Source organism: Erinaceus europaeus, chromosome 21 (assembly GCF_950295315.1).
Source record: "Erinaceus europaeus chromosome 21, mEriEur2.1, whole genome shotgun sequence".
Lineage (NCBI taxonomy): Eukaryota > Metazoa > Chordata > Mammalia > Eulipotyphla > Erinaceidae > Erinaceus > Erinaceus europaeus.
In genome coordinates this window covers 26,777,945-26,893,618 of record NC_080182.1, presented here as the reverse complement: position 1 = coordinate 26,893,618, position 115,674 = coordinate 26,777,945, and the positions used below count along the sequence as shown (strand labels likewise).

At 42.7% G+C, this 115,674-nt stretch overlaps 1 protein-coding gene across 1 annotated transcript; it reads right to left on the bottom strand.

The window, feature by feature from the left end:
* Positions 1 to 7,872: 7,872 nt before the first annotated feature.
* OXSR1 (oxidative stress responsive kinase 1) lies at positions 7,873 to 94,165 on the bottom strand. The gene is made up of 18 exons (XM_007517070.3): positions 93,730 to 94,165; positions 71,973 to 72,085; positions 61,567 to 61,675; positions 48,790 to 48,931; positions 44,511 to 44,566; positions 38,486 to 38,595; positions 32,985 to 33,086; positions 32,522 to 32,655; positions 28,536 to 28,584; positions 27,837 to 27,902; positions 25,869 to 25,991; positions 20,561 to 20,596; positions 19,750 to 19,887; positions 17,756 to 17,820; positions 14,075 to 14,127; positions 11,846 to 11,914; positions 10,967 to 11,031; positions 7,873 to 10,561 (listed from the first exon to the last, which is right to left on the bottom strand). Exons 1-18 carry the CDS (start codon positions 93,797 to 93,799, stop codon positions 10,487 to 10,489), a joined length of 1,575 nt encoding a protein of 524 aa, XP_007517132.1. The 5' UTR covers positions 93,800 to 94,165; the 3' UTR covers positions 7,873 to 10,486.
* Between the last annotated feature and the right edge of the window lie 21,509 nt (positions 94,166 to 115,674).

Sequence of the window (115,674 nt, the reverse complement as noted above, 5' to 3'; positions counted from 1 at the left end):
CTAACCGCCAGCCTAGGTCCTCTTCCATCAACATGCATCAGGATCTAAAACACCCCCTTCCTGCAGAATCCTTTCCTTTAGTGCAATACATCAAACCCAGTCCAAGCTCTGCTTTGTGCTTCCCCTTCTGTTCTTATTTCCCAACTTCTGTCCATGAGTGAGATCATCCCATATTCATCCTTCTCTTTCTGACTGATCTCACTTAACATGATTCCAAGCTCTATCCAAGATGAGGTAAAGGAGGTGAATTCATCATTCTTAGTAGCTGAGTAGTATTCCTGTGTGTGTGTGTGTGTGTGTGTGTGTGTGTGTGTGTGTGTACACACATACACACCAAGGCCCAGCAATAATCCTAGTGGAAATAAAATTAAGTTTTAAAAAAAAGTGTATGGGGAGTCGGGTGGTAGTGCAGTGGGGTAAGCGCACGTGGCGCAAAGCACAAGGACCAGCATAAGGATCCCAGTTCGAGCCCTGACTCCCATCTGCAGGGGAGTCCCTTCACAAGTGGTGAAGCAGGTCTGCAGGTGTCTATCTTTTTCTCCCCCTCTCTGTCTTCCCCTCCTCTCTCCATTTCTCTCTGTCCTATCCAACAACAATGATGACATCAATGACAACAATAACTACAACAATAAAACAACAAGGGCAACAAAGGGAAAATTAAAAAAAAAATAAAACAAAAAGTGCATGGCCACGAAAGAATAGTCCTGAGCTGAATTTGTGGCTCTGCTCTAATCAAACCACTAGCAGTTTCCCAAGATAAGGCCAAATGCAGGCTGCCCCTGAGTAAACCCAATCACACTAAGTAATCGCAGTGATAATAGAACACAGGACAAAGTCTCCCCCTCCTTCTGTTTCAACCTCAGAAACCAAGCAGGGGCCACTCCTGCTGGCCTCAAGGTTGGGGTGGGACACAGTGTGCTGACTGGCAAGTCGAGATTTCTCACAGGGCTGGAGAGTGACAGAAAGAAGGTCCAGCAAGATAGCTCCCTGGGATAGTGACTTTGTCATATACACGGCTCAGGTTCAAGTCCAGGTTCCCCACCAGACTGGAGGAAGCTTGGTTCTGTGATGCCTTTCTCTCTCAGTCTCTGCCTCTCTCTATCAAAACAAAACACAACACAACACTTTGGCTTGGTGTGGTGAAGCTCTGGTTTTAATAAAGAATAAAGGGCTGAAAAGATAGTATAATGGTCTGTAAGACTTGGGCAGGGGACATAGCGTAATGTTTATGCAAACAGACTCTCAGGCGTGAAGCTCTTAAGTCCCAGGTTCAATCCCCAGCACCACTATAAGCCAGAGCTGAACAGTGCTCTGGTGTTTTTCTGTGTGTGTGTCTCTCTCTCTCTGCATCTATCTCAAAATAAATAAACAAACAAACAAACAAATAAAATGGTTCTGGTGGTCCCGGAGGTGGCGCAGTGGATGAAGCAACGGACTCTCAAGCATTCAGTCCCTGGCAGCACATGTACCAGAGTGATGTCTGGCTCTTTCTCACTCCTATGTTTCTCATTAATAAATAAATAAAATATTTTAGAAAATAATAAAAATAAAAAAAAATAAAAATGGTTCTGTAAGACTTTCATGCCTGAGGCTCTGAGGTCCCAGGTTCAACCCCAGCACCAGCAAAAGCCAGAGCTGAGCAGTGCTCTGGTCTCCATCTATCTTTCTCTTTGTAAATCTCTCATTAAATAAACATAATATTAAAGAGAAAGAAAGATAGAAAGAAGGGCCAGGTGGTGGTGCACTGGGCTGAGCACACATGTTACAATGAGCTAGGACCCAGGTTCAAGCCCGCAGTCCCCACCTGCAGGGGGAAAGCTTTGCTAGTGGTGAAGCAGTGCTGTAGGTGTCTGTCTGTCTCTCCCTCTCTATCCCCCCCTTCCCTCTCAATTTCTGGTTGTCTCTATTCAATAAATAAAGATAGTAAAAAAATAATAATATAGTTTTTTTAAAAAGGGAAAGAAAAAGGGAAGGGAAGGGCAGGGGAGGGAGGAGGGAAGGACAGAAGGAAGGAAATAAAACCCATGAACTCCAGGTGGTGGTGCAATGGATAAAGCACTGGACTCCCAAGAATGAGGTCCTGAGTTTGATCCCCAGCATCACATGTGCTAGAGTGCTGCTCTGACTCATCCTCTCTCTCCCTCCCCCTCCCCCTCTTCCTCTCCCTCTCTACCTCCCCCCCTCCACACACACACACCAAATATACAGAAATCAGAGAAAGGGAGGGAGGGAGGAAAGCCAAAATGACCAGACCTCAGAGAAGAGGTCTCTCCCAAATGGAATACTACTCTGCAATCAGAAGAGACCCTGTGACTTTTGGGACAAAATGGATGAAACCGGAGGTGACAGTGCTCAGCAAAATGAGAGACGAAACAGCTGCTGGTTGGTGCCATTCTTGTGTGGAATCTAGAGAACTGATACACATGAACTTGCAAGTAAAAATAAAATTAAAAAACAGCAGTTGGGCAGGGATAGATAGCATAATGGTTATGCAAAACAGACTGTCATGCCTGAAGCTTCGAAGTGCCAGGCTCAGTTCCCTGCACCACCATAAACCAGAGCTGATCAGTACTCCGGTTTAAAAAAAAAAAAAAAAAAAAAGCAGCAGCAGAAAATAGTCTCTAAGACTTTGTGAGAAATATGGTGGTCATCTTTGGGACCACCATCTTTGGTGGTCACTCTGTGGGGCACAGAACTTTGGTGGTGGGTGCAATGTGGAACTATGTCCTGTATATAAGATCTTACAATCTTGTAAACCACTATAATGATAAACTAAAAAATAGGGGAGGGAACCTCATTCTTTAATCCAGGGGAGGGGAGGGGAGGTCTTATTTGGGATAGCTGCAGTGCTTAGAAGGGGTCTCTTTCTGTTCTCATATTTTTATTGGGAGGACTAATGGTTTACAGTAATTACATTTGTTGGTATTTGTGTAAAATTTTGTTTTCTACAAAACATTCTCACCCCAGCCTAGGTCGTCCTCCCCTAGGACCTGAAGAGCCTCCACTCTGCTCAGAGTCCTTTGCTTTGGTGCACTACACTAAATGCAGTCTAAGTTCTGCTTTGTGTCTTCCCTTCTGTTCTTATTTCTCAGCTTCTGTCCATGAGTGAGAAGGGGTCTCTTTTAAGCAATGGGAGTCAGGGAGCACGGCATCTGCACATATCCTTTTACCAGCTTGGCCTGTTCAGAAACCTGAGCCAGTTTCTGAGATAAGCAGCAGTGCGTGCATGAAGGGAACTAAGGTCCTGCCAAGCAGTTGGGGGTGGTGTGCCTGGGCCTGGCACTGCCAAAGGCTGCCAGGTAATGTCAGTGCTAGGACAGACCGGGGTGCATGAAGCAGCCCCAAGAGTGTGCCTTCCTCTATGGCTCACAACTATCCCGTTCCTCTTCTTCCTCACTCAGTTTGTGAGTCTAGTCCTCGCCTTGCTTGAATTTCCATGAGAAGGCTCCTGGTATGGGACATGAACCTCTGCTTAAGTCTTCTCCCACCATCTCCTCATTTCAGTTAGAGAAAGCAATGGGGGTGGGGGTACAGCACACACATTACAGCACGCACCGGCCCGGGTTCCCCCACCTGCAGGGGGATCTTCATTAGTGGTGAAGCAGTGCCGCAGGTGTTTCTCTCTCCCTCTCTACCTCCCCTTCCCTCTCATTTTCACTATCTCGATCATACATAGATAAATAAAATTATAAAAAAAGGCGTTTTATTTGAAGAGAGCGAGAAAAGGATTTTTGCTTCTTTCAGATCCAAGCAGCCACAGGAGCTAGAGTCAGGAGGGAAGAGTCTCAGTGATTTTTCTGCCTTATACCTTACTGCTTTCAGCCACCAGGTGGCAAATGTTAATTACTAGGATTCCATCCTGACTTCTCTGGGCAGAGGACCTCACCGATGTGTCCTGGAACCCTACCTCTCCAGAGCCCTGCCCCACTAGGGAAAGACAGAAACAGGCTGGGGTCTGGATCCACCTGCCAACATCCATGTCCGGCCAAGAAGCAATTACAGAAGCCAGAACTCCCACCTTCTGCACCCCAAAAAGAACTTAGTCCATACTCTCCCTCCGAGGGATAAAGGATAGGGAAAGAATAGAGCGCTCTGAATCTCAGTTCCACCAGGGCCTGAAGTGTTGGTCACTGGGAACCTTGTTTTTATTACCATCACAGAAAGGAAAGTGAATCTGGAAATTACCAGAAGAAGCCAGGCACTGTTCCCTTATCAAAGAGAAGAGGAAAAAAAGAAAGGACATTTGGAAGTAGTAATAGGTGTAGTTGTTCCTTAGAAAGGAAGTAAAGGCAGGAATGCAGAAAAAATAGGGGGGAAATATGTATGGAGTTGTTAAGTGGGATAAAATGGCAGTTTCCAGTGATGAAGACACAGAACTGATGGCGGGAACATTATGGAATTATACCCCTATTATCTTGCAATTTTGTAAGTCAATATTAAATCACCAATAAACAAATTGGGCCAAGAGGGGAATCCAAGAACTGTGCTGTATATTAATACTATGAAAGTGTAGAGCAAAGCAATCAGGCCCACCTCTGAATCTCATTCTTTGCAGCTGGGCCTCACACTTGAATGTCTCCGTGACTCCCAATGGGTCCACTCCTCCCTGCCCCCAATGTGAGAACGACAGTGAGAAACAGAGACAGGAGTGCTGTAAAAGCAACATTCCCCCCATTCATGGAGCTTTCTCTTGGTGTGCACAATGCTCACATGGTTTGGAAGGAATCTCACCTCGTTCCTCACACATGGTACTTCATGCTCTTCTGGTGAGCTATTTGCTCGTCCCACTCAGGCCTCCTTACAAGATCTGATCTTTTTTAAAAAAATCTTTCTATTTATTGAATAGAGGCAGCCAGAAATTGAGAGGGTAGGATGTGATAGTGAGGAAGAGACACCTGCAGCCCTGCTTCACCACTTGCAAAGCTTCCCCCCTGCAGGTGGGTACCCAGGGCTTGAACTGGGGTACTTGCACATTGTAACATGTGCACTCAACAGGTATGCTATCATCCAGCCCCTCAAGATCAGATATTTCTACAGAGAATAAGCAAGTGGAGGCCCTACCCACCGTCCCTTACACACACACACACACACACACACACACATACACACATTATGGTCACTTTTCAAAAAATATTATTAAAGATTTCTTAATTAGTGATTTAATTATGGTTTACAAGATTGTAAGAGTGCAGCCACTACCACGGTTCTGTGCCCCCCACCCCAGTTACCCCCACAGTTACCATAATTTTCAGTCTGACAGTTATGCCACTTAAAAAAAAAAAACTTTTATAAGTTCATGTGTTTAGTTATTCATATTGTACATGTGAATGAAACCATCCTGCAGCTGCCTTTCAGAGAAATGCAAGTCGTTTGGCAACAGGCCTAAATTAAGAGTCCTTGAACATAAAGAATTTAAGGATAAAAACTCCTAGATTTTACTCCCACTTTAAAAAAAAAAAAATGCAGGGGTAGGGAGGGTAGCATGATGGTTAAGCAAAAGACTTTCATGGTCAAAGCTAATGGTTTTAGGTTCAATACCAAGTAAGACCATAAACCAGAGCTGAAACGTGCTCTGGTGAAAACAAGAAAAAGAAAACACAGCAAAGGCTCTTGCATTCAGGATACCAGTGAGTTATCTATCTCATGGACCCAGCTGTTGTCCCTACAATTAGTGAGAGACAGACAAAGTGAGGACAAAGAGCAATGGAGATACCACAGCACTGTTTCACTGCCCATGGCGCCTCACACAGCACGGTCCCTTCTGAGTAACCAGCATCTTCTCCTGTTCCCACAACAGAGTCTATTTTTAGAAATGCTTGTCTCGCAAGCAAAACCAATCAGATATGATGCTGTTGATCCAAGGACTGTGAACTATCCTGCTACGGCTCAAAGGTCACTTCTGCTGGGAATTAGTCAGGGAGGCAGATTACTTACTTGTACAGAAGACAGATGGCAGGAATACACAGGGACCTAGCAGCTTACATGAAAACCCCGTATATCCATATCAAAGGTAAATGTCTACAACATTGGCTTTGCTCTTAAGATTTCCAAAAAGGGATGCCAAGTGCTTAAACTGCATCTTTCCCTGGACCAATAAGATAGGCACAAAATTAGAAAAGGTTAATGGAGGGTCTAGGTGGTAGCACAGCTGGTTAGGTGTCCATGCCACAAAGTGCACAGACTGGCTTAAGAATCCCAGTTCATGTCCCTGGCTCCCTACCTACGCGTGTGTGTGTAGGGGGCAGGGGGTGGGTAGTTGCTTCACAAGCGGTGAAGCAGGTCTGCCTTTTTCTCCCTCTGTCTGTCTTCTCTCTCAATTTCTCTGTCCTACCCAGCGACAACAACAGCAATGGCAACAATAACAACAAGGGCAACAAAGTGAGAAGAACGGTTTTCAGGAGCAGTGGGTTTATAGTGAAGGCATCGAGTCCCTACAGTAACCCTGGAGGCAAAAAATCAAAAAAAAAAAAAAAAAAGGAAAAAGGATGGCCCAGCATTCACTCATAGGCAAACACCCACAGACATGAAAAGACTAATGTGAAAAGCACATGTGTAATTTGTATGTTCACAGTTGCCAAAATGTCCATGGATGAACAACTGGAGACAGAAGTTATGGGCTATATTCAACAGATTACTACCCTGCAATTTAAAGAGATGAGATCGCAGTCTTCAGAATAAAATAGATGGGACTGGAGATGATGACGCTGAACAAACTAATAAGAAGGTGGAAGACAACTGCCAACAACTGCCAGGTGACTTCACTCACATGTGGGATGTAGAGAACTGAAACACATGAACTTGAGGTGGGGAAAAAAGAGTAGCCAAGCTGCCTCCAAGATTTCTTGGGGGCCGGGCAGTAGCGCAGCAGGTTAAGCGCACATGGCACAAAGCGCAAGGACCGGCATAGAGATCCTGGTTCAAGCCCCCGGCTCCCCACCTGCAGGGGAGTCGCTTCACAGGCGGTGAAGCAGGTCTGCAGGTGTCTGTCTTTCTCTCCCCGTCTTCCCCTCTTCTCTCCATTTCTCTCTGTTCTAGCCAACAACGAACGACATCAACAACAACAATAACAAGGCTACAACAATAAGGGCAACAAAAGGGAGCGGTAATGGCCTCCAGGAGCAGTGGATTCATGGTGCAGTCACTGAGCCCCAGCAATAACCTTGGAGGAAAAAAAGAAAGAGAGAAAATGGGCCTATAGGAGAATCGGGTGGTGGTGGACCAGACTGGGTGCACATGGCCCAATGTGCAAGGATGCGCATAAGGACCTGGGTTTGAGCCCCCGGCTCCCCACCTGCAGTGGGGTCACTTCACAGGTGGTGAAGCAGGTCTGCAGGTGTCTGTCTTTCTCTCCCCCTCTTCTCTCCATTTCTCTCTGTCCTACCCAACAACGAGGACATCAAAAACAACAACAATAATAACTACAACAATAAAAAACAAGGGCAACAGAAGGGAAAGTAAATAAATAAATGTATTTAAAAATATATAAAAAAGACTTCTTGAAACTATGGTTTTTATCAGGGTGGAGATAAGGGTGGGGGCTCTGCACAGAACTTTGGTGGTGGAGACAGTGTGGAACTACATCCCCGTAGTCTTACAATTTTATGAAGTGTTAAGTCATTGTCCATAAAATTAAAAAAAAAAAAACTTAAAAAAAAGATGAATGCACAGGAGGCCCACATACCCTCCTAACAGATCTTATCTCTTTTTGAGAGTTACAGCCCTGTCTGTACAATGGCTCCACGCTGTGCTAAACGATTTTCAGATCTATATATTATACTTTATGTGTATTGTTTTTCCTTTACTTTTATGAAAATTTCAAGACACTGATGACTCCTTGAACCATGCCCATGCATCCAGTCACTAAAAGAAGCCTTATACCATCACAATTTACTCTTTATTGATTAAAAATGAGGGAAACATGCAGGAAAAATACAAATTCCAAAAAAAACAAAGAGATAAAAGTCGAATATTTTACATCTTCCATAATCTAGCATAAGTCCTAAGGAAGAACTTCCATTTATTGATACACGATTATTCTATCCTTCAGATTATTAAATAGTATCAGCTGGCTCTAGGATTTGGTTCAAAACTTAAGCCAAAAAAAAAAAAATACCCCAAACAAATCCATTAGTCATTTAGAAATACCATACACTTCACAAATAGCATTGGCACATGTTACCTTGTGCTAAATTAGTCCCTATCCCAGGGACCAGGGCTTCCTGGGAACCCAGGGGCAGAGTTGCACCCTGAGCCACCGCCCTCAAGAGGTTGCTCAGAAGGGCACATGCTATCCCACATGGGCAGTTTCTATTTGTTTTCTCAGCATCACTGCGCAAGCCAGCAAAGGGAGTCTACCACACATCATGCAGAAGAAATAACACTGTCCTGGGACTTGATGACCAACTGACTCCTCTACTTCCCAGCAGGGCAAAATGTGAACTTAAAGCCAAGAGTAAGCGCCGGCCCATTCCTATGTCATGCCTGTCCCATTGCACTTCCATGGTCATCTGGAGAAGCTGAACAGGGGACAGACTGCTGCTGACCCCCAGTCCAGGGGCCAGACCACCTCCAAATAGAAAGCTGGAGTGATGCCGCCAACCCCTGGACTTATAACTGATAACGGTGGGTTTGTCTGAAACCGAAAAAAAAAAAAAAAACGACTCGAACATGGGCTGACAGAGACAATATCTCTTTTCCTACCTTAGTCTCACCACCCACTCACCCCTCCCCCACCAAAAAGAAAAAAGTGAGTTATTTTTCCAGCAAGCAGATCCATCCTCTTGACTCTCTACGCTCAGCAAACTCCCTCTCTTTACCCATGCTGCTAGGACCTTAGACTTTGGTGTCCAATCCCCTAATCTAGTCTTCTCAATCCCCACTCCAAACTCATCCCCTCTCTAACATTCACTCCCTTCTTAACATGCCTCTGGATCCAGGGCAGGTAAGAGAAGCCCACAACCAAAGCTACAGGCTCAGAATGAAACTAACAGAAAAAATGTGGTGAGTCAGATGCAGGACAAGCTCTCAGAGATGCTCTAAAGGAAAAAAGATCTAGGAAGAACAACTCTTGAATAGTCACAGACCAGTAAGGCTGAAAAGGACTGAAATGATTCTGTGAGAGCCACACGACTTCTCTTTTAGTGGGGCCAAAGCCCATCTTTGTATGTCCAGGCTGAGCACTGCTTTCACAAACAAAACCTGTGAGAGCTGTCTGCAGGTACACCAAGTTCTGGTTGTGAGAAAGTAGGAAGAAAAAAAAAAAAGAATCAACCCCACTGATGATTCACATATTGCATTGAGTGCCTCAAGAATAATTTACATCATTTCTGTAGAAAAATCAAATGAACACTGTCTGCTTATAAATCGGAAAGGTCACGGCACGTGTGGTTTCACTTTCTGTCTTGGGTCAGGTTCAGCGCGTGGAAGTGTGGACCCCTCCGAAGGGTCAGTGCAGGACAGGGGAGGAAGGCAGGCCTGGCTGGCCCAGCACGAGTCTCCTTTATTGCTGTAGAAACCTCAGCCTGGCATTTGTTTCCTCGTGACGTGGAGGTCAGGCAAACTGGCTTTCATGGGAGAATCGAGGAACAGTTTCTCTTCAATTTGATTTTTTAAAAAGATTTGAAATAAATACTTCCACAATGATCTGAGTTATGATTTTTCCTGTTCAAAAACCACCTGTCTCTTGGGAGACTTTTTACAGTTACTTGATGTTTTCTCTAAAACAAACAGTCCAATGTTCCACTTTGAAGAATCTGATGGCTGAAGTTTGATTACAGTCAAATGTTTTGCACCAGCTGAAGTTAAGGCTAGCAACCCTGTCTGGAGGGAGCAATGAAGAGGGGTGCCTGAGAGCAGCTTCCGCAAAACATGTAGAAATGTCATGAACGAAAGAAGAACATGGTTGTAGGCTGCCTCTCTACCTGAGGCTGTGCTTTTTTCTAACAAAGGTTGCTAGAATTCACGTAAGATGTCAAACAACAAATAAAAATCAAATGGAAAGAAGACAACCCCTTAAATTAAATTCTCTGGGCTCTAGTGGAACAGTCAACTTCTAGATGCTACTTCAGTGGAAAAGAGAGATTCCAAGATGCCCACGTTCTGGCAGGTGTGGGTGAACCAGTAGGATGAGGAAGCCCAAGAGAGCTGCTACTTTCCACCCAGCGCCATCACTGGAGTAAGGCAAGATGAGCTGACAGATCTTCCTTCTGGGCCTCGAGGCACATGGACCACTTCTCAGACTTGAGGAAGAAAAGAGACATGTGCAGGAAGTTTGCTAACGGAACTCTTTAAAGGGACGCTGACCACTGGTGATCCAATTTTGAGAAAAGGGGGAACAATGGCAGGAAAGACACAGAAAGACCGCTAAAGCTTCTAGCTGGGAGGTTTGTTGCTGGGTTCTTTGGCAGTAGTGGGTTCAGGTCAACAGAAGCAACAGAGATACGCGTGTGTGGAATCTCCTTTAGGCCGCCTCTTCCGAGACTATAGTTTAGCTGATGCTGAGCTGGGCAAATCCTATTAGTTTACCATCGTCAGGAATATCCGAACCTTCAACACCAGATGCCTAAAACCAAACAAAATGAGAAGTCGTATTTATACTAGAAAAATGTGCAGATGTCAGTGTTAATCAGAACTAATCTGAGGAGGGGTGGGGGACAGGTCCCTGGGACACAAACAAAAGACAGATGGCGGTGTCTCTTCCAGAGGAGACCCGGACTATGTGGAAAAATGGAGTCAGACTGATTAGCAATCTGCCTTGAGAGCTCTTAGACAAGGCCTTGGGGGAGAGAGCGTCTCTGGAGGGTAACAGTACCAGGCAGGGCTACTCAAAGGGAAACATCAGCCCAGGGCCTTGAAGGGACTCAACAAACACAACCCAACACATTTTTTATTCTCCTCACTCAGGGTACATGGCATAAAGAAGCTGCCACTGTATAAAAAGGTTTAATAAGGGGGTAAGGATGAATACCAGTTTGAAAGTGACAGATCGATTTGACTGAGGTTCTTCCACAATTTTCTGCAAATTAGCTGCCACTGTAACCATACAAACAGAGAAAGTAATGAGAACCCAAGTAAATTCCTCTCAGTCATATTTTAGATACTTAAATGGTAGTTAGACTATTCCAAATAGCACTGAAAGCTAAATCAGTCCCGAAGGTACCTTTTAAACTCAGCACCAAGTAGCACAGATAAACGTGGAATCCTGTCAAGCTGTTTTTATTTTCTAAACTTATTTTTAAATGCTGAATTAGCCTAGGGAAGATACTCAGGTAAAAGAGGTGTAATTTGTTTGTGGACCATAAGACTGCAAGATAAGGTTGGACTCAGAAACTAAGACCTGTGAGCTAAGAATGGTTTGAAAGTGACAGAGATGGCACATGGTTCACAAAGCCTAAACTACTTCCTTTCTGGGAAGACTTTGCTGACTTGTCCTCAACAATGGTCTTTTCCTTCAGTCGCCTGATGATATCTTTCCTTACATTCTGCTTTTTCTACACCTAAATATGCAATGATTTTTGCTCCCCTCTTAGCTCCACAGGGTCAGGTCATCCTCCTAAACAGATTACTCATGACCAAACTACTCTAACTGGAATCTTCTGTCATTATTTCTGCCAGGAACTGTCAGAGACTGGGTGTGCTTTCATCATTATTAGAGGTCACAAAACAAGTCCAGACATGAGATTTTCTTCTTTATAGTGAACTGTCCTCTATGCCTATATTTCAGCAGAGCCAAGAACCATCAGACCTTTTTGTTCCCCCCTTCTAGTGGAATCAAAGCCTGATTTTCTAGGTGCTGAGTATACAGACATGAAACAGGGGGCACAAGGGCAGAGCACGAAGCAGTTACCTATTACTAGATCCCTTCCATCAACCAGGCCAGCAGAAATGAGTTCTTGAGAGACGCCCTCCGCTGTATCTGCAAGAATGAAGAAGGTGTTTCATTTCCTGCGCATGCATGCCAACTGCTAAATTCTCAGCTCCAAACAGTGCTGGCAACGCCAGAGCTGAGTCAGCTACTGAATCCACAAGAGTAAGAAGGTGCATGGGGTATTCTTTCCACACAGAGGGGCGCTCACAGGTCTAGTAAAGGAAAGACTGTATAACCCCCCAGATGGCAGATGGCAGCTCAATGTGACAAAGATTCTCAATAATGCCACTTAGATGCATTCAGGGTGTTAACATAAGGCACTTAACATGCTGCCACAGAGAAACTTCTACCCCAGGGCAACTCTGGAAGGGTGAGCCCTGTGAGTCTGCGGCATGATGAGCACACAACAGCTTCAGGACTAGGGACATAGAAGGATTGCTTTTCAAATTAAATTCTTTAACCTTTTTTTTTTTTTTTTGGTAATTTATTAGATTTTAAGTGTCATGATCTAAGTAATGATGTAACCAGAAACTAAGAGGACATGGAGAGAGTATTCCTAATTCACTTCATCGCCAATAGACTCAGCAGTACATTCCTGAAGACTGAATATGGAGCCTCTCAGAAACAGGAGTGTTTTTTTTTTTTTTTGGGGGGGGGAGCTGTCAACACATTGGAACAGATAACCAATATTTTCACTTGTTCCCCAAAAAAGTGATGCTGCCTGGCTTAAAGAAAAAAAAAAAAAAGGTCACCAAAAGCAGTGGATTTGTAGTGCCAACCAGCACTGAGCGCAATAACCCTGGTGACAAGAAAGAAAGAGAGAGAGAGAGAGAGAGAGAGGAGGGAGGAAGGGAAGGAGGGAGAGGAGAAGGAGGGAAGAAGGACAAGAAAGAGATAGATTTAAAAAAAGAAGAGTAAGGACAGCCCCGCTTCCCCACAGCTCTGCCCCAAAAGGGAAAGAGAGAGACAGGCCAGGAGTATGAATTGACCTGTCAACACCCATGTTCAGCAGGGAAGAAATTACAGAAGCCTCCCACTTTCTGCACCCCATAACGACCCTGGGTCCATACTCCCAGGGATAAAGAATAGGAAAGCTATCATGGGAGGGGATGAAACACAGTGATGGTGTTTCATCAGTGATGGTGGGAATTGTGTGGAGTTATACCCCTCTTATCCTACAGTTTTGTAAGTGTTTCCTTCTTATAAATAAAAGAAAGAAAGAAAAAAAAAAAAAGAGTAAGCCAGATGCAGTTCTCTGTGTCTGCGCTGTCCCCCTTAATAGTTGCCCATGATGCTGACACAGCAGGAAGAGAAAGCAGGGCTCACAGGGCAGACGTCTGCTGGCTGCAAGCCACTTCCCAAACTGGAAGCCGGGTAACAAAGGCAAGAGAAAGGAGTCAGGCAGTAGCGCAGTGGGTTAAGTGCACGTGGAGCGAAGCGCAAGAACCGGCGTAAGGGTCCCGGTTTGAGCCCCCAGTTCCCCATCTGCAGGGGAGTCGCTGAAGCAGGTCTGCAGGTGTCTATCTTTCTCTCCCCCTCTGTCTTTCCCTCCTCTCTCCATTTCTCTCTGTCCTATTCAATGATGACAACATCAATAACAACAATAATAGCTACAACAATGAAAAACAACAAGGGCAATAAAAGGGAAAATAAATAAATAAATAAGCAAGCAAGCAAGCAAGCAAAGGCAAGAGAAAAGCAAGCCGTGTCCCAGAGAGGCTCACGGTCAAGGTCTGTGCAGGATAGGACTAAGCTTCAGCTTGATTTCTTCTGTACTAATAAGGACAGACAGCCATATTCAGTGATAAGAATAAGCTTCACACTCCTACAAATCTGAGCTTCAATTCCAGCTACACCGTTTCCCAGCTGTGCAAACTGCAACCTGTTACTTCACCTCTCTATAGTGGGGTACATAATATTTCCTTAGGTGGATATTCTGAGGATTTAATGATAATGTTTGGCAAAGTGCTTGGCCCATAGTAAGCAGTGTATCAGAAATTCTCCAGTATAGCTTTTATTATGCTAGGCTTCCTAAATGAGATTATGAGCAAATGAGCTGCCTTTTGATTTAATTTACCAAACACCAACCAGAAAGCCTTTCAGTCAGTAAGATTTTTATCACCTGCTAAAATGAAAATACATCTAAAGGACAAAAACTTTACCAAAAAAGTTCTTCAAATAAGAAATTCAATGTTTTTGATGTCTCACCTCTCCCAGGAGTAAATTCAAATCGAATATCATTTAGTTCTTTTTTTGAGTTCCTATAAAAGAAAGAAAAAAGTGTAAGCTGAATTTCTGCTTACAGATTCTGTCAACATATATTATGAAAGCTGTGGCTCCAGAAAGATCATTCTATTCCCAGAGATCAAATGATTTGTCCTAATGACACCGCAGGGCTCAGCGCAAATAACTAAATCGTCTGGTCATCTAACTGTCCCACAACCATTTAAACGTATGTTTTTCATTGATCAGTATAACAACCTTGTGCTTTGGAGGTTATGCCCACTCCCATCGCAAGTCCCACTTAGGGTCACAAAAACTTGGAGGAAGATCTGTACTAGCACAGAAGAGACAGTGAAGTGAAGTGACACCAGATGCCCTTTTCATCCTTACTGCCACTTCCTCTCTGGTTGTGCCCCCTGTGCCAACCAGCGTTCACCAGGCTGGGCAGGTTCAGGATGAACTATGTGAGGCCCCCAAATGCCACAGAATGAGGATGAAGAATGCATAGTTTGAGATAATGAGGTAAAACTTTAGGAGTAGTCTTTAGACAGGACTTGATGGGTAGGCAGTTTTTGTTTGTTTGCTTACATCCAGGGTTATTGCTGGGGCTTGGTGCCAGCACCACGAATCCACTACTCCTGGCAGCCATTTTTTTTTACTATTTTATTGTGGATATGACTGAGAAAAGTTGAGGGGGGGAGAGGGACAGAGACAGAGAGAGGGGAAGATTTACACCTGCAGACCCACTTCACCGCTTCTGACGTGCCCCCCCCCCCACAGGTGGGAAACAGGTCCTTGTACCCAGTACTATGTGCACTTAACCAGGTGCATCACCGCCTGGCCCTGTAGGTAATTTTTTTTAATGTGCAGAAAGAGATGGCTTCTGTGAGTTAAAACTTGGCTCCAGAGAGTCAAATGTATATGACTGGTGGAGGACAGGTACAGTAATTGTCTCACCCTTCTATATATGTACTGAGATCAACCAGGCCTTCTGAAAGTTCTGGTTAAAGGTAGCGAACTTAGGACATTATGTGTAAAGGCAGATAATGGAATATTTACAATACAAATCCAATAATATTTGAAGATGTTACTGAAATTATGCTTAAGTAAATGTACCCACCTCTAGCACAAACTGCTCCAAAGTGATTTTTTTTTAACCTTTAACCTCCCTCTGACTTGTACAGACACCTCTGCATGTATAGCAGTCAAGACTTGCTTTTAGCTATGCTGTGTACATGATACAAATATGCTTCCAAGTTTCTAACTGAAACTGATTATCTAGAGAGGCTTTTTTTTTTTTTTTTTTTTCTGCCTCCAGGGTTATTGCTGGGGCTCGGTGCCTGCACTATGAATCCTCTGCTCCTAGAGGCCATCTTTTTCCCTTTTGTTGCCCTTGTTGTTTATCGTTGTTGTTGTTGGATAGGACAGAGAAATCAAGAGAGCAGGGGAAGACAGAAGGGGGAGAGAAAGATAGACACCTGCAGACCTGCCTGACCACTTGTGAAGCGACTCCCCTGCAGGTGGGGAGTCGGGGGCTGGAACCAGGATCCTTATGCCGGTCCCTGTGCTTCGCTCCATGTGCGCTTAACCTGCTGCACTACTGCTGGCCCTGGGAGGCATTTCATTTTCTTTTTCTCAGTATCCTTTCACAGAAAACTAGGAGTGTTATAGTTAACACATAACTGTTTAATCTACTGAATGAAATTAAGTCTGCTAGCATCAATTCAGTGATTTAACTGGCATGCCGGCAACGAACATTTTCAAGGTCAACAATATGGTAAACTAGAGTAAATGAATTTATTATCTCTTCTAGTCATTTAACTTAAATGTCTTCGAAAGTGAGAATATAAATCCAGTTCTTGCTTCCATGAAAAATTATCTAGGGGTGGGGGTAGATGGCATAATAGCTATGCAAACTGATTCTCATGCCTCAGGCTACAAGGTCCCAGGTTCAATCCCCCGCACCACCATAAGCCAGAGATGAGCAGTGCTCTGGTTTAAAAAAAAATGATCTAGAACACAATCCATTAAAAAAGCACCATCTCAGGGGCTAGGCGGGGCACAGAGGGTTAAGCACACATAGTGCAAAGTGCAAGGACTGGTACAAGGATCCCGATTCAAGTCTCCAGCTCCCCACCTGCAGGGGAATCACATCACAAGTGGTAAAGCAGGTCTGCAGGTGTCTTTCTCTTCACCCTTTCTGTCTTCCCCTCCTGTCTCAATTTCTCTGTCCTATCCAACAACAACACCACCAACAACAACAACGAAAAAAGATGGCTGCAGGAGCAGTGAATTCGTAGCAAGCCCAGAGCACCAGCAATAAATAACCCTGGAAGCAAACAACAAACAAAACATGCCACTTCGAAAAGCTAACAACATCCCTTGCAAGTATCATCTTTATTGATCCTAAAACATACGTCAAATGAAAATTTTATACTGTTAACATTAACTACAAAAGATTTCAAAACAATATTTTAATAGACAAAAACCCAATTTTTCACATTTATGTCTTAGTGGCAAAACCAAACATTCTCAAGAGTGCTCTTTTATGCATCTAGTTACTGGTTAATTTATTTTATGATTAGTGATTTAATACTGATTTACAAAATTATGAGGTAACAGAGATATTTTAATGATGGTGAATTCCTCTGCGGAAGAAGGAATTACTCAATGGTGACTGAGTGGAACTCATGAAATGACAGTCACAGTCTAAAAAGGTCTGAGCCAAGATAATATTTAGTTTCCCCGGGTCTGAAGTGAATCTTCAATAATGACTTTTTTCAAAAGCATTTCTGAGTACAAAGAGATCTAGTTAGAGCACTAGAAACAACCATAAACATTCTGACAAGAAATCTCTGGAATGTTAATCCAACTACCTGCAAAGAGAGAGAAGGTCTATGGCCATACCAGCCTGAACATGCCCGAGCTCGTCTGATCTTAGAAGCTAAGCAGGGTTGGGGCCTGGTTAGTACTTGGATAGAAGAGAGAAGAATCACTAGACTGTCACCTATGAGCAATATGCCTGGGCTTTGCTGAAGGCTCCCACCAGGAGCCATTAATCTAGAACACATATTGTAAGGGTCCTTATTTGACCTATCACAATCAGGAAGTGCTTCATTCTCCATTTTTGAGAATCTGTAGTTATTTACGTGGTCACAATCATAATGTTCAAATAAGTCAAGTAGCACTTGACTCTCCTGAAAGACGGCTTCTCAATTACGTATCAGACCCCTAACCTACACTAGCCAGCCACCTTATATACTGATGCCCACGGCCATCTTAATTCCTACTCAGAACCATAGAAAACGAAGAGGAAAATTTCTAACGGCACATGAAGCGTGATTAAAATGATGCCACAAGCCCTGCTCATCCTCCTTATTCTCACTCCTGCTATGTCCCTTAAGTCTACATTATGTGGTAAGTTCACCAAAAGTAAAAGAGAAATACACTAAGAGGATATCAAATGCAAAATCTGTTAAATTCCAGATATTTAAACTTTTGCTGCTATTTCTGAAGGAAATAACAAAACTAGCAAGCAAATAGTATTTGATGTTGGAGGGAAACACAGCCTATTCAGTTAATTACTAACATAGATTATTAGAAAACTGATTTTTCAAAGAGAAACCAACACGTACAAAGTATTCAAAACAAGTAAAATCTACTTACCTTAGTCTTAGTACTAAACTGATTGGGATCTTGGTTTCTTGTGAACTTGCTCCTGAAGACACAGCCTAAATATATTAAAAAGCATAATGTCACTGCCCGGATTATTAAGCATGGAGGTGATTAACAATCATCTGCAGAGGAGCTGTCCATTCTGCAGCCACTTTCTTCCTCTCCAGGGTTGGCCATGCTAGTGCCTAGCTCAGGAGGCTAGCCAGCCCAAGGAGCAATAAGAGCTAACTGTCAGCCTGAATCAAACATAATTGGAAAAATAATTCTGAAATCTACATGAGAGTGAATACACAACCAAGTTTACCTCTAGAACTTTATTCTTTATTCCCCTCTACAAGAGTGACAGACAGAAAGGTGAGTTTTTCTTTAAAAAAACAAAAAAACAAAAAAAACCTGCCAATGGATCACATGGGAACATACAATGCAGGATCTAAATTAGCCATCCCTCAGGAAAAACTGAAGGCTCCAGGGTCTGCCTTCCATTCTTAATGGTTAAACTCATACTCTCGGAAAACTTGCATAGCTATTCTTTGCTTACTAGGGGAAATATACTCTGTCGAAGGCATTCAGAAAGTGAATCCAGGGGCCAGGTGGTGATGCACCTGGTTAAGAGCACATATTAGGGCTCAAGGACCCAGGTTCAAGCCTCTGGTCCCCATCTGCAGGGGTGAAGCTTCACAAGTGGTAAAGCAGGGCTGCAAGTGTCTCTCTGTCTCTTTCCTCTCTATCTGCCCCACCTCTCTCAATGTCTCCCTGACTCTATCCAATAATAAATAAAGTGAATCCTATCTTTCCTTCTTTTCCTATCTATCCACCACACCTTTTCCCATCTGATGGGCAGGAATGGAAAGTCTAGGTGATGAAAATGTCAAATGAAGTTAGAGCCATAACTAACTGAAAGTTCTCTGCTTCTACAGGCAGAACACAAGATGGTCCGCTGAGCCGCAAAAGGAAAAAACTCACATTTTTCTTTCTTTCCATCTAAAGTATTAGAAAAAATAAAGACTCTAGTATTTAAAAAACAGACTCTGAAATTCCTACGCTAGCCAGGAGGCAGAAGGCCCTGCCCTGCTCACTGCTCAATGCATGCACAGAGGATTTGTTGTGGAGACCTGTCTGTGGAGTTCTCACTGTCTTGCAAGTGCTACATAAACAGATTTCTATTATTATTATTATTATTATTTACCGGGAGTTAAGCCCAGGGCCTCACACTCATAAAATAAGTACTCTCACTGAGCTTCATCCCCAGATGGCACTACCTAATTTATTAAAAAAGAAAAAAAAATCCTCATAAACTTAGCAAAAATCTAAAAGAGTAATAAAGGAAAAATCATAAATTGGAGACAATATTAATACAGAAAAGTGTAAGAGAGTAAAAAGGAAACTGAATGTCTGACATTCCTCTTAATATGAGATAAACTTTGTCAGCTGCATTCTGAAGTTACATATAATGATCTAACCGAAAAAGGGAGGGAGAGGGGGGGCTGACAAGTAAGCCAGATGCTTGGAATGCTTTTAGATTAACTTATTTTGTTGCTTAAAAACCCATGTGATTCTTTTTTTTTATTGTTGTAATTATTGTTGTTATTGATGTTATTGTTGGATAGGACAGAGAGAAATGGAGAGAGGAGGGGAAGACAAAGAGGGGGAGAGAAAGACAGACACCTACAGACCTGCTTCACCGCCTGTGATGTGACTCCCCTGCAGGTGGGAAGCCGGGGGCTTGAACCGGAATCCTTATGATGGTCCTTGCGCTTTGCACCACCTGTGCTTAACCCACTGCACTACTGCCGGACTCCTCCCATGTGATTCTTATAAAACTCCCTGTTTTCACACAGTGAAGACTGTGACAACAGAATTTCTAGTTTATCTCAAAACCTACAGAGTTGTCAGCCTCATTACATCAAGTCGTGTCCACACAAAATCTCTGCTATTTTCCTCTGCCCGGACAAGAGGCTGCCTACTGAAGTGCATGTCTGCTTTACCTGAGCTGGCACTGCAGGGGTGGGGAGAGAGACTTGAGTCGGCTGTGCAGGGGTCTGCCCGGCTGGCTGAGGTAGATGAGCAGAAATCTGTCCTGGAACTTGAAGTAAAGTACCCACTGGATCAGTTGCTGGAAACAGCTGTAACAAGAGCATACAGTGCTGTTTAAGCTCAGCGGACAGGGAGGCAGGCCTACTGACCGACAGGCGAGCGAACGCTCACAGGTGACAGTTTCTATGTACTTTGTGGGCAGAGTAGAGGTATACTGCTACATCTCTGAATACACCAGTTTCAAGTGGAAGTAAAGATATTTGTAGGCTGCTTTGCCTTTTTAACAACTTTTGGAGGCTTATTTTATTTCCCACTCAATTCACCCATTCTAAGTATACACTGTGATTTTTAGAAAATTCACAATTCAGTTTATAACACTCCCACCAATTAAAAAAAAAAAAGCCATCTTGTGCCTATCTGCAATTCTTGAGAGCTTGTTTGGAGGTTCTAGCAGGGGAGCACATCTACTCGTATACCCTCGACCGAAGACCAGTCCGTCTCTATTCGGGGGAAGACTGTCCTCTTCAACCGAGCACACAGCTTCGGGAGGGACACACATGGAGCCATGAGGGAGGAAGGGGACACCTGCCTAGCCAGCCAGATCACCCGAATCAACCCTGGCGATCAATGGGGTGACAGATGTCGCAGCCAGATCACCCTCACATCCGTATATGCAAATCTTGTTCCCAAACCCAGCCTCAGGTAACCAATGATCTACGTTGTGTATACCTTAAACTTGATGCAATAACCATAACTACTTACCTCAGAATTTGATAAAGATTCTTTTACTCGGGGCGACTAAAAGAAACACAAAAAGAGAAGGCCTGTTAACTCAAAATTTGGGCTACGTGGACTCAGTTCCATACTGCAGAGTGCTGACATGCACTTTGCATTTTGGTCTCTAGAGGAACTCAGAAGTAAAACTCTAGGAAACGTTTTGTGGGATAACTGTCATGATACTACGTTCTTTACCCAGGTAGCTAAGCCACACATCAGTGTGCTTAGCTAAAGTGTGCACAACTGGAAGTTCTTAAGAAAACATAATGGCATTCTCCAGGCTCTCACACACTAAAAAGGCCATTTTTACAAAGAACAATTACTTCTACTTATCATGAACATATTAAGCATAGTGTCTCAGACCAAAGGTAAACCACCACTTCATTATCCAACACATTGTCAAAGCAGTAATTCTGCTTATATGCATTAGTAGTGGACATCCTTGAGCCACAACTAAATATCAGTTGTCACATGAAACTCCATCTTAGATAAATTTAACAATAATAATAATATAAAAACCAGTAGTGATTCTGTATATAATCACCAAGGAGTGCAAATAAACAAATCTAGGGACATGGGGTATAACACAGTGGTAGAGCTCTGCCTGTATCAAGTCCTGGACTCAATTTCTAGCGTCACCTCAGCACACAGAAAAAATAAAATAACAAACAAATAAACACTTATCTCTAAACAATTCTACAATTGTGGGTTCAGACTTCTTAGAATGTTTGGATTTAGGCACTAAATGCAAAAATACTTAACATATCTCTAAATTTATGGTAAATTCTCTTGTTTGCTTTTCTTTTCTTTTTTTACCAGAGCACTGCTCAGCTCTGGAGGCTGGGGGGTGGGGTTAAACCTGGGACTTTGAAGGCTCCTCCTGTCATGAGAGTTTCTTTGTATAACCAATATGCTATCTTCCTGCCCTAGACTTAAGATTTCTTAAAAGTTCAACTTAGGTTTTAAGGTTTTTTTAAAATATTTTTTATTTAAAAAAATTTTATGTTTATTTACTTTTGTTGCCCTTGTTTTTATCATTGTAGTTATTGTTGTTGTTGATGTCATCTTTGTTGGACAGGACAGAGAAATGGAGAGAAGAGGGGAAGGCGGGGGGGGGGGGGAGAGAGAGACAGACCTGCAGACCTGCTTCATGGCCTGTGAAGCAACTCTCCTGCAGGTGGGGAGCCAGGGGCTTGAATCAGGATCCTTATGCCGGTCCTTGCACTTTGTGCCACGTGTGCTTAACCCACTGCGCTACTGCCAGACTCCCAGGTTTGAAGTTTTTTAAATGTTTATCATTTTATTAAGCAGAATCAATGTTGAGCTAATAGCCAACATATCAGAGAAAGCAGACTGCCAACCCAAAACTTTTCTTTTAAACTTTGCATTTAGAAATAACTTTAAATTTACAGAAAAGTTGTTAGAATACAAATAATGCCATTACACTCTTTATCCAAATTCACTATCATTAACCACTTTCTTCACCTGCTTAATAATTTATGTTATCACATTCTAACTACAGACATAAACCATCATAATGTTTCTCAACCATTTAAGAGTATGTCGCAAGCAGGTCTAGCTCTCTCCCTATCTCCACCTCCTTATCTCAATTTCTCCCTGTCTTAGCAAATAAAACAGGAGGGGGAACAAAAGGGGGGGGGGATGGCCACCTAGAGCAGGCACTGAGGCCCAGCAATAATAGTGGTGGCAACAGCACAAAAAAAGTAAGTCACAGTTATGTGTAACTTATTCTTAAATGGTGTGTTGGCTTGTAGGGATTTTTTTTTTTACTCTTTATGTATTGGATATAGACAGCCAGAAATCAAGAGGGAAATGGGTGACAGAGAGGGAGAGAGAGAGACAGAGAGAGACCTGCAGTACTGCTTCACCACTCGCAAAGCTTTACTCCTACAGGTGGGGAACAAGGGCTGGAACCCAAGTCCTTGCGCATGTAATACATGCGCTCAACCAGGTGCGCCACCACCCGGACCCTTGTTTGTTTTTAATAAACTTCATACTACATTTATCAACTTTACTAACTTTAACAATGAATAAAAAGATTCCTACACAATTTTATGTCCATAGTCCAACATTTCAGTTAATCCTGTATTACCCAATTCTGCCGCCTTTTTTCTTCCAGTACAGGAGGTAGTTTAGGATTTTGTGTTTCATTTAGTTGTCACATCTCTTTAGACCTTTTATACTGAAATTTACAAAAAGTTCATACACTACTCACTGGTGATGTTAATTTTAATCACCTAGCTGAGGCAGGTACTGATTCTTCTGGTAAACTAGTCAGTTTCCCCCCTTGCAATTTACAAGTCATCTGTGAAGAAATACTTAAGCCAGATAAACAGCCCATTCATTGAAACATTTCCACATTTCATAACCCTTGATGACCACTGCTTGATTTTATCTTATGACTGCTTTATGATGGTTATTAAATAATATTTTCTGCCTTCAAAATTCCTCTATATTTACTAGTCAGCACTTGCAGCTTCCTGTAGTGAAGAAGTATCCCTTCCCCTGCATCTATGTATCTATTTCTTATTGGTATGGACTCACAGATTTCTGTTCTGTTTGTTTGTTTGTTTTTTAGTATTTAAACAGTACTCTCCTTTATTCCAAGATGCCCAAATAGATGTCACCATATGTGACCAATATCAAACCCTATATGTAGCTTTTCTGGTATTTAACTATGCTCATGCACCTCTCCCTCTCTTCCCATCTCCCTTCCTCTCCCTTTCCCACTGTGTAGAATATATTTTGAAACATAGGTAACTGAAATCCCACAAGGCAAAATCCTGGATAAGAAAGGTCTGCTTAGGCAGGGAAGACAGCATAATGGTTACGAAAAAAGACTCTCATGCTTGGGTGGGGGTAGATAGCATACTGGTTATGCAAAGAGACTCCTGAGGCTCCAAAGTCCCAGATTTAATCACCCACACCATCATAAAACAGAGGTGATTAGTGCTCTAGTTACTTAAAAAAAAAAAAAAAAGACTATACTTTAACTCATTACTATATTTAATGATGAATAAAAGAGTCCACACCACAGAAGAGTCCTTCACTGCAGTGAGGCCTAGCTAGAACACATGACAAAGCAGAGCACTATCCAAGTGAGCTTTTTTCCCAGCCCCACTTAAATGGTTTGATGGTTAAGGTCTGACTCATTTGGCCAATAAAAGTTCCTTCAGCCAAACTTGTATTAATTGTTATTGTATTAATGACCTTTAAAAATATTTTATTTATTTATTTATGAGATGGATAGGGGAGAGGGAGAGAAAGAAAATGAGAGAGGGGGAGAGACAGAGAGGAGAGAGAAAGTGAGAGAGAGAGAGAGAGAGAGAGAATATCAGACATCACTCTGGTATATGTGCTGCTGGGGATTGAACTCAGGACCTCATGCTTGAGAGTCCAATGCTTTGTCTACTGCACCATCTCCCAGACCACTTCATATGACATTTTTAAAATGAAAAGTCTTATCACAGATCTGGAAGGTGAAACAGTGGACAAATAGCAAACCTCTCATGGTGTAAGACTCTGCTCAATCCTGGGCAAAATATGGAAGGAGCACCATGCACAAGACCAAGACCAACAACTAGCTAGACTCTGAATGGTGGAGTGGGGTTTTAGTGTCTCTCCCTCTCTAAAAACACAGAATAAAAAACTGGGCTGAAAACTCACTGCATTAAAAAAAAAAATTAGTAACTTTTTTCTTCTGACCTCCAACACTGCATATAAGAGAGCAGTGCTTTAGTCTGTCTCTCTCTCTCGTGAGTTAAATAAATCAATCTTTTTAAAAACTGACTACACCAGGGGCTGGGCAGTGGTACACCTGATAGAGTACGCACATTCCCACGTACAAGGACCTGGGTTCAAGCCCTTAGTCTCCACTTGTGGGAGGGAAGAGGTAAAGCTTCGTAAGTGGCGAAGCAGTGCTGCAGGTCTCTCTCTCTCTCTCTCTCTCTCTGTCTCCCACTTCCTTCTTAATTTCTGTCTTAAAGGAAAAAAATAGGCAGGGGGAGGGGGAGATGGAATAAGCACTGGGAGCGGTAGATTTATTGTGTAGGCACTAAGGACCAGTGATAGCCCAGGTTAACAATAAAAAAAAATAATAAAATGAAACTGACTGAATCAGAAAAAAAAAAAAGTCACCAACAGAACCACACTACGAAAGCCACACTGGAAACACTGTGGAGTGAGAAAAAGAAGAGTGAAGGTGGAGGCCTACGTAAGAGAGCGCTGCCTTCTGTCAATGGCGTCTTCAGGCTTTAAGAGTAAAGAGCCAAACCCTAACAAAAGGACTTTTCAAAGTTACCCAATTACCAAATAATGTGATGATAACATTAACTATCGATTGTCTTTTTGAACCCTAAGACAGCAGGAACCTCACATCTCCACTATAGAGCCCCTACTTCCCCCAGTTCTGGAACCCTTGGATAGGGCCCACTTTCCCGCATGCCTCTCCCAATCCAAACCAAATAATATTGCATCTGCCGATCACAACCTAACCAATGCAACGATTGCCACCTCAACATGCTTCAGCTCAGACTGTGTCCAGAGACTACACGTGTGGAATGACAACCCTTCAGCTTCATTACTCGGGTGAGACCTTTCCTTTTATAGTACGCTCTAATTTCATCTCAGGTGGTTCACTTTCTAACAAAGTCCCAAAACCTAGATATACACCAGTTTCTGTGAGAGAGAGCTTATGTGCACACGTATCCATAAACTACTGCAAAATATATACCTGAAAGCAGTAGTACACTAGAGTTTGCAGTGAGTACCTCCCTAACACTTCCTCTCCACTATTCCAAGCTTTGGGCCCATGATTGCTCAACAATTTGTTTGGCTTCGTATGTTAACTCTCTTTTCAATCACCAGGTTCCAGACGCCACCAGGATGCTGGCCAGGCTTCCCTGGATTGAAGACCCTACCAATGTGTCCTGGAGCTCAGCTTCCCCAGAGACACACCCTACTAGGGAAAGAGAGAGGCAGACTGGGAGTATGGACTGACCAGTCAACACCCATGTTCAGCGGGGAAGCAATTACAGAAGCCAGACCTTCTACCTTCTGCAACCCTCAATGACCCTGGGTCCATACTCCCAGAGGGATAGAGAATGGGAAAGCTATCAGGGGAGGGGGTGGGATATGGGGATTGGGTGGTGGGAATTGTGTGGAGTTGTACCCCTCCTACCTTATGGTTTTGTTAATTAATCCTTTCTTAAATAAAAATTTAAAAAAAAGAGTAAAGAACACTACCTAAAGCACACAGTTCAGCAAAACTTACCCTGAGTTGTGAAATTGCTGCTTTCCCTTCCTCACTTTCTTCATCAAGTTCATCGTCACTCCACTCCCAGCCACCATCTTCTGTCTTATGAAGACGGCCACTGGAGCCAGGTACTCTCCGAACCTACACAGGACGAAAACGGACATGTCAGGGGGTCCTGAGCTTGTTTCCATCTTGGCAACTGTGAATAATGCAGCTGTGGACATAGGGGTACCTATGTCCTTTCAACTAGTGTTTTCATGTCTCCTGGATACATGCCCAGGAGTGATGCTGTTGGATCATAAGCTATTCCCACTTTCATTGATGATTCTCCACACTGTTCTCCGTAATATGTGCATCAGTTTACATTCCCACCAGCAATGCAACAGAGTTCTCTTCTCCATATTCTCGCCAACACTTATCGTTTCTTGTTTTGCTCATGTAGGCTATTCCCACAGGTATGAGGTGGAATGTCAATATGGTTCTAATTTGCATTTCTCTTAGCTTTGTAAGAACACTGGTATCTAAGTAGCATAAAACTGTGTATTTGCAGAGTAGGTATCTTTCTGTATTTCTCTCCTCTAGCATTTCTCATGTTATTTGTGTAGCCATATTTATACCGTGACTTCTTTTTCAAAATAAAGAAACACTTAAAAATAGGTCAAATTCCTAAAAAGACACCAGGAAATTCATAATGAAATAGTGTCTACTTAGACTTAGATACCCTCCTCACTTACTTCCCATTATACTTCCTTCATTCACTCCAAAGCTAACCTTATCAAAGTAAGGACTACAAAAGCTGAATAAGGGGGCAAGAGACTGGCATACTTTAAGGATGATTCATTCGTCACTATCTGGCCACCCTGTCAGCCAGGGGCCTAGTCAGGGAGTCCTGAGATTCCCAAATAGACATGACTGCAGCATGTTGTACCCCTCTTATCCTATGGTTTTTGTCAGTGTTTCCTTTTTATAAAAAAAAAATAATAGGTCAAACTAAAAGAATATGTCATCCTCAAGAGGTGAAGGATGATTAAACATCAGGAAATCTTTGATTATTAATGGATCTAAGGAGAAAAAGTTCTGTTAGGAAAACACATGGATTACGGAAGTGTTGGCTGTTTACTGTACAGACCACTCAACCGTATTTCCCTCCTCCCCCTGTCATCCAACGTAGCAAGTGGTTACCCATTTCCCCCCACAAGCAAGCTTTTTCATACAAAGCCTTATCTCCACCGCTCACTTGCTGTTTACAATCTTCATTATGTTTTTTTAATCGTAATCACTGACTTCGCATTCCTATACTTTATGCTCAAACATCATTCATATCTTCGTTATAAGACAAAGATGAATGCTGGGTGATTTCATTTACAGGTGGGACCTAGGAAACCAAACAGGGAGGGACCCAGGAATTGGCACAGGGCAATTCTGGAGTTACAATCAAGAGGTTCTGACTTTAATCTCTGACACAGCATTACATGGTTCCCTCTCCCCCCACCTCTCTGCAAACCTAGAAACAAACAAGGAAACATACAGGGTGCTGTGGTCTACAGTAACAGGCTAGTCCATGGAATATTACTCTGCAATCAAAAACGAAGGTACTATATCCTTTGGGACAAAAATGGATGGAACTAGAGGTGATTCGACTTAGCAAAATAAGTAAAAAGGTGAAAGACCTCTGGGTGGTTTTTACTCATGTGGAATCTAGATAACTTGCAAAATAAATATAATAATGATAATGATAATCAGAAGCAAACAGTCTCTGAGACTTTATAAGGACTGTGGTGGTTATTTTTGGGAGGCTGGGGAGAACTTTTGGGGCAATTGCCATGTGGACCTATATCCTGTAATCTTACAGTTTTGTAAATCACTATAAATCACAAATAAAATTTAAAAAACAGTTTAAAGCAATTACTTAACATATACTTTCAAAATACAAAAGCAAATGTCTACAGAGTTGCCTGGAAAAAATGAAGTTAAATGTTCGTTTACCTTTTTGGCTCTTTCGGAAATGGTTGGTGCTCTCTGTAGTATTTTTTCTTGAAGAAATTCTTTATTCTGGAGGGGGAAAAAAATAAGTATTTCTTCTTAAAAAAAAAAAAACAAATGACTGAAGAAAAATGACACAGAATGTTTACCAAAAGTAAAATGCAATGTAGTAATTGCTACACAGAGAAGTTTGAGAAAAACTTCAATTCTTTTACTCTGCAGCTCTTTTAGCACATTACTACCATGGTTTTATAAATTGAGAAAGAGCTTTAGTGTACTGTATGAACCATTATCTATGAAAAGTTTGCTTTACCGTATGTCCTTTGGGATCATGGTCCCACAATTCCAACTACAGTAACATCCCACTTATCCGATATCTTTGGGAAATGACATGTTTACTAATTCAGTAGTAAACCCTGAAATGAGAGTTCAGTATTTTTCACAGGTTATATTTATAATGGCAGATTTTAATATTCATTGTTCCTGATATAAGTTTAAATTAATGTATATGAAAATGCATTTACTAATTCTAAAGCATGTATCTTAATTACCAAAGATTGTACAGAAAATGCAATTATTTGATGTATCATCGTTCTTCCAAACAACATAATCTTAAAATAATGTAACTTCTGAGCAGTGAACCTAATTTAGCTGAGGGTCATCATATAAAAACACATAAAATCAAAAGATGGCGTTTCCTACCTTTGCTTTTTGAAAAAATTTGTGCCTTAACAGTTCAGCTGCCGTTGGTCTAAAAGCAGAAGAGAATATTTTTACAGTTAATTCAAGTGTACGCTGGGTTGCCATCTTCAAAAAAATAATAATTTCCTGAGTAACAAGAACTAAAAACTCAAGTATATGGTCACCTTCCTTAACCTGCTTAAAAGCAAAACAAGATAAATTCAGTAAAACATTGTATAGCATAAACAGAGGGGAATGAGAGGTAGTCTGGTGGGTACAGCGCATGACTTCCTTGTGTGAGGCCCTGGGTTCAGTCCCCTCAGAGAGAAATGTCCTGGCAATAATTATTGTAGGTTCTTCAATAATGTTCATCTGGCTGTAAAAACTGTGAGGAAAATATTCATTAGTGAAGTACTTAAGAATGATGGCTTAGTACCTTCCACTACATATGCTTTTTTTAAAGTATCCCCCCCAAAAGTCAGTAAGACACCATCTACTTTGGTAAGGCGTTTTAAAATACATTTTAATTCAGAGAAGGAAAGGACAAAATTAACACCTGTACTTCCTGCCGTGTGGCTGCTTGCCACCTTTAGTTAACCACGTGCCCTTAAAAATGGGTTTTCCCTAAATTGAAGATACTGAAAGTAAAGTGCATTCCCCAAATGTAAGCTAAACTTAGGTGTTTTTATTTATTTATTTTTCATGCCAGGACTTTGCTGGGGCTTCACATCTGTGTGATTCTATCTCTCCCAGTGGACCTGCCTTTTTATTTCCCCTCCAGAGAGAGAGAAAGAGAGGAGAAACTATAGCACTACTACACAACACTAGTTATGAAACTGCTGTGCACGGTGCTCCCATATGTTGGCAGGGACTCAAACCTAAGTCCTTATACATGGGGAAGTGTGTGTTCTACCAGATGAGCTACAATCCAGTCCCAGCTTCTTGTTCTAATCCTGTAGGCTCCTGGGTAACCTGAGTGATATGAAATTCAGTCAGTAAACCTGCAGAATGTCCACATCAGAGGGCTTGATAACTCATGAGAGAATTTGTGTTGCGCTTTCTTACTTTCTTTTATCTATTTTCTGGTCTATTCTTTTACCAGGATGCATACTTTACAAGGTTCTAGGTTCAAGCAAAGCTCTCAGCTCAAAGTCACCGCTGGGGGACTTACAGTCTGCACAGGAGAGTTAGAAAGCCAACTGAGGGACCAAGTGGTGGTGCACCTAGTTAAGCTCACGTTACCAATATGCAAGAACCTGGGTTTAAGCCTCTGGTTCCCACCCGCAAAGCAAAAGCTTCATGAGTAGTCAAGCAATGCTATAGGTGTCTCTCTTTCTCTCCATTTCCCTGTTCCCTCTCCATTTCTGTCTCCATTTTAAAAAAAAAGGGAAAAACCGGAGCAGTGAATCTGTCATGCAAGCGCCAAGCCCCAGTAATAACTGCTGGCAATTAAAAAAAAAAAAAAATCTTAATTAAAAAAAATATGTATGTTGCACTTTTTGTTTTATTGTTATTGTTGTTATTGATGTCGTTGTTGGCTAGGACAGAGAGAAATGGAGAGAGATTGGGAAGACAGAGAGGAGGAGAGAAAGACACCTGCAGACCTGCTTCACCGCCTGTGAAGCAACTCCCCTGCAAGTGGGGAGATGGGGGCTTGAACCGGGATCCTTATGCCAGTACTTGCGCTTTGCGCCACATGTGCTTAACTCGCCGTGCTACCGCCTGACTCTCCCCAAATTCTTAGTTTTTAAAATATTAAAAAGAAGGGTGGGGAGATAGCATCATGGTTATACAAAAAGACTCTCATGCCTGAGGCTCTAAAGTCCCAGGTTCAATCCCCCACCATAAAGCCAGAGCTGAGTAGTGCTCTGGTCTGTGTTTTCTCTCTCATTAAAATAAATAAGTATTCTCTATCTTCCCTCTCCCTTCTCAAGCCCCCGGCTCCCCACCTGCAGAGAAGTTGCTTCACAAGCAACGAAGCAGGTCTGCAGGTGTCTATCTTCCTCTCCCCTTCCATCTTCCCCTCCTCTCTCCATTTCTCTCTGTCCTATCTAACAACGACAACGTCAACAACTATAACAACAATGAAAAACAAGAGCAACAAAAGGGAAAATAAATATTTTTTAAAAAACTTTAAAAAAAAAAAGAGTATCCTATCTCTTAATTTGTTCAGAAATAGCACAAAGTTCCAAAAACAGAGTTGAAATTTGCTACCTATTTTCAATAGTCCCAACCATAAATTTAAGAGCCCCCATTACCAAAGACATGACTGTATCACCACGAATATGATCACCGATGTCAATTAAAATCATTTGTGTGGCCCAGGAGGTGATGCAGTGGATCAAGCATTTGATTCAAGCATGAACTCCTGAGTTCAATCCCCAGCAGCAGATGTACCAAAGTGACATCTGGTTCTTTCTCTCCCCCTATCTTTCTCAATAACAAATAAATACTTTTTTAAATAAATAATTTAAAAAATATATTTGTTTGCTTTTGTTGATTTTTCAAAAATCAAAACTTTAAAACTCTGAGTGTGGGGCCAAGTGGTGGCACAGCTAATAGAGCAGACATGTTGCATGATGCAGAGACCCTGGTCCCCACCTGCAGAGCAAAGCTTCACAAATGATCAAAGAGTGTTACAGGTGTCTCTTTCTCTCTCCATTTCTGTCTCCTCCTCCCCTCTCTCTATATATATATCTGTCTCTATACAATAAATACAGAAGTAAACATTTTAAAAGCATAAACTTAAAAAAGAAGCAACTCTTCATTAGTTTAAAAAAAAATCTTGGTGTAAGAAGTTGAAAAGTATATGTAAAACAAAAAATCTGATATAGTGAGATCAGAGTCCTCGGGAAGCAGAAATTTTATTCAAGTACCCCTGGGTTTATTGTTTATGTGGTGCTAGGGATCAAGTCCAGTACCTCATACATGGAAAACAGGCACTCTTTACAACTGAGCTATATCCATACCCCTGCCAGGAACAGGAATTCCTGATTCTAGTTCCACCATTATGGCCAGCTAGCTAGTTAAACTCAAAGACAAAATGCTGTTGTCAGTGATCCTAATAACATAGTGTGATTCTGCTTAACTTACAAGGATACATACACTAGGTAAATTGCATACACTTACTTGCAGTCTGATCTAACGTTATCAAGTAAGCTGTTCAAATTTTTGGTCCATTTATTAAGCTGTCTTTCCAACAAGAACTTTAATATTTAACATGTATTATATTTATTTTATGATTAAAATTATAAACAGTGTTGTTTAATTATAACTTTACAAATGTAAAGCTAGTCTTTCCCACTTAACGTGGAACTTTATCAACTTCATCACAAGTGATGGTGATGAAGTAAGGCTTCACGTGTCTTTCTGTCTCTCTCTCTCTATCTCCCCCTTCCCTCTCAATTTCTACCCTATACATAAAAATAACACTTAAATTAATCATGGGGGGTTGGGCGGTAGCACAGCAGGTTAAGCGCACATGGCAAAAAGCACGAGGACTGGCATAAGGTTCCCGGTTCGAGCCCCCGGCTCCCCACCTGCGGGGGGGTCCCTTCACAGGCAGTGAAGCAGGTGTGCAGGTGTCCATCTTTCTCTCCCCCTCTGCCTCCCCTCCTCTCTCAGTTACTCTCTGCCTTATCCAGCAACAACAACAGGAATGACAACAATAATAATGATGACAACAAAATGGGAAAAAAGGCCTCTAGGAGCAGTGGATTCGTAGTGCAGGCACCAAGCCCCAGCAGTAACCCTGTAGGCAAAAAATAATTAAATAAGAAATAAATTAATCATGAAATAACTGAACTACTTACAAGCTATTTTTATATACCCTCCCAAAAAGGAGGCAGAAATTCATTTATGCCAATCTAATGTAATGATCTTTGTGTATTTTTCCAGAGTTTTGAATACGAACAAATAATCTCCTGTATATGTATGTGAGTCTTAGACTCCCCACAATGGTTTACACACTAGAGGAAGAAAAAAGTCAGCTTTATTTTGTATTTTACCTTTTCTCTGGATCCTTTTGAAGGCACAGTGAAATCATTTTTCTAAATGATTTTCCATATTTTTTCAGCATTTCTTTATCTTGAATGCCAGTTTCTAAAGAAGGAGGGTCATTCTGTAGTGTCAGCATTAGAACCTGTAAGAATTTTCAATATTACATGAAATTCACTAAAGTAACAGTAAATATTACCAAGATTTTCAACACAGATCACCCCTCAAGTAGTATTAGCAAATAAATAAAAACAAGAAGCTAGTTGCAGTCAGTCAGGTGATAAGTCATCAAAATCATCAACTACAATGCAGAGTCAGATAACGCTAACGCCAAGGATCTACTATCATTTGAAAGTACTGCAGAAGTTAGAAGGCATACAGGGTTCAACACCATCACTAAGAATGTCAGGGAGGAAAGGCTCTGAAAAGGAGCTGGGAGATGAGCTCGGGCAGTCTTCCCAATGTAAACCTTACCTTCATTGGTGGATACTTATGATAAGGAGCTGCCCCTGTGGCCAGTTCAATTGCTGTGATCCCAAAACTCCAGATGTCAGCTTTGAAATCATAACCTCGGACCTATGAAGAACAGAGATATGCATATAATTACATTTGCCTTGCTCAACGTACTTATTTATTTAATATGGGAGGTGCCGAGAGGAACAGAACTGAAATTAGTAGATATGCGATTTCATCATTCCCGGGCCAACATTTTTTCCCTTCAGGTAGGAAGACAAGACAGACAGACAGACAGACAGACAGACAGACAGACAGACAGACAGACAGAGGGAATGACAATACAGCACTGATGCTTCCCTCAGTGTTGTGGTCCCCCCACACCATGACAGAAGTCAAATCTGGGGTATGTGCTGGCGAGATGTGTGTCCTACCTTGTGAGTTGTTTCTCTAGTTCCTAACTTCAATTTTCATAATAAAGAAAATGACAAATATTGTGAATATTTTTAGTAATTGCTTCATGTGGCCAGATCTCTCTCCACCTATATGCCAGCATATTACATAAATTAAATTTTCATCCTAGGTCCTCAGCAATCTAAAAGGAGAAGCAGGTCTAGGAAGTATGTGTTTTAAGACCTAAAATTAAAGCTCTATGTTATCTGCTACCTTGACGGCTGGTGAGCAGAAGGGCCTACCTACAGCGGCCTGAGTGCAAGTTCCTGTCCCAGTCCTGTTCCTGAGGACAAGGTCCTCTAGGCCAACCATGCAGGAAAGTTCCTGCTTATCTCCCAGCTGTTTTCAGCTCTCTGCTGGCCCTCACAGTTATTTATTTAAGCTAACACACATCTTCATTAAGAAACTAAAGAGTGGGAGTCGGGCGGTAGAGCAGGGGGTTAAGCGTACATGGTGAAGCGCAAGGACCGGCGTTAAGTTTCCAGGTTCGAGCTCCCAGCTCCCCACCTGCAGGGTGGTTGCTTCACAAGCGGTGAAGCAGGTCTGTAGGTATCTATCTTTCTCTCCCCGTCTCTGTCTTCCCCTCCTCTCTCCATTTCTCTCAGTCCTATCCAACAAGGATGACAACAACAGCAATAATAACTACAACAATAAAAAACAACAAGGGCAACAAAAGGGGACAATAAAAAATAAATAAATAAATAAATACAAAAAAATTAAAATAAAAAAGAAACTAAAGAGTGCCTGAGGCTCCATAGTCACAGATTCAATCCCCCATACCATTAAAAACCAGAGCTGAACACTGCTCTGGTAAAAATTACAGAAAAAGAAAGAAAAAAAAAGAAAAGAAAAGAAAGAGTACCTTGCTCTCTTGATTCTACTGTGCTGTCAGAAAAGTCATGGCATCTTTTTCTGTTCTTCTATGCAAAAAAATGCATCATGACACTTCCAACAACCCAGCAGTTGTCCCACATCAACTATTTTTTCATTCTCTTCCTGAATGCAACTCTGTGTGGCATGTAGTATCCTCCTCCCCCAAGTTACGTGTACAAGCAACTAATTTCATCAGCCTTGTGTTAGATGTTACATGCTACACCATCCCCACGATTCTAAGGTGGAAATCATTCTGCCATCAACAGGTAAAAACTGGGGTTGTCATCAAAGTAAAAACCCTGTGGTGAGGGGTAGACATGCAGCTTCCTGGGACAGTGGGGGGTGGGAGTGGGTGGGAGGGATGGGTCACAGTCTTTTGGTGGTGGGAATGGTGTTTATGTACACTCCTAGTAAAATGTAGTCATATAAATCACTGGTTAATTAATATGAGAGGTGGAAAATTAATTGTATGTCTCGAAGTTTTTCAAAACACAAACTGAATCTTTTCAATATATAGGCTGTGTAATTGATATGCAGACTCTCTCAAAAGCCTAGACCAAGTAGATCAGAAGCAACCAAAGCACAGCTATAATATACAAGATACTGGGTACTGTACAGAAAACCCTAACAAAAGGACTTTTCAAAGTTAACCCAATTACCAAATAATGTGATGATAACATTAACTATCGATTGTCTTTTTGAACCCTAAGACAGCAGGAACCTCACATCTCCACTATAGAGCCTCTACTTCCCCCAGTCCTGGAACCCTTGGATAGGGCCCACTTTCCCGTATGCCTCTCCCAATCCATATCAAATAATATTGCATCTGCCGATCACAACCTATCCAACACAGTGATTGCCACCTCAACATGCTTCACTTCAGACTGTGTCCAGAGACTTCACTTGTGGAATGACAACCTTTCAGCTTCATTACTCAGGTGAGACCTTTCCTTTCATAGTATACTCTAATTCCATCTCAGGTGGTTCACTTTCTAACAAAGTCCCAAAACCTAGATATACACCAGTTTCGGTGAGAGAGAGCATATGTTCACACGTATCCGTAAACTACTGCAAAATATATACCTGAAAGCAGAAGTACACTAGAGTTTGCAGTGAGTACCCCCCTAACACTTGCTCTCCACTATTCCAAGCTTTGGGTCCATGACTGCTCAACAATTTGTTTGGCTTTGTATGTTAACTCTCTTTTCAGTCACCAGGTTCCAGATGTCATCAGGATGCCGGCCAGGCTTCCCTAGACTGAAGACCCCACCAATGTGTCCTGGAGCTCTGCTTCCCCAGAGGCCCATCCTACTAGGGAAAGAGAGAGGCAGACTGGGAGTATGGACCGACCAGTCAACGCCCATGTTCAGCGGGGAAGCAATTACAGAAGCCAGACCTTCCACCTTCTGTAACCCACAATGACCCTGGGTCCATGGTCCCAGGGGGATAGAGAATGGGAAAGCTATCAGGGGAGGGGGTGGGAAATGGAGATTAGGTGGTGGGAATTGTGTGGAGTTGTACCCCTCCTACCCTATGGTTTTGTTAATTAATCGTTTCTTAAATTTTAAAAAAACAAACTGGGGTTGTAACAGACTGAAAAAACAAAGTCAGTTCTACATTCTGACTTTGCTACTGTAGCTATGTAAAACATCCACTAGGAGCTGTAATATTTGGAGGCTTAGGAAATGTGACTGGACTAGATATAATTTAGAAATCAACAGGTAGGAAGCAGAGAAGAAACTATCTCCAAAGTATGTTTGATTGAAGAAGAATCCAAAGATAAGATACCTGAAAGCAACGTCCTTAATAGCAGAAGGAAGGCCAGAGAAGAAGACAGAGAAATGGCCTGACAAGTAGAATGAGGAAGCTACACTACAGCAAGTAAAGGAAGAAATCATCAACAATCTAAAATGTCACAAAGACAAGTAGAGTAAGGAATAAGAAATAATAAGGCATTAACTTCCAAAAACGGTCTCTGCAATGTGATAAGTGACATCATACTGGTGTGGTCCGAGAGGTGGTGTAGTGGATAAAGCATTGGACTCTCAAGCATGAGGTCCTGAGTTTGATCCCCAGCAGCACATGTACCAGAGAGATGTCTCTGGTTTTTTTCTCTCTCTCTTCCTATCCTTTAAATTGATAAGTAAATAAAATGTAAAAAAAAAAAAAAAAAAAAAGACAACATACTGCAGTTGTTTGAGGACAAGTGGGAGAAAGTGAAACAGAGAAAACTAGCCCTTAGGAGACAGGTGGTAGTGCAGTGTGTTAAGTGAATATGGCATGAAGCATAAGGATCCTGATTCAAGCCCCCGGCTCCCCACCTACAGGGCAGTTGCATCACAAGTGCTGAAGCAGGTCTGCAGGTGTCTATCTTTCTTTCCCCCTCTCTCTTCCCGTTCTCTCTCAATTTCTCTCTGTCCTGTCCAATAATAACAACAATAAGTAGAGGTAGAGAAAGATAGAAAAGATTTAAAAAATAAAAGTAAATTAAAAGGTAAATAAATAAGATAGTAAGGAATAGAAGAAAAAGAAAAGGGAAAAAAAGAAAAAAGAAAAGAAAAGAAAAAAGAAAAATCAAAGCAATGAAACTACATGTAGTGGTCCAGGAGGTGGCACAGTGGATAAAGCATTGGACTCTCAAACATGAGGTCCTGAGTTCAATCCCCAGCAGCACATGTACCAGAGTGATGTCTATTTCTTTCTCTCTCTCTCCTCCTATCTTTCTCATAAATAAATAAAATCTTTAAGAAAGAAAAAAAAAAGAAACTACATGTAAAAAGACTATACATACTGTTGAATGTAAAATATTAATTCCCCAATAAAGAAATAAATTTAAAAAAGACTATACAGTCAGGGCAGGGATAGATAGCATAACGGTTATCCAAAGAGATTCTCAGGTCTGAGGTTCTGAAGTCCCAGGTTCAATCCCCTGCACCACCATAAGCCAGAGCTGAGCAGTGCTCTGGTTTAAAAAAAAGACTATATAATTAGCCAGGGTTATGGATCAACTGTCCAACACTGGTGTCCAGTAGAGAAGCAATTACAGAAACCAGAACTCCCACTTTCTGCACCCCCCAAAAAACAAACAAATAAACAAAAAACATTTGCCCATACTCCCAGAGAGATAAGGAATAGGGAAGCTTCCAATGGAGGGGGTGGGACATGGCACTCTGGTGGTGTGAACTGTACCCCTCTTATCCCACAATCTTGTCGACCATTATTAAATCACTAATAATAACTTAGGAAAAAGAAGTTGAAAAATAAGAAAACACAATGCAGAACTTGGATGGGTTTGCTGTATTACACCAAAGTAATACTGGGTTGTGGGGAGGGTTCAGGTCCTGGAAGACAGAGGAGGACCTAGTAGGGTTTGAATTGTTATGTGGAAAACAGAAATGTTACACATGTACAAACTATTGTATTTTATTTTACTGTTGACTGTAATCCATTAATTCCCCAGTAAAGAAATTAAAAAAATAAAATAAAAAGAATCAAATTAACAACAACAAAAGGGCAAGAACATAGAAAAAATGGGCAAAAAACAATATATGTATGTTATGTATATATACACACACAGATATAGCTAGATATTTATAAATTCAACCTGAATCTGTGACCTTGGGAGAACTACTGTAGTTTCCAGTGGAAGGGAAGGGGACACAGAACTCTGGTGGTGGGAATGTTTTGGAATTATGTCCCTACTATCTTATAATTTTGTATATTAATATTAAATGACTAATAAAAAGATTATGTAATCTGAACTAAATAATTATTAGAACAAACCTGATTATATTTTTCCTTAGGTTGTCTCTAATATAAATCCTGAGTTGTGCATGTCCTTTATAAAGCCCTAGATGTGTATTTTTTTTAAAGATTTTATTTATTTATTTATGAGAAAAATAGGAGAGAAAGAACCAGACATCACTGTGGCACATATGCTGCCGGGGATTGAACTCAGGACATCATGCTTTGAACTCAGGACCTCATGCTTGAGAGTCCGATGCTTTATCCACTGTGCCACCTTCTGGACCACCTAGATGTGTACTTTAAGAAGAAAGTCTTAGTCAAAGAACACTGGCAGATTTTTCCTAAGGTTAATGATATATAAACAAAATCAAATATTATTCAATGTTTTTTTATTCCCCAGTTGTGTAACAAAACTCTAAACCACTTAACAAAGACAAAAGACACAGTACCTGTTCCATGACTTCAGGCGCCATCCAGCAAGGGGTGCCAACAAAAGTTTTTCTCACTTTATTCCGGGTGATATCACCACCAGTTGCTAAAAAAGCACTAACTCCAAAGTCTGAAAAAGAATACAGCAGCAAGGTATGAAAAATACAGTAACTGACATAAATGATAAAATGGCCTGTTATAGTTCTAATACAAACAACATGAGAAGACGCAGTGACCTGAGGGGCATGTAGTACCTACGGCTCTGAGCTTATGAGGCTCCAAGTCCAACTGCATGTGCCAGAGTGATACTCTGCCTCTCTTTTCTTTCTTTTCTTTTTTTAAAGATTTTTTAATCTTTATTTATTTATTGGATAGAGACAGCCAGAAATCAAGAAGTAAGGGGGTGATAGGAAGGGAGACACCTGCAGCCCCGTTTCTCCACTTGCAAATCTTTCCCCCACAGTGGGGACCGGGGGCTCGAACCCAGGTCCCTGCACACTGTAACATGTGCATTCAACCAGGTGCGCCACCACCTGCCCCCTTCTGGCTCAACTTACTAATTAATAAACAGAAGTGATTAAAAAAGATTTGGCAGGTCCCTTCATGTGTTGGTCGCTATGCTCATACATCACTGTCTCCTCAGATCTTCCTTCATCAATACGTTTCTTTCTGTCATTTCTATTTCTGCTAAAAAGAAAAAAAGAAAGAGAGAAAAGAAGGAAGAAAGAAAGGTATAAAAAGCAAGCCATAGAGGAGGGAGAGATAGCATGTAAAGTTATGCAAAAGGCTTTTGTGCCTGAGGCTCAACCTACCACAACCCATGGCTATGCAGTGCTCTGGGGAGGGGGAGGGAAGTCACAGGAATCTTGATAGGAATTGCTCTGAAAGTACAGATGACTTTGAACGCTACTGTCATTTTTAAAAATATTAAACCAGCAACCAATAGCACAGCTATATACAAGATACTGGGTACTGTACAGCAAACCCTAACAAAAGGACTTTTCAAAGTTAACCCAATTACCAAATAATGTGATAACATTAACTATCAATTGTCTTTTTGAACCCTAAGACAGCAGGAACCTCACATCTCCACTATAGAGCCCCTACTTCCCCCAGTTCTGAAACCCTTGGATAGGCCCCACTTTCCCGTATGCCTCTACCAATCCATACCAAATAATATTGCATCTGCCGATCACAACCTAACCAACACAACGATTGCCACCTCAACATGCTTCACCTCAGACTGTGTCCAGAGACTTCACGTGTGGAATGACAACCCTTCAGCTTCATTACTCGGGTGAGACCTTTCCTTTCATAGTATATATACTCTAATTTCATCTCAGGTGGTTCACTTTCTAACAAAGTCCCAAAACCTAGATATACACCAGTTTCTGTGAGAGAGAGCATATGTTCACACGTATCCGTAAACTACTGCAAAATATATACCTGAAAGCAGAAGTACACTAGAGTTTGCAGTGAGTACCCCCCTAACACTTGCTCTCCACTATTCCAAGCTTTGGGTCCATGATTGCTCAACAATTTGTTTGGCTTCGTATGTTAACTCTCTTTTCAGTCACCAGGTTCCAGATGTCATCAGGATGCCGGCCAGGCTTCCCTGGACTGAAGACCCCACCAATGTGTCCTGGAGCTCAGCTTCCCCAGAGACCCACCCTACTAGGGAAAGAGAGAGGCAGACTGGGAGTATGGACCGACCAGTCAACGCCCATGTTCAGCGGGGAAGCAATTACAGAAGCCAGACCTTCTACCTTCTGCAACCCACAATGACCCTGGGTCCATGCTCCCAGAGGGATAGAGAGTGGGAAAGCTATCAGGGGAGGGGTGGGATATGGAGATTGGGTGGTGGGAACTGTGTGGAGTTGTACCCCTCCTACCCTATGGTTTTGTTAATTTATCCTTTCTTAAATAAAAAAAATATATATATATATATTAAACCTTGAACTCATGAACATGAAATGTTTCCCTTTATTTGTCTTCATGTTTTCAGCAATGTTTTGTATTTTTCATCGTGTAAGTCTTCTACTTCCTTGGTCAAACTGAGCTCTAAGCATTTCGTTCTTTCTGAGGCTACCTGAAAATTATGAGTCTTTGTACCTTCCCTTCTTAGATTGCTCCTTACTGTTAGTATACAGAGATGGGAATTAAGTTTTGTTTCCTTTGTGATCTATTTTGCCAAATTTACTTCTTAGTTCAAATCACTTGTGAGGGAATGTTTAGACTTTTCTACATATAAAACTGTATCATTTGCAAACCGATGAACTTTACTTTCTTCTTTATAATTAGAATGTTTTTTCTTCTTGTTTATTTTTCACTGCTCTGGGCTAACTTTTTCAGTCCAAAGTGAGAGAGAGCAAGACTACAGTACCCAAGCTTACCTCCAGTGCAATAGTGCTTCTATGGGCTTGAACCTGGGTTACATTCATGGCAAAGCGGGCACCTCCCAGGTGAGCCCTGCACTTCAGGTACTATTGTGAATAAGAATGGTACAAGTAGACATCTTTGCCTTGTTCCTGATCTGAGGGAAAGCTTTTCCTTTGATAAAATAACTATGATGTTCACTATTGTTTTTTAATATTATTATTTTAGTTGAGAATGTTTCTTCTGTTCTTGATTTGTTGCATGTTTTCAATCATGAAAAAAGTGTCAGATGGAGATAGATAGCATAATGGTTATAATGTGGAATTATTAGGTAATAGTTTTTTTCCTTTTAGCACTCGGAATGCACTAGTACATAGTTTTCAGACTTCTAAAGTTGTTGCTAAGAACTATGCTAGTAACATTATCGATGACGTCTCCTATGAAGGTATGTCTCTCCAGCTTTGAAGATTCTCTTTATTTTTTCAAAAAAGTAATAACCCCCCCCTCTCATTTTTCCACCACCATGTTGTATGCAATTGACATTATTTCTTGCCACTTTTTTGAATAAGGTTTTAAGGATCAAGTGATTCCTGGTCAAGAAACAAAAGCAAAACCTTCCCATTCCCCAATATATACATTCAGAACTGGTATTAACATCAGGTATTACGCCAAGAGGCAACATTGGAAGAGAACCAAGCTGAGTGTACATAAATATGAGAAGACATATTTATGCTGTGTCTTCCCTTATTTCAATGAAAACATTGCTTATATCTTTGGATGTTTTTGTTAAGAAAGTACTTTCTCTGTGTATGCCTCTACACTAGTAAGTTGGTTCAGTAGTATGTCAACCTTTTATTTGAAAATATTAGTTTTCTTACATCTTATTTTAGGTTGAGTTCATCTCACTTGGAGATCACGACATTTATTGTTTATAATCATGTCTTTCATCAAACCTCATAAAAGTTTTCAGAACTTCCTTCAAATAGTCTCTCTGACTCATTCTCCGGCTCTTTTTTCTTTGCATTAGCCTACAGTATGTTGTTTAGCTTCAGAATTTCTTCTTTGATTTTCTCTCTTTACTGGTGGTTCCATGTTATTCACATGTAGTTTTATTCACTTTCTCCACATCTTCCTTTAGTTTTTAGAGCATCTTTAAGAGTCTTTTTTTTTTAAAAAAAGCTTTGTTTAGTGCATCAGCATCAGGTACCAGGTCTTTTGCTGAAGGGCATTTTTTAGGTTGTTCTCAAGAGGCGTATTTTCCTGTTTCATTCTATGTCTTGGGTAACATTTTGGTTGAAGATCAGACATTTGAATATACTAACACGGCAACTCTAAAATTCAGAATCCCTCCTTTTACAAGGTTTTCTGTTTATAGAATTCTGAAATGTGGTTTGCAAGCTAGCTTTGTGGTAGGGATCCATTGACCTAAGTTACGATCTTTGTGCCTTTTCCTGGGCATGTGAAGCCACTTTCCAATTTTCCTTGAATATGCACTTGGTGTGAGGTTCCAAAAAAGAGGAGGAGAAAGAAGAAAAGGCTCGAGTCCTTCAAGTTCACTGGAAGTAACTTCGAGGGGGAGCAGGTCCCAACAATCATGGTTGCCACTTCTTGTGCTCCTCTGCCATCAGAAGCAGTCCGTGGCCAGAGCACCATTTCTCAGTATTAAGAGGAGGTCATCTTTGTCTACTATGACTCCTACAGTCTGTGAAAGCTGCTCCAAAAGATCTATGAAGTCATGTTTCATGGCAGAGGGTGGGTAGCTACTACTGTATAAGAGCTGAAATGGACTGACACTAACTACAATTCACCTTTCCTGCTTTTACAAGGTATTTGCGATTCCTTAGCAGGCTGTAAAATTCCAGAAAGAGTTCTACCAGACATATTTCATACTTCAACATTATTACTGTGTAAGTGGGCAAATAGATTCATGATCCTTTCTACCTGCCATGTTCCCAGAACCCACCACCCTCTTTATAATACAATATAACTGTGCCTGGTTTTGAACTCTGTATATAGACTCATATATTCTATATCCTATTTAGAATGGCTTCTTTCCCTCTGTTATTTTGGAACTTACTAATATTTTTGTATGTAATTGTAACTGTATTTGATTTCATCAATTAAATACTACTCCAATGTGTAAAGTAATTAAGATGTATTTATCCATTACTTTGATGAATGACACTGGGGATGCTCCAAATTTTTAGTGTTTATGAACAATATGATACAGATACACTTGAGTTTTTCTCATCTACAACTCAAAATGTTAGGGTATGGACATGTTCAACTTTAATTAAGTTGCTTCGCCAATTTATACTACTATCATAAGAGTAGCGAATATATTTCCCTGTCATACACCAATAACTTGTACCACAGGTATTTTAGCCAGATCAATCAATATAAAGTAGGTCCCTCAAGCATATGACTTTGAATTTAACTGATTACTAGTGAAGTTGAAGACCTTTTTATCATATATATTCTTTAGTCTCTTCGTTTTGGAAGTGTCTATGCCAATTTTCTAACCATTTTTTAATCTAAATTTTTCTCCTTCCATTAGTTCTCTACATGTTCTAAACTTGAGCCTTTTGTCAGTTATTCAGAACGGAAGTATTATCTCAACTCTACGGCTTGCATTTCTACTTATAAAATAGTAGGCCGTTTTTTTACTCTTTGTGTGAATGGGAGTTGCTCATTTTTTAAGATAGATCTATTTATTTATTTTGCCTCCAGGGTTATTGCTGGGGCTCCATGCCTGCACTACGAATCCACTGCTACTGGAGGCTATTTCTTCCCTTTTGTTGCCCTTGACGCTTATCATTGTTGTTGTTATTGCTGCCATTGTTGTTGGATAGGACAGAGAGAAATTGAGAGAGGAGGGGAAGACAGAGAGAGGGAGAGACCTGCAGACCTGCTTCACTGTTTGTGAAGCGACCTCCGTGTAGGTGGGGAGCCGGGGGGATCGAACCGGGATCCTCAAACGCTGTTCCTTGCGCTTTGCACCATGTGCGCTATTACCTCTTGGCCCCCTTGGAGTTGCTCATTTAAAAGGAGTCAAATTTTTCTAAATTTTCCCTTATGGGGAGGCTTATACATGGTGACGAGTACCCAAGTTAACTTCTAAAAGTGAAGAAATGATGTAAGGTGTGGGCATTATCTTCTTCCTATCAGACACACGACTGCTGGTGGACTCAGTAGCGTGAGGCCAACATGAAGTCTTCCCAGGAGGTCGCCTGCCTGCTGAGCCTGCAGTACAGCTACTGTGGAGTCTCAGCCTGGAGGAGGAGGTAGCCCATCAGATGAGACATCTTGTGCTGCCCCACCACAGAAGCAACTCGAAATCACCTGTTTACAGCAGTTTATTCGTAAACATGATTAGGTCTCTTGACTACTACTGCTTCTTTAAAGGAAAGAAGAGAATGCACTGAAAAGCCATAGTAGAGGACCCTAACGGGGGCAACAGTTAAGTAGCTGGGAGAGAGTGAGTAGTGGAAACATCGGTGACTGAAAATGCAAGAGCAGCAGCAAAGGATATTCTGAGAGTCCACAGTGATGTGCCCACAGGTGGCTGAACAGAGAGGCTCCAAGGAATAGGAGAGCAAAGAGAAAACATAAAAAGATAAGTAGTATGGTTTGATTAGCAAATCAAGATAATAAAATACAAATTACTACCTGCAATCTGCACTGAGCCATCTTCTCCAAGAAGTATATTGCCAGCTTTCACATCTCTTTAGGAAGAGAAGAGAAAAAAATTACACACAGCTATAGTTTGCTCATGTTATACATCAAACTCTTTGAGACTTGAGTCATACAATACCGAAAGCTGGTGTTGATTTGCTGAGCTCTCTCCCTCCCCCCACCCCCATGTCGCTGGAGACCACTTTTCTTTTTTATTTATTCCCTTTTGTTGCCCTTGTTGTTTTATTGCTGTAGTTGTTATTGATGTCGTTGTTGTTGGATAGGACAGAGATAAATGGAGAGAGGAGGGGAAGACAAATGGAGAGATAAAAGGGAAGATAAATGGAGAGAGGAGGGGGGAGAAAAAGAGACACCTGCAGACCTGCTTCACCGCCTGTGAAGCGACTCCCCTGCAGGTGGGGAGCCAGGGGCTTGAACTGGGATCCTTAAGCCGGTCCTTGTGCTTTGTGCCACCTGCATTTAACCTGCTGAACTACCGCCCAACTCCCGGAGACCACTTTTCTATGCTCATTCTGTAAGTTCAATTATTTGTCTAGTTTCCACAGTAAATGATGCCCTGCGGCATTTGTCCTCCGTCTCGTTTTGCTCACTTAGCACGGTAGCTTCCAGACTCATCCAAGTTGTTGCATACAAGGCTTCCTTTCATGTGGCTGAATGACATGGTTCACTTTATGTATATACACATTTTTTTTAATTGAAGCCAACATTGTATTATGAAACTGTTTTCCTAATCCCTCTCAAAATTATTATAGTTAGGAAAAAGCAACAGATTTATGTTTATCCCTCTAGTAAGCTTCTGATGAATACCTTAGTGTTTTCTGTATGTAATACTATAATATTTTCAAATAACAGCTTTATTTCTTCCTTTCTGAACTGGACTTTTTTTCTTTGCCCAATTGCTTTGGCTGAAGCTCCCAGTGAGATGTTGAATAAAATTAATGAGAGCAGACACTTTTATTATGTCCCTGCTCTTAGAGAAAGAATTCTCAGGGGCCAGGCAGTGACATACCCGGTTAAGCACAAGGACCTCACTGGAGGAACCAGTTTTGAGCCCCCAGTTCCCCACCTGCATGGAGGACGCTTCACAAGCCACAAAGCAGGTCTACAGGTGTCTTTCTTTCTCCCCATCCCTCTCAATTTCTCTCTGTCCAATCAAATAAAAAATAAAAAAAAGGGAAGAACTGTCCATCGGGAGCAGTGGTTTCCTAGTGCCTGCACCAAGTTCCAGCAATAACCCTGGAAGCAAAACAAAAAAAGGGAGAGGAGAAGAGAGGAGGGGAGAGGGGAGAAGAAGGGAGAGGGGAGAAGAAGGGAGGGGAGAGAGAACTCTCAGCTTTTCAGGGTTAAATGTGATCTGAGCAGGGGGCTATCATTTTATTTTATTTTTCAATTTTTTTAATATTTATTTTCCCTTTTGTTGCCCTTGCTTTTTATTGTTGTTGTATTATTATTGTTATTGTTACTGATATCATCATTGTTAGATAGGACAGAGAGAAATGGAGAAGACAGAGGGGGAGAGAAAGATACCTGCAGACCTGCTTCACCACCTGTGAAGCGACTTCCCTGCATGTGGGGAGCTGGGGGCTCGAACTGGGATCCTTACGCTGGTCCTTGTGCTTTGTGCCAGTGCGCTTAACCTGCTGTGCTACCACCCAATTCCCGGCTATCATTTTATTAAGATACATTTCTCTATCTCCAATTTATAAGGAGTTTTTTCAAAGATGTTGACTATTGAGATAATCATGATTTTTTTTTAAAAAGTTTTTTTAACATGGTGCTGGAGATTGAACTAAGAACCTTGTGTATGTGTTCTGTTGCTGAGCCACCTCCTCAGCCTTATTTTTATCTTTTTTTTTTTTTTTACAAGGAGTACAAACGAGAGTGATAAGAGATAACAAAGCACTGCTCCTCCATCCATGGAGCTCCACTTCCCTGTCCGCAGCTCTCTCCTGTGACACTGGAGGTCAGACCCAGAGCCTCCCACATTTAAGGCATGACTTCTACCTGTATCTTATATTCCTCAGGGATGTCTCTGTCTGATTTACTGACTTTACTGTTCCTTCCTTTTCTACTATGTGGGAAAGTTTGAGACAGACTGGCATGAGGTTTCTAAATGTGTAGTACATTACTCCAGGGAAGCCATTTCTTTCTTGTATGGTTTGTAATTACTGATTCCATCTTCATAATAGCAAGTGATATGTTCATATTTCCTATTCATTATTCAGTCTTGGTAGGTTGTATGTTTCCAGGGTTATTGCTGGGGCTCGGTGCCTGCACTACAAATCCACTGCTCCTGGATGCTTTTTTTTTTTTCCCTTTTGTTGCCCTGGTTGTTTTTTTAATCGTTGTTCTGGTTATTATTATTGTTGTTATTATTATTGATGTCACTGTTGTTGGACAGGACAGAGAGAAATCAAGAGAGATGGGCAAGACAGAGAGGGGGAGAGAAAGACATAAGACACCTGCAGATCTGCTTCACCACCAGTGAAGCGACTCCCCTGCAGGTGGGGAGCCAGGGATTCAAACCGAGATCCTTGAGCCAGTCCTTGAGCTTTGTACCACCTGCGCTTAACCCACTGCGCATGATCGCCGTTCAGACCCTTCGTATCCTCTTCTTCCTATCACTTCTCCCCTACTGGGAGTATGGATCAAAGTTGTTTTTGGGGTGCAGAAGGTAGGAGTTCTGGCTTCTTTAATTGCCTCTCCACTGGATTAGGGTGCTAGTAGGTCATTCCATACACCCAGCCTATTTCTATCTTTCCCTAGTGGGATAAGGCTCTGGAGAGGTGTGGTTCCAAGACATACCGGTGAGGTCGTCTGCCCAGAAAAGTCAGGGTCCACTAGGTATTTTTGAATAAAGTACTACATGTGAAATTCTTTCCAATGTAATTCTATTACACATGATAGAATGGACAAGTGTGGAAGAAGAAGTATTTTATAATCCCATAATATCATTCCTAGCCATTTATTTAATGGTTAGAAAAAGAATCCAAAAGGATATACACAGCCCTATGTTCATAGTTGCACTATTCACAATAGTCAAAATATAGAATCAGCCTAAGTCAACAGATGACTAGAAAGAGAAATGTGAAATTTGTGGTCCAGGAGGTGGCTCAGCATTAGACTCTCAAGCATTCTTTCTCACTCCTCCTATCTTTCTCATCAATAAATAAAATATTTTTTAAAAAGAAGAAAGAAAAGCGGGGGAGATAGCATAATAGTTATGCAGAGACTCTCACGCCTGAGACTCCAACATCCCAGGTTCAATCTCCCCCACCACCACCACCATTATAAGCCAGAGCTGAGCAGTGCTCTGGTTAAAAAAACACACATATATATATAATTAAAAAAAGAAATGTAGAAATGTGGAATTTTAACTCAGTGGAATAATACTCAATCATTTTTTTTTTAAAGCACCTTTTGCCTTACAGGACAAAACAGATGAAACTAAAAGTGATTCTGTTAAGTGAAATATAATTATAGAATGATCTACTCATATTTAGAATATAAGTAGCTAAACCAAACTTGCAGAAAATAAACAGTAACAACAAAATTAATCCTTTGATTCTGAAAACCACGGTGGTTCTCAGAGGGTAAGGGGAGAAGTGCGGGTAATCGCACTGGCACTGTGGTGCTGAGTGTGGTGTTATATACACATATGTAGGTATGAATCTAACTCCTAGCATTTTATAATATTGTAAACCTATGCTAACCTGTAAATAGAAATAACATAAAAGTCCAAGTTGTAGGGTTCAGGTCCTAAAATATGATGGTAAAGGAAGACCTAGTAGGAGTTGACTGTGGAAAACTGAGGAATGTTACACATGTAGAAACTATTATATTTTACTGTTGACTGTAAGCCACACTAATCCCCCAATAAAGAAATTAAAAAAAAGAAAGTCCAGGTTGTTTCTACATTGATACCCAAAGCCATGATTATGTAAGAGATATCATAATGTCCTACTTATTACTAAGTTGAGATTAGTCTGACTCTGTGAGCAGGGATGACAGACAAAACAAAAGGTCCTGCATGTCAACTTAAACATCACAGGACCATAAATCAACAGATTTGCAAGTTAAGGAAAAACTGTTTCTTTGACCTTCCCTACACCTCCACCGTTATCACCAAAAAGGACGTCACCAAAAACCCTCCCTACTGGACTCACTGGATATTACAGACAGTCTGTGCTTTACCTGAGCATTCTACCTAGTCCTTCATATTCCGGTGAGAAGACTGCTGTCTTTAACATACCTGTGAATCTGTCCGTTTTTATGGAGGTACTCCAACCCTTCCAGAACTTCTTTGAGTATTGTAGCAATGGTGGGTTCATCCAGGACTCCACTTTTGTGTTCTCCTTTTGCCACAATGTACTTAATAATATCCAGAACAGAACCTTAAAATAGAAGGTAAACTTTCTCATCAATTTTTAATTATTCATTGTAACTGATCTATTTTAGAATAAAAAACATTTTCATTGATCTTATTGTGTAGGAATGAAAGGAAAAGTACATATATAAGGAAAGAAAATCTTTCAAAAATTTGTTATTTCCAAACTAAAACAGAAAACAGCCTGTTCATATGTAAATATTAGTGTTAGACCAGCATCTCCTTTAGACTTTTAATGAGAATTTAGAAAAAAAAAAGTAGCAAGGAATTTGTGATACATCTGAAAATAAAGAAAGCAAATCATGCCCATCTGCAACATTCATTTAACATGTGATCGTTACAAACCTATTTTGGCTTCCAACACTAGATTAGAGTCTAGAACACTGTACTCAAGAGTAAAAACTACAACTGAAATGCGGGTCAAAACACAGAAGAAATGTTTGGAAAGTGAAAAATCCATGTGTATACAGACTAACTTAAAAGTTAAATTTAGGATGGGGAAATAGTACAACAGGTATACAAAAGACTTTCGGGAGTTGGATGGTAGCATAGCCTAAGGATCCCAGGTTCGAGCCCCGCTCCCCACCTGCAGGGAGGTCACTTCACAGGAGGTGAAGCAGGTCTGCAGGTGTCTTTCTCTCCCCGTCTTCCCCTCCTCTCTCCATTTCTCTCTGTCCTGTCCAACAACGATGACATCAATAACTACAATAATAATAACAATAACAATAAAAAAACAAGGGCAACAAAAGGGGGAGCAAAGTTTTTTTAAAAACTTTCAATCCTGAGGGTCTGAAGTCCCAGGCTCAAACCCCTTCACTACTATAACCCAGAGCTGAGCAGAGCTCTGGTGAAACAAACCAGTTAAAGCTATTTTTCAGGCTAATATTAGAAATAAAGCAAAGCAGAGAAAATGTTAAAAAGCAGTTGTATTTTATATTTAATTTTCTTAGGATATTTACTTATCTATTTTATGAGAAACCACTCAAATCTGCTGTACAAGGATTCAGACCCAGAGCCTCCTGCATGTAAATTCTTTGCTCTTCTAGCAACTAGCAATTCTCCCTAAACAGCAGCCAGATTGCCACCCCCACTCTTTCCCATAAGTAATGTTTCAAGGAAAGATTAACGGAGTATAAAAGAAAACTGTGGGCAGAGGATAGATAGCATAATGGTTATGCAAATGGCTCTCATGCCTGAGGCTCCAAAGTCCCAGGTTCAATCCCCTGTACCACCATAAGCCAGAGCTGAACAGTGCTCTCGTAAAAAAACAAACAAACAAAAAAAACTACATAATTAAAATCACAAAATGCTAATTGCCACAGCTGATGATTATAATAAAAAATGTTTTCTGTAAAAAAAAAAAAAAAGGAATCAGGTGGTAGCACAGCGGGTTAAGGGCACGTGGCGCAAAGCACAATTAGACCTACATAAAGAGACCTACATAAAAATCTTGGTTCAGGCCCCTGGTTCCCCACCTGCAGGGGAGCCACTTCACAAGTGGTGAAGCAGGTCTGCAGGCGTCTTTCTCTCCCCCTCTGTCTTCCCCTCCTCTCATCATTTCTCTGTACTATTCAACAACGATGACATCATCAACAACAATAATAATAACTACAATAATAAAACAAGGGCAACAAAAGGAAATAAATTATTTTTAAAAAAAAGTTTTCTGGGGGTCAGGCGGTAGCGCAGCAGGTTAAGTGCACATGGTGCTAAGTGCAAGGATCCCGGCTCCCCACCTGCAAGGCGGTTGCTACACAGTGCTCAAGGACCCAGGTTCAAGCCCCTGGTTCCCACCTACAGGGGGAAAGCTTCACGAGTGGTGAAGCAATGCTGCAGGTGTCTCTCTGTCTCTCTCCCCCTCTATCTCCCCTTCCCTCTCAATTTCTCTGTCTCTATCCAATAATAAATAAATAAAGACTTTGAATGTTCAAGCGTTACACTGGTTTTGTTTTAAACACCTTTATCATTATGCCCTCAAAAAGCATTCAGCCAGAGTAAACTTGAAGATCAGAAAGAAAGAGTAAGCCTAGGTAAGTTGGACATTAAAATGCTTTCCTGACATTTCCCCCCTCAGGCTGGGGAGATGGCTTAATGGTAGACAGTAATCCTTCTATCCTTGTAATTCTTGCCAGATTCTAGAAAGTTTTCCTTACACCAATCACATATTAGTCCCTGGAGCAAAATGACTGTGCAAACAGATCACATGTTTCACTCTTCCGAGAAATCTAAGCGCCACCTAAGAACTGCTTAGTGAGAAGAGAACATATGTATAATCATGAATTATGTCTTAATTTAAAGAATATAAATTTATATTATGTTTAAATAACTTAAAGAAGATCTAATATAGGAACTCTTTAACAGATTTTTCTACTAAGAATTTAAATGAACATAATTTATTCACTCAACTATTAAGTCATATCATATGCAGTATCTAGAGGTGGGTGTGACAGAAAAATGTCAATGTACATTTTGTATATATGGCACCGCTGCTGAGTTTTAGGAAGCTTCCAGCCTGGTGGATCAAAGAAGTGAAGCGATACAGACCCTTTTATGTTATCCTAGTAATATAAAAATTACTAGGTCTATATTTTTTTTAAGAATTTGAAATACAAATTCCTTTTCACAAAATCTTAAAAAGATTTTATTGAGGGAGTCAGGCGGTGGCGCAGCAGGTTAATCACACGTGGCGCAAAGCACAGGGACCATCATAAGGATCCCAGATCGAGCTCCCGGCTCCCCACCTGCAGGGGAGTTGCTTTACAAGCGGTGAAATAGGTCTGCAAGTGTCTGTCTTTCTCTCCCCGTCTTCCCCTCCTCTCTCCATTTCTCTCTGTCTTATCCAACAGTGATGCCAACAATAATAACTACACCAACAACAAAAAAGGGCAACAAAAGGGAAAATAAATATTTTTTTAAAAAGATTTTATTGATTTCACATCATCCAATAATCAACAGGGAAGACAGGTCAATGCACATTCTAAGTGTACATCTTCAGTAGACATTCTGAACACAACTACATAAGAGGCCCTCTCTTACATGATGTAATAATTACTTTCTTTTGGAAAATTTTTATTTATTCCCTTTTGCTGCCCTTGTTTTATTGTTGTAGTTATTATTGGTGTTATTGATGTGGTTGTTGTTGGATAGGACAGAAAGAAATGGAGAAAGGAGAGGAAGACAGAGAGGGGGAGAGAAAGATAAGACACCTGCAGACCTGCTTCACCGCCTGTGAAGCGACTCCCCTGAAGGTGGGGAGCTGGGGGCTTGAACCGGGATCCTTATGCTGGTCCTTGTGCTTTGTGCCACCTGCGCTTAACCTGCTGCGCTACTGCCTGACTCCCAATAATTACTTTTTCAGTTTTAGTCTCCCAATAATGTGGTTTTAATAGGTGGAAGAATAACCATGCCACTGACTTTCTTCCTTAACTGACAAATACCAGACCTAGAAAGGATTGCCTCTTTTCCATGATTTCTCTCACATCTTATACCATCTAACATGATGATGTTATTTACAACCCTCCCTCCTCAAATATCAAAATTACATGGAATCCATTGTGGCACAGGCGCCGCCATACGAGCTGCTTGACATGGTACCAGCTTCGCAGGAAGCTTAGCACGGCTGGACTCTCCAGGCCAAACTGAAACCATCTCGCCTTTTGCCATGATTAAGCTCTGTATGGTCTTAATAATATTTACCTATGGCCAGGCTCAGAGCCTGACCAAATGACAAAAACAATGACAAAACCTGCACTACACTCCATAAGATTGAACATAATGGAACAAGCAATATCAGTAATGCAGAATTTTTCAGGAGGCCCCAATAGGAAAAAATAAGTTTTCCCCTTTATCTACACCACTTCCTTTAGTATTCCCCCTAAAATATAGAGAAAGATTGGTGGTTCCCACAGTGGAGGGGCCACCTTACATAAATAATTAATGGAAAGTTATGGTACCTGCCTAGATGCAATGGGCCTTTTAATCTACCATCCACCACTATGCTCCCACCTCCTTATGCAGGAACAGTACACACGAACCTAGGTCACACAGTGAGCATACACTGAAGATGGATTCTAGCTAGAGTTCAACTTGGAACAAAATAAAACAAGGCTCCTTGATCAAACAATGGAACAGATTTTATGAAAAATGGGCTACTCAATTTGTTTAAGGCCCCTAGAAACATAACAAGCTTGAACTTTCTATAAACCATTGTCTTCTGATGCACAGGGCCAAGAGAATGGCATAAAAGGTAGAATATTAATCTTAATCAATAGGACATTTGCTTAGCACACAGGTACAGGAAAAACAAAAGACACAGAAACGGTGATGTGATCTCTAGGGCAGAAAGTGCCCCTGGAATGTGAATGTTCCACAAAGCAGGAGGTGTTCCCTACCTGTGCTGTTCTTACTTGGTGATTTTTGTTTCAATAATCAATACCTTGGTGATTTTTGTTTGAATGAGCTAAGCCTTATGAGACTATAAAAATAAAGTTCTGCTTAGGTAAGACAGAGATGTCTGCTTGAACTTGATTCAGCATCAACTCATTCGTCTCTCGTCCTTCACTCTTCGCCGGCGCCCCTCCTCCTTCAGGCTGACCCTAATAACCTGCTGGGGCTGGCCCCCGGCACCACTGCATCGATTAAAGAGAATGGTGAAGGTAAAACATGCTAAGCAAAAGAGGGCTGCTAGTTACCACTGAATGACTCAACATAAAGAAAGAGATAAAATAGGGAGTTGGGCTGTAGCGCAGTGGGCTAAGCGCAGGTGGCGCAAAGCACAAGGACCGGCATAAGGATCCCGGTTCGAACCCCGGCTCCCCACCTGCAGGGGAGTCGCTTCACAGGCAGTGAAGCAGGTCTGCAGGTGTCTATCTTTCTCTCCCCCTCTCTGTCTTCCCCTCCCTCTCTCCATTTCTCTCTGTCCTATCCAACAACGACAACAACAATAATAACTACAACAATAAAACAACAAGGACAACAAAAGGGAATAAATAAAATAAATATTTTAAAAATTTTAAAAAAAGAAAGATAGAATCAAAACAGTGGAGCCCCTAGTTCAAATTCCAAGTCCTCACCCACAGGGGGAAAGTTTCCCAAGGAATGAAGCCACACTGCAGGTCTCTCTCTCCTCTCTCTCTCTGCCTCTCTGTCACCCTCCCTTCTCAACTTCTCTTTGCCCTATCAAAGAAGTTTTTTAAAAGAATCACATAAAATGCTCTAGTAGGTGGAGCAGTGGCTAGAACATAGGATGAGGTCCTGGATGTGCTCTGGTTCTTGTTCTCGCTCTCTCTCCTGTTAATAAATAAATCTTGGGGGCCGGGAGGTAGCGCAGCGGGTTAAGCGCATGTGGCGCAAAGCACAAGGACCGGCATAAGGATCCCAGTTCAAGCCCCCGGCTGCCCACCTGCAGGGGCGTCGCTTCACAGGCGGTGAAGTAGGTCTGTAGATGTCTATCTTTCTCCCTGTCTTCCCCTCCTCTCTCAATACCTCTTTGTCCTATCCAACAACAAATAACAGCAATAACAACAACAACAATAAGAAGAACAATGATAAACAACAAGGGCAACAAAAGGGAAAAAATAGCCTCCAGAAGCAATGAATTCCTAGTGCATGCACCAAGCCCAGCAATAACCCTAGAGGCAAAAAATAACTAACTAAATAAATCTTTTTTCTTAAAAAAGAGCAATGTGGGGGGGGGGGGAGCAGGCAGTAGCACAGCGGGTTAAGCGCACATGGTGCAAAGCATAAGGACTAGCACAAGAATCCCGGTTGGAGCACCACCAGGGTCCCCATCTGCGGGGGGGGGGGGGGGGGTGTCAAGCAGTGAAGCAGGTCTGTAGGTGTCTGTCTATCTTGCTCTCCCTCTGTCTTCCCCATCTCTCTTGATTTCTCTCTGTCCTACCTAACAACGACGACAGCAATAACAACAAAGACATGAATAAGTTAGCTGGCAAATAAACTGGAAACTTTATTTCCAGAGTTTACAAACTGTCATTCAAGAGATCTGTAACAGGACCCAAGAAGTTGAATCTTTTTTTTTTAAAGATTTTATTTATTTATTTATTTATTTACTCATGAGAAAGATTGGAGGAGAGCGAGAAAGAACCAGACATCACTCTGCTACATGGGCTGTCGGATCGAACTCAGAACCTCATGCTTGAGAGTCCAATGCTTTATCCACTTCACCATCCTTAGGACCACGGAAGTTGAGTCTTTTTATAAGCATTTTAACATGTGGTTTAACATCCAGGCGTCCACTGAAATCCAAACATATCTCAGAGACTGAGAAATGCTACAAATTGGGTAGCAAAGCAAAGAAGTTAAAATGTTCATTTACATCTCATTCATTTCCGCCCCCCAAATCATCTCCTGAATTGCCTCCATAGCCTGTGACACAGATGTATTTAAAAATCACTGAGGGGGTGGGAAACAACATAATGGTTATGCAAAAGATTCTTATGAATGAGGCTCTGAAGTCCCAGGTTCAATATTCTGCATCATCATAATCAGAGGTGTGCAGTACTCTGGGGGAAGGTAGGGTGGGGACAGGAAATATAAATATTGTATATTTATATATGTATATATATCAATATATATACACATATGTTAAATATAACTGTAACAACCAAATTACTCAGTCAACGTACTCATGTACTATTTATACTTTCATTAAAAAAGCACTGACAATCTGGTTACTTGTGGGCAGAATCACGGAAGACACCCCTTAGAGGTGGCAGCTTTTGACTTGGGCTATGGTAGAGGGCTGCCTGGATCTGGCATTTTATTCATGTGGTCACATATACCTATCAAAGTTTGCCACTGTAACTAAGTCTCAGGTAGAGTTAAGTGAGCTCAGTGTTGTGGTAGCCACCTCCAGAACGTTCTTTTTGTGCGAAGTTGAAGCTATTTCCACTAAACGACAATACAAAATTGGGTTAATTTTTATGGCATGCAAATGACATCCCAATAAAGCCGATTAAAAAAAATAATAATTCAGTGCTACACCCCTTCTGTGAGGGGTGTTGTATGTTTTGAGACCCAGGGGTGAAAAAAAAAGCACTGAGTACATTCTTTTCATTACTTTTAGTAAGCTGATAATTAGAACCCCCCAAAAAGTGCAAGTTGTAGATTAATTATGATCTGTATGAGCAAAATATAGAGAGGAATCCTTAAACATGCCTTCCCTGAGCACTGCACAGCTCTGCTTTACCTATGGTGATGCAGGGTGTCTGAATGTGAGACTTCAGATCCTTAGACCTTAAGATCTTTTGGCATAACCATTATATTATTTCCCTTACTTTCTCCTATAGCTTTTGAAACATAATGTTTCCACTTTATTGGGGAGGAGAGGGTAATGGTTTCTTACAGTACCATTGTTGGAACACAGGTATGAGCTCTCTTCTCCCCATGATAGGTGTCTATAAGACTCGCTCATTCGTGGTAGTTGCTAGTATTTCTACCAAGAAATTCCAACCAATCGTTAGCCATCGGAGTGTTTGTGTCTTCCTGAGTTACAGCAGCCACTATTTGCTTGGTCTGAGAATTCGACTTCAGTCCTCAAGATACACCCTCCACTGTTGCCTGAACAGCCAAAGCTGGTCACTACTATTCATGTATCAGTCTACTGGCATTTAACTGGATTCTGTGTAGGATCCAGGAAGTCATCATAGTGTCATGTCTTAGAAGGTAACCGTGCTGAAAGCATACCCAAGCAAAATAATTCACTCCGGGGATTTATGTTTCTGCACTTCTGCTATTTATTCCTTTAAGTCCTACAGATTCTACTCTTCCTTTCTTAAGTTTTCGTAATTTGATTCCTAAAACTCTTACACTGTAGTCAGGTCCAAGCCCCTGTCACACTGGACGAAACTTCAGAGCTGTGCTATCTTTCCTTCTATCTCTCTCTTCATATCTCGGGAAATTTAAAAAATGCCTGTTTAGAGCAGCAAAGCCCTGGTGATGACCAAAGGAAAAGAAAAAAGAAAAGCTCTTATATTGTAGTTTATCCCAATAAACTTTTGAAATTATCATTTAGGTTGGAAGTGCTAATTTTTGAAGATTAACTTATTATATTAATAAATACAACATCAGAGTTTTACTTAGCAAAAGAATATTACTACAGTGTAGGAAGCATTGTGAAATGATTATAAATTGACACAATTAAACTTAACTGTGATGTTCACCTGGTTGGTTGATGGTGGGTTTAAGCTGACACCTTCAATTCATTTAACAATTTAATTAGCTTATTAAGTTTTACATCAGCACAATGCTGCTAAATCAAAAATATGCTTTTGTTGCCAGTATTTTGGCTAGAAAGTGTTGGTGTGAAAAGAGGTAGTCTACACATTTTTCTGTTAACTCTCCCTGTTTACATCTTTAACTATTCCCAGGGAGCCCGTGCTTATCAGTGATGCACTCTGCTCAGTCTCTCTAAGCCCATGTCAGACCTGAGACACACACTCCTCCACCCTGCCTCCGGCCCCTTCTCCATACATCATGCCCTCTACCTGCATCACTTTTCCCACCCTTCCCCAGACGCCAACTCCATCTCCCGTTTCACCTTAGTAATTAGCATTTACTCTCCAGGTCTCAACTGAACTTCACCTCCTCCGGGAGGTCTTTGCTAACCCCACTGCACCCATCCTCCCCCAATGAGGTGAGGTTCTCCTGGTACTTGTTCCCATGGTACCTGGTACTTCTTCATGGTGTTCTACAAACCTGTAATTATTTAACTGCAACTTTTCTTCATTAGCTATACAGCCCATGAGAGCAAGGAACCAGCACTTTAGTTCATCAGTGTCTTGGTGATTAGTAAGAACTGGATGAATAGCATTCTACTTGAGCTATAAATCTTGACAGAGTTTGCTCCAATTTTAAATAAAGATTAAATTGGTTAGATTTAGTTCAAGCTTTTGCTTTCTAGATACTGCTTAGTGCACTGATTCGATTCAAATATTTATTCATTTTATAGCTGCAAAAGCAAGACTTCATCTTCCTAAAATGATACAAATTTCTTTATGTAAAAAAAAAAAACTGTAGGTGAAAACTCCACTGATTCATAAAAACATAATTTAAAAAAGATGCCTGGAACACCTTTGGAAATTATCCTTTAGGAAGTCTGCTAAGTGTTAGACTAGAAAAACTGGCTAGTGTTCCAGAAACCAATGAACAGTATCACACACACCTGCATGTCTTGCCCATTCTGCAGTAAGGAGATATTCACCAAAAGGAATACAGATTCTTAAAAAAGAGAGAGAGAGAAAGAGAGAGAGAGAGAGAGAGAGAGAGAGAGCACTGCTTTGCCATGCATGCAACCCAGGTTCAAGCCTGCCCCCACCACTTTGGAAGAAGTTTTGGTGTTGTAGAGTCTTTCCCTCTCTCTGTCTCTCTCTCCTGTCTGAAAACGTCAGTCCAGAGAAGCAAAGTGCCGGCAATGGTAACAGAAAAATCATTCTGCTGAGGAGCAGCAGATAACGTGGACCGGCCTAAAGCTGTGGAGCAGATAAATAAGCAGACAAGTTATCCCTACTCTTCAGAGGACTAATTTTTAGCAAAACATTAAAAACTTTGCAGCACGCATTTTTGTAAATTACAAATAATGAAATTACGCTACATGTGATCAATAACGAAAGATACAATATTACCTAATATTCCCAAATCTGTCCATACTGAAAGAACCATGCTTGACCACCATCTTGAAAGGTGGTTGGTGTTAGCAAGGCTTCCAATCATCATATGAACAGGGCTTTAACAAAGCAATCCAGTTTCTCCAGTGTCACTGATGGGATTAAAACAAAAAGGTGATTCTGGCTACACTGAAAAGCATCAAATATCAAGGGGTCATTATCATAAGTGACTAAGACACCTTTGTGCAGCACCTACATGTCATCACAGTGGTGGGTGCTCCACAAACACCTCGTTTATTCCTCCCCAATACCCTGAAATGCAGAAATAGCCCCACTTAACAGATAAGTAAACAGGCTCGGCTGAAATCATTTGTCCAGTGGCACACAACTAAGCTAGAGAGACAGAATTAAATTTTAAGACTGCTCTTTCCTTTGCAAACTTACTGGAAAAGACGTTCGACGAGGCATAATACTAAAATCACAAATTAAACAAACATGGATTTTCCCGTAAAAACTCTAAAATAGAAACTTGGGCCCACATACAAAATGTGCATACAAACAAAAACCAAGCAGTATAGTGATGAAAAAGGCTGGGATCACTCACCTGGACTCCCCATCTTGCCACATCATTCAAGCCCATGCCTTGACAGAGTATCTCATTACTACATAGCATGAGTCTAGATAGCTGGAACAAACTGATCTAGACATGCCAGAAGTCCACTATTTGCAATCAGTATGCTTATATTTTACTAAAGTAGAAATAACTCTAAGCACACCACATAAGATAAAACACCCAAGGAATTCTGTTAACAATGAGTGCCAATATTTTCTGTATAATATAACTTTTGAACTGATTTTTTTTTTTTTTTTTTTTAACCAGAGCATTGCTCAGCTCTGGTTTATGGTAATGCCAGGAAATGAACATGGGACCTCTGATGACTCAGGCATGAAAAGTCTATTGTGCAAACTACTGACAGTGCTATCTCCCCTGCCCTGTTTCTTCCTTTAATGGTACTGGAACCTAGGGTTTCAAGCACAGTAAGTATGAACTCTACTACCGAGCTACCTCTCCCATCTAAAGAAGTTTTAAAAGTCTTTAATATTAGACTTGAATTGGAAATGTTAAATCGCTATTTTTAATTTATCCTATATTTCCAAGCTCTTTCAACTAGAAATAATGACAACATAGTAATAGCAAGCATCCGAGTTATGTTTTCTAAATATCATTCCCCATAAGAAAATATCAGATCATCCTAAAATATTGATGGGTATAGGTCTAGAAGTAATATAAAGTCTAGAAATCTTGGGAGTCAGGCTGTAGCGCAGCGGGTTAAGCGCAGCGGGTTAAGCGCAGGTGACGCTAAGCACAAGGACCCGAATAAGGATCCTGGTTCAAGCCTTGGCTCCCCACCTGCAGGGGTGTCGCTTCACAAGTGGTGAAACAGGTCTGCAGGTGTCTATCTCTCCCTCTCTCTGTCTTCCCCCTCCCCTCTCCATTTCTCTCTGTCCTATCCAACAACAATGACAACAATAATAACTACAACAATAAAACAACAAGGGCAACAAAAGGGAATAAATAAATAAATAAATAAAGTCTAGAAATCTTAAACCAAAGAGTAAAGAATTAATCAAAGATTAATTCATTTGTGTCAAAAAGGAGAAAAACTTAAGATTAAAAGGACTTCCACTACAAAGAGTTTAGAACTACCTGAACATCAAAAAAAAAAATTAAAAAAAAAAAAATATATATATAAATTGAAAGACACTGAATATATAGAAATCCTTGATTCTAAATGATACCCAAAATAACAAAAGCCTTACTCAATGAGGATGGGGGGAGGGCAATTCTTCCTTTGCTACCTTTGAAGGTGACTATTAAACCAACTCTTTACTCTGAAAATTGACCTTTAAAAAAGAATAAATCATTTAGCCTGTTTCTATCCTGTTTTTTCAATAGGAATTATAGTATAATCAAAGAGCTCCAATGAGCAAGACAGTCACTTTTCATAGAAGAATGCCAGTTTATAAACATAAAAGGGTACAAAAAGGGAGTCGGGCGGTAGCGCAGTGGTTAAGTGCAGGTGGCACAAAGCACAAGGACCGGCATAAGGGTCTCGGTTCAAGCCCCCGGCTCCCCACCTGCAGGGGAGTCGCTTCACAAGCGGTGAAGCAGGTCTGCAGGTGTCTATCTTTCTCTCTCCCTGTCTCCCCCTCCTCTCTCCATTTCTCTCTGTCCTATCCAACAACGAAGGCATCAATAACAACAACAATAATGACTACAACAATAAAACAACAAGGGCAAAAACAAAGGGAAAATAAATAAATAAATATTTTTTTTAAAAAAGGGTACAAAAAAAGAAAATCAGCTTTTTGCAAGCCCTGTAGAAAAAGTGATTCAAACAAGAACTGTTAATGAATGCTAGAAATCATTAGATGAAAGACTTATGGGGAACTCTATATCCACAGTGCCAAAGTATCCTCTCACAGATAGTTTGCTAGCTGCAAAGGGAAAACAGCTAACTTTTCCTTGTAGAGACCTGGTTTTCATCGTAAAGGATCAAGAGGAGCATCACTATTAAAGATAAAACCATGTAACAGATACTTTCTGATGTGATGCACTAGGAATGAAGTACAAGCATCACCTCCAAATACTCTCTCCAAAATATCTAAATCGGGTCCTTTTTTTAGGTCTAATTCTCAGTTTGCAAGAAACAGCAGAATATAAAGCAAGTTGGACAGTACCATGAAGATATAAAAAGAAAATCGGAGAATGTAGGACATACAAATGAGTTATCAGATCCACTGACTTTATGTCCTGGAGGAGAGGACGTGGGAGGGAACTATCCTAAATTAGGAGATGTAAGAGGCATGGCAAACAGATGTGTGGACCTTAGCTCATCTGCTAGCATCTACAGATGATGTAGTTCCTGAGTCTCTTCAAACTGAAATAGAACAGACGAGAACATTTTCATGCTAGCCCCTACCCCATGGAGGTCAACTCTTACTGTACAACACTCACCTCCACTTAGTAACTTCATGACTAGCCACAGCTCATCTTTTACCACGAAAGATGTATAGTAAGACACAATGTTAGGGTGATGGCACTGGCTCATGGCTTGAATTTCTTTCTGCAAAGAAAAAGATAACTCATTATAGGCAGGCCTAAAATGACACTACTAATAAGTATAATATGTCTTGGGAATTCTAAGACGATGTCACAGCCTTCGTGGTCTCTAACCTCTTCAAGAATGACTAAGCCGTACCCCCACCATTTAATTTCTCTCAGTTCATTCTAATTCTGCCCCACCATTAGAGTAGCAATCTTTGAAAGCAGAAACATGTTCTATTTATCACACCCTGGCACACTCCCATAGAGGCCTCCATTGGGACATATTTTTGTTGCAAGGTGTCTTTGAAGAGCTGTCTTGGGAAATCTGATTTTACAGCTTTACAACATAATTACTGGAAAAACAGAAGGCGATTATTATTATTATTTTATGGGTCATTTTTAAGATATATGTATACTTTCTTTCATGTTTGTGAAATCGTTACTAATCCCCACTCTGAAGGAAAATAAACGGAGGCAGGGCAAGGCCATAAAGTGAGCCCGAAGTAGCAAATCTGGGGCAAGCGCCTAAGCCCATCCTTGCTCGGCTGAGCCGATTTGTTTTTTCTTCTGTGTTATTTTTTTTATTTATAAAAAGGAAACACAGACAAAAGTATAGGAAAAGTCCACACAATTCCCACCATCAGAACTCCATATCCCATGCACGCCCCCATAGCTTTCCTACTCTTTAAACCTCAGTTTATCAATTTAGGTTACATCTGATGTGATGAAGATGCCATGATGAGACACAGCCTGTGTGCACAGGGCCTGCCGACCTCTCCAGTGTTATTGCTATTTCTGTTACTGGTCCTGTCCCCCTATAATCTAGCCACAGTAAACATCAGGTAAGTCAGTTTTCTCCTAAGCCTGAAAATTTAATCCCATTGCTCGCTACCTCTAACTTAAATACAGTTCCTGCATCAAGTTCACCTAGCAAATAAAAATAAGTAAAAATAAAAAAATTTAAAAACCCAACTTGTAGGGGCCGGGTGGTGACACACCTGGTTGAGCGCACATATTACAATGTGCAAGGACTCAGTTTCAAGCCCCTGGTCACCACCTGCAAGGGGAAAGCTTTACAAGTGGTGAAGCAGTGCTGCAGGTGACTTTCTGTCTCTCCCTCCCTCTCACCCCCTTCCCATTTGATTTCTGGCTGTCTCTAGCCAAAAATAAAGATAATTAAAAAAAAATTGTTTTAATCAACTTTTTTTTCCTGACCAGCTAAAATAGCTTGCCTTTCTAGCTTCCATTCCAAGTGGCCCTTCCCATGGCTACTAAGCTCCTTGGATATTTCCTTGTAACATGGCACTTAATGAGCCAGATACCACGCCGAGTGCTTATCTATCTGTCCCTCTCCAGCAGACTGAGAGCTCTATGAAGGGAGGTACTTGAAAGTAGACTTCTGCAGGGGAGTCGCTTCAATCTTCTCTCTCCCTCTGTCTTCCCCTCCTCTCTCCATTTCTCTCTGACCTATCCAACAACAACGACATCAGTAACTACAATAATAAAACAACAATGGCAACAAAAGAAAATAAATAAATAAATATTTTTTTAAAGTAGACTTCTGGGGTCAGGCAGTAGCACAGCAGGTAAAGCGCACATGGCATGAAGCACAAGGACCGGCTCAAGGATCCCAGTTCAAGCCCCTGGCTCCCCCCACCTGTGGGGGGGGGGGGGGCGCTTCACAAGCAGTGAAGCAGGTCTGCAGGTGTCTATCTTTCTCTCCCTCTCTGTCTTCCCATCCTCTCTCCATTACTCTCTGTCCTATCTAACAACAAGGACAGCAGTAACAATAGTAATAACCATAATAACAATACACAACAAGGGCAACAAAAAGGGGAAAAAAATAACCTCCAAGAGCAGTGGATTTGTAGTGCAGGCACTGAGCTCCAACGATAACCCTGGAGGCCAAAAAAAAAAAAAAAAAAAGCAGACTTCTAAACATTGTGCAACTGGAACCAGGTGGTTGGCACACCTGGTTGAGCACACATGTTACAGTGCACACGGACCTGTGTTCAAGCCCCTGGTCCCCACCTGCAGGGGGAAAGCTTTGCAGGTGGTAGAGCAGGGCTACAGGTGTCTCTCTCTCTCTCTCTCTCTCTCTCTCTCCCCCTTACTCTTGATTTCTGTCTCTATCCAATAAATAAAAGATAATAAAAAAATTTTTAAAAAGATACGCCCTGGGCCAATTTAAAAAAATAAACACTGTGCAACTTACCATACTCTACTATACTTATCTATTTACTTTCCTACATCCCTCACAAAAATGCACGTTCAACTAGAGCTACAAAGACTCTATTCCTGGTACTTATCATTGTGCCTGGCACACACACAACTCCTTCAATAAATATTTGCTGAATGAATAAAATCTATAGTATTTTATATGCTGTTTTACTTACTAATGCTTATTAATGTATTTGCCCTATGCCGTTGGTGTTTGTTAAGAAAAAGTAACTGTGTAAAAGCTACGCATAAAACCTGATTCAAAATTAGTGTCCGTGAATTAATTATCTTTATCTTCTTGAACATAAATGTCTTTAAGGTAAAGACCTTGTCATATGCACTTCTGCAACCCCCACATCACCAGCAGTCTTCTGTTCTACATAAGTAAACAAAAAGGCAAAGAAAGGAAAGAGGAACTAAGGAGGTACCTGTTGACTGAGATATACAAGATTTGAAAAGATAAGAGTGGTAAAGACACTAAATGCTGGGAGTCGGGAGGTAGCACAGCACGTTAAGCGCAGGTGGCGCAAAGCACAATGACCAGCATAAGGATCCCAGTTTGAGCCCTTGGCTCCACACCTGCAGGGGAGTCACTTCACAGGCAGTGAAGCAGGTCTGCAGGTGTCTATCTTTCTCTCCCCTTGTCTGTCTTCCCCTCCTCTCTCCATTTCTCTCTGTCCTATCCAACAACGACAACAATAATAATAAAAAAAAAAGACACTAAATGTTATGGGCGGGGACTGGCAGTATAATAGTTATACAAAGAGACTCTCCTGCCTGAGGCTTCAAAGTCCCAGGTTCAATTCCCTGCACCACTATAAACCAGAGCTGAGAAGTGCTCTGGTTTAAATTTAAAAAAAAAAAAGAGGGTGGAGGGTAGATAGCATAATAGTTATGCAAATAGACTCTTATGCCTGAGGCTCCAACAACGCAGGTTCAATTCCCCCCACCACCACCATAAGCCAGAGCTCTGGTAAAAAAAATAAAATAAAATAAATAAACAAATAAATAAGACATAAAATGTTACAAGAATTCTGAGAGGTGGAGCAGTGTTGCAGGTGTCTCTTATCAAAAGCAGAAAAAGAGGGCGAGGGTAGACAGCATAATGTCATGCAAACAGACTGTCATGCCTGAGGCTCCATAGTTACAAATTCAATCCCCCACACCACCATAAGCCAGAGCTGAGCAGTGCTGTAAAGAAACAAAAGCAATCACCAGGAGAGGTGGGGTTGCGTAGATCTAAGCCCCAGCTTAAGCCCAGTAGCCAAATAAAAATCTAAAACTGTCTCAAGATACAAAGTATAAAAATTAGTGGCACTGTCAATGAAAAGAAAAGAAAGACTCGAGAGAAAGTTCTAGAGTATAAAAAATAGGACTTGGTGACTAACTGGATGGGGTGGGAGAACGTAAGCACACGGGAGAGTGGCAACTGATGCAGAGCTGGGGTCAAAGTACCTGAGATCTTAAATGTTGAGTCAAAGGTTGTGAAGTTTACCCCGAAAAGAGGAGTGAGTGCTAGAAAGGGTCTCCCACTAAGGTGACTTCCAGAGGACCATAAAATCCAAAGGTCAAAGAAGCTGTAAATACTCCTTTGTCCTCTCCTATTCAAAGGGCGAAGAGGAACTTTCCATTTGTTAACTTTAACTGGGGTTATCTTTTCTCCTTTCAAAAGGAAAAGGAATATATCTGTGCTTTGCAAGAGCTGTAATCTTGCTATCTCAAACTTCCCAAAAGCTTCCTCAACATTTACAAAGTGAATTCCAAGGGGCCAGGCAGTGGTGGTGCACCAGGTTAAACGCATACAGTACTAAGTGCAAGGACCTACGCAAGGATCCAGGTTTGAACTCCTAGCTCCCCACCTGCAGAGGGTTCGATTCACAAGTGGTGAGGCACGTCTGCAGGTGACTATCTTTCTTTCCCCCTTTCTATCTTCCCCTCCTCTCTCAATTTCTCTCTGTCCTACCCAACTAAAAAAAAAAAAAATGGCTGCCAGGAGCAGTGGATTCCAACTGCTGGCACCGAGGCCCAGAGATAACCCTGGAGGCAAAAAAATAAAAGTAAATATAAAATAAAAAATAAAAGTGCTTTCACTTACTCCCCAGATTTCTAACTAGCCCAATGCAGACATGTTTCTCTCCACACCATGCAACTCAGCCAGTCTCCAAATAATGCCCATTCATTCATTCATACTATGGGAACAAAGTTGAGTCCCTATGCTCAGAGAGTGTTCATTTTATTGATAGTACTAACTATCTCTCCATTTATCAAGTATCTAGGGAATCTATGTCTTCCTTTCATCATCAATGATCCGGGCTGGGCCTCAATGTCTAACTTTGGGTGGGCCCACACAGCTCAAACTGTGAATTACAACTCATAATATGGGTCATATGGTAAATTCAGCGGATCATGTGGGGGAAAAAAAAGCCAAAAACAGAAAGACAGTATATATTTCACACTATGTACTTTAAAGTTGTTTTGTGATCCCATGGTCGCTCACACAGTAAGAGCACATGCATGAGGCCCTGGGAACATCAAGAATGGCTTCAGGGGAGCTAGCGACAATGCAGTGTGGGGGTGGCTCTCCTCTCTCTCTGTCTCTCATATCTCTCACTAAGAGATGTTGAATGAAAAACAGTGGTCAGGGAACCTGCTTGGGGCTATACAGTGCATACACAAGGCCCCAGGGTCCATTCTCCAATGCTTTATTTAAAAAAATAGAGTTTTTCAGTCTGATAACATACACATACACACACACACACACACACACACACACACACACACACGGAGCTAGAGAAGGTGAGAGACAGTGGTCTGGGAGGTGGTGCAGTAGATAAAGCTTGAGATCCTGAGTTCAATCCCTGGCAGCACATGTACCAGACTAATGTCTGGTTCTTCCTCTCTCTCCTCCTATCTTTCTCAATAATAAATAAAATTCTTGAGAGAGAGAGAGAGAAAGGGAGAGGGAGAGAGATAGAGAGATACTTGCAGCACTGCTTCACCACTTTGCAAAGCTTCCCCCTTACAGATGGAGAACAAGGTCTTTATGTATTGTAACATGTACATTTAATCAGGTGTGCCACCACCCAGCCCCCTACTCTTCTCTGTTAAAATTATTTTACGACGGGGGGGAGGGGGAAGAGAAAGCAGAGGCCAGAACACAGCTCTAGCATATATGATGCCAGGGATAGAACCTTGTGCCTCACATATACAAGAATGGTTCTACCAATGTCTCCCTGTTGCTGCTTCTCTGCTCTGATGCTATTCTAAACCCCTGCCCAGGAGTCTCTGGCTTTACCTGTTAATAATTGTTCTCGCACTAACAGTGGGCCAGCACACAAATAGCTTTACAAAGTCCTCAACCTTTCTAACTCAGACTTCTCTCCCTCCTCATACTTCCACAGTACTTAAACTTTGAAAGCATTTGTTTACACTCTGCCTTTTTTTCTCAACTGGCTTGTCCCCTCAGTCCCCCCCCCTTTTTTATTAGAGATTTAATAATGGCTTATAAGATTCTAAGGTTCCAGAGCTATAGTTCTACACTTGCCTTGTACAGCAGACAAGAGCTTGAACTCTAATGAGCTTGGGACTTTCTTAGGAGAAAGACTAATCTCACATGTCTACCCAGTGAATGCAGCCCTAGCATCTACGATAGAGAAAATTCTCAAAATTCTGCACTGTGAGATTTTCCTGGGGAAAATCCTATGAGCAAAGTCCCAGGAGAAGACTGATGTAGCAAGATTTGACAGCTGATTTCCCCATCACACTCAGCAAAGGCTGTCAGACAAGAAAACGTTTGCCAAGAGAAAGCAGCAATATATTGGCTCCTCACACTTATCTGTCACACATGACACACACCTGCCATCCAGCCTATACCAGCACTCTGGAGAATTCTGGGCACCCTCTCTGCTTTACAGTGAAGACAACTTTGAAAAGACATTAAAGAAAAAAAAAAAAACAGAGTACAAGCATTTAGAATGCTGATCAAAGAGCTTTGTTTAAGGGAAACTCTTTCAGATGAAGACACTTGACACTTAGATGTTAGGTCCTGATACCAGGGGCAGCCCAACTCGGACACTCTTCACAGTCCTGATAGCTCCTTGGGGAATAGTGGACTATTACCTGCTTAACCCTCCAACAGTCAGTCTCCTAGACTTGCTTTATTAAAACATACCACCCTCTTACTGCCAAATATAAAGATACTGTATTTGCAATGTCAAGCGTCTTGGAATATGTGGGCAAATTTTATGCAAGTCTAGCCAGTTCTTCCTCTCATTCATCAAATAAATCAAATTTATACTCCTCTAAATGTTAAGGCCCTAGTGTAGTAACAAAATTACTTTCTTCTTTTTGTCTGCATGTGACCAGGCTTTCACTTGGGTTCTGTGCCTGTGTGATCTTATCGGACTGTTTTGGTTTTGGCTTTTTTTCAGATAGACAGGAAAAAAAAAAGAGAGGATGAAGATAGGGACTACAACACTGCTTCTCAGTTCATGAAACTTACTCTTTGTATGTGGTGCCCAGGGATTCAAACCAGGGTCTTGTACATGGCAATGTGTGCACTCTACTGGGTGATTTTCAAAAACTAGTCACTGAGGGGCCAGGAAATAGCTCACCTAGAAAATGCAGGTACTATGTGCAAGGAGCTAGGATGGGCCTTTGCACCACAAGAGAGCATCATGTGTGGCACTAAGGCGAAGCTACGTGAGCAGTTGAGTAGTGTATAGTATCTCTCCCCTCCATCTCTCCCCCTATTTCTGAAACTGAAAGGGAAATGAGAAAGACAGAGAAAAGACTGCTGGGAGCAGTGGAATCACATCGATACAAAGTCGAACAGAGCCCCTACAACAGAAAATAAATAAGTCAAATGAGGGCTGTGGAGGTACTGACCTGGCTGAGTGCCCACCCTGCTATGTGCCTGGCCCAGGTCCCAGCCCTGGTGCTGTGGTGTCTGTCTGTCTGTCTATCTGAGAAATTCTGCCGAGAGTGGTGAAATCACACACAATTTCACACACACACACACACACAGAGAGAGAGAGAGAGAGAGAGACCAGGCAGTATCTCCCCCAAAAAGAAAAAAACATGTCAAATGATATGACAAAATATTCAGCTCCTACTTTTGAAATAAGGTTATAATGACTTTGTTAATATTCTGTCAAGTAGAAAGGGATAGGCTTGAGTCAGAAAGACCTGATTTTTAACCTGTACTGTTATTTATAATTTACTTCACTCACCTACAAATCGGCACTACCACCTGGTAGAAATGTTTCCCAGGTAATGTCTACCACTGAAAAGATGTTCTCATCAACATGTGAAAGTAAACTGTGAGTCTTTAGTCAAAATTACAGTAAGGTGTTCATTTATACTGTTCCTGTGGAGTATGTAAAGTAACTACAGCAAATGGCGGAAACTCCTATTGGGGACACAAACCCGAAATCATCAAATAGGATTCCAAGCAGCATCTCCTCCCAAGGAAGTCTGATCTCAGAACCAGAGGCTCAAGATCAGTCTAGCAACCCATTTCTTCAGCTTCTGCTCACACGTTACCAACTGTATTTGTTTCATCTGCTGAAAATTAAATGTGTGATTCTACTATCTCTCTCCCTCTGACTGCAGTTACCCCTTCCAGCTCAGGACAGACTACACCAAAAAAATGAAATCCAGTATGAGGCACTAGAAGACAAAAAACTTCCGGACAGTCAGAAGTTTTCTTTCTACTTAGCTGGACCTTTATAAATTTTCCAGTAAATATTACTCATTAATAAAGGTCACAATTAAAAAAAAAACTTCCCTTTCTATCACTACCTATATGTGACCTTAGAGAAAATAAAATAGCAATATTAATACATTTGTGTACAGAGTTTAGCTTTTTTTTTAATAATATTTATTTGTATATTTATTACCTTTTGTTGCCCTTGTTTTTTTTATTGATGTCGTTGTTGAATAGGACAGAGAGAGATGGAGAGAGGAGGGGAAGACAGAGAGGGGGAGAGAAAGACAGACACCTGCAGATCTGCTTCACCACCTGTGAAGGGTCTTCCCTGCAGGTGGGGAGCCGGGGGCTCGAACTGGGATCCTTACACGAGTCCTTGTGCTTTGCACCACATGCGCTTCACCTGCTGCACTACCGCCCGACTCCCCAGAGTTTAGCTTTTAAGTACGGTATTATTTGGCCTTCAAGAACAATCTTGTGTGGTCCAGGAGGTGGTATAGTGGATAAAGCATTAGACTCTCAAGCATGAGGTCCTAAGTTCAATTCCTGGCAGCACATGTACCAGAGTGATGTCTGGTTCTTTCTCTCTCTCCTCCTATCTTTCTCATTAATAAATAAATAAATTCTTTAAAAAAAAAAAAAAAAGAACAATCTTGTAAAGGACAAAGCTGATATTACTGTTTAAACATAAGCCAAAGAACATGAAAGTTTAAAAACATCAATCAGTTCTCTTATAGGACACTTACTACGGAGCTAAAACTACTCTAGTTGTGATGGTGCATAAAATAAGTATAAAATTATGCTCGTGTAACTAGATTTTAATGCCACAGAACATTTCTTGAAGCTACTGATCCTCGGAATGCTCTGTCTTTCCAGTTCCCTGGCCTCTGAAGAAGCCACTGCACCCTGGGCATCACTCCACTTCTCATCTTGAAGAAATGGTCAGAAAGCAGACTGGCTCCACGCTCCTAGGAGGTCAACAACCTTTAAAGATATCCCGTTTAACCCAGGAATAACAATTACATGCTATTTTAAGGAAACAAAGAATTAAACAGGCATTGGTAATAACAATTTAAAAAGTAAATAAACTAAAAGGCCAGAATAGTTTAAATAAAAGTGTGGTTTAACTCAACAGAATTCTACACACATATCGAATGTTATATTAAACTGTATTTCTCTTCCTTTTTTTTTTTTTGGTATGGTAAATCTTTCATTTTTTTATTATTTTTTATTAGCGATTCAATATTGATTTACAAAATCACATGTCAACAGGGGTATACCGTTCCCATCACCAAGGTTCTGAACCCCATTAAACTGTATTTCTAAACACAGATTCCATAATAAATTGTTGGGTCAAAAGAACAAGATGGGGGCCAGGCAGTGGCGGAGCCAAAGTACATATATCACATTCAAGCCCCCATCCCCACCTGCAAGGGGTAAGCTTCATAAGCAGGGAAGCAGTGCTGCAGGTGTGTCTGTCTCTCTCCATCTCCGACTCCCCCCTTCCTCAATTTCTCTCTGTAGCTATCCAATAAGTAAATAATGATAAAATACTGGAAAAAAATTTAAAGAAAAGAATGAGTATGTGACTATATTACCATAAAAATGCAAAGAGAGGGAGTCGGGCGGTAGCGCAGTGGGTTAAGCACATATGACACAAAGCGCAAGGACTGGCATAAGGATCCCGGTTCAAGTTCCCAGCTCTCCACCTGCAGGGGAGTCGCTTCACAGGTGGTGAAGCAGGTCTGCAGGTGTCTATCTTTCTCTCCTCCTCTCTATCTTCCTCTCCTCTCTCCATTTCTCTCTGTCCTATCCAACAATGACGACATCAATAATAACTACAACAATAAAAAAACAAGAGCAACAAAAGGGAATAAATAAATAAAATGCAAAGATAGTTATATATGCACCGTCTAAAAGATTACTTGGCAAATGTTAATTACAGAGAGAAAAGACCATAACTTTTTTTCTTCTTTTTACTCCGGTGGAATTTTATAAGTTTTACAATCACCATTACCTTTTAATGAAGAAATCCCAAAGTTGGGGCCAGGTGGTGGTACACCCGGTCGAGCGCACATGTTACAGTGCACAAGAACCCAGGTTCTAGTCCCCAGTCCCCACCTGCAGGGGGAAAGCTTCACGAGTGGTGAAGCAGGGCTGCAGGTGTCTCTCTGTCTCTCTCCCTCTCTATCTCCCCCTTCCCTCTTGATTTCTGGCTATCTCTATCCAATAAATAAGTAAAGATAATAAAAAAATATTTAAAAAAAAAAAAGAAAGAAATCCCAAACTTTCAAGAAAGAAAGACATGAGTAACTTCTCGTTATTTTACACTCTAAGGTGAACTGAGAGTATACTTTCTCATGTAAGAGAAACAGCATTTGCATACCAGGAGTTCGTCCATGCTGGTTTGACATTTCTCCAGGTTTATCCGTTTGATTGCCACTTTCTCCTTTTTAGGGGCACAATAGGCTGCTTGGACCACAGCCGTTGCTCCACTCCCTGAAAACACATTAACAAGTAAATGAACAGAGATAGAAAACATAACATTTTTAATTGCCGATCACTTTTTTTTGGACGGGCCAAGGCCTCACACACAGTATTTCACTCTTTTCGTCCAGACAGAGACACAGCTACCAAAGAAAGCACCACGGCTTCCTCCAGTGCTACAGCACTTCACTTGTGACATGGTGGTTACAGAGGGAACCAGGTGGGGAGTGGATGGGGGACAGCGTGTAAGAGTTAGTTTGGTTACTACTATTACTGTTCATAAGCCCACTTCAGTCCACTATATTCCACACATGACTGGCGCCATCCAGTAGTTGTCTTTCACTTCTTTACTTACTTCATCCAGTCTAATCCCTTCCAGACCCACCCACCGTGTCGTCTATTGCATGCCATCTTTCTTTAATAGCCAAGAAGTATTCCACTAAGTATGTATCCCATTTCCTCCCCTTCCTCCCTTCCTTTGCCATCACCAGGGCTTCACTACTCTGGGCCGACTTTTTCAAGCAAAGAGACCGAGAAGGCAGAAAGACACCACTACACCACGGCATCAAAGCTTCCTCCAGGACAGTGGGGTCTGGGTTCAAATCTGAGTTACATGCACAGCAAAGCAGACTATCCATCCAGGTGAGCTATTTTGCTAGGCTGATTTCCTTATTCAGTTGTCTTTCGATGGACATTTCGCTGGATTCGTTTTGTAGCTGCTGCAAGTAGTGAAACTTTGAACACGGGAGTTCAAGTAATGTTATAAATGGTCCAGTCTTTCCAATGAATGTTATTGAGCTCACTGGGTATATGCATGAAGAAGCATTGCAGGTGGGGCCGGGTGGTGGCGCACCTAGTTGAGCACACGTTACAATGCGCAAGGACCCAGGTTCAAGCCCCTAGTCCCCACCTGCAGGGGGAAGGAAGGCTTCACAAATGGTGGAGCAGTGCTGCAGGTGTCTCTCTGTCTCTCACCCTCTCTATCCCTCCCCTTCCCTCTCGGTTTCTGACTGTAACTATCGGACTTGGGGTGGTGGTGGTGGGGAGGGTTCTATGACTGAGTGACTGAGACAGAGAGGCAGGAGAGTAAGCGACCACAGCACTAAAGCGTCCATCAATGCAGTGGAAGCCAGGCTCAAACCCGAGCCAGGCACACGGCAAAGCACTGCACTATCCGAGCGAGCTGCTCTGCCGGCCCTCCCTCTCTGTCATCTCCAAAGTGATGACACCAGTTTTCCCTCCCACCAACAGACACCAGAGCACCCTGATCTCCACATCCACACCGGCACTTTGCTTCAGTCCTGTTTTCTCACTGCTGGACAATTTCCGTGCTTTCGTTTATGGTGGAACTGGTACTGGGGCTGAGCCTGGGTGCTTTGGTACCTCAGGCATGAAAGACATTTTATACTGGGGCCAGGCAGAGGTACACTGGGTTAAATGCACAAGAGCCCAGGTTCAAGCCTCCAGTAAGGGGGTTGGGGGGTTGACAAGTGGAGGCACGCTGCAGGTGTCTTTCCCCCAACCTCTGTCTCTATCAAGTAAAAGAAAAAAGGGGGGGACATAGGGGTAGCAACATTTTACATAACTACTACACTTTCTCTCCCCAGCTTTTGTTTCTTGTTGCCCTTTTGTTTTGTTTTTAATTCCACCAGGGTGATTGCTGGGTGCCTGCACAATGATTCAATGCTTCCACGGGTCATTTTTTTCCTTTTAGTGTCTTCATTTTTGCTGATAGAAACAGAGAAATATAAAGGGAAAAGGGTGGGGGTGGGAGACAGAGACACAGACAGACAGACCTGCACCACTCACCCCCACCCCACTCCTGTAGGCTGCAGATGGGAACCTGGACCCTGAACCCAGGTCCTCATGCATCGTACACATGTCTCTATCAGTGTGCCACTGCCTGGCCCTTCAGTCTTACTCATGTAGGCTATTCTCACTGGCATGAGGTAAGACTTCACTGTGGTTTTAATGTGCATTTCCCTAAAAATAAATGGCTCTGACATTTTTTTATACCTGTGGACCTTCTGTACATTTTCTTTGCAAAAGTGTCTATTCAGATTTTGTACCTACATCTTTATTAGGTTGCTTGGTTTTTGTTTTGTTTTGTTTTGTATTCTTTGTTTTTTGGCTTGGTTTTTTAAAATTTTTTTTTAATATTTATTTTATTCCCTTTTGTTGCCCTTGTTTTATTGTTGTAGTTATTACTGTTGTTGATGTCCTCATTGTCGGATAGGACAGAGAGAAATGGAGAGAGGAGGGAAAGATAGAGGCGGGGAGAGAAAGATAGACACCTGCAGACCTGCTTCACCGCCTGTGAAGCGACTCCCCTGCAGGTGGGGAGCCAGGGGCTCAAACTGGGATCCTTATGCCGGTCCTTGCGCTTTGCGCCATGTGCGCTGAACCTACTGCCCTACCGCCCAACTCCCTGGTTTGGTTTTTTTTTATTGTGTGACTTTTTTTTTTTCTTATTTTCAGTATCAATCACTTGTCAACAATGTGACGCACAAATATCTTCCCCAGGGAGTGGGTGGTATCGCAGTGAGTTAAGCACGTGAAGCACAAGGACCGGCGTAAAGATCCCGATTCAAGCTCCCCTGGCTCCCCACCTGCAGGGAGGTCGCTTCACGAGCAGTGAAGCAGGTCTGCAGGTGTCTTTCTCTCCCCCTCTCTGTCTTCCTCTTCCTCTCCTCTCTCCATTTCTCTCTGTCCTATCTAACAGTGACAATAACTACAACAACAATAAAAAACAAGGGCAACAAAAGAGAAAATAAATATTTTTAAAAATTTTAAATATATATATATATCTTCTCCCAATGCTAAGGTGCCATTTTATCTTTCTAAGTTTCTTTCGATGTGTAAAAGCTTTTCAGTTCAAGACAGTTCCATTTCTTATTCTTGTTTTATTTCTCTTGCACTGACTTTCCAAATACATCTCTAGCACTAAGGTCCTAGAGTGTAGCACCTACGTGTTCTTCATATGTAGTTTCAGGTCCAATATCAAGGTGTTGAATCCCTTTTGAGTTAATTTTGATGTCTGGTGCTCAATGATGTACTGCTGGGTTGCTGGAAAAGTCATGAAGCAGCTTTGAAAACAAAAACATAAAAAATGCCTTTTCTGACATGTGGTGGCTCAGCTTTCCCAATACCATTTGAAGAGGTTTTCGCCCCCACCCCGTCCCCATCCCCTACTGCCACTATATGGTTCTCTCTTTCATGACAAAGTAGATTTTATGTGTGTGTGCGTGCACGTGCGTATATGGATTTATTTCTGTTCTTTCTACTCTATGCCTCTGGTGTGAAAGCCTCTTAGTCCTACTACCACACTGAATTTTTTTTGGGGGGTAAGGCTGTTTGTTTTTATGCAACCAGGTCCTCATGCATGTGCAATTCGCTGCTCTGGGTTACTTTTTTCATTCAGCAGCAACAGAGAGACAAGGAGAGAGACAGACAGCGGGGGAGAGAGAGAGAGGAGGAAACAGACAGAGAAGGATACCACACCACCTAAACTTCCTTGACTGCTACAGAACCTCTCATGTCTAACCAGCACTAGAACCCGGTTACACACGTGGCGATGCAGGCACTCTACACAGTGAGCTAGCACTTGTAGCTTTATTACATATGAGAATTTCACGAGGCAGGCAGGCAGACACACACACACACACACACACACACACACACACACACACAGAGCATCACTCTTGTACATCATTTTGATATGTGTGGTGCCAGGAATAAAACCAGGAAACTCAGGCATGCAAATCTGACACTTTATTAGTTAAGCTGCAGCCCCAAACTGTTTTCATAACTATAGTTTTGGAGTATAGTTGAAGTTAGAGCAAGTAATACTTCCATTTTGTTCTTTTCTCTCAAGTCTGCTTTGGCTATTCACAGTTCAGCGGGGGGGGGGGGGGGGGGGGGCTGTTTTATTCGTGGTTCAACACGTATTTTAGAATTGTTTGTTCTATCTCCTAGAAGAATGTTGTTGGAATTTAGATAGGGATTTCACTGAGTCTAGGTAAGATGGACATTTTAGCAATATTCTCCAAGACATGAACAAAGGCTATCCTTCCATTTCTAAGTGTCTTTTATTTCTCTATTGTTTTCAGGTTTGTTTGTTTGGTTGGTTTTTGTTTATGTCTTTTTCTCTTCATTTTCCTTTACCAGAGTACTGCTCAGTTCTGGCTTAGGACTGATTAATAACAATCTTTTAAAAAGTGGGGGGGGGGGGGACGGACTCAGTTTCTACTTGGAGACCAAGAAATCAAAAAGAGAAAGTGAAAAAAATGAGGGTGGGGTGGTGGCACACCTGGTTGAGTGCACAGGTTACAATGCACAAGGACCCAGGTTTGAGACCCATATCCCCACCTGCAGGGGGAGCTTTGTGAGTGGTGAAGCAGGGCTGCAGATCTCTCTCTCTCTCTCTCTCTCTCTCTCTCTATCTCCCCCTACCCTCTCGATTTCTAGCTGTCTCTATCCAATAAATAAAGATAATAATTTTTAAAAATTTTAATGAGCATTATCCCTACCAGAGAGGAAAAAAATAAACCAAATTTTTCATTTTTTATTATTTTAATTTTTTCTATTTTCTTTTTTATTTTACTTTTATTAGTGACTTAATATTGATTTACAAAATTAGAAGATAACAGGAGTATATAAGCACCATTCCCACCACCAGAGTTCTGTGTCCCCAGTCCCTCCCTCTATTGGAGGCTACCACAGTTCTCCCAAGGTTGCAGGTATGGGTTAGCTGTTATTTCTACAACTATCTGTCCATATTTGTATATATTTGTCCTTTTTTTTCCCCATGATCCCACCTTCTTCCTTTCCAAGTCACTACACCTATGACTACTACTGAAAGCCCTTTCTTTTTTCCTCTCCTCTCTCCAGGTCCTGATGGAGTTGGAGTTCATAGCTGGTCATCTTCCCCTATCATTTCTACCCCTCTGGAAGTACAGACCAAAATTCTTTTCTGGAGTGCAGAAGTGGAAGTTCTGGCTTCTGTAACTGCTTCCCCTCTGGACATGGACACTGGTAGGTAGATCCATACCCCAGGCCTGTTTCTATCTTCCCCTAGTGGGGTAGAGCCCTGGAGAGGTGAGGGTGATGGTATTTTTCTAAAATTTTGGTCAATCATAGATTTTGCTTTCAAGCATTGTCCAGTAGTTGCAGCATGCACTGAAGACTTTCATTCTAGAAGATGACTAAAGCACTGTTACCTGCACCATGGAAAATACAGGAACTGACAATTCTATAACCCCTTTTCTAAATAAGGCATCTTGTCAGAGTTATGCTGAAAATTAAAGCTCTGAAAAATTGTGAAATAGATGTAAAATTAATCATTATAAAAAAAAAAAAAATCATGCTATTCTCTCCATCCCAAGATGAAAATAAAGACATACTGCCATATGCCTTCAGTGACTATCAAGCACCGTGCCGGTTTTGCAGTGAATCATCTCTCTCTCTCCTGTTCGCTCGGCTGGTCGTTCATCTCCACGGATGACAACTGCATCCTTCCGGAGGCTCCAGTCAAAGACTCTTCTCACATCTGATTCGATGGCAAATCTCTGTCTTCAGATAGTCAGCATCTGGCTGTTTCTCACTACCACCCTGACAGCTTTTCTCCTCAGGTGAACCTCTCTTTCCAACTTGACACAACTGTTCTCCACTAAATCACCCAAATTAGCCTCTTAAAATAGCGTGAGTCAAATCACTGTAATAAGCTGCTCAAAACCCTGCGGCAATTTTTCTATCTTAAAGCGATGCCTCGCCGGGCTTCACAGGATCTGAAGAGCTCAACCCTGCCCTTCTACCATGCAGCTCTTCTGATCTCCTGCGCCCACCGGCCACTTTACTCTGTCCCTGCTCTCGCCGCCCCGCCCTCCTGACGAGCCCACACCAGTGACCACTTCTGCTCTGGGGCCTGTGCTCCTGCCTGGGACACACTTGTGCCGGATGATCGCAGCAATCTCCCGCTCTGCCTTCCGAGCAGGTCTCTCCTCAACAGTCACCACTTTGGGGAGGTTTTTCTCTGACTTACTTAAAACTCACTTCTATCCTTCAGAGATCCCTACTACCTCTTTCCTTGCTCTATTTTTGTCCTTCACTAAGATTGCAAACTCTAGGCTAGGGAGACAGCATAATGATTATACAAAAGGCTTCCATGCCTAAGACTCTGAAGTCCCAGCAATGCCCTGGTCTCTCTTCTTTCTTTCTTTCTTCCTCTCTCTCTCTCTCTCATGAAAATAAAAAATAAAAATAAGGAACAAAAATTACAGACTAGGGATTTCCATCTATTTGCTTCACTGCTTTATCTCTAACCCCAAAACAGTACCCAGCACATAACAAAATAGCTGGTGAACTGATTAACCAAGTAGCAACATACACTTTTTTTTCCCCCTGTTGTCACTGGGGCTTCATCCCTCTGGACTGACTTCTTCAGACAGAAATAGAGACAGAGGAAGAGAGGGAAAGATACCACAGTACCAAAGCTTCCTCCGGGGTAAGCTCAAACCTGGGTGGCACATATGGCAAAGGCGACACCCCCTCCCCGTGAGCTCTGCTGCTGGTCTGTATTTCATTTTCATTTGACTCTGCAGTGTAAGCATTACAGATCCTACAAAGCAATGTAAGCAAAGGGAAGACTGAGCTCATCAATGAGTAAGAAGGAGAATGGAGCCTAGAAACCACTGATGTTTCAATAATTCAGATTAAAGCTGCTATTTATTAACTGATTACTATGTGCCAGGTTAAATTATTTACTTGCAATGCTTTATGTAATGATTTACATCTTTAAAAAATCCTCAGGTCAAAGATTGTTTATCCAATTTACAATTTTCTCTCCTTTAGTAAGAATCCCAAACTTTGTGTTGTTTGAATGAATGTGCCGCGTTAGAAATGCTTTACTTCAGTCTCCTTGCAAGTAGCTACATCTGCATTGCCAAAGAAACAGAAATCACTTAGCCCACTGAGGAAAGAAAGACCTTTGAAAGGAAGCCAACTCAGTTGTTACGTGTCTTTGTCCTTTTGCAGTAATAGTCTTTGGGTCTGGAATGCAAGCAGTAGAACTGTCTTATAAAGATGAGAGTAAGAGTCACCTACTAAGTGTGGTGCCTTGAGTCACTAGTATTTGTTTTCCCTGAATGCAATCCAATGTGACCCCTTATTTAATACTGCTCTAGGAGACTGCTGGTCCACTGCTGGCCATATGAGACAGGTGACCCTAGCTAAGTCCCCACTGGGGGCTGGGGTGGGGGGAAGGGAATACACTATTAAGCATTACTCTATGGACAGGGCAAGATGTCCCTCACAGAGATACTGAATCTGCAGGGCTGGCGAAATAGCTCACTTGAACAGTGCAACGCTTTGCCGTGTGTGCGGCCCAGATTGGAGCCCAGACCTCACCACACTGAAGGGTGTTTTGGTGCTGTGGTGTCTTTCTCTCTCTCAACTCTTTGCCTCTCTGTCTCACTTTTTCTATCTGACAAAGTAAAATAAATGTTAAAATAAAGGGTCAGGCAATGGCACACCAAGTTAAGCACACATATTATCAATGTGCAAGGACCTAGTTCAAGTCTCCCTCCCCACCCGCAAAGGGGACACTTCACAGTGGTGAAGCAGGTCTGCAGGTGCTTCTGTCCTATCCAATAAAATAGGAAGAGAAAAAAAGGGAAAAAATATGACTGTCGGGAGTAGTATTTTTATTTAAAAATAAAGTAATTAAAGGGCCAGGCAGTGGCACACCTGGTGAAACTCTCACATTACAGTGCACAAGGACCAGGTTCAAGCCCCTGGTCCCCACCTGCAGAGGGTAAGCTTCACATGTGGCGAAGCAAGGCTGCAGGAGTCTCACGCTGTGGCTGACAACACCCAGGCAACAGGGCCTAACAAAGCTGTACTGTGATGGCCAACACTGACTCCACCTGCACTTGATGAGATCTAGGAGGAAAACAAACAAGAAAAAAAAAGATGTACAGATGGTCTAAAGAAGTATTACATGGGGAGCCGGGTGACAACGCAGTGGGTTAAGCGCAGGTGGCTCAAAGCGCAAGGATCCCAGTTCGAGGCCCCGGCACCCCACCTGCAGGGGAGTCGCTTCACAAGCAGTGAAGCAGGTCTGTAGGTGTCTATCTTTCTCTCCCAGTGTCTCCCCCTCCTCTCTCCATTTCTCTGTCCTATCAAACAACAGCATTAATATTAATAACAACAATAACAATAAAATCAGGGCAACAAAAATGGGGAAAAGATAGCCTTCAGGAGCAGTGGATTCGCATTGCCAGCACCGAGTCCTAGCAATAACCCTGGAGGCAAAAAAAAAAAAAAGTATTATATGATTCAAAAGCATTACACGGCCTAAATTATTTGTTATAGCTCAAATCACTTCATAATTTCATGTCATTACCCAGAATTTTCAAAGATCAGAAATAACCACCATTTTCAGACCATTTGCTGTAAGTTTTTCCTGCACTTAGACTTAATGTACATAAAGGCCCCAATGACACAGGTACCATTTTTCCATTTTACAATTACAAGGTTTGACATTAAAACATTAATACAGGGAAGCCAGCAAATAGCTCACCTGGATAGTGCACCTGTTTTGCCATGTGTGAGGCCCAGATTCAAGCCTGGACCCCAACACACTAGGGGAAAGAAACTCCAGGGCTGTGGTATCTTTGCCTTTCTGCGTCTTTCTGCCTGTCTGTCTGTCTGTCTCTCTCTCTACTAAAAAACTTGACTCAGAGCAATGAAGCCCTGGTGGTGTGACTAATTCTAAGCAATAATGCTGCTAATAAATTTTGCCTAGGAACACACAGGCAGTAAAATGCAAAATCAGAATTTGAATCAAGGCCAGTCTTGCCTGCAAGCATGGCCATGCTCCTGGAACTGTCTCAACACTTGTCAAACACAGACTAGTGCCTCATCAGGAATTTGAATGCAGTAATAAGAGTCAGAAAGGCACTCAAAAAATACTGAAAATAGGGCAGGGGTAGATAGCATAATGGTTATGCAAAGAGACTCTCATGCCTGAGGCTCCAAAGTCCCAAGTTCAATCCCCTGCAGCACCATAAGCCAGAGATGAGCAGTGCTCTGGTTAAAACCTAAATATAAAATAAATAATTAAAAATTAATTTTAAAAAATACTGAAAATACCAGTGATTAATAGCAGTGGCACCGCCATGCATATAACTCAGGCTTGAGGCCAGCACCACACAGAAAAAAGTGCCATGGCACCAAAGGAAGATTTGGGGCTGTGGTGTGGCATCTCTCCCTCACCCTGTCCCTCTACCTGAATGAAAAGGCAGCTCAGAAATGAACTCACATATGGACTAGGTCTCAGTTCCACAAATAAAAGTGATAACAATACTAGCATCTTTTATAATTAATTATACCTAAACCTTCAGATCTTGGCAAAGCATACTTAATAGGGCTCAATACTTGGACTATAAATCCACTGCTCCTGTAGGTCATTTTTCCCATTTTGTTACCCTTGTTGTTATTGTTGTTACTGCTGTTGTTGGTTAGGACAGAGAGAAGGTAAAGACGGAGAGGGGGGAGAGAAAGATAGACACCTGCAGACATGCTTCACTGCTTATGAAGCAAGCCCCTGCAGGTGGGGAGCCGGGGGCTCTAACTGGGATCCTAGACCTGTCAGCCATCCTCGCTTGCTTCTAACTGGGATCCTTCCGCCCGTCCCTGTGCTTCATCCTTGCGCTTCATGCCATGTGCATTTAACCCGCTGCGCGAACACCTGGCCCCCTGTGATACTTTTTAAACATACTGAGATCTGCTCTATCAACATTTCTGCTGAAGAGCAAACATAAAACCTGTTGGTTTCAGATGTGCATGTAGTGATTCAATGTTTGTCTATATTACAAAATGATCAACATGATTAGTCTAATTAGCATCTACCTACAAGAACTATGACAATTGTTTTCTTTTTTTTTAATTTCTTTATTGGGGAATAAATTTACATTTGACAGTAAATACAACAGTTTGTACATGCATAACATTTCCCACTAGGTCCTCTGTTATCCTGTTTGAACCTGTGTTCTCCCCACCCCAGTCTTTTACTTTGGTGCAATACACTAATTCCAGTTCAGGTTCTACTTGGGTTTTCTCTTTTGATCTTGTTTTTCAACTTCTACCTGAGGGTGAGATCATCCCATATTCATCCTCCTGTTTCTGACTCATTTCACGTAACATGAATTTTTCAAAGTCCATCCATGAATGGTTGAAAATGGTGAAGTCACCATTTTTTATAGCTGAGTAGTATTCCATTGTGCATATAGACCACCAACTTGCTCAGCCACTCATCTGTTGTTGGACACCTGTGGTGAATATTCTGTCTATGTCCTCTCCCCATTTTGGGACGGGGTTATTTGTTTTCTTATTGTTGAATTTGGCAAGCTCTTTATATATTTTGGCTATTAGCCTCTTGTCTGATGTATGGCATGTAAAGATCTTCTCCCATTCTGTGAGGGGTCTCTTGGTTTGGGTAGTGGTTTCTTTTGCTGTACAGCTTTTTAATTTGATATAGTCCTATAGGTTTATACTTGCCTTAGTCTTCTTTGTAATTGGATTCCTTTCATTGAAGATGTCTTTAAAATTATGTGGAAAAGAGTTCTGCCAATATTTTCCTCTAAGTATCTGATAGTTTCTGGTCTAATATCCAAGTCCCTGATCCACTTGGAATTTACTTTTGTATTTGGTGAAATACAGTGGTTCAGTTTCATTCTTCTGCATGTTTCAACCCATTTTTCCAACACCGTTTGCTTAAGAGACTCTGCTTTCCCCATGTAATAGTCTGGGCACCTTTGTCAAAGATTAGATGTCCATAGGTGTAGGGCCTCACTTCTGGGATCTCAATTCTATTCCACTGGTCAGTGTGTCTATTCATGTTCCAGTTCCAAGCAGTTTTGAGGACAATGGCCCTATAATACAATTTATGATCTGGGAGTGTTCTGCCTCCAGTTCTGTTCTTTCTTCTCAAGACTGTTTTGGCAATTCTGGATCTTTTCTGGTTCCAGATAAACATTTGTAGCATTTGTTCTATTCTCCTAAAAATGTGGTTGGGATCTTGATAGGGATAGCATTAAATTTGTATATGGCTCTGGGTAATATATTCATTTTGATGATATTAATTCTTCCAACCCATGAACATGGAATATCTTTCCACTTCTTTGTGTCTTTTTCAATTTCCTTGAGTAGGGACTCATAATTGTCAGCATAAAAGTCTTTCACTTCTTTGGTTAGGTTTACTCCTAGATATTTTATTGTTTTTGTTGCTATAGTAAAAGGAATTGATTTCTGGATTTCAACTTCTTCTAACAGCGTTTGCATATAAAAATGCCACTGACTTTTGAATGTTAATTTTGTAGCCTGACACTTTACTGTATTGCCTGATGATTTGCAAAAGCTTCTTGCTGGATTCCTTAGGTTTTTCTATGTATACTATCATATCATCTGCAAATAGGGAGAGTTTGACTTCTTCTCTTCCAATCTGTATCCCTTTAATTCCTTGCTCCTGCCTGATTGCTATGGCAAGAACTTCCAACACTTTGTTAAATAGTAATGGTGACAGTGATCTAGTACCTGATCTGAGTGGAAATGCTTCCAGTTTTTCACCATTGAGTGTGATGTTGGCTGTAGGTTTGCTATATATAGACTCCACTATCTTCAGGAATTTTCCATTTGTTCCCATTTTTTGTAGTGTTTTGATCATAAAGGGATGTTGTATTTTGTCAAAGGCTTTCTCTGCATCTATTGATATGACCATGTGGTTTTCGGTCTTGCTTTTGTTGATGTGGTGGATCACGTTGATTGATTTCCGTATATTAAACCAACCTTGCATGCCTGGGATAAACCCCACTTGGTCGTGATGAACAATCTTTTTAATATACTGCTGTATCCAGTTGGCTAGAATTTTGTTCAATATTTTAGCATCTATGTTCATCAGATATTGGTCTGTAGTTTTCTTTTTTGGTTGTGTCCCTGCCATTTTTTGATATCAGAGGTGATGTTGGCTTCATAGAAGTTGGCAGGGAGTATTCCATTGTCTTCAATCTTCTGGAAGACTTTTTAAAAGTAGAGGTATTAGTTCTTCTTTGAAGGTTTTGTAGAATTCATTTGTAAAACCATCTGGTCTAGGACTTTTATTTTTGGGAAGGTTTCTGAACAACTGACAACTGTTTTCTTGTTATATGGAAGAAATCAATATCGACTATCACTTTCATTAGCTAAAAAGCTGAGCTGGCAGGACCATATTTGATCCAATATTGTGTTCTCTCTTATTTTCTCACAATATGCCCAAAAATAGCCACAAGGAAAATATATATATTCCTTACTGGGGCTTTACAGCTCCTAGTCTACCTTTTCAAATAAAGAGCCAGAGAAGGGGAGTCGGGTGGTAGCACAGCTGGTTAAGCATACATGACGCGAAGCACAAGGACCAGTGTAAGGATCCCAGTTCAAGCCCCTGTCACCCCACCTGCAGAGGAGTCGCTTCACAGGCGGTGAAGCAGGTCTGCAGGTGTCTTCTTTCTCTACCCCTCTCTGTCCTCCCCTCCTCTCTCCATTTCTCTCTGTCCTATCCAACAACAATGACATCAATAACAATAATAATAAATACAACAACAATAAAAAACATCAAGGGCAACAAAAGAGAAGATAAATATTTAAAAATTTAAAAAAGAAGAAAAAAAGTCAGAGAAAAAGATGGGAAGACAGAAAGACACCACAGCACCAAAGCTTCCTCTAGTGTGGTGGGGACCAGGCCTGAACCACAGCCTTTTATTTTCTTTCTTTGATGGTACAACTCTTTAAATGGAAATGCTCTCTATCTCTGCATTCACAAGCTACATGCTTTCCTGTTTTCATTTGTTTGTTTGTTTGTTTGTTTTTTATATAAAAGACAATGCAGGGCAGGGTAGATAGCATAAAGGCTATGCAAAGAGACTCTCATGTCTGAAGCTCCCAAGTCCTAGGTTCAATCCCCCACCCCACCATAAAACAAAGTTGAGCAGTACTCTGGTGACAATTAAAAAAAAAAAAAAATCCGATAAAAACCCAAAGAGGCAGTGAGAGAGGGGAGAGGAAGAAGGGGGTGGGGGGAGAGACTGAGACCATAGCGCTGAAGCTTTAATGTGGTAGTGGCCAGGCTTGAACCTGGGTCTCACATGGCAAAGCAGCTCACTATCCAAGTTTGCCAGTGTCTAATCTATATGGCCTTAAAATGCTACAAGAAGGGAATGTCCTTTTCCCTATAGAATTTTGCCAGAAAGAGAGAACAGCACAAGATGTGAACAACAAAAATCCTACAAATATTACAATGCCAATTAGCACATGTAAGGAAAAAAATACAGTTCAAATGTATGTGCTCTGATGAGAACCACAGCATTACGCCATTTCCTAAAAGCCTGAATCTTTAAAAACAAAATTCTAATGATCCCTCAAAACTTTGGTCTGGCCACCAATGTTGCACTTGCTTCTTGAAAAAAACTGGAATTGTGGGGAGTCCAGAGGTAGCGCAGAGGGTTAAGTGCAAATGGTGGGTGAAGCGTAAGGACCTGCCTAAGGACCCCAGTTCAAGCCTCCACCTCCCCACCTGCAGGGGAGTCGCTTCACAAGCAGTGAAGCAGGTCTGCAGGTGTCCCTCTCTGTCCTCCCCTCCTCTCTCCATTTCTCTCTGTCCTATCCAACAATGACAACATCAATAACAACAACTACAACAATAAAAAACAAAAGGGAATAAATATTTTAAAAGAGGTTAAAAAAAAGGGCAACAAAAAGGAAAATTAATAATAATAACAATAATAAAACTTGAACTGTAACATGGAGAAAACGAAAAGATTAATTTTGAAGACTACAACCTACTACAAAACACTATATTCAAACACTCACACAGTGGGAGCACAGTGGGCACAGACACGTGCTTCAATACTGACCCTTGCTACTTGTCTGCAGGCTGCAGTGATGGTTCATCTGGGGAAGATGTGGAACTGTGGCCCTGTGACAACAGCCCTGGAAATCAACATTTCTAAAAACACTCAGCACCATCAGTCATTAAAAGAAAAACCCCAGTGAGATGCCCGTTTATACCCCCTAGGACATGTCTGATCAAAATGACAGGCAGCTAATGTCAGCAAGGACGTAGAGAGAGTCCTCTCCTACAGTGCCGACGGGAATGTGAAATGGTAGTCAATGGCAGTCATGGTGAAAAGGTGTCAATTTCTTCACAACTTAACCATAGTGCGATCTATGACCCAGCATTTCCCCTCCTTTTTACACAAGAAAAACAGAACAAGCTCACACTAAGATCTGATGTGACTGTCCACTGTTCAAAATAACCACAGAGTCCAATGAAAAGGAATCATGTACTGACACAGGCTATACTATGGACAAACCTCATAAAGCCATTATGTCACGGCTAGGCGGGTGGCTCAGCAGTAGAGCACAGGTCTTGCATACAGAAGACCCTAAGTTCAAGTTCAATTCCTGACTACAATATGCCTGTGTGATGCTCTGATTCATTCTCTCCCTCCTTCCTTCCTCTCTCCCTCTCCCTCTCCCTCTCCCTCTACCAGATAGACTTTTCACTGAAAGTATACAAGGCAGCTCACCTGGGAAGTTGCCTGCTTTGTCTTGCTCATGAGCCAGTTTGGAGCCCAGCTCTCACCATGCTGGGAGAAAGCTTTAGTACTGTAATATCATCCCTTCTCTCTCTTTCTATTTTTTATTTATTTATTTATTTATTTTTTACCAGAGCTCTGATCAGCTCTGCCTTATTGGAGGTGGGGGGGGGACTGAACCTGGGACTTCGGAGTCTTAGGCACAAGAGGCTCTCTGCATAACCATTACACTATATACCCCCTCCCTCTTTCTATCGTAAAAAAAAAAAGTAAAGAAAAAGTTGGCCTGAAGCAGAGGAGCCCCAGCAATAACAATAAGTAAGTAAATAAATAAATATGGCTAAGAAAAAAAAAAGCCACAGACACAGAGAGCACATATATTACATGGCTGCATTAGCATAGATGGTCCAAAAAGGCAAGTCCACAGAGGCAGAGACGAGATCTGAGGTTGCCTGCAGTAGGGTAGGGACAGGGAGTGGCCACACATGGCCATGAGGCATCTTTTTGGAATGATGGAAATGTTCTAAAATTGGAGTGTGGTGATCACTGAAGAGCTCTGTAAACTGACCGGAAAATATAGAATTGTCCATTTAAGACAAGTAGATTTGGTGGCATATAAATTATGCCTGAATATGATTTTTAAATTATTGTGTAAAGAGAAGTCCAACACAAAATACCATATGGTTATGCAATTATATATATATATATATATATATATATATATATATATATACAGACAGAAAAGCCAAATGTATAGACACAGGAAGATCTGGAGCTGCAAACAGGAAATCTCAGTGGAATGAGGGGGATGCTTTTACAGCGGGTTATATTGATTTGTGCAATAAATAGTAAATTCACATAAGATGTCACTGAATTGTATGCTTCAAATGCTGCATTTTACCATGGTAAATTATACCTCAATTAAAAAAAAAAAAACACTGGGAGTTGGGCGGGTTAAGCGCACGTGGCGCAAAGCGCAATGACCAGCATAAGGATCCCAGTTGGAGCCACCGGCTCCCCACCTGCAGGGGAGTCGCTTTACAAGCAATGAAGCAAGTCTGCGGGTGTCTATCTTTCTCTCCCCCTCTTCCCCTCCTCTGTCCATTTCTCTCTGTCCTATCCAGCAACGACGATGACATCAATAACAGCAACAATGATAACTACAACAATAAAAAACAAGAGCAACAAAAGGGAATAAATTAATTAGATATTTAAGGGTGGGGGTAGATAGCATAATGGTTCTGCAGAGACTCTCATGCCGGAGGCACCGAAGTCCTAAATTCAGTTCCCCGCACCACCATAAGCCAGAGCTGAGCAGTGCTCTGGTAAAATAAAATAAAATATTTTTAAAAAAAAAATTAGTATGGTCAAATCACATTGGCTTTTTTTTTTTTCTTCTTTCTTTTTTGCACCAGGGTTATCATTGGGGCTCGGTACCAGCACTAAAAATTCACCGCTCCTGGTGGCTTTTTTTTTTTTCATTTCCTCCCACCCCCTTCTATTTTATTCAATAGGACAGAAAGAAACTGAGAGGGGAAGAGGAAATAGAGAGGAAGAGAGAAAGACACCTGCAGACCTGCTTCATCATAACCCCCGCAGGTGAGGAGCCGGGGCTCAAACCCAGGTCCTTGCACATGGTAATATATGCACTTAACCAGGCACACTTCTGCAAGGCCTGGAATTCTTAATCTTTTATGAAGATTATGATGGCTTTGAAAGTGAGTAGAGCATCCTAAGGCACTGTGATGACATTCTGCCCACTCAGATATCCTACAGCAGGGGTGGAGGAACTTTTCTCTGCCAAGGGCCATTTGAGTATTTATAACATTATTCACAGACCATACAAAATTACCAACTTTCAGTAATTTTTGTTTGTTTGTTTGCTTTTACCAGAGCACTGCTCAGCTTCAGAGCTTCAGGACTTCAGAGCCTCAGGGAATCTGTTTGCATAACCAGTATGCTATACCCCCCCCAACTTTTGATAATTTTGACAGATCAAAACTTCACAAACTTGGATTGCAAATTCTCAGAGAAGCAGTGATTGCAGAAGGGTGGGGACTGAGGCTGAGGCGATTATGCTTATAGGACACTAATGACCTTAGAAAATAAATGCGGAGGGGGTCGGGCAGTAGTGCAGCAGATTAAGTGCACGTGGCGTGAAGTGCAAGGACCAAGTAAGGATCCCAGTTTGAGCCCCTGGTTCCCCACCTGCAGAGGAGTCACTTCACAGGCAGTGAAGCAGGTTTGCAGGTGTCTATCTTTCTCTCCCCCTCTCTGTCTTCCACTCCTCTCTCCATTTCTCTCTGTCCTATCCACCAATGACATCAATAACAACAATAACTACAACAACAATAAAACAAGGACAACAAAAGGGAAAAGAAAAAAAAATTAAATAGGGTTGGGTGAGGAAGATGCAAAGAGGCTCTCATGTCTGAGGCTCCAATGTCTCAAGTTCAATCCTCACCCTGCTAAGCAGTGCTCTAATAAAATTTAAAAAAAAAAAAAGGGGGGTGCTGGGCGGTGGTGCAGTGGGTTAAGTGCACGTGGCACCAAGCTCAAGGACCGGAGTAAGGATCCCGGTTCAAGCCCCCAGCTCCCCACCGGCAGGGGTGATCGCTTCAGAGGCAGTGAAGCAGGTCTGCAGGTGTGTCTGTCTTTCTCTCCCCCGTCTTCCCCTCCTCTCTCCATTTCTCTCTGTCCTATCCAACAATGACAGCAATAACAATAATAATAACAACAATGACGATAAACAAGGGTAACAAAAGGGAAAAAATGAATAAATAAAGTTTTTTAAAAAATCAAATGGGGGGAAAGAAATCAAATGGGGTGACCTGGAGCACTTCAAGGGGTGAAGGTATGCACTGTGATACTTCACCTATTTGTCTATGTGTGTGTACACACAGATATCAATATACACTATATATTGTGTGTGTGTGAGAATGAGAGAGTTAGAGAGGGGATGAGTGGTACACTCAGTAGAGAGCGTGTTACCATCTGTAAGAACCTGGGTTCAAGCCACTGGCCGCCACCTATAGAGGGCAAGCTTCATATGAAGCAGAGCAATGCTATAGGTCTCTCTCTCTCTCCCATTCTCCCCCTCTCTCCCCCTCTCTGTGAAGGGAGGGAAAGAAAAAAGGCAGGCATGTAAAGATGGCTGCTGGGAGTGGTGAAATAATCATACAGGTACCAAGCCCCATCGATAACCCTAGTGGGGAAAAAAAAATCAGCACTTAACTGTTCCTAGGTGTAGCCTGTGGTTGCCTTGGCAGGGCCAGTCTGAATGATTTCACAGACCTTATACAGCCCCACGCCTGCTCTACAGGTCTGAGGATACCACACTAGTTCATAAATCTCTCCAGTCCTTTCTTAAAATTCTGAAAGTAGCAAAAGCATCAAGAATAACCACTGCCATCCATTTCACCCTCAAAGACACACAGCAAGAGGTGGTCCAGGAAATAAAGTGTTGGAATCCCAAACATTAGGTCCTGAGTTTGATCCCCAGTACTGCATGTGCCAGAGTGGTACTCTGGTTCTCTTTCTCTCTGTCTCAATAATTAATTAATAGATACTGTATGAGAAAGAAAAAAACAAAATGGTGATCCAGGAGGTGCCACAGTGGATAGTGTTGGGTACTCAAACATCAGGTCCAGAGTTCAAATCCTGGCAGGACATGTACCAGAATGATGTCTGGTTCTTTCTCTCCTCCTATTAATATTAATATTTTTTTAGTATTTATTTATTTATTTATTTGATAGAGACAGAAAGAAGTTGAGAGGGGCAGGGGAGATAGAGAGGGAGACAGAGACACCTGCTTCATCACTTGTGAAGCTTTCCCTGTACAGGTGGGGACTGGAGGCTTGAACCTGGGTCCCTATGCACTGTAACGTGTGCGCTTAACCAGGTGCGCCATGGCCTGGCCCCAATAAATAATTTTTTTAAAAGGAGACGAAAAACAAAATGACCCACTTCTAAATCAATGATAGGAACTATCATTCTTTACCTGTCACACATTTTCTAGAGTTACCTTTCCTGTTTAACCCTATTCGTCTACACAAAACTCCAATTACAGGACCCAGAAGCAATGAATCAAGACTGGGACCTAGATGCCTTTAGGAGCAGCCAGTGTATGTCAAAGGCCTAACAAATAACAAGGACAGAGGCCTACAGAGTAGCCTGAGGAAGAAGGAATGTCACTCAGGTTCATTTCAGTTCAGGTCTGACTAGAGAGGTAAGCAGAGGTGGTCTGGGAGGTAGCATGGTGCACTAGACTCTCAAGCATGAGATCCCAAGTTAAATCCCCGGAAGCACATACACCAGCAGACTGACGCTCTTCCTCTCCTACTTCTCATTAATAAAGATGACAGAGACACAGAGAGAGAGGACCTGGCAGAGGCATACCCAGTTAAGCATACATAGTACCATGAGCAAGGACCCGGTTTCAAGCCCCTCACTCCCCATCTGCAGTGGAGACACTTCATGAGTGGTGAAGCAGGTCTACTGCCCCTTCCCCTCTCAATGCTTCTTTGCCTAACTGAATAAAATAGGAGAAAAAAAAAAGGGGGGTGGGGAGAATTGGCCCCCAGGAGTGGTGAATTCCTAGTGCTGCCACCTTACCCCAGCAATAACCGTAGAGGTGAAAAAAATAAAAAAGAAGAAAGTAAGAACGAGAGGATGGAAGGAAGAGAGAAAGAAAGAAAAGAAAGATGGGCAAAGTAAGTAGATGGCCACGGGAAACAGCACCGTAGCTTATGTAATAGACTTTCTTTCATGCCTGAGGCTCTGAGGTTCCAGATCCAATCCCTAGTACCATCACTGTATGCCAAAGATGAGCAGGATTCTTGTTTTTTTTTTTTTTTTTATGGGAGTTGGGGGGTGGGAGGAAATATAACGGGCTAGAAGACAGCTTCCTGGATGGTGGAGTGGTGCTGTGATGTTTCTCCTCTCCCTCTCTTTCAATCTCTCAAGTAAAGAATGAAAACAGAGCAGAAGGTGGATATCATAATGGTTATGCAAACAGCCTCTCATGCCTGAGGCCCCAAAGTCCCAGGTTCAATCCCCTGCACCACCATAAGCCAGGGCTGAACAATGCTCTGGTAAAAATAAATAAATAAATGAATAAATAAGAACATTGTTCCCAACAGGCTACTCAACTGTAGTTCTATAAACGCCCCATGCCCTGTATTCAGATAATAAAGTTTCTCTGAAACAGACACAGGTACAATTCACACACACACCCCAACTACAGTTTTCAGCCAGTATTTTTTATAAACTAATTTTAGGATAGAACTAGAAAAAAATAGTATCCTTCAGCCAACCAGTAAGGATGTAGGCACTGTCCATTTCTTTTTTTCTGTTTACTTTCTTTTTAGATCTGTTTGAGAGAGAAGAGAAAGCTCCACTCTAACGCATGCAATGCCAGGGACTGAACTCGGGACTTCATGCTTGAGAGTCCAACACCTTAACCACCATGATGCCACTCCCAAGTTACCCCATTTGATTTCTAAGGTCATTAGTGTCCTACAAGCATAACACCTCGGCTCAGTCCCCAGACTCCGCCAATCACTGTGCCTGAGAATCGCAGTCCAAACCTGTGTGCGATGCTGATCTGCCGAAAGATATCCCTGGACTGCATCCCCAAAAACAGACACACACACACACCCCAAGTCCTGCAGCCAGATCCCTCACATTCTGTCACGTCCCTGCTTGCATCTCTCCACTGCAAAACCCTTCCTGGGCTGAGAAGGTCCCTAGAAGCTGCTCCTGCCCTTCTCTCTCATTCCTCCTAAGTCTCCTTTAGTTGTCCAGTGCTCTCGCCCTCCTCCGGGCCTCTGCATTTCCTCATTCCTGAGTAGGGGGGTAAAGTCTTTCTTAGGCTCTGAAAGAACCCTCTCCATCCTGTGGTGCTCAACTTAAATACCATGGCCTCGCAAAGGGGAAGGAAAGTAAATAAATATATAAATAAATATCTTCCTTCCAAGCATCCTTGCCGGGTCTCCACCTTAAAAAAAAAAAAAAAAAAATTGGGAGTCGGGCGGTAGCGCAGCGGGTTAAGTGCACGTGGCGCAAAATTAAGGATCCCGGTTCCAGCCCCCGGCTCCCCACTTGCAGGGGAGTCGCTTCCTAAGTGTTGAAGCAGGCCTGCAAGTGTCTGTCTTTCTCTCCCCCTTTCTGTCTTCCCCTTCTCTCTCCATTTCTCTCTGTTCTATCCAACAACGACGACATCAATAAGAGCAACAAAAGGGAATAAATAAATAAATAAATAAATAAACAATCCCTCTAATCAGAACATCTTGTCTATTTCCTTCCTGGCACTTGCCAACATCTCTAACTTTTTTCCCCCTGCCCTGTCCACTGATGGCACCTCCAACCTCCCTGGTTTCAGAGGCAGGTGGGTCTCCAAGCGCTGGGGAGCCGGGTCCACTCCGCTGGGGCAGCTCCGCCCCGGGCCCGCCTGGCACTCGGGAGCTTCCCACGGCATGCGGGGGCCCGAAAGCACCCTGCACCCTCCCCGTCTCAAAAATGGGTGCCCACCCCTCCAGCACCCCAACTCTTGTACAGCCGCCCGAAGGTCTGTCCCACGCCTGCACACCTTTCTTTCTCTGCCTCTCCTCCCTTCTCTCTCCTCTCTCTCCCTTTCTCTTTTCTTCTTTCTCTCTCGCTCTCCTGTCTCTATCTTCTCTTCTCTTTCTCTTCTCTCTCTCCTCTCTCCCTCTTTATCTTCTCTTCTTTCTCTCCCTCTCTTCTTTCTCTCTTCTCTCTCTCCTCTCTCCCTCTTTCTTCTTTCTCTCCCTCTTTCTTTCTCTCTTCTCCTCTCTCTCCCCCCCTCTCGCACCTCTGTGGCTCAGGTTCAAACATCTGTCACCCCGCAAACCTCCCGAGGGCACCCCAAGCCCCGCCGCACCCCGCCTCCCGGCGCGCCACCGCAAGTCCCCTCGGGCGGCACCGGCAGACGCAGCCGGACCCGACCCGGCGCCCCCCCCCCCCCGCCCCCGGCGTCCCGCCTCCCCGGCCCGCGGCGCCAGCTCTCACCGATCACCTCCTGCAGCTCGTAATCGTCCCTGTTGATGGACCAGGGCAGGGCGCTCGAGTCCTCGGACATGACCGCGGCGGCACGGCTCTCCGTCCTCCCGCAAACTCGCTGACCTCTCCCCGCTCCTCGCCGCGGCTTCCCCACCCCCAACCGCCGCCGCCGCCGCGCCCCCACCAAGCGCCTGGGGATCAGCCGCGGGTCCGACGGCGCCTGGACACCGGGGTCACCGCGCGGCGCAGCGGCGGGGGCTCGAGGATCCGGTGGATCTCGCCTCCAATTCCGACGCCCCCCCCACTCTCCGGCCCGGCCCGGCCCGGCCCAAGTCCCGGCCTCGGCCTTCGTTGCAGCAGAGACAGAAGCTTCGCCTCGGGCCCAGCCCCTCTGTCCCGCCCTCCACCCCAGCCCCACGCACGGGCCAAACTTTCCCTTCTCCCTCCACCTGCCGACACGCAGCGCGCTGACGTCACCGCGCAGGGCAGGCTCCGCCTCGACCCCGCCTCTGGCCGACATGTTGAGTGTGGCTGTCCCAGCAACGAGCAAGGAAGAAGCCCAAGGAAGTGGAAATTGGGATAGTGGGAGGCAGGACGTGCTTGGGACGGGGTCCAGCTAGGGTATCGAAAAGCCTGAGATGAAGCTAAAATAACGCAACAGTGGCTGCCACATCAAGCATGGCGACCAAGACTAGGGGGCGGAGTCACTTCCCCAGGCAGGAGCACGTTGTCGTCTCAGCCGTTGCATTCATTGGTTGGTTTGAGAAGGAGTCCGAAAAGCAATAGGTGCGGGCAGACGTCAGTTATATTTTAGGCCCGCCTCCGGGCTCTGAGCGCGCTTCTCCGCGCAAGAGCGCCAGCCCTTCCAGGTTGTCAATGTCCTGCTCGCTTTGCGTGTCATTAGAGTGACGTCACGGCGTAGCCGTCACACCCGAGAGACGTGCGGAGGGTGCAGCAGTGTGTGGAGAAGCGAGAGGAGCGGTCGGGTGCGGTAGCCATGGGGTGTGACTACTGCCAACTGGGATAAAAGGCCTTGGGCCACTGGACAGAGTGGAACCGGAAGCTTGTCCCGTGATGACACTTTTTTTTTCAAGGCGGAAGTTCTCTCTGCGAGTCTCAGACCTCCTGCAGGACGGGACCCTTCAGCTGAGCCCTGAAGGAGGTTCACTAACCACAAAACCAAAACCATCGTCTGAGAGCTGCAGGAGTGCAGTTGTGAACGAGTTTCCACCTAGCTGGTAGGACTGGAGAACATTCATGGAGCAAGTGGCATTTGCACCAGACTCTCCAGAGTTAGCATGGTTCCAACCCGAAACTGAGAGACTAGGAAACTCCTGTCAGAGCAGAGGTGACAGTTTTCCAAGTTTGAAAACATAGTAGATGCCTTGCTATAGAAATTGGTTTAGTGTTGAGACAGCATCATGGTTCTGCAAAAGACTCTCATGCCTGAGGCGCTTAAGGTCCTAGGTTCAATCCCCAGCGGTACCATAAGAGAGAATTGAGCGGTGCTCTGGTATCTCTGTCTCTATCTTTCTGTATCTCACACTCATCTTTTAAAAAAAAAAAAAAAAGATGTTGGTGCCAGGCGATAGCGCAGTGGGTAAAGCGCAAGGACCGGCACAAGGATCCGGGTTCGAGCCCCTGGCTCCCCACCTGGGGGAGGGGGAGGAGTGAAGGGGGAGTCGCTTCACAAGAGATAAAGCAGGTCTGCAGGTGTCTTTCTCCCCCCTGTCTTTCCCACCTCTCTCCATTTCTCTCTGTCGTATCCAACAATAACAATGGCAGTAACAACAACAACAATGATAAACAAGGGCAGCAAAAGGGAAAAAATAGCCTCCAGGAGCAGTGGATTCGTAGTGCAGGCACCGAGCCCCAGCAATAACCCTGGAAGCAAAATTTTTTTTTTTTAATTAAAAAGAGAAATTGGTTTAGAGAGAGGAAAATAGCTCACCTGCTCTATGCAGCTGTCTCTGTTTGAACCCCATCACCACATGAAAGAATTGTAACACCAGAGGGAAGCTCCAGTTTTGTGCAGTGTGGGTGTGTGAGTCTTACATATGAAACAGTTGGCAGTGAAATTGCACACATTCAAGGCCCCAGCACGGGGGGGGGGGGGGGGGGGGGGGGGGGGGAGAAGAAAGTCAAGTGATAGCTCACCTGGTTGAGTACACATTTTGCCACGCACAAAAATCTGGGTTTGAGCCCCCAGCCACCACGCAGGAGCACTGAATTCTTAGCTTCTGTCAGGTAACACAAAGGAAGCCTAAGAGACAGGAAATTAAAAGACCAGACGTGATTAGCAGAATCTGGGGGAAGAGAAGAAGTGGTCAAAAATCTCTCCCGATCAAAAGGAGCTACTAATCTAATAGTGAAAATTCAGGATGTTAATTGACCCAGATATGGTCAATTGTATTTCTTAGGCTATCTTTGTGTTACCTGATAGAGGTTAGATTCAATGATTTTGATTTATTGTTTGTTTTATGTCTTGATTTATTTTTAATAAGAATTTATTTATTCATGAGAAAGATAAGAGGAGAGAAAGAAAGAACCAGACATCACTCTGGTACATGTGCTGCTGGGAACTGAACTTGGGATCTCATGCTTGAGAATCCAGTGCTTTATCCACTGTGCCACCTCCAGGCCACCTAATTTTATTATTTAAAAAAGAGAGAGAGATGCAGGTGGCGCAAAGCACAAGGACCGGCATAAGGATCCCGGTTTGAACCCCGGCTCCCCACCTGCAGGGGAGTCGCTTCACAGGCGGTGAAGCAGGTCTGCAGGTGTCTATCTTTCTCTCCTCCTCTCTGTCTTCCCCTCCTCTCTCCATTTCTCTCTGTCCTATCCAACAACTACAACAATAATAATAACTACAACAATAAAACAACAAGGGCAACAAAAGGAAATAAATAAATAAAATAAATATTTAAAAAAAGAAAAAAGAAGATTAAAAAGAATTGCTTTCTCTATTTTTTTAAAAAAAAAGAGAGAGAAAGAGAGACTTTTTCATTAGTGAGATTAGGAAAAAGAATCCAGGTCATCACTCATGTAGCTCTGGGGATTGAATGTGGCACTTGGTTCAGTTTAGTCCCCTGTCTTATCTACATTCACCTGGCCATCAGTGCTTTTATTTTTTAGTTTGGTACTAGAGACCAGACCCTCAGTCACAAGCACGCACTGTGATACTTCCCCTGTGTGGCATCTGTGTACATACATATATCAATATATATTATGAGAGAGAGAGAGAGCAGTGCACTGCTGTCTACATGGAATTTTCTATTATCATCTTTGTAGCTCTCATGTGTGCTGGGAATTGAACTCATTGCCTCACACATGTAAGGCTGGTACTCAACCACTGAGCCACACACAAGACCCCAAGATCACATATTCTCGGTGAGAAAAGGAATCAGTGGCTATTTGCTGCCAGGAGTCCAAGCTTCAACCTTGTTCTCAGCTTGTATTGTCTTTCTGAGAATTGCCATAAACACTATGTACACAGTGAAACAGGTGACTTAGTTCCTGTTTCCATGAAGCCCAAAGTCTAGTGGAAATAATAATCAACCAACCTAAATACATGGAAGGTCAATTATAAAGTATCAGTGCAGGAAAAGCCCATATGCTGTAGTGAAGAAAAATTAGGAGTTTGGAGACCTCTGAAAACTGAGAGGAAGCCAACCATGCAAATAGTACTTTAAACACAAAGGCACTAAGGGATTTTAAGCACTTCTGAATCTTTCTTAAGTCAGGAGGGAAAGGGGACATAGAGATGGAAAGAGAGCTACACCTGCCACATGCTTCACTGCTCATGAAACTCCACTCCCACCCACCGCCACCCCTCCACAGATGGAGACCAGGGGCTTGAACATGGATCCTTATGTATTATTACATGTCTGCTCTACCAAGTGCCCCACCGTCTGCCCCCCCGAACCTGTTAATAAAGCAATGTTTTCATTCCAATCTGGCTAGTTACTGGACCTTGTATATGAGCCCTTAAGTAAACTTGGGGAGCTCCAGGGTGAGTCTGGAGCCATGATACTCAAAGCAACATTTCAGTACATCCTGTCTGTGTTCTTGAAACAATAACATTCGTCTGAAGAAGAGAGATCTTGTTTCCCCTCACATTTTTCAAAAAAGTTCTTGGTTTGATTTAGTCTCCTCTTAACCGACTCTGAAACCAAAGTTTAGATGCAAATAGTTTTATTGAGCTGAATGATGAGTCTCAGAGGGAGAGGGGAAGTGAGGTAGGAAAGGAAAGGAAGCCATTAAAGTGTGTGTTACGAGGGAGGACAGAGTGGCCCCATTGTGGGTTCACATCTGCTCTGAACCATCTGAGAAACTGGAACAAAATGTTCCATGAGATGAGGAAGCTGAGGTACTTACCCACCAAGTCCCTTCCATCTTTAGAGTGTTACTGCTCCAGCACTTTCTTTTTAAAATTTTATTGACTTATTCAGCCACCAAGGTTATTACTTGGGCTCTTGGGCCAGCCTGCATGATGACACCATTGCTTCTAGTGGCCTTTTTCTTTTTTTTTTTTTTTTTTTGTATTATGATAGAGACAGAAATAGAGGGGGGGGGGCACCGAAGTAAAAACCCTGTGGTGAGCGGTACACATGCAGCTTCCTGGGCCAGTAGGGGGTGGGAGTGGGTGGGAGGGATGGGTCACAGTCTTTTGGTGGTGGGAATGGTGTTTATGTACACTCCTAGCAAAATGTAGTCATATAAATCACTACTTAATTAATACAAGAGGGGGAAAATTAATTGTATGTCTCAAAGTTTTTCAAAACACAAACTGAATCTTTTCAATATATAGGCTGTGTAATTGATATGCCGACTCTCTCAAAAGCCTAGACCAAGTAGATCAGAAGCAACCAATAGCACAGCTATATACAAGATACTGGGTACTGTACAGCAAACCCTAACAAAAGGACTTTTCAAAGTTAACCCAATTACCAAATAATGTGATGATAACATTAACTATCGATTGTCTTTTTGAACCCTAAGACAGCAGGAACCTCACATCTCCACTATAGAGCCTCTACTTCCCCCAGTCCTGGAACCCTTGGATAGGGCCCACTTTCCCGTATGCCTCTCCCAATCCATATCAAATAATATTGCATCCGCCGATCACAACCTAACCAACACAACGATTGCCACCTCAACATGCTTCACTTCAGACTGTGTCCAGAGACTTCACGTGTGGAATGACAACCCTTCAGCTTCATTACTCGGGTGAGACCTTTCCTTTCATAGTATATATACTCTAATTTCATCTCAGGTGGTTCACTCTCTAACAAAGTCCCAAAACCTAGATATACACCAGTTTCTGTGAGAGAGAGCATATGTTCACACGTATCCGTAAACTACTGCAAAATATATACCTGAAAGCAGAAGTACACTAGAGTTTGCAGCGAGTACCTCCCTAACACTTGCTCTCCACTATTCCAAGCTTTGGGTCCATGATTGCTCAACAATTTGTTTGGCTTTCGTATGTTAACTCTCTTTTCAGTCACCAGGTTCCAGATGTCATCAGGATGCTGGCCAGGCTTCCCTGGATTGAAGACCCCACCAATGTGTCCTGGAGCTCAGCTTCCCCAGAGACCCATCCTACTAGGGAAAGAGAGGGGCAGACTGGGAGTATGGACTGACCAGTCAACGCCCATGTTCAGCGAGGAAGCAATTACAGAAGCCAGACCTTCTACCTTCTGCAACCCTCAATGACCCTGGGTCCATGCTCCCAGAGGGATAGAGAGTGGGAAAGCTATCGGGGGAGGGGGTGGGATATGGAGATTGGGTGGTGGGAATTGTGTGGAGTTGTACCCCTCCTACCTTATGGTTTTGTTAATTTATCCTTTCTTAAATAAAAAAAAAAAATAGAGAGGGGGGAGGGAGAGAGGAAGAGAGACTCACTGCCCCACTGCTTCTTAAACTTCTTCCCTGCAGGTAGAGATGGGGGTGGGGAGGCTTCAGCTGATAACTCACACATGGTAACATGCACTCTGCCAGGTGGTCCAGCAGCTTGCCCCTGCGCTAGCATTCGCCCAGCTCGGGGCTGGGAATGTGTGCTCCTTGGTCAGAAGAGATATGGGCAGTCCTCAGTCCTCCTCCTATACTAGACTCTAAAAATAAAATAATAATAATAATAATTCTTAAACATGACCAAAGGTTCTATTCCAGGTCTAGACAGCATCTACTACAGTGTGTAAACCCAAAAGTTCAGAATCACAGCCTGCCTTGAGAGTTTTATTTTTAGTACCTACAAGGAAGGAGGGGGGGGAAGGAGTCTTTTTTTTTTTTCCCTCCTCCAGGGTTATTGCTGGGCTCGGTGCCTGCACCATGAACCCACCGCTCCTGGAGGCCATTTTTTTTCCCCTTTTTGTTGCCCTTGTTGTAGCTTCGTTGTGGTTATTATCATTGCCCTTGTTGATGCAATTCGTTGTTGGATAGGACAGAGAGAAATGGAGAGAGGAGGGGAAGACAGAGAAGGGGAGAGAAAGACAGACACCTGCAGACCTGCTTCACCGCCTGTGAAGCGACTCCCCTGCAGGTGGGGAGCTGGGGGCTCGAACCGGGATCCTTCCGCCGGTCCCTGCGCTTTGCGCCACCTGCGCTTAACCCGCTGCGCCACCGCCCGACCCCCTGGAGTCATTTTTAAGACTTATGATGCTCTGAAGAACTGCAGGTATTATGAGCTCCTTTGCTGGAGTTCAGTGCCTGCAGGACAGATCAGTGCTCTTGGTGATTTTTTTCTTCCTTTATTTTTTTTTTTATTATTATTTTTTCCCTTTTGTTGCCCTTGTTTTTTTATTGTTCTTGTTATTGATGTCATTGTTGTTGGCTAGGACAGAGATAAATGGAGAGAAGAGGGGAAGACAGAGAGGGGGAGAGAAAGATAGACACCTGCAGACCTGCTTCACTGCTTGCAAAGTGACCCCCCTGCAGGTGGGGAGCCGGGGCTCGAACTGGGATCTTGAAATACCTGCACTTAACCCACTGCGTAACCGCCTGACTCCCTCTTCCTTTATTTCTTTTTATTGAGGGAATTAATGGATTATAGTAGACACAGTTGTTGGTACATGTGTACGTTTTCTTATTTTTTTGCAGAACACTCTAATCTCCAGCCTAGGTTCTCCACCATCATTCACCAGGACTTGAAAGCCCCCAACACCATCAACGTCCTTTCCTTTGGTGCAGTGCACCAAATCCAGTCCAGTTCTGCTGTGTGTTCCCCCTTCTGTTCTTATTTCTCAACTTCTGTCCAGGAGTGAGATCAGCCCGTATTCGTCCTTCTCTTCCTGGCTCATCTACTTCAAGTTCCATCCAAGATATGGTGAAGAAACTGAATTCAGCATTCTTAATACTGAGTCATATTCCATTATGTGCATTGACTACAACTTTCTCAGCCACTCATCTGTTGTTGGACACCTATGTTGCTTCCAGGTTTGGGCTATTACAAATTGTGTTGCTATGAACCTATAGGTATACACAGATCTTTTTGGATGGGTGTGTTTGGTTCCTTAAGAGTATATCCCGGGAGTCGGGCGGTGGCGCAGTGGGTTAAGCGCACGTGGCGCAAAGCGCAGGGACCGGCGTAAGGATCCCGGTTCGAGCCCCCGGCTCCCCACCTGCAGGGGAGTCGCTTCACGGGCGGTGAAGCAGGTCTGCAGGTGTCTTTCTCTCCCCTCTCTCTCTGTCTTCCCCTCCTCTCTCCATTTCTCTCTGTCCTATCCAACAACAAAGCAACGTCAACAATGGCAATAATAACTGGAACGAGGCTGCAACAACTAGGGCAACAAAAAGGGGGGAAAATGGCCTCCAGGAGCGGTGGATTCATGGTGCAGGCACTGAGCCCAGCAATAACCCTGGAGGAAAAAAAAAAAAAAAAGAGTATATCCCCAGGACAAAAATTTCTGGGCCATAGGGTAGGTCCATTTCTAGCCTTCTGAAAGTGCTCCAAACTGCTCTCCATAGGAGTTGAACCAATTTACATTCCCACCAGCTGAGGAGGAGGCTTTGCCCCCATGACCTCTCAAGCATTTGTTGTTACTATCCTTTCTGATGACATTCTCACAGGGGTAAAGTGGTATCTCATTGTTATCTTTATTTATATACTTCTCTGACAATCAGTGACTTGGAGCATTTTTTCGTATGTATGTCGGCCTTTTGGATCTCTTCTTTGGCAAATATTCTGTTCATATCCTCTCCCCATTTTTGGATGGGGTTATTTGTGGGTGTTGTTGCTAAGTTTGGTGAGCTCTTTATATATTTTGGTGATTAGCTTTTTCTCTGATGTGTGGCATGTAAAGATCTTCTCCCATTCTGTAAGGGGTCTGTTTGTTAGGGTGATGGTTCTTTTTGCAGTGCAAAAGCCTTTTAATTTGATGCAGTCCCACTGTTTTTCTTTTTCTTCCTTGTAATTGAATTTATCATTTATCATCGAAGATGCTATAAAATTTAGATGGAAAAGGGTTCTGCCAACATTTTCATCTAAGTATTGGATAGTTTCTAGTTTAACATCCAAGTCCTTGGTCCATTTGGAGTTTACTTTTATGTGTGGTAAAATGTAGTTTAATTCCTTTTTTTTTTTTTTTTGGCTCCAGGGTTATCACTGAGGCTCGGTGCCAGCACTAGGAATCCACTACTCCTGGAGGCTGTTTTTCCCATTTTGTTGCCTTTGTTGTGGTTGTTATTGTTATTGTTATAGCTGTTGTTGTTGTTGGATAGGATAGAGAGAAATGGAGAGAGGAGGGGAAGACAGAGAGGAGGAAAGATAGACACCTGCAGACCTGCTTCACTGCTTGCAAAGTGACTCCCCTGAAGGTGGGGAGCTGGGGGCTCCAACCGGGATCCTGTGCCAATTCGTGTGCTTAACCTGCTGTGCTACCACTTGACTCCCCATAAAGATAATTTTTAAGAAATAAGTAAAGGGGGGGGTCAGGCAGTAGCACAGTGGGTTGAGCGTGCGTGGCTCGAAACGCAGGGACTGGTGTAGGGATCCTGGTTCGAGTCCCTACCTCCTCTACAGGGGAGTCACTTCACAGGCGGTGAAGCAGATCTGCAGGTGTCTATCTTTCTCTGCCCCCTCTGTCTTCCCCTCCTCTCTCCATTTCTCTCTGACCTATCCAATGACAGCAACAACAACAACAATAATAATAACCACAACAATGACAAAACAACAAGGGCAACAAAAGGGGAAAAAATGGCCTCCAGGAGCAGTGGACTCATGCAGGCACCGAGCCCCGGCAATAACCCTGGAGGCAAAAAAAAAAAAAAAAGAAGTGAAGGGGCCTACAGGGGCCAGGCAGAAGTGCACCTGGTTTAGCATACACATTACCATGCAAAGATCCAGGTTCAGATATTATAAACCCTTTTGGGGAGTCAGGCTGTAGTGCAGCGGGTTAAGCGCAGGTGGCGCAAAACGCAAGGACTGGTGTAAAGATCCCAGTTTGAGCCCTGGCTCCCCATCTGCAGGGGACTCACTTCACAGTCAGTGAAGCAGGTCTGCAGGTGTCTATCTTTCTCTCCTCCTCTCTGTCTTCCCCTCCTTTCTCCATTTCTCTCTGTCCTATCCAACAATGATGGCAACAATAATAATAACTACAACAATAAAAACAACAAGGGCAACAAAAGGGAATAAATAAATAAATATAAAAAAATAATTTTAAAAAACCCCTTTTGTGGGATATTCAGGACCCTACCCTCACTATAAAATAGCAATAGGGACTGCCCCACTCTCTAAAGGGGGGCTGAGTCATTCTACTCTGCCACTCAAGGAAGACTAGTCCTGAAATGAGTGCAGCCTAGAATTTCCCAGCTGTGGCTATGGACTGTGAGCTCAGTCTGACAGGGACTCAGAAGTTATACAGGTTCCTGTGCTAAATATGAACAGATATTTGGCTCCAGATTAGATCAACTGAATTTATATACCTTCTTCAAGTTTTTGAGCAACTTTCTGCCCTAATCCTGCTTCCTAGTTCTACTCTCAACTTTGACACTGATCCCAAGGATAACCCTGGGGGCAATAAAGAGAGAGAGAGAGAGAAGAGAAAATAAAAGTATGTCCTTATGTCTCTGCCATAGGCTAATTATCTCAACAGTTTCATGTTTGTACCAACCAGGACCTAAGACAAATGGTCAGACTCTGTGCACCTCCTAACGTACATTCAAACACGTGTCACATGCAGTGTAACTCTGTGGTGGGCGGTGGGGTTTTGGACCACTGAAAGGATACACTGATTCAGTTCTTTGTAAAAAGATTTAGGGTGTCGGGTGGTAGTGCAGACAGTTAAGCGCAGGTGGCACAAAGCACAAAGACCAGTGTAATGAAACTGGTTCAAGCCCCCAGCTCCCCACCTGCAAGGGAGTCGCTTCACAGGCGGTGAAGCAGGTCTGCAGGTGTCTGTCTTTCTCTCCCCTTCTCTGTCTTCCCCTCCTCTTTCCATTTCTCTCTGTCCTATCCAACAATGACAACATCAATAACAACAACAATAATAACTACAACAATGAAAAACAAGGGCAACAAAAGGGAAAATGAATAAATAAATATAAAAAATAAATAAGTTAAATATATATACATATTTGTTTAAGGCTGAGGTAGGCAGCATAATGGTTCTGCAAAGAGACTCTCATGCCTGAGGCTCCAAAGTTCCAGGTTCGATCCCCCACACCACCATAAGCCAGAGCTGAACAGTGCTCTGGTTAAAAAAAAGAAAAGAAAAAAGAAAAATTTGCCAGAGAAAGAAAGAAGCGTAAAAAATAAATAAAAAGCTTTGTTTATTCATTTACTAATTAGAGAGAAAAAAACAGCATTTCTTTGGCATATGCAATGCTACAGATTGACTTGGGACTTCATGCTTGCAAATTGGACATTCTACTCACTGTCCCGCCTTCTGGGCTGATTCTGTTCTAATGTCACCTCTTATCAAAGAGGACCACAACCTTAAAGCTGACGGAGAAAAAACAATAACTGAGGGCAGGGTAGATAACTTAATAGTTTTGCAAGACTCTCCTGGCTGAGGCATCAAATATCCCAAATTCTATCCCCAGCACCACTATAAACCTGAGCAACGGGAGGAGGAAGAGGAAAAAAAAAAAAAAAGGAAATGAAAAGGGGAGATAAACATTTTGGATTTTGTGAATCTAAATATTACCTGCAAAGAAAAGATTAAGTGGTCAGGCAGAGCACATATGTGTGAGGACCTGGATTCAAGACCCTGCTCCTTTCCTGCAGGGGGAAAGCTTCATGTGCAGTGCTGCAGTGCTGCAGTTCTCTCTTCCTCTCCCCACCTCCCCTCCTCTCTCAATTTCAGAAAAGGAAAATGGCTGTCAGAAGGTGTGGATTCCTCATGTGGGCACTGAGTCTTAACAATAACTCTGATTCTGATGGCAAAAAAAAAAAGAAAGAAAGAAGGGAGCAAGGAAGGGAAAAGGGGAGAACTGATAAAATTGTGCTTCACCTACACTATGCCACAATGGCAGTGTCACCTCCACCAACACACACACACACACACACACACACACACACACACACACACACCTGCTGAAAAATAGAAATAGAGTAGACAAAATAACTCACCCAGACAGTGTGCCTGCTTTTGTTTGATCCGAATTCAAACCCAGCCCCAACACAGTAAAGGAGTTTTAATGCCGCTGTCTCTCTCTCTCTCTTTCTCTCACCTCTCTCACTCTATCTATCTATCTATCTGTCTCTATCTGTCTCTGTCTATTAGAAAAAGCATAGATCAGTGATAACAACAAAGTGGCAATAATGAAGGGGAAGTAATGGAATGATCTATAATTAAGTCAAAGTAGCAAGTTGTGGCTAAATCAACTCCTACACAGATTTAGCCTGTTTGGATTGCTGTAACACACTACTGTGAAGTGAGTGGCAAGGTTTTCTTCCCTCACAGTTCTGCAGATCAGGGAATCCAAGAAAAGTTGCTAGCATATCCTGGCCTGTAGACAGTCATCTTGTAATTCTATCCTTATAAGGCAGAGTGCAAAGAGGACACAAGCTTTCTGCTTATTCAGGCCACTAATCCTATTCATGAGGGCTCCACCCTCTTGCCTAATTACCTTATAAAGGCACTGTCTGTAAATCCGGGACATCTACATATGAATTGGGGGGGCACACAGGTGTCCAGCCCATAAAATACATGTGTGTCTAAATGGAATCATGCAAACTGTGAACTTTTTTTTTGCCTGCAGGGTAATTGCCAGGGCTCGGTGCCTGCACCATGAATCCACTGCTCCTGGAGGCCATTTTTTTTTTTTTTGTTACCCTGGTTGTTTTACCATTGTTGTGGTTATTATTATCGTTGATATTGATGTTGTTGGATAGGACAGAGAGAAATGGAGAGAGGAGGGGAAGACAGAGAGGAGGAGAGAAAGACAGACACCTGCAGACCTGCTTCACCGCCTGTGAATCGACTCCCCTGCAGGTGGGGAGCCGGGAGCTCGAACTGGGATCCTTCCGCAGGTCCTTGCGCTTTGCGCCACTTGCGCTTAACCCACCGCGCTACCACCTGACCCCCAAACTGTGAACTTTTAAAATAAATGCTTATTTATTAATGGGGAGGTTAAAAGGTGGCTGGGCAGTGGCTCACCGGTACATATTACCAAGCTCTGTAACGCAGGGTCCAGCTCTACACCCCACCTACAGCAGTGAAACAGGTCTGCAAGTGTCTGTCTTTCTCTCCCTCTCTCTGTCTCCTGTCTCCTGTCTCCACTCTCTTCTCAGTTTCTCTATGTCTTATCCTTATCCAAAAAAAAAGAAAAGAAAAGAAAAGAAAAATGGCCAGGAGCAGTACTATGGATTCATAGTACTGGCACCACCATGCCCTCTTCTGTTCCCTCCCCCTCCCCCCTCCCCTCCCCCTCCCCCTTCTCTTCCTCTTCCTCCTCTTCCTCCTTCTCCTTCTTCTTCTTTTTGTTTTACACAGGAACAGGGCATGAATCCATAACCATGCACATGTGCAATATCACCAGTAAGCAGGGTCCCTGGTTACATTTTTTAAAATATTTATTCCCTTTTGTTGCCATTGTTTTTTTTATAGTTATTATTGTTGTTGTTATTGATGTTGTTGTTGTTGGATAGGACAGAGAAAAATGGAGAGAGGAGGGGAAGACAGAGAGGGGGAGAGAAAGATAGACACCTGCAGACCTGCTTCACTGCCTATGAAGCGACGGGGAACCGGGGACTGGAACCGGGATCCTTATGCCGGTCCTTGCGCTTTGCACCACATGCACTTAATCCGCTGCTACTGCCTGACTCCCTATTTTTATCTTCTTTCTTTTTTAATTTTTTTTTTTAACCAGAGCACTGGTCATTCTGGTTTATGGTGGTGCAGGGGATTGAACCTGGGACTTCAAAGCCTCAGTCATGGAAGGAAGGAAACTAAAACAAGATCCCATTTCATCATTTCATCCTCACAAAATTTGAAAGCCAGAGAACACTAAGTGTGATCCAAGATGAGGAAAACAGAAATTTACCCTCTGCTAGCCAGACTATCAAGTGCTACGTCCTCTTTGGAAAGCAGGTTGGATTATCTGGGAAAGAAAACCTGTGCTTGCCTCATAGCACAACAATCCCATCCCTAAGTGTTCATCCTAAATGTATTTGGTATATATGTGTGTTCCAAGTTATATTTTATGTTTATTCTACTTATTACTGGATAGAGACAAAGAGAAACTGAGAGGGAAGGGGGAGATAGAGAAGAGACGCAGAAAGACACCTGCAGCACTGCTTCATCATTCACAAAGCTTTCCCCCTGCAGGTGGACCCGGGGGCTTGAACCTGGGTCCTTGTGCACTGTAATGTGTGCACTTAACCAGCTGTGCCACCGCCTGGACCCTGTTCCAAGTTATTTATACGAATACCTGTCTCAGCATGTGTATAACAGGCAAATGATTGACATCTCTGAAATAGAAAGCAAAGGTATTTCTACAAGGGATGCAATAAACAGTGGCGATGTACTAAAGCTGTACAGTGTGAAGTGAATGTAAACAATGCCGCTGGAAACCAGGTAATATCAACACAAGAATACATACCGTATGGTTACATTCACCAGAAAAAGGCACAGTTACAGGGTCAGGAGTTAGCACACCAAGTAAATCCCACATAGTATGAAGCAAACCCCTGCAGGGGAGTCACTTCACAAGCAGTGAAGCAGGTCTGCAGGTGTCTATCTTTCTCTCCCCCTCTGTCTTCCTCTCTTCTCTCAATTTCTCTCTGTCCTATTCAACAATAACAACAACAGCAGCAGGGGAAAAGTGGGCTCCAGGAGCAGTGGATTCATAATGCAGGCACTGAACCCCAGCAATAACCCTGGAAACAAACAACAAAAAAGGCACAGTTAAATAAACTTTTATGTGCCAGATACTTAACAAGGATAAGGAAACAGCAATTTGGTGATTTAGTTCTATGGAAAAAGTGAGAGATACAGCCAAGGGAGGGCACAGGCAGATTCATAAGATTCAGGTTTCTGAAAGTCAGGCAGGAGCGCAGTGGATTAAGTGCATGTGGCGCAAAGCGCAAGGACCAGCATAAGGATCCTGGTTCGAGCCCCAGGCTCCCCACCTGCAGGGGAATTGCCTCACAAGCAGTGAAGCAGGTCTGCAGGTGCCTGTCTTTTTCTTCCCCTCTATCTTCCCCTCCCCTCTCCATTTCTCTCTGTCCTATCCAAAACAATGACATCAATAACTACAACAATAAAACAACAAGGGCAACAAAAGGAAATAAATAAATTTTAAAAATGTAAAAAAAAAGATTCATGTTTCTTTTATTTTATTCTCTATGACATTTTATTGGGGGGTATATTATTTTACTGGGGGGTTAATAGTTTACAGCATAGTCTCTAACACACAGACACAGCCTTTCATATCCCCTTGACTGGTGTCTAGGAGACACACCAGGACCCCAATGTGCCTTCATCCTGTCCTTCTTCCTCCTTCCCCAGAGTCCTTTGCTTTTGTGCAACACTACCCCCAGTCCAAGTTTCACTATATATCTGCACTTACTGCCCTTTATTCTTTTGTTTAAATTATTTATTTTCCCTTTTGTTGCCCTTGTAGTATTGTTGTTGTAGTTGTTGTTGATGATGTTGTTGTTGGACAGAACAGAGAGAAATGGAGAAAGGAGTGGAAGACAGAGGGGGGAGAGAAAGAGACACACCTGCAGACCTGCTTCACCGGCTGTGAAGCAACCCCACTACAGGTGGGGAGCCAGGGGCTTGAACCGGGTTCCTTACGCTGGTCCTTGCACTTTGCGCCACGTGCGCTTAACCGCTGTGCCATCGCCCAACCCCCTACTGTCCTTTATTCTTAAGTCCCACTTATAAATGAGATAATATTTATTTATTCCCTTTTGTTGCCCTTGTTTTTTTATTGTATTTATTGTTGTTGTTGTTGTTGTTGTTGATGTCGTTGTTGTTGAATAAGACAGAGAGAAATGGAGAGAAGAGTGGAAGACAGAAAGGGATAGAGAAAGGTAGACACCTACAGACCTGCTTCACCGCTTGTGAAGTGACTTCCCTGCAGGTGGGGAGCCAGGGGGCTCAAACCGGGATCCTTACTCCGGTCCTTGCGCTTTGCACCACCTGCACTTAACCCGCTGCGCTACCACCTGACTCCTGGACCACAGCTTTCTTAGCCATTCACCTGCCATTGGGCATCTGGGTTGCTTCCAACTGTGCTGCTATGATAGGAGTGTATAGGTCTTTTCAGATAGGTGACTTTGTTTTTCCTGGGTAAATCCCTAGGAGAGGGATTGCTGGGTCATAAGATCCCTTTTTCTTAAATATTTTATTTATTTACTAATGAGAAAAATAGGAGAGAAAGAGCCAGAAATCTGGTTCATGTGCTGCCAGGGATTGAACTCAGGACCTCATGCTTGAGAGTCCACTGCGCCACCTCCCAGACCAAGATACATTCATTTCTTTACTATCTTAATTTATGTGATAGAGGCAACCAGATATCTAGAGACAGGGGGGAGACAGAGACACCTGCAGCCTTGCTTCACACTCGTGAAACTTTCACCCCTGCAGGTTGGGACTGGAGGCTTGAACCCAGGTCCTTGCACATTGTAACATGTGCCTTCAACCAGGTGCAGGTGCCCGCCACCCCCACCCTCCGTTTTTTTCTTAACCTGGTTACATATACACAAATGCCCAACAATTCCCGTATATTTATGCGCCCTTCCTAAGTGCATTCCATGGTTTAAACTGGAAAGGGGAGTTTCCCCTGACTCAGTGAGTACTTAGTATCATTTATGGTATTGTTCCGTAAGCCCCTCTTTCAAACTCACGGGGAGTCTGTTTCTGTAGTGTAGTGGTTATCGCATTTGCCTCAAAGTCAGGGGGCTTCCAACACTATATATTCAGTCTGGTTTCGCTTTGCCTCTCCACGCCCCTGTGTTCAGACCACTCTGCCTTCCAGGAATGCTGCTTGTCTTGTGCTTCACCTGTCCACGTCTTACCTGTTCTGCCAGGTTCAGCTGGTCAGCTGTCCTTTCCCCCACCCTGGGCTTGGAATGCCTTTTCTGAGATTGTTCCAGCCCCGAGGGAAGTTGTGTTCACCTACTACACCACCAAGACCAGTGCTGGGCACCTAACCTGTGCTGCCAACTCCCCACAGTTTCCTCTCCCTTTGTGAGTATTTGGTGTCTCTAGCTATTCTGTGGGTCACCCTTGAAGAGGGTCTGTTATTATTAGAAATGAACTTTGGAGGGGGGTCGGGCAGTAGCGGAGCGGGTTAAGCACACATGGCGCAAAGCACAAGGACCAGCTAAGGATCCCAGTTCAAGCCCCCGGCTCCCCACCTGCAGTGGAGTTGCTTCACAGACAGTGAAGCAGGTCTGCAGGTGTCTATCCTTCTCTCCCCCTCTCTGCCTTCCCCTCCTCTCTCCATTTCTCTCTGTCCTATCCAACAATGAACGACATCAACAATAACAATAATAACCACAACAAGGGTAACCAAAGGGGGGAGGGAATAGCCTCCAGGAGCAGTGGATTCATGGTACTGGCACTGAGCCCCAGCAATAACTCTGGAGGCAAAAAAAAAAAAAAAAAAAGAAATGAACTTCGGGGAGCTGGTCAGGGTGCATAAATTACCATGCTCAAGGGCCTGGGCTCCAATCCCTGGTCCCTAACTGCAGGGGAAAAGCTTCACAAGCAGTGGAGCAGTGTGTCTATGTCTCTCCCACTCTATTTCCCCATCTCTATAATGATAAAAATAGTAGTAGTAGTGGTAAACTTAGAATGAAAAACAAAACCAAAATATACCATAAGACCAGCTTGTTTTATTTGTGATTAATAGTAGTTAATAAGAAAGAGCAGAGAAGAAGAAGGAGAAGGAGGAGGAGAAGGAAGAGGAGGAGGAGGAGGAGAAGAAGAAATGAAGTAGGGGACCAAAAGACAGCTCTTCTGGTAGAGTGCATGAGTCATCATTTGTAATGACCAAGGTTTGAGCCCCCAGCCACCCCATGGGATCACCTGCATAGGAGAAGCTTCATGGGTGATGGAGTCATACTGTGATGTCTCTCCTCTTTGTGTCTCAACCTCTGTCTTAAAAAAAAGAGAGACAGGTGGTGGCACACATTACTGTGCACAGAGATCCAGGTTCAAGCCCCCGGTCCCCACCTGCAGGGGGAAAGCTTCATAAGTGCTGAAGTAGAGTCGTAGGTGTCTGTCTGTCTTTTTCCCTCTCTATTCCCCCCTCCTTTCTCAACTTCTCTCTCTCTATCCAATCAATAATAAATAAAATTTAATAGAAGGTTTGTTATTTAAAGATGTGGAGGGCATTTTTATTTTTATGTATTTATTTTTTTGCCTCCAGGGTTATTATTAGGGCTGGGTGCCTTACTACTTGTGGAGGCATTTTTTTTCCCTTTTGTTGTCCTTGTTATTATTATTGTTGTCAGATAGGACAAAGAGAAATTGAGAGAGGAGGGGAAGACAGACACCTACAGACCTGCTTCACCACTTGTAAAGTGACCCCCCCAACACCGCAGATGGGGAGCCGGGAACTCGAACTCAGATCCTTACACTAGTCTTTGCGCTTCGCACCATGTGCATTTAACCCGCTGTGCTACTGCCATGCCCCAATAAAAGGTTATTATTATAATTTTTAAATTTTTTATATTTATTTATTTTCCCTTTTTTTGCCCGTGTTGTTTAACATTGCTGTGGTTATTGATGTCATTGGTACATAGGACAGAGAGAAAATGGAGAGAGGAGGGGAAGACAGAGAGGGAGGGAGAAAGATGGACACCTGCAGACCTGCTTCACCTCTTGTGAAGCGACTCCCCTGCAGGTGGGGAGCTGGGGGCTCGAAGCAGGATGCTTATGATGGTCCTTGTGCATTGCACCACGTCTGATTAACCCACTGCACCACCACCAGACTCCCAAAAGGTTTTTATTTATTATTATTATTTTTTTGGTCTCCAGAGCTATTGCTGGGGCTCCAGCCTGCACCATGAATCCACTGCTCCTGGAGGCTATTTTTTCCCCTTTGTTGCCCTTGTTATGGTTATTATTGTTATTGTTATAGATGCTGTTGTCGTTGGATAGGACAGAGAGAAATGGAGAGAGGAGGGGAAGACAGAGAGGGGGAGAGAAAGACAGGCACCTGCAGACCTGCTTCACTGTCTGTGAAGCGACTCCCCTGAAGGTGGAGAGCCAGGGCTTGAACTGGGATCTTTATGCTGGTTCTCGCGCTTTGCAAAGAAACTCTCATGTCTCAGGCTCCAGACGTCCCAGGTTCAATCTTCTGTATCACAAGTCAGAGATGAGCAGTGTTCTGGTTTTAAAAAATTAATTAATTAAATTAAATTAAATTGGGAGTCGGGCGGTAGCTCAGCGAGTTAAGCGCATGTGGTGCGAAGCACAAGGACGGGTATAAAGATCCTGGTTCGAGGCCCCAGCTCGCCACCTGCAGGGGAGTCGTTTCACAGGCGGTGAAGCAGGTCTACAGGTGACTATCTTTCTCTCCCCCTCTGTCTTTCCCTCCTCTCTCCATTTCTCTCTGTCCTATCTAACAACCACAACATCAATAACAACAACAATAATAACTACAACAACAATGAAAAACAAGGGCAACAAAAGGGAAAATAAATAAATATTAAAAATAAATTAAAAATAAAAATGCACATCTCTCTCACTATCTAAATTTGTCTTCTGAGAACTTGGTTCAAAAACAACAACAACAAAACCCTTGGTACCATCACTTGAACTCAGGAAACGAACAGTCAAAAGCATGGAATTTCAGGCCTAATTTCATAGCAAATGCAAAGAGCCCCACACCATCCTCAAAGCAGCAGCTGGCTTTCAGTGCTTATTATAATGTGCTAAGCAACATATTAAAGGATAGGAAGCCCTGAGATAGTCAGTGAAAACTTGCCTCTAGAAATTCTTGGAACTACTTAGCCCAGTACCTGACTTGTAAGTGTTAAGTGACAACTGCTATTTCTTGGTACAGAAACTGAGTAAGGAAACGACAGTGATGGAGAATGAGCCTCTGTGCAGCATGTCTGACTTAGGCACTTGGGAAAAACAGCTTTCAACCTAGGAAGGTTTGAAGAAGAGAAACGGACGGATCTAAGGGCATCAGAGTCCAACCGCTTCCAAGGGTGTTTGTGCTAAGCACCCCAGCAGTGTTTAGGTAGAGATAGAGATAGAGATAGAGGTAGATATATAGAGAGAGAAAGAGAGAGAGGGAGGTAGAAAGGCATAGAGGGGGAGTCTGAGCAGTAGCACAGGGTTAAGTTCACATGTCACAAAGCACAAGGACCGGTGTAAGGATTCCAGTTCGAGCCCAGGGCTCCCCACCTGCAGGGGTTTGCTTCACAGGCCTGAAGCAGGTCTGCAGGTGTCTATCTTTCCTCCCCCTCTCTGTCTTCCCCTCCTCTCTCGATTTCTCTCTGTCCTATCCAACAACAATGACAGCAGTAACAACAACAACGATAAACAACAAAAGCAACAAAAGGGGAAAAAAACAAAAGTCACCAGGAGCAGTGGATTCATAGTGCAGGCACCAATCCCCAGCAATAACCCTGGAGGCAAAAAAGAAACGAGAACAGGGGCGATAGCATAGTGGTTTTAAAAAAAAGGGTGGGAGGGGGTTGGAGGGTAGATAGCACAATGGTTATGCAAACAGACTCTCAGTCCTGAGGCTCCAAAGTCCTAAATTTAATCCTCCATACCACCATATGCCAGAGCTGAACAGCTTTAACAAGACAAAACAAAAAGCGAAACAAACAAACAAAAAAGAGAGAGAGAGAGAGTGCTGAGAGATGGTGCATACATGTTAATCACGCACAAAGACCCTGGTTTGAGCCGCGGGATCCTCACCTGCAGGAAGGACACTTCACTAGCAGTGAAGCAGATCTGCAGGTGTGTCTGTTTGTCTGTCCCTACCCTCTCAATCACTCTCTGTCCTACCAAATAATAATTTGGGGGGGCTGGGTGTTGGCGCACCTGGTTGAGTGCACTTGTTACAAGGCTCAAGGACCCAGGTTCAAGCCCCCAGTCCCCACGTGCAGGGAGAAAGCTTTGCGAGTGGTGAAGCAGGGCTGCAGGTGTCTCTCTGCCTCTCTCCCTCTCTATCTCCCCCTACCTTCTTGATTTCTGGCTGCCTCTATCCAATAAGTAAATAAAGATAATCAAATTTAAAAAACCAAATAATCATTTTCTAAAAAGGAAAAAGAGAGGGAGGGAGGGAGGGAGGGAAGGAGGGAGCCAAGGAAGGCAGAGAGAGAGCGAGGCCGCAGCACCGAAGCTTCCATGGTGATGTGGAGGCCTTGAGCCTGAGCTGGGCACAAAGCAGCACTGTCCAGCTGAGCCGTTCGCCAGCCCTCTGCTCTTTCTTCCTGTTTCCTTTCCTTTTTCCTCCCTTTCTCTCTTCCTCCTTTTCCCTCTTCCCCTGCCCTCCTCCTACTCCCTCCCCTTCCCTCTCTCTTCTCTTTCTCCTTCCTTCCCTTCCCATCTCCCCCTTCTCTCTATCTCTATCCAATAATAAATAAATTTTTAAAAATTTAATTAAAAAAAGAACCTACCAGGATTGGACAGAACATACAGGAACAGAACCCCAGAGATTATCCTGGTGGCAAAAAAATAACCTCTTCCCCCTCCCTCTTCCTCCTCCTCCCACTTCTCCTTCCATGGTCTCTTTTCCCTTCTATCTTCCTCCCTCCCCATCTTCCTCCTTCAACATTCTCTCTTTCTCCCTCCCTTTTTTAAAAAAAATATTTTATTATCTTTTTATTTTATTGGATAGATGCAGTTAGAAATCAAGAGGAAGGGGAGATAGAGAGGGAAAGAGACAGAGAAACATCTGCATCCCTGCTTCGCCACTCACAAAGCTTTCCCCTGCAGGTGGGGACCAGGGGCTCGAACCTGGGTCCTTGAGCGCTGTAACATGTGCATTCTACTATGTGCGCGACCACCCAGCCCCCCTCTCTCTCCCTTTCTTCCTTTCTCTTGCCATCAGAGTTATGACTATTGCTCAGTGTCTACACAACAAATCCACCACTCCTGACAGCCATTTCTTTTTTTAATTTTTTAAAATTTTTTTCTTCCAGGGTTATTGCTGGGGCTTGGTGCCAGCACTACGAATCCACTGCTCCTGGAGGCTATTTTTTTCCATTTTTGTTGTCCTTTTTGTTGCCCTTATTGTGCTTGTTATTGTTATTGTTGTTATACCTGTTGTTGTTGGGTAGGACAGAGAGAAATCGAGAGAGAAGGAAAGATAGACGCCTGCAGGTGGGGAACTGGGGACTCAAACCGGGATCCTTATGCCAGTCCTTGTACTTTGCACCATGTGTGCTTAACCACTGCGCCACCACCCAGCCCCCGCCATTTCTTATTTGATAGAACAAAGATAAATTGAGAGAGACGAGGGAGAGAGAGAGAGAGACCAGCAGACCTACTTCACTGCTTGTGAATCTCCCCCTTCCAGGTGAGG

Bases quoted from the DNA above. Each gene is read 5' to 3' on its own strand.
- OXSR1 (XM_007517070.3), bottom strand. From the start codon at position 93,799: ATGTCCGAGGACTCGAGCGCCCTGCCCTGGTCCATCAACAGGGACGAT. The intron at 19,888-20,560 runs GTAAGTAGTTAT...CTCTTGTTACAG, and splicing joins AATCTTTATCAAATTCTGAG to CTGTTTCCAGCAACTGATCC. The intron at 14,128-17,755 runs GTAAGTAGATTT...TTTCTTTTATAG, and splicing joins AGTTTAGTACTAAGACTAAG to GAACTCAAAAAAAGAACTAA.